General features: G+C 38.1%; 1 protein-coding gene across 7 annotated transcripts; it reads left to right on the forward strand.

Moving 5' to 3' along the window:
* Positions 1-47,531: 47,531 nt before the first annotated feature.
* Positions 47,532-121,151, forward strand: nrp1a (neuropilin 1a). Of its 7 annotated transcripts, XM_067377120.1 has the most exons (18): positions 47,532-47,548; positions 50,358-50,441; positions 52,259-52,433; positions 70,458-70,639; positions 82,635-82,862; positions 86,484-86,639; positions 90,382-90,548; positions 98,408-98,563; positions 102,718-102,862; positions 106,430-106,761; positions 107,918-108,062; positions 111,514-111,624; positions 113,444-113,500; positions 116,040-116,183; positions 116,271-116,548; positions 117,526-117,622; positions 119,085-119,138; positions 119,781-121,151. In XM_067377120.1, exons 2-18 carry the CDS (start codon positions 50,375-50,377, stop codon positions 120,065-120,067), a joined length of 2,781 nt encoding a protein of 926 aa, XP_067233221.1. In that variant the 5' UTR covers positions 47,532-47,548; positions 50,358-50,374; the 3' UTR covers positions 120,068-121,151. The 7 variants fall into 7 exon arrangements, 5 of the variants coding, with proteins under 5 accessions (XP_067233221.1, XP_067233220.1, XP_067233223.1 ...); XM_067377119.1 differs by lacking the exon at positions 47,532-47,548 and having other exon boundaries at positions 49,819-50,441; XM_067377122.1 differs by lacking the exon at positions 47,532-47,548 and having other exon boundaries at positions 49,820-50,441; positions 113,444-113,491.
* The last annotated feature ends 15,068 nt before the right edge of the window (positions 121,152-136,219 follow it).

Here is a 136,219-nt window from a genome sequence, read left to right on the forward strand (position 1 = left end):
CATTCAGAGAAAATACATTGAAAAATAAGGTTTATAGACAAAACGTAATACGTAATGTAATACGCGTGTGCATTATGTCACCGTTTTGACAGATTTGTGTTTAAGCAGTTTACACAGAGATGACAATGGTATCATTTTCAAATTTCCAGGCCACCAAAACCCCATTGTCGTGTAAATAAAAGGCCAAAACGCATAATCAGTGTTTCTACCATGTTTCGAATCGATTCGCCTCTTCCAATTTCACAACTCGAGTAGCATCTAGAATTCAGAGTTTCTCGCTTGTAAACATGAATTCGCTCAGTCACTCATGTGTCTGGAACTCGTAATTACAATATTTCCACTCTACTTGAAGGGCACGCAAGTCCTCCTGGGAAGCTCCTATTTACAAGTTGGCAAGTCGTATTACTTGTTTAGTCTACCCACCTTATTATTCAACGCGTTTTCTGTGAATGTGTGAGACGTGACACTGTTTTCATCTAAAAATGGAAAACTTTTTTTGTGTAAACAGCCCCCGAGTTTCCGATTTGGGGGCGTGTCAGTGAGAAACATGGTGGATACAATGGATGCGACGTCTTTAGTTAACAGTAAATTTGATTAAATTAAAGGTGCAATATGTAAGATTTCTGTCCGCTAGAGGTCACTAGAAACAAAGGCGAAGTTTGAGCGCAGAATCTTGGGACATGTGGTCTTCACATCCCAGCCAGTGGAAACAATCGGGATAAGACTCAGGAAGAAATCATATTCATGGATGTGATTATTAACGTTACTGTAATATGAAGCAGAGCAGGACCGATTGTTGTGGGAGCTGAACGAGGCCACTGGACTGCAAGCAGCGGAACTTTTATTATGCCACAGTCGCCGGCGCCGCTTCCGCTTCAGCTTTTCCAGTCACGAGTATGAGGTAACGCAGCTCTGTTTATCATATTACATACATTTGTGAGTGTTGAAAATTATATTATAACATTACTCTGTCAATTAGTTTTCTGTCTATAAATATATCAAAACAGTTGTTCCCTTGTCTATTAAAACATGCAATATATTAAAGCGTCTTTGGTGTTTCCATGGTTTTTACAAAATAAAACCGAGGGTAACACGGGTATGACGCAATTGACAGGCAACTCCTCACACGTCCCGGAGCCATTGCAATTTTCTCACGATTTACAAATAGTTGGAAACATTTGGGATATTGTAAGTACTCAAGTGAACAAAATATATAACACTGGCCTAGTGGTTTTTGGAAATGGATTTACTGCAAAAATCTTACACATTGCACCTTTAATTAAATTATTATGTTTTTATTTACAATAAAACTAGCTAAGTTGCATGTGCAAAACACGAATACAATAGAATATATAACTACTTAGTTTACAGCATCTTCTTTATTCATCATTTTGTAGAAGCAGAGTTAAAAACCTTGCTATACATTTTCATTTCGTGGAGAAGGTACATCGCCATCTTGCTCCAACCAAAGTAATTTTGACCTGACATTGTAATTACGACTTGCCAACTTATATATACGAGTTTCCCTGGAGGACTTGCGTGCCCTTCAAGTAGAGTGGGAAATAGTGAAATCACATGAATGACGAAATGCGAATTCGTGTTTAAGAAACTCGGAATTCTAGATGCTACTCAATTGTGACAAACTACCACCAGAAGCTATATAGTTTCAGCCGGATTTTCCAGCAGGGACCAAAAGTCAATCCATATGTTTCAGAAACAACACAACCACGTTTATGTTCAAAATGACACGCTTGTTTTTGCTCTCTCATGTGTGCATACATCTCATTTAGAACATCACTGAAGAAACTTTAGCCTCTTCTAGTCTGCATTTCATTTCCACCTTGATTTTTTTCTGCTGTTCTAAACACTTACAGTACAGTATCTCCACAGCAGAGATAAAGAGAGAAGACATACGCAGTAAGATAAATGTCACAACTCTTCCCATTTTCCTCTCTGTGCTCAGATAAGACCCGGCACAGATGAAAGCCCATGCTGAAATAAAACAGAGAACCGCATTTGTTCTGTTCCAGATAGCATCGGCAGGGATACACACAGAGGACAGAGCCGTTTTAAGATGAATGTGACAACTCCAATGGAGATTCTCACACATCTATTAAAAGACGTGAGATGTGACGCCTCGTATTTATCAGTCCTCGTTGTCAAAATACACTCTTCAAATCAGCTCAAACGTATTTGCTGTTCAGGAAAAGAAGAAACGCTGCTGAAGGGAGGAAGGAACAAAAGACAATCCTACGAAATTAAACCATCCTCTTGTTTGATCTATATCTAAACAAGCACATTGATCTAAGAAATGGAGATATGGAAAGAGATCCTCTTCCTTTTATCAAAATGGCCAAGGGGGGATTATTTCCCAATTTCAGAGGAAGCACAGGAACAATAAAATGGAACCACCCAATAGAAAATTTTGCCAGAAAGTTGCTTTAAAAAGTGTTGGAAATGGCAAGAGTTTCCTTGAGGTGAAAAACAATCTCTGGTGATTTATTGCTCTTTTAATGTAGACTTTCAACACGACTGCTCTGCAGCTGAAAGAAAAAACACTTTCCCTTACATAAGTTACAAAAGGAGAAAGAAAAACACTAAAAAAACCCCATCTGGGATGTTTTCAGAAAGTAGAGTCTCACTTCTATGTGTCGTTGACACCATATTAAACTAAGTTTAGTGTATATCCTGCTAAGAAAAACAGATTAAACCAGTCTAAGCTGGTCTCTGGTCTGGCTAAGCTGGATAGGCTGGTCTGTTTTGCTCTTTTTGAAGGGGATTTCAGTCAGCTTGTCCAGGACAGGGAGAACTTCAAACCTCCGTTGGCTGATTCAGCTAGTTTTTTCAGAACAGTAACTGCCAGAATGTTATCTTATCCCGGTGATTTGTGGTCTGGTGTTGGTGTTGAACTTATTAAACATTGGGAGGGTTTAATTAAAAGTGTTTGACTAAGAGGCTGGAGAAAAGAAAGAGAGATAGCAGGTGTTTGGTCAGGCTGTAATTATTAGTTTTGGGAGTAAAAGTTTTTGAAGGACAAACATTCATCTGTTTCTTACAGCACCGCTGATATGAATAGAGCACACTGTGTCAAGCCTGTTCTTCAAAGTTTATATGGGATAACTGTGCTGTCTATTAATCTTTTTCCTTCTTTTATGCCTTTTAAAGTGATAGTATACATGAAAATGAGAACAGGCAAGGTAATATAGTTAAACATTGACTTAAATTGGTTTCTTACTGGATGCATTTTCCAGAGCAATTTACATTACATTCAATGTATGCTTTTTAAAATTTCATGCATTTTCTAGGAATTGAACCCATGACCTTGTGTTGCTATAGTTACATTAACCTGTCATTTTTAGAGCTTCATAATACATGATCACTGCAAGGGAAAATGCAGTGTGAATATGCTTAAAAATATTTTAGATGTGTTCCACAGAAGAAATAAAATCATATGGGTTTAAAACAACATGAGAATAAGCAAATGATGATAGAATTATTTTTGAATGCATTGCCCTTGGGAAAAGGTATAGTACACTTTAGTATCATTTTAAAAAGAGTGCTTATTACAGAAATAATATACTTTCAAATAATACACTTAAGTGCAAAATGTTTTCAGACAATTAATTGTACGTTATTTACAATTAAATGAAAATGCATTATAGTTGAAATTTATATTAAATGGCTTAACTTAAAGGGTTAGTTCATCCAAAAATGAAAATTATGTCATTAATTACTCACCTTCATGTCGTTCCACACCCGTAAGACCTTCGTTCATCTTCAAAACACAAATTAAGATATTTTTATAAAATCTGATGGCTCAGTGAGGCCTCCATTGACAGCAAAATAATTAACACTTTCAAACAAGGCTGGGTATTGACACAATTTTCACATTTTTTTCAAAATTGACAAGATTTCTATTTACATGCTTGCGATTCAATTCGATTACGATTTCAATTCGATACGATTTGTAATCGATTATTTTGGATGTAGTATATCAGTTACAGTACATGGCAAATTTTCTAGAGGAAAAAAAATCTCTCAACTAATGCTGTAAACTACATATGGGAATCAGCTGGTACTATACTATAATATTGAAGGTTAAAATTAACTTATTTATATACAAACACTTAAATTACACTCAGTTATGTTTTTTTATAATAAATAAAGTTTAGAATTACATAATCATATTTCTACTCCAATTCGTTTTTTTTATTATAATATCATTTAAATCGTGTCATAACTGATTTATTCAAATATTCATTAAATATTGAAGAACATTATTATGAATATGTAACATGCATAGCTATATTCATCAGAATGCTATTTTCTAGAGTTTCTATTTTCTTTTCTAGCTGACTAATGAGTTTATGTTCACTGTATATGTTTTTCTGAGGTAAATGTGACGTTACTTGACATTATTTACATGCTGTTTTAATGACGGCTTTCCGAGGTTGAAACACTGATTGAGCGATTACACGAGACATGATACAGATTTCGGTAAAATGTATTGTATCTTTTAACATACCTTCAGATGTTTAGTCGTGTTTATTTTGCACTGTACCCGGTATTAAAGCGGAGAGGATGTTCACATGCGCTCTGTGCTGCCGCTTCTCTTTAATTGAGGCGCTACAGCGATCTGTCACGTATTTATTTTTTGAATCTCATAATAACATGGATGTCATTTGAAACTGAGACTTTGCTTCATATCAAAAGTAACAAAGCACAAAGATTATTGCGATTTATTGGATGGGAGGCGCGCTACATGTTCTGTTCATTCATCAACTGAAAACAGACTAGACTAATCGATTCTTGGGATTTAAGAATCGATATTGGTTCGTAAAAATGAGAATCGATTAAAATCGAGAAATCTTGTTTACCCAGCCCTACTTTCAAATGCCCAGAAAGCTACTTAAGACATATCTACTGACATAGCTAGTGTCTTTTGTTTCGAATCAGTGGTTCAGAGCGTGTATCAAACTGCCAAAGTCACGCCCCCCAGTGGTGAACCATTGAAATTTCAAAACACTAATGGCATAAGGAAGCCTCGTTTACTAAAATCACATAACTTTGGCTCAGAACCACTGATTTAAAACAAAAGATTCATAAAGCTTTGAAGCTTCATGAAGCAGTGTTTTGAAATCGCCCGTCACTAGATAATGTTGAATAAAGTCGTTATTTTGTTTTTTTGGTGCACAAAAAGTATTCTGGTCGCTTCATAACATTAAGGTTGAACCACTGTAGTCACGTGAACTGTTTTAAATATGTCTTTAGTAGCTTTCTGGGAATTTGAAAGTGTTAATTATCTTACTGTCAATGGAGGCCTCACTTAGCCATCAGATTTTATCAAAAATATCTTAATTTATGTGTTACGGGTCTTACGGCAGAATTTTTGGGTGAACTAACCCTTTAAGTGTGCTTTTTGAGCCACTTAAGTACATGTTTATATGTAATCTCATAATTATTTGTATTGTCTTTGAAATACGGTCAACACATCAAAATTTGTGTACTTCTTTAGAACACAACAAAAGTGTGTTAAGAAACACAGTCATGAAAGTATACTCTTTAAGTACACTTAAGTGGCCTTTTAGTTCATTAATATTATATCACCTGCAAGTACAGTTTTTAAAAGTATACTTTTAAGATTTGAAGTACACTATACAAGTGCAACCACATTTCTTTTTCACAAGGGTACATAGTCTGGATCCTGCTATGTCTCATGTGTGGGATATTTCAAGCTAATTCCTCACTACTATTACTGTACATTGTTTACTCACAGTTGTAGGAGGGAGTAGGGTCCTCCCACTGAATTAGACACCATCTGTTTTCTAGTGCCCTAAAAAGCTCTCTGAACAACAGAGAATGATTCAAGATGTACTGCTTGACAGTATAACATCACATGAGATGATGCCATATTAACTCGTTGGTCTATGATCATCTCCATGGCAACGACAACAAATCCACATTGTTACACTCCCTGCGTGAATCTTCAGGAATCAAAAGCTGCATTAAAAAGGCACAGTGAATACAATGTGCCAGAGTTGAATAGATTAATGGTTCTGGAAGTGAAGTTAATTGGTTAAATTGCTCTTGTACTTTTATGTGTTTTATGTTAAGTAATTTTTTTCTTTGTGGAGTTCCAAAAAGATTTTAAGTCGCTGAATGCATCTAAAACTCAATTTGAATGAAGATATTATTGTTACTGCACAGTAGCTTAACCTTGTTAACCTGTACAGGGTAGATGAACAATAAACAGAATGTTATGGATGGATTAATGAATGGCAGAACCTGATTTCATCAAGTGCAACATGATCCTGAATCAAAATCTTTGTTAATCCTGGAACAACATTCCAATCAGCCAATCAGATTTGAGGGACAAGTTTACAGTTTATGTCAAGTTTAAGGATTACAACCAGGGTTAGTGCTTCTACATCAGTGTTTTTCACCTGTCATTTCCCTCTGATTTTATGCATAGGCCTATCTTTTGGGTAGGGTAAGGGTAATGATATTGTTAGGACTACATTTTCAGACCGTAATGTTGTTCTACGATTAGTCTCACGTAGCCAGACCTTCAGACTGATGGCAGAAGGTCTGGACTCTATCGCAGCTTTCATTGGCCAAGGATCGCCAAAGAGGACATTTGACTGACACGTAATGCAACCAATCACAGTTCGTTTTGTTTCGCGTCATGTTTAGGGGTGTACAAATGTAAAGTTGATGTCCCTGCAATAACAGACCGGCATGCATCTATAAATGATTAATTCAAGAACGTTGTGCAAGTTTACAGCAACAATGGAGCCAAGAACTTCACAATCCAGCGTTTTGTTGATCCAGCGCTTGTAAACACGACCGTGTTCTTCTTCCACATGGGGGTTAGACACACGCGTCTCCCGGACACCCTGTATAAATCAACCAACCAGATGACGACTTCAAAACTACTGAAGTGTTTCCAGATAAGTGTGCCATATCCATTACACGTTTAGCCAATGGTCCGTGGGTTTGACGTCTGAGTCTGAGACTATTCTACGATCAACAAAATATGTAATTCGATACATATTTTGCAACAAAATATGATAAAACAAAATATCTAACTCAGCAAAATCAGGATGGATGGATGGATGGATGGATGGATGGATGGATAGATGGATGATTGAATGGATGGATGATTGGATGGATGGATGATTAGATGGATGGATGGATGGATGGATGGATGGATGGATGGATGGATGGATGGATGGATGGATGGATGATAGGTGACTGAATGGGTGGATGGATGATTGGATGGACGATTGGAAATGTGTGGATGGATGGATGGATGGATGGATGGATGGATGGATGGATGGATGGATGGATGGTAGGTGATTGGATGGATGGATGGATGGATGGATGGATGGATGGACGGATGGATGATAGGTGACTGAATGGTTGGATGGATGATTGGATGGATGGATGATTAGATGAATGATTGGATGGATGGATGGATGGATGGATGGATGGATGGATGGATGGATGGATGGATGGATGGATGGATGGATGGACGGACGGATGGCAAACATTTAAAAAGCTGTGATGCACTAAATAGTTAAATAATCATAAACCATTTCAAAGATGTATTGTGGGGGGAAATACATACCCTACCATTCAAAAGTTCGGGGTCAGTATTTATTTATTTGAAAGAAATACCATTATGCAGCATGGTTGCATTAAATTGATCAAATATGACAGTAAAGACATTCATGTTACAAATATATATGTATTCCAAACAAATACTGTTCTTTTAATTAAATAATCCTGATGAAAGTTCACAGTTTCCACAAAAATATAAAGCAGCAAAACTGTTTTGAACATTATTAAGTCAGAAATATTGGAATGAAGGATCATGTGACACTGAAGACTGGAGTAATGATGCTGAATATCCAGCTTTGATCACAGTTTTCATAATATTATATATTATATATAATATTAGTGCTTTTACTGTATTTTTTATCAAATAAAGCAGAAGATTACTTTTGAAAATGTATTTATTAAAAAAAAAAAAAATGTGTTGGAAAAGATGGTTTTAGAAATGACATTTGTTTATGATGGTTTTCGAGAAACCGACAAATATATTCTTGTTCCTCCTCCCCGTCTCATTCTCAAATCACACTATGGCCTGGAGGATGAACAATCTCGTAGAGAGGCTATGACTACAAAATCAGCCCACTTTGATGATTTGCCTCTCCTTCCAAATGACAAACAGATACAAAGACACATTGGGTAATCATGTAATCATGTGAACATGCTCTTTAGATGAGCCAATTTCCTCTGTGTTTTGCTTCTGTCCCTGTTCAGCGTCTCAACATGAGCTCCATCATACCTGATTACCTTTAAGCCAAAGAGACAAATAGACTCCACTGCTGAAGCCAGCTAGTATTATGGGATATATTCTACAGCTCCCTAAACAATTTGTAATTGTATGTGAACGTATGTAACCGCCTCTTTGTCTAAAAGAGAGACTGTAACCAATACAAAAAGAACTTCACAGATTTTGAAACGATTGGGTCCATTACTGTGATATAAAAGCGAGCAGCTCTTCATAGAGTGAAGAGCCACTAGTGTGGCAACACTGTAATAGCGCTTAACAAAGCACTCATTAATACCTGCTGGATGTGGTTAATTAGCTAACGCATGGAAAGTCATTTTCAATAGAGAGATATGGAATAATTGTTTCTTTTGTGTGTACTGTCATGCCAATGAGGAAAAAAAATATTTCGAGGCTCAGGGAGCGAATAACCTCCACACTTTCGAATTTAACTGCTGTGGATCTATGATGACAAAAAGTAAAGTAAAGGTGAAGTAAATATTCTTACTTTTCTTTACACAAATTATAATAATAATAAAAAAAATAACCTGCAAGTTTAAAGGGCCTGTTTTTTCCAACCCAGACTTGCATTTCCTCACTGGTAACATGTGACAGGTCCAGATCAAAAACAGTCTTGTAGATTCTATTCTACAAAAAACATCATAATTTTAACAACAAAAATAAGCGTGAGTTTGTCAGTTGGAGATGAGTTCTTGAGAGAGACTGTGAAAATTGTTAAGTAGAGGGCAGATAAGAAGTGAAACAGAGGAGAACGCTAATCAAAGTGAGGATTATAGCCAGCTTTAAACTCACGACTGTTTCCAGCAGATAATTGTGCTCCGCTAAAGACTTCAGGACATCCCTGAACACCTCCTAAAGCCTCTTTCCTCCGCAGGTTTATGCCTATTGGCATAAAGAAGCGAAATCACTGCAGACCACTCAAAACTCTTTTAAGACAAGCCTAGTCTTTGTCCAAAAGCATGATACACCCTTAAATATAAAGGTTCTTTATAGAGTGCGAGAACGAGGTGAATCATAACACTAAAAACTTTAATGATTTTTTTTTTTTTTTTTTTTTTTTTTAAATCTGACAAAAATGCAAAGGTATTTGTATACTTAAGTATTCATATTTTGCAACACACACACCTATATATATATATATATATATATGGGTCTTTGACGAATAAGGTTTTTAAAAGTTAAAAAAAAAAACATAATAGAGATATAATAAGTTTTATTATTAAGTGTTAACAATGAGATTATGTGGGTTTTTATAATCAATTAACACTGCTTTTGTCATTGTTTACAAGATGGACGAAATTTGTCACCAAAAAAGTCATTCGGTTTAACCAAAATTTAACCAAAACTTTTGGTTATACGGAATGACAATATTTTCAAACAATACTAACAGGCTGATATCTAGCTAACTAGTTGGTTAGCTTGCTAGCTACCTAACAAAAGGACATTTTATATTTAGTACAATTTTTTGAAAATATTACCACATATTCCATGTTTTTAAGGCGGTTGTACCGAATGACCCAATGTATTGGGAAATGCGTATGAGTGAATGAAAACATAAATTTTTCAAATTCTTCTCTTCTTAAAAGAGAGTTAGTTACTTTGCTTCATGACCATGTAGTCCTTTGCAGGTGTCTGAATGATGTCACATCCTGTCACATGATATTGACCGCATGACTTGATCCAAAATGATCCCTTTATATTGGTTACTCCGAATGACATCAATGAAATTCATTTTACCGGACATTTTTTCTCATAACAAATCAACGACTTCTACACATAATATTTTGCACTATGTTGATATACAGTGCCCTCCACAATTATTGACACCCTTAGTAAATATGAGCAAAGGTGGCTGTGAAAATAAATCTGCATTGTTTATCCTTTTGATCTTTCATTCAAAAAATTCACAAAATTCTAACCTAATGTAAAACTATTGAAAATGGGTGGAAAATCTCATTATAATTTTTTTTTTCCTCTAGTTCACGTTGGCCACAATTATTGGCATCCAATTATTGTAACTTCCTTTTCCCAAGATAACAGCTCTAAGTCTTCTTCTAAAATGCCTGATGAGTTTGGAGAACACCTGATAAGAGATCAGAGACCATTCGTCCATACAGAATCTTTCCAGATCCTTCAGATTCCCAGCTCCATGTTGGTGCTTCTTCTCTTCAGTCCACTCCACTCATTTTCTTTAGGGTTCAGGTCAGGTGACTGGAACAGCCGTGGCAGAAGCTTCATTTTGTGCTCAGTGACTCATGTTTGTTTTGGACCATTGTCCTGATGGAAGATCCAACCACAGCCCATTATTGGATTTCTAGCAGAAGTGGTCAGGTTTTGATTTTTATCTGTTAGTATTTGATAGAATCCATGATGCCATGTATCTGAACAAGATGTCCAGGACCTCCAGCAAAAAAAACAAAAAAAAACAGGCCCACAACATTAAAGATCCTGCAGTATATTTAACTGTGGACATGGGGTACTTTTTATCCATGTGTGCACCAAACCCATCTGGTGGGTTTGCTGCCAAAAAGCTATTATTTTTTGTTTCATCTGACCATAGAACCAGGTCCCTTTTGAAGTTCCAGTCTTGTCTGATAACTGAATATACTGGAGATTGTTTCTGGATGAGAGCAGAGGATTTTTTTCGAAACCTACCAAACAACTTCTGGGGATGTAGGTGCTGTTTGATCATTTTTTTAAGCTTTCTGAGACTCAAGACTCAACTAATCTCTGCAATTCTCCAGCTGTGATCCTTGGAGAGTCTTTGGACACTCAAACTTTCTTCCTCACTGCGCATTAGGACAATTTAGACACATCCTCTTCCAGGCAGATTTGTAACATTTTTAGTTGATTGTAACTTCTTAATTATTGCCCTCATGGTGGAAATGGGGAACTTTAAAATACCTTTATAAGAAGCAAAATATAATTAAAACCTTTTGGATTAAATAAAAGAAATCTAGTTGTACTACTTTACATATTTTGGATGTCATATCTTTGTTTTTTATTATTATTAAGGCCTTTGGACAAAAAAATGACCCGTCAGGTCATTGACCCCATATACATTTCATAGGCTGTTGAGTGAATAATAAATAGAAACCCTTTTCATTTCCTTAAAATATCCTAATCAATTTGAACTGGAACACCATCCCCCCTCAAAATTCACCCCCCGGACTCTGCATTACCTCCCATTTCTAATATTATATATATATATATATATATATATATATATATATATATATATATATATATATATATATATATATATATATATATATAATGTATATATATATAATATATATATATATATATATATATAATGTATATATATATATATATATATATATATATATATATATATTTTATTGCAAAATATGCATATCTACACAAACATTTCAGTATTTTGAGAGCGTAGGGAGATTGACTCAATTACACAAGTGCTTCATGGGTGTGGGGGGATCTAAAGAGCTATTTTGGGGCATGTTATTTTTTTCTACTCTCTGATTGGTGTAATTTTCTGTATAGCATCGTGGATAATGTAGTTTTTCATCAGGAGTTCTGCTGTTAAACACAATTATTTGAAAAATAAGCTGAAATAATGCGGGCTGACGGCTTCAGCCGAAGCAAATACCATTGATTAACAACCTTGTATCTCACAGTAGGACTGTCTTTAAAGGTGTATAAGTTATTATTCAAAATCAATTTACCTATGGAGAAAATTAATGGAGTTTTTACTTCTGGAACCCAACTGTTGCACTCTATTGGCATTGATGGTTTCATGAATAACTTTTAACATCCATGCAACCTTTCCATTGCACAAAATGATCTTTATAGTGGAAAAAAAAAAAAGGTTTTATTTCTTAAATGTTCTACACACTAAGAAAAAAAAAAAAAAAAAAACAGCTCTTTTAAGAAGTGATCACTGAAAGGTTCTTTGGGGAACCAACAACGAATCTTTGATGGCATCACTGGTTTTTGGAGCCTTTATTTTTAAGTGTGTAGCTGGAAACAAGTGTCTCACACTTATGCACTAGTCTGTATGAAGATTCACCTTCTCTTCTCTTCTCTTCTCTTCTCTTCTCTTCTCTTCTCTTCTCTTCTCTTCTCTTCTCTTCTCTTCTCTTCTCTTCTCTTCTCTTTTACCTTGTTGTTAGGAAGTCCTAAAGGCGTTGCAAATGGAGGTCAAGGGTTAAGCTTGAGAGTAGAAGGGGGATCCCTGATCCATGACCCATGAACAAGAACTCCGGTTCTCTGGTTAGCTATAGGAAAATGGTATTCCTGAAGCCTGTGATGGAGAACATTAGCAAGAAAGTTAGAACTCAGAAGAGGAATGAAAAGAATGTGGAGTGGATGCAGGTGCATTGACTGTTCTCCGAGCGTGTGTGTGTGTTTCTCAGGCATATCCCAGTTCACAGCTGCTGGAAAATGGCACAGATGGGCTGGTGATTATTAAAAACTCATGACACAACATTTTTTATCTGGTCAGCTTCACAAAAGTGTCTTTCAACTGTTCCTCAATGATAGCATAATTAAAAAACTGATGAAAATATATTTTCAGAAGAATATGTTAGTGGTGCTTGTCTGCACAAAAGTTGCCTCCATTATGCTATAGGGTGGTGTTGGTGGTTTCTGTCGCTGTTGTGGTGCTCTTTGGTTTTTCCTTACACTTTAAAAAATAATTTTTCAAAGAAGATGATTGGAGTACACTCAAATGCTGGGTTAAAAACAACCCCAGTTGGGCTGAAAATGGACAAACCCAGCAGTTGGATTAAATGTTTGCCCAATGTGTTGGGCAGTTTTATTTAACGCAATTATTGCTTAAAAATTACTATATAGCTGATTTAAGGTAATGCAGTTGCAAAGTTACTTATAGTTAGTAGAATGCTTAAAGTGGACCATTGTAATAGTGTCAGATATTTATTTCTTACAGTGGAAGTTGTAGACACTTTAAATGAGATAAGCTGAAGTGTGTGCCTCCCTTTTTGAAGTTGCAGGTAAAAGGCAAAAAAAAAGAAAGAAAACAAAAGAAACAAAGACATACAAATTCCAATCCCTCTTATTCAAATGATTCCAAGTCCCAGTGATATTTCTTGAGAACAGGAGAGAAATAACTTGAAATGAATTGCACATTAACAGACGATCCGAGCCCATTTGAATGGGAGGCGGTGAAAAGAGGAAGAGATTAAGAATTTTAATAATCTGCTGGAACGAACCACAATTCATGCCTAATGCCACAACACAACAGCACAGGCCTCCAGGGGCGAGAAAAATTATCTCCATCAAAACACCACCTCACCCAGCTGAGAGAGACAGGGTAGGGAAATAAGGAAATGAGGAATTATTCTTTTCCTCTGCCTTTATTAAGTCTTTGTATCTGAGTGCAGAGAATAACGTCTTATAGAGGGAAATATGGTGTTACGGGTAAAAGTTCAACATGAAAGCCGAAGTTTGTATTAAAGAATTAAAAAGATAAATGTAAATTATGTCACAGTTTACTCACCCTCATGTTGTTTCAAAGTTCTTCCTTGGAACACGAAGGGAATGGAAGGAATTAGGCAGAATATTTATGCTTTTCTATGCAGTGAAAGTGAATTGAGAAGGATGCAATTAAGCTCCAAACTGTCAATGCTATCATAATTTACTCACTCTCATGTCATTCCAACTCCATCTGACTTCTTTTCTTTCCTGGAAACAAAAGGAGACATTCTGAAGAACGTCCAAGCTGTTCTATTCCATACAGTGAAGTCCTATAACCATATAAAAATACATGTGACCCGTGCAGGCAAAGTAAATCACAATAAGCAAATTTTCAAAAATGTTATTGTTATTTTCACGATCTCTATTAAAAAAACCCTTCAAAACGATGTATGATTTGTTGGAATCAGAGAACAAATAACTGAGCTAAACCTGTTTGAAATCAATAGAGTCAGCAAAGTCAATTTTGAGAAAAATCGAGTTAAAATTTTCTGAAGCTTCCAAAACAAAATCACCTACCAACCATACCTACCTTAAAATCCCTGTTAATAACACCTAATTTGACCTTGCCAAATCCAAATATCCATAGGAAAATATATACATTAAACTTTTTTTTTTTGCAATATTTTGAAGTACTGTAATTCTGTTTATACATGTACATCGGGATCGTGAGCTGTCTGAGGTGTCTTTGTGCGCACGCTTCGGATCTGTCGGTCAGATCGATTTGTTTACATCAGCATGAGTTTGAAAATCACATTTCATTGGTTCAGACTCATGCCATCAAAAATTCGCTATGAATATTCACAAAGTTGTAATGCTGTGCTTTAAAACGATAGCAAACTTGGACTAATGATGAAGTTGCTGAGGGGAAGTGCGAGTGGTGAAGCAGCATAGAAAAACGGCATTCATGGACAAAGATACATACAAACAAAGATATTTTTAGATGTTTAATTGCTCTTTGAAGCATTTAAATCGCTAGATGAGGGCTTTTTGCCTGTAACTCGTAATTAGCCCATGAGCATTCCAACTCATTTTGCCAGCACGGGTCAAGTGAAATTTAAACTGTTATTTGCACAAAAACTTTCCAATATGGCCCTCAAATCTCATTTGCAATTCTGCATATTCAAACTTGCCTGTTCACATTTAGTTATGAGACATGAGAGAAATGATTGTGGGAATAGAAGTACATTTTCAAAAAGAGTTCTTATCATGGAAATAATATAGCCTAATTTAAAAGATTTTTAAACGTCATGAGTGTACTATGTCGCGGAAGTTAATGCTTTTTGTAGATCGAATATTAAGAATATTTGTCTTACACAAATGCATCGATTCACTTCACTTTTTTTTTTTTTGTCTTCAAAATCTAGGCAGCCATTCACAACCATTATAAACCCTGGAGGACTATGGATATTTTTAAATACATCCCAAATTGTGTTCATCTGAAAGAAGATAGTCATATACACCTACTAGGATGTCACCTAGGATGGCTTGAGGGTGAGTAAATCATGGGATAATTTTCATTTTTGGGTGAACTATCCCTTTAAGTGGAAATGAATTACATTTTAAATGTATATTAACCCTCTACCGCACACATTATGATAAATCTATAAAAAAAAATATTTGACTCTTTTTCTTTTCTTAGAATGGCTTAACTTAAAGTGCTGTAAAAAAAATTTTGGAAAAAAATATTATTTTAAGGTACTTTATGATATGTTGCCATATGGCAACAACGTACAATAGTGGAACAACTTAAAATAAGTGTAAGTGTATATAGTTCATATTTTTCCTCAGAAATGTTGTTTGTATTGAATCAATTAGTGCTATTATAAGTTTTAGCAGTAATTATAAACAATACCTTATACTTATTTTCCAACATCTTGTGTTTTTCCATTCTCTTTTGCTGAATAATGCTTTATATTCTTTAAATTTCACCTTTTTTCTGTATGAAACTTCAAAAAGCATTTTTTTTTTCCAAAAGTGAGACACATGTAGACATCACATTTGGTGCTCTTCACCCTAACAATACACTTACAGCCACTTGCACCTGCCTTTCTGAGACACCATGGTAGGCCAGTGGCTGGTCTGGGCCAGTATACATGGCTGTGATGGCAGATCTCTGATGTTGATTTAATCCATAATACAAATGCCATGGCAGTCCTTAACATACGACTAATCAACATTATATCACTAGCATTAATGTTTTTATTGTTATAGCTTAACAGACTGCAGCTGATCTTTGCTAGCTATCTAACCTATTATAATAATGTCATTTCATTATTGTGCAGTGATGCCATATGGCAACACAGACATTTTCTCGATTTACCAAAAACTAATTTCATAAAAACTTTTTTGAGTGGTGAATATGTCATCATACCTTACCTGAGATGATGTTAACATTTTTTTTGTGAATGTGACATGGGCAGGTCCTTGTTTGTTACTGACGTTTTAGTTTGCTTTCAGCAACTACCGACAAGAGATGGCAGTCTGTCAGATATCGCGTCACAGAAAAAAAATGCATGTCATGTGACTTAACCAAAGCACATCATTGGCTAAATTAAGGTCTTGTCTTACCAATAAACAAAACTAGAATGTTCTCTTAAAGAGACGGTGGCAAGGAAATGAACATAAAGAGTATGTTGCCATATGGCAACACTATGCGGTAGAGGGTTAAATGTAATTGGCTCAACTTTAGAATGCTTTTATGTCCTACTTAAGTTAGTCAACACATCAAAATAAGTGTTCTCCTGTAAAGCACAACAAAGGATTTTAAAAATAATGATTAAAAGTGCACATTAAAGTAAAATGTTTAATATGACATGATTACAGACGTTTACTTGAGTGTGTTAAGAAACAAGCCATGAAACTGTACTCTAATGGTACTTTTAAGGTTTGAGGGCTACTACAGGTGCACATTCAATACTATTAAGTAGATGCACTTTGACATTTGAACATGTATGAATGAGATTTGAGAGCTTAGGTGGAAAGGAAGTTTACTTAGGAAAATTGGAGTATGCTTTTGTGATGCTTTTTTCTCATTTTTTGAGCTTGACAGCGCCATTCATTTTCACTGTATGCAGCATGAATATTATTTAAAACATCTCTTTTTGTGTTCCACAAAAGAAAGTTATAGAGGTTTGGAATGACATGAGGGTGAGGAAATGATGACAGAATGTTTTTAGTTCTGATCACTATTCCTTCCAGTGCCAGTGATAAGATAGAAGCCATAGATATAAATCAGAGAGCGCATTTGCATACGAGGGGTGAGCTTTAGATATATACTGTAATCAAGCATGCATTTCTCTCCCTGCGACACTTCCCAGAGGAGTCAACAGATGTGTCCCATTCACAGTGGCACATCGCATTACGCACACAAATGTTATGGCTCCACAAGATGCATGATAGCTATTTTCTCTCTCTCTCTCTCTCTCTCTCTCTCTCAGCTTCCAGGGAGTAAGTGAAGCGGCTTTAGCTGCTGGTTGATTGGATGTTGAACATACTGTGGTGAACTCTGGGCTGTCACTGTCTGACAGCTATGGGGCAGAGAGAGAGGGAGAAGATGAGAGGAGAACATCTCGGGGGTATATTGGAAGGTCAGGCCAGCTGTTCCTTCTTTATAGCATTACTGAAAAAGACTGAGGAGTCCAGGAGAAAATTGCAACAGACACAAAGCAGCAGTAATTCGGTCCAGTCCACTCCGCTCGCTATGTATACGGCGCACCAGTGAAATACAGTTACATCATTGCATCATGTCTACTGTGAATGACACTACAGAGACATACTAGAGAAACACAAGTTCAGTCTCTGCCACAAGTGGAAACCGACAGAGAGATTAGTCTTCATGGAAACAAAATTCAAATGATCTTTCAGAAATCATTCTAATATGCTGATTTGCTTCTCAAGAAACATTTCTGATTATCAATGTTGAAAACATTTGTGCTGCTTGTGGAAACTGTGATGTATTTTATTTTCAAGATTTTTTGATTAATCAAAAGTTAAAGATGAATAGAACATTTATGTAACAAAATAAAAGTCTTTACTGTCACTTTTGATCAATATGCATCCTGGCAGAAAAAAAATATTGATTTTTCATAAAAAAATTATGTCATTTTTTCTGTTTTATCCTGTTTTTCTGGATGTTTCTACATGTTGGTTGGACCACATGACTTTAATTTGGTGGATAAAACTTGCTCAAATATCAAAGGCACAATATGTAAGATTTTTGGATTAAAATATGCAAAAACCACTAGAACAACGCTATATATTTTGTTGCCTTGTGTACTTAGATTACCCCAAATATTTCCAAGAATGTTTAAATCCAGAGAAATAAGCAATTTTAACCAGGACACGGACCGTGTCTGTGTGTCGCATATCAATGACATCATACCATCGATTTCCAATTTCATTTTGTAGAAACCATGGAAAAACCAAAGACGCTTTAATATATTATATGTTTTATTAGACAGGTGAGCAACTGTTTGGATACATTCATCGACAGAAACTAATCATGTTATATAGCTCAACACAGTAAGTCTTATTGTTTAAATCTTGTTTTCTTGATTTACCGAGTACCATGTTTTACCATGATTAATATCGATCTAGCTTACTGCTGTGTGCAGCAAATATCACATAGCAGCCACTAGGAGAACACACAGAGTAGCATTATAACAACTTTCAACACACAAATGTATCTAATATGATAAAACAGTGCTGCTTTACCCCACATACACTTAAGCGGAAGCAGTGACAGAGGCATAATAAAAGTTCAGCTGCTCTTGTCTGTCAGTTCAGCTGCTCTTGTTTCTGCTCTCACAGCACTTGACCCCGCACTGCTTCATACTACAGTAAAGTTAATAATCTCAACCATGAACATGATTTCTGCCCGAGTCCCATCCCAGTTCTTTTCCACCGGCTGTAGACGTGAAGACAACACCTCCCATGATTCCATGGAATCAAGCTACGCCTTTGTATTGATTAAGCGACCTCTAGTGGTGAAAAATTACATAGTGTGCCTTTAATGTGCACCCACAGATTAAAGAAATCATACATTTTTGGGTAAACAACTACTTCAAAATATTATATTTGTTGCTTGCATACATTCAGGAGAAAGAAGAACGACAGATCCTTCTAGAAGAAGAGTGAGACACCAATATTCCCCTAGAGCGCTGATAGATTGAGTCTGCCACCGGCTCTTGATGACACTGTGTGTTTGCGTGCATGTGTGTGTGTGTGTGTGTGTGTGTGTGTGTGTGTGGCTCATCAAAACAAAGACAAACAAATTGACGTAATCATGAAGTTGCCGGCAGGGTGTCATTTGTGTTGCAAAAGCAAATGGGAACACTTGGAGTGATGAGACCTCACCTCCTCATCTATCCATTGCCTTCTTCACATACACAATCAGGCATATACATATACAGCCGTAAGCACTCTACATATGTGAATTGATTCATTTCTGTGGCTCTGCTGCTGGGCTTTGGTTTTCAGCACCGCATCATTGGATAATCTTGTTAGATTTGTTAGACAGCAGACTTGATTTATTGAACAAAATTCATTGTCGATACCTGTCATTTTCAAAAATTAAATGACCATTTCTGTCTAAAATCTGATTAGGTAACTTTCATTGCAAAATAGCTGATATACACCCATTTGTGATCACCAAACACCAGTTTAATTCTGTACTAATGCTGTTGCTTAAAAACTGTAAATATAGGCTTAAACATCGATTTAGAGTTGATTTAGTGAGTTGCCTGACCAATTCAGTCCATGATTCAGACCAGGTTTTATTATTGTTATTATTATTATTAAAGGTGTCCTTGTATATGATTTCACTTTTTAACTTTCAGCTGTTTGAGCATAAACAACATCTGCAAAGTTACAAAGCTCAAAGTTCAATGCAAAGGGAGATATTTTATTTTACAGAAATCCCTTTTTAAGGACTACAACAAACGGCTGGTAGGGACTAAAACAAGTTCTTCCCGGGTGAGTGGCATCACAAACCCCAAAATTTACATAAACTCTGCCCTCAGGAACATGAAAGAAAGGGGGTGAGGATATGGGCCGGGAGCAGCAGCTCATTTGCATTTAAAGGGACACACAAAAATGGCATGTATTTGCTCACACCCAAATAGGGGCAAATTTGACAAGCTATAATAAATGATCTGTGGGGTATTTTGAGCTGAAACTTCAGAGACACATTCTGGGGACACCAGAGACTTATATTAAATTGTGTAAAGGGGCATTATTGGTCCCCTTTAAAGGTAATAATCACAATAAACAATTTTCTACAATGCCTTACAATTCCATAGCCTATTTGTCTGACCTTACAATGATTGCAGTAGTGTTCTTCTGAAATGATGCTGTTAAATTTACAGTGCCACGGAAAACAAACTGATCTAAATATATACATGCACACAGGCTGTGTCACAAAACTGTGTAAAACAGGTTTTACTTAAGTATTCCTCATACAACAGCACAAAATGGGGGTTGCAGTTGTAAAGCCTGCATTGAGTCAATGTGTTACCATGCTTATCCTTTCTTCTGGCACTTTCCCAGGCTGGGTTATGATGGAGCTGCCCTTCTAGCACCATAAAAAGTCAGATCTCTGTCCCAAAGGCTGCTGGAATGTAGGGAGAGCCTAATAGTGTCCTGAGGGGGCTCTCGCTAACACTCTATTAACCATTAACTAGTGACTGTGTGATGTGGAACACGTTGGAACATGTTTACGAGAACAAGATAGTGCCGATGGCCTCCTCACAGAAGCTGAGAATGGCCTTAGATAAGGACACAGACGCTGCTCAGAGACGTTAAAGATACGGCATGGGTAAACAAAGCTAATCACCTTGCATAGCTAAATCTGTCACTAGCAGATATGAGTTCATCCATGACTGTTACGTTTCAAGCCAGAGCACAATTACTGTCATCTTATCTGGGAATGAAAATGTGTCTAACTGCTGTGAAAAGATTTCTGTAAAAATTTGACAGAAGAAGCCTTCTAAAATATACTGTATATCTCATACTTGCAAACTCAAGAGAAAAAAGTTGACATGTTTAATAAGTACATTGTAGGGGGTCTGGGATCATCAAATTTTTTGACATTTTAAAATGGTAACAAAGTATTCTATTGATTAATTTGGTGCCTATCAGGTACAGTACATGGCAAATTTCCTCAAAGAAAAAAATATCTCTCAAATAATGCGGTAAACTATACAGGAAACCACACATCATTATAATATTAAAGTTGAAATTATTATTTGTAAGCTAGGCTGCTTATTTAGTTTTACATTTAAAAGTTTTATATGATCCATTTGTATGCATGTACATGTAAGTGAATGCGACACAATACCTAGTACTGAATACACACACAAAAAAAATCTTCAACTACTTTTTCTGTGTTCTAATGAACACCTTATGTTGCCAATGGAAAGAAAAAAAAACCTTTCTGAAGTTGTCTCTGAAGTTACATTACACTAATTTCTTCATCTTATTCCTAGATTCCTTTCAAAGCTTAGTCTATGTAAATAAATCTAGCTCATATCTGTTTGATTTGGCTCCCCGTCCATCTAATAGAGGAGCACTGCTGCACTTTATTATTGCATTGAAAGGAAGAAGTGTTATTTAAAATGTGTTTGTGGAAAGTCATTATTGCTCTGTGGCATTTAAACTGAATGAGAGATTGTGTTATTGTGAAGCTCCCAGTGCACACAGGAGAATCAATAAGAAAACAGTATATTGAAATAAAGACTTATTAAAGAGAAAGGATCAAATGAAGGTATCTTGCATGCAATCACACACACACTTGATTGGCTTATTTTTTTTCTCTTGCCTTGTCTCCTGCCCGGCTATTTTAATTTGATCAAGTTCAAAAAGTTATATAAGTATATATATATAATATTATTTTTTTTTTTTTTTTCAATCATGTCCAAAAATGTAAAACAAAATTTGTCATTAATAAATTAACACAATTTAAAATAACTTTTGTTCCTTTTTTATGTCCTTGGTGTCATGATTGTTAAAAACTTTCATATGTTAAAAACATATTTTGAAAGCAAAAAAGATTGAGTAAAAGTACTTCCAAGGGCAAAGATCAAAATAAGAAGTGTTCAAATGTGGGTCTTAAATTGAATTATTTTTTTTCTCTTTATAGTTTTACAGTATAGCCTATTGTTTGATGTTTGTTTGTACCCTAACTATATATTTGTATGTCTAATCATAATTAGTCTGGTCATTGGTGTGTTTTGAAATGATATTGTTGCCATTTTATAAAATTTATGTCACTGGTCTTATTGTCACTGATGTTACAAAGCTTTCTTAAACTGACCCTTCGCCGGGAGTTTGACTGACAGGCGATCTAGCCAATCATAACGCCGAATTCGCTGTTTTGTCTGACAAAGCAGTCAGGGGAGTTAGTAGATTATGTCGGTGGACTTGGACTTGAAAAATGGTGTGTACTGACATCTTTCCGCAGTTGAAACAACATTACTTCTGATGCTCATTCATTATTTGATGCTATTAATTAAATTTAGGGAGAGATAATCGGTTGACTGAGGAGCTAATGTTACAGTGATCTGTCACAACACATTAAAGCCACAAAACGGTATTAATTGTTTAAATCTCTTTAAAAATACAAATTGTGAAATTTGAGACTGTTTCATATCAAAAGTAACCTGCACGTCTTGTCTTTCGACGCATTTTCAGTGTCCTCTTTACGATGTACTTTTCACTGTGTGGCTTGTCCGACGTAGCAACAGTAACTGAAGGGGGCAGGCTGTTGATGTTTGATGTCATCAAATAATGATGTTGAGACCAAACGACTGTTGTGGTTAATAATACTAATGCCAAAATGCAAATTCTTAAAAGTCATCTTTTTAGGAGAAAACTGAACTGAGTTAACTGGTAAAGGCCCCAATATACTTCAAACAAAATCAAAGAACGAACTGATGTGATGTATTTCAAACTAAATCAGGCTAAATCAAAGTTTCGTTTTGGGGAGTTCGAAATGGCTTGCTAAAGCACTCCAGCTGCAAAACACCTTTGTACTACCATTCGATCCATTCGAACTATAGCATAATAGGAATAGTGATCGACCGATGTATCGGTTTACTGATATTTTTCCCGATATTTAAGCATTTTTCCATAATCGGGTATCGGTTTTGTAATATCGGATTCGCCGATTTACGGCGCCATCTTGTGGCCGTTTTGAGACTTCTTCCGTCTGAGGAGATCAGTCAACAACAACTCAGTGCACAGGTAAAGTATATGTTCTACTTGGTTTGCTTTAATTAATCAACTTTATTTAACATAACAGACATGCACAAATGAGATCTGAGACATAAATTCCTGATATAGTTAATTTATGCAGCTTGTTTCTAAACAATTGAGACGAACTCATTGAGTCACGTAGTGTAATTCGTCATGTCCTGCCCCAATAAAGACGTAACTTTACATGAATTAAATAAAACAGACGTGAATGAGTGCATGTTGAAAAATAAAAGCGCTGAATTTAATTCTCTATCTGTTGTATTTGCTCACCATTAGTCTAGAAGAAAAAGTTTGTTCATATTGCTTAGCAACTGACGGATGATCAGGAGGCTTAAGCACGGCCACTGAATGAAACTTTTGACAAGATTATCTTGTTTAAACACCCTAGATTATATTATCATTTACTACATAACAGTTATTTCGCTAATACACATATAAATATAGCCTACCGCTTTGTGGAAATTAATTTTTTATTATCTCCATGCGCGATCGTGGTTGATTAAGTTATAGTCAAACAGCACTTTGTCAGTTTGGCATTTCATGATTTAACGTTAGATTAAATTTAGATCATAAAATGCCAACTGACAAGTGCTGTTTAACTTTATTAGATTATATAATCATTTGATTTACTACATAACCATTATTTAGTTAATACAAATCTAAATAAACGCAGCTCTGTGGAAATTATTTAGTATCTCCACGCGCGATCGCGGTTGAGTAGCCCAATTTATAGTTTTGTGTAAATGCATAGATAAGTTACAGCACTTTGTCAGAAAGCATTTCATGATTTAGACCGACAAAACATAATAATTAATAACACTAGTTGGAAAATGCAATGATGTATGCTGTTTTGTTTGTTACTTTCCTGACAATGTTATATATTCCAGCTAATATTATTCAGTAAAGTTTTTCTTTTTTTTTTGTATGCAAGGAGGGAGTGATTGTTATAAATAAAATGGTTTGTTCAGCTCATTTGTGTTGTAATAATTGTCAAAAACAGAAGTATAACAGTAAATAAATATCGGTTCTGCATATCGGTTATCGGGTACATAAACATGCAAATAATCGGTATCGGTTATAAAAAATCAATATCGGTCGATCACTAAATAGAAAGAGTGCACTGAGGCTCCACCTTCTTTCACATGGAACTCTGTGACACTGTCACATAAAATACATGTTTTACCGCTCTAATTGTTACAATAATTTTATGTATAATAGAGTTTTAATTAGTTTACATGTTTTTTTTAATCCATTTTATTCCTTTTAACATTTTAAGTGTGTATGTCTTTAAGAAATTAATGGTTGGCCTGTCATGTGACCAATCACATGACAGGAAGCAGGAAATACATCTGTATAAAGGGAGCAGCATGGCAAACAAACGCAGACTCACTAGCAGTCAACTCTTTTAGGGTATTGTACTTTGTATGATTTTAACAGACTGAGTTGTGTTGTTTTAAAGTTTCATGTGAATATTGTAAATGCACAATTCTTATTTAAACTTATCACTGTTTTATGTCTCATTCTTTTAACAACTAACAAACTCACACAGTAAAATCTGACCCCGTTTTGAATCTTGTGACTCAACCGATTTGGCTGATCATTACAACTCTTCTCTGACGCATTTCATCTGTTGAGTTCATCGAGGAAAGGTCAGTGTTGCCAAGTCTGCGTTTTTCCAGCAGAACTGGGCAACTTTAACACTGTTGCCATCGGTTGATTTTCATGTTCGCGGGTTGATGCGACCCCAAATAACATGATATTTATCCCCTGGAGTGTGAATTTTACCAGGGGATCCCCTCCACAAATGTGGATTTTACCCCCGAAATAAGATTTTTACCGAGGGATCCCCCTCCCCCTTTTTGCATTTATTTTGTATTTTTCTATATTCATCTAAACGACACTCTCAGCAGTGTGGGTGGCGTCTGATATTCGCTAACAGTAGGCTATATTGCTGCTCACGAAAAAGAACGGCGTGAATATATCGGGTCCTTAAGTTGGAAACCCAATATTTTTTGAGAATGACCTAGAAACTGCTTCTGCTGTTGTTGTAACTTGAGATCTATCTTTGCACTTGACTTTCATTTGTAGCGTTTAATTATCACCCAAGCAAAATATGCACATGTTAGTAGCTTTGGTTAGAAAGTATCAGCCCAGAACACTAAACATAAAAAACACACATCCCTCACAGCTTTCTTTGTCACTTTCAGTCTGAGTTAGCATCACACCCTCCATCCAAACCTCCCATCCACCTCACCTCTTTATCTGCTTCTTTCAGCAATGTGGTTTCGCCCACCAGAGCATCACACTTTATCGAGGTCCTTTGACAGCGTCTCGGTCTCAGACTCTAAAAGCATGAGCTGAAATGCAGCAGGAGTCACTCACCGCAGAGTAATGTGGTCTGACTCATTAGTAAGGGAGGATGAGTGAGACAGTCAGTCTACACGCAACCCATGTGAAACACACACATACATAGTCATTCTTATCCTGAAGCTGTTTTTATACCTCAACTTGTGTTATTGTGATAAAAACCAGGGGCCGGAGTTAAGAGTTCAAGAGTTAAGAAATGTATTTTAGGAACAGTCTTAAACTTTTATAATTTATCTTAAGTGCAATTCTTGAAAAAGTCTCAAATATTTTCTTACATCATTTTTTGAAGCTTTGGTGTTTATCTGATGGACCGTTTTCAGACGCATTTCCAGACATCATAAATCAAAGTTTTTAATCTTTTTATTTTTAATGTAGCCTAGATTAATATCACTATACTTGTTTATTTTTTTACCATATGGTATTACATTACAGAGAACAAATTATATCCGTTGTTGTTTCCAATCATCACCAAAGAAGTTTACACATCTTTCACAACTTTAACTTCTGGGAAATGTGAAAAGGGTTCAATGTATTGACTCACTGATTAAATTCAGAGAACTTGTGCACAATCCCAGTAGTAGTAATTGTAACACTTTTCACGTGTGCACTAATATGCATTAATTCTTGCTTAACTAATAATCACAGATAATCACAAGTTAATTGTATGACTCATGAAGAACTAAACCATTCATTAATGATTACTACTGTACATCAGCAACTAATAAAGAGTCTATATGATTAATAGGTTAAGTAGTATATGAATTATGAATTAAATGTGTCTATGTATTAATTCCTTAATAACTTAATAGTATAAATTAATGTATTAATTACCACAGTTGGTCAAAGCCATGTATTTAAACTTCCAGTTGTCTGCTTTAATTAATCATTAAATCAATGTTTCCCAACCCTGTTCCGGGAGGCACACCAACACTGCACATTTTGCATCTCTCCTTTGTCTGACACACCCATTTCAGGTTTGGAGTCTCTACTAATGAGCTGATGACTTGAATCAGGTGTGTTTGATTAGAGAGACATGCAAAATGTGCAGTGTTGGTGTGCCTCCAGGAACAGGGTTGGGAAACACTGCATTAAATAATGCTTTGAAAATGTATCATTATGTTATGACTTTACTTGTTGAGGCACATGACTATTAACTAATTGTTAAGTAATACTATATGTCATTTATGGGTTTTGAAAGTTCCACATTCAGTAAGTGTAACGTCAGAGAATGGGTTTGAAGGAAGTTGGGCTGCACACAAATATCAGCACACCAGAATCTGAACTACTGACCGCTGTTACACTGTGTTTAAACTGGACGCGACGATTATCGATTCATGCCACAACAGCTGTTTACACTGGACATGACAGACAATTGCAAGTCCATTTGTCCTTCATAACAGAAGTAGCGTTGTGTTGTGTTGTGTTGTGTGCTGTGTTGTGTGCTGCCGCTTCCAGTGTAGCTTCACTATCACTGGTTATAATGGGTTCTATTGTCTTTGTCCAGTCTTGACAAAGTGTTACAAAATAGCAGTGCCTGGCCACATGTTCTCAGTGTTCTGCCTTTGAATACTTGAACTCAAGCTTAACCTGACATATTCATACACCATGAACAACAAAGTTCTGGATATGGCAGTTCATCTGGTACAGTAGAATCCCGGTTGTAGATGGTTGTGGACGTCAAAACCATAATGACATACTACTTAACAATTAGTTAATAGTCATGTGCCTCAACAAGTAAAGTCATAACATAATGATACATTTACAGATCATTAGTTAGTGATTAGTTAAAGCAGACAGCTGGAAGTTGAAATGCATAGCTTCAACCCATTGTGGTAATTAACACATTAATTTACACTATTAGTTAATAAAATATGTTATTAAGGAATTAATACATTATGACATATTTAAATAATAACAATTCATTTATTACTTAATTTATTAATCATATATACACTTTATTAGTTGCTGATGTAGTAATCATTAATGAATGGTTTAGTTCTTCATGAGTCATACATCAACTTTCATTTACTAATCTGTTCGTTAGTTAAGCATGAATTATTGCATATTAGTGCACCCGTATTGTAAAGTGTTTCCATAGTAATATATACCATATGTAGCTAGGGTTATGTTATAATTCTTAATATTTGAAACAACCCAATATTTTTTTTTTTTTTTTTTTTCAAGTTGGAGGTTATCCTAACTGTAAAGGTCCCGATATACTTCAAGCTAAATCGAATAACTAACTGGTGTGACATAATTTCGAACAAAATTATGCCAAAAATGTTGTTTGGAGCTCAAAACAGCTTGCCAAAGCAAACTTTTTGGAAAAGTTTGCTCCAGCCGGTAAACACACTTTCACACTACCAATGGTCTGTGGCGATGACGTAATAGGTAATTTGGCTCTGACATGGTTAAAAGGCTTCTTTGACATGTAAATCTTCTCCAGTTCATTTCTTCTATTCAGTGTGTTGAGGTCAGATGTGAGTAAAAACAAAAACACACCGGAGAACTGCTTTATAGTAGAAACTAAAGTTGTAATTCTAATTGAAAGCGATACTGGCCCTGTTTTTAATGTTTAATTCTGTTAATTCTGTGCTTGTTTAAAGTGCATAAAGTGCTATAAAAAATATACGTGAGGTGACTGGAATGATGAATTGCAGAGCTGGTGCAAACATATCCACATCACTATGATCAGACGCTTTCTGAACTGCTTTTTTCTCACCGCTGTCATTTTTGTTGTGTTTATTTTATTATTTGCGAGGAAAGCATGCAGCACATATTTACATCTAAAATTTTCATCTAAATGTCGCTCTCAGCAGTGTGGGAACCGTCTGGATTTTTGCTAACAGTATATCGCTGGTTAAGTATTTCAAACTTCTTTTTACCCCTAAGAACTTTGCTGTAAGTATATCAGGCCATAAAGCCCAAAGTATACTTGACTTTTTATATGTATGCGAGTGTCAGCGTACAGTGCGTGTGACGCGAATTTCATCATCAGAATAGTAAGCGCATACTGTTCGCACACCGCCAGATTTTTGTAACCGCAGGTCACACATACGTATTTCTTTTTTGCAGTAATTAGTTTATCCACAAGGTGGCAACCATGCCCTAGTAGTTGAAGAAAAACTGCATAAAAAGAACACACCGGATCGCATACAAGCTACAGCGACAATGGAGGCCTATACGGACGAGAGATTATGCGAAGAGGTTAGAAAATAACATAATTTGTACAACTCTAGCATGAAAGTATACAAAGATGTTTACATGGGTTTTAACTCATGGTGAGAGATTGTTTAAAACGGAGCATGCGTCGAACACCTGTGTATGCAAAGTGCGTTTGACTGTGCGCGTACAATGGCGTATACCATACGCCTAAAAAAAACTAAGTATACTTACTGCTTAAGAGGTTCTTTACCATGATTTGTAAGAACAATCTTTTCAGGAATTAAAATTCTTCTTAAGTTTTGTCTTTAAAGCAGAACTCAGTAAGATTTGCGAAGCTCCCCCTACAGGTTCCTTCAGTGAATCACACTGTCATAAATACTCCAAGCGCTGCTCTGGACTACAATGACTAACGCTCACCAGCGCAGTAGTTTTGCAAATACAGTACAAGAAATCTCAATGGAAGTGGGTAATTTTTGAAATTGTCTTATGAAGTCATAATATATACATTGTTTTTGAATTACCATAAAGCATTTTGTCACTCTCGCGTGAACGTGAACATGAGGCGAGATTCTGTCGGGTCGGCGAAGCTCAACTTGCAAGTGCTGTTTTCTGGCGTAGACGTTCCAGAGGGGGTTAGTGCACATCTCAAACACACCACTACAAATCAATTAACCATCGTAAAGACTTAGAAAACTATTTATGAAGGTAAAAAAAGTTACTTAGTTCTGCTTTAAAACAATCTTGATAATAAAAAAAAGAACTTTATTAAGATATGTTTTTGGGAATAGAAAATATTTTTAAATATATTCTTAAAAGATAGAAAATAAGAACAGTTAAGAATAATTTTATCATTAAGAATGTTTTGTGAATCCTGCCAAATAAAAAGTTATTTGTCATTATTTCTGCATTTCCATTTCATGATGATTATGGCACAGAAATAATACATTCATCTTGAAGGTGTTTAGTCTGCTTTTTGGAGTATGATATTTAGTTTGTTGATGGTTCACGGTGGTCTGTCAGCTTTAACCAGCTTTGAATCTCATCCATGAGCTGTTACTCCACATAATCCACCTGTTGGCCCAGCTTCGGACTAGCTAAAGACCCATTTGGACCAATGTAGAAACATCTACTGTACCATCACAGAGTGATTTTGTGTGGATTTTCCAGCAGGGCACTTTGTGATTTATGAATGAATTCATTTTCCAGAGGTACCACATCTGCTATTTTCCACTTACTTTGTATATGGAATCTGCCAGTCTGACTGAGACGTGTTTCCAGCAGCTCTGGGTGATTTTCATCATGTACAGTAATTATGACAGCACATGGTAATTCGCTGTAAGCTGTAAGAATGTAGCGCGCCATGCCGTGAACAGGACTTGAAAGGAGTAAAACTTCACTGCAAACTGTTGGGTGAGAGACTTTCACACTCAATTAGCAAATGTTATCTATCTTTCAAAACTCATTTATGGTTTTGCAGTGGATCTAGTGTTTGTTTTTGAAACGCTCTAGTCTGTCAGGCAAACATCAAATTTCGTAAAGAACATAAGGTACGCAAACTAGCAGATAAAAATATAATAGAAAACTAGTTGCATAAACATCTTTATGATGTTTGAATTATATCATCCAGCAGTTTGTCTAGCTATTGAAAGTGTACATTTGGTTAATGACCAGCTATAGCTTTGTCCTTTAGTAGAATGGCACAGTGTAACAAAGTCATGTTCAATTTGAGTTTTAAGGTAAGTTAGTTCAATCCATCTGAAATCTTTGACCAGAATTTCCATTGTTCAAACATTTTTATCCCTCCATTGTCTTTCATACACATTCCCAAAACAATTACTGTCAGTTGAAATTGGCACCCTCTTAAAATAATGTTCCAGCACAGTCAAGTTTTCATACTAATACCACCTAAAGAACTGTAGGATATCAGACATTTGACTGGGAAACCATTTAAGGACAGGTGAAAGCATAATTCATTCTGACATTTTAACTTTGAAAAAAAGCAAATAATGTTGGATTCGTCACCTCAAACACATCTTTATGCATTTCACATTGCATTAGGCCACTAAGGTGACATCTGAATCAAATTACGCATTTATAGCTTGGCCAAAAATCTCATGACCTTTCGACTTCAATTCCAGGGAAGACACCGTCTTGAAGGTCTCGCCTCTCCCACTGGTTCTCCACTGGCGCACATTTCTGACAGCGAGTTTATTTCGGCACCGTCGGGCAAGAGATAAGCAGGGCCAAGTCCCTGGAAGGCTGACAATAACAAAAGCCCTCTGTCAGTCAGGTCCCAGACTGGCCCGTGGCAGTGTCAGAGTAAAATGTCCAGCAGATAAGCTGACTGAATAAATGTAGCCGTTGGACCATCCGACCAACTTCCTCTCTCAGCCATTCCTGGAATTGTTCAGTGCCAGGTAACTGCGAGTGAATTGTTCGCAGGGAACGTGTCCAGTTGACATTTGGGTTTCCACTGTTTCATTTCAGTGTCAACATCCCAAATGTCATTTTTAATTGTGCCAAGCACAACATTCAGCGTTTCACAAAGCCAAAGGATGTTTGAAGAATACTACTGGTCCTCTTTTCCATTTTACCTCGATTTCATTTTAATTCTTGAAGGATTAGTTCAATTCAGAATTAAAATTTCCTGATCATTTTTTCACCCCCATTTCATCCAAGATGTTTATGTCTTTCTTTCTTCAGTCGAAAAGAAATTAAGGTTTTTGAGGAAAACATTTCAGGATTTTTCTCCATATAGACTGGGGTTCAACAGTTTGAAGGTCCAAATTGCAGTTTCAATGTAGCTTCAAAGGACTCTACATGATCCCAGCTGAGGAATAAGGGTTTTGTCTGGCGAAATGATTGGTCATTTTCCAAAAAACATAAATAAAAATGTATATACATTTTAACGACAAATGCTTATCTTTCACTAGCTCCCCGATGTGCCACGCATTACGTAATCACGTTGGAAAGGTCACGCGTGACGTAGGCGAAAGTACCGATCCAGTGTCTAGAAAGCGAACGTGCAAAGACTAAGTCAAATGACCTTTACAAAAAAAGCCCATTGAAACTGCAATTTGGACCTTCAAACTGTTGAACCCCAGTCTATAGGGAGAAAAATCCTGAAATATTTTCCTCAAAAACCTTTATGTCTTTCTTTCTTCAGTTGAAAAGAAATTAACATCTTGGATGACATGGGAGTGAGTAAATTATCAGGAAATTTTAATTCTGAAGTGAACTAATCCTTTAAGTGTTATTCTGCACAAACAGTCTGTCAGAATGTCCAGAGCACAGTTTTAACGATTAGCAGGCGATTTAGCTTATAAAAGCAAAGCGAGGTACTGCCAATTAAGTCTTTTTTAAAACAAAGGATACAGTGTGGTATTTCTATCAAAATAATGTTTTACTCGCATAACCCGCCGACAAATTTTAGTAGAAATCTTTCATCTTGAGAAAACAAACTTGCATGGCTAGTTTGCAAGTAATGTGCTCAAGTTTCATTTATGTTAGGAAACCAAGACACTTTATCAGACATTGTGCTTCTACAGTCTTTTAAATATCCTTTAGCTGTTTAACAATGAAAATAAAGCGAGATGAGTCCATTGAGCACTGTATCAGCCACACAGTGGAAAATGAAGCCATATCCATACCGGCTGGTCTGGATTGGCATGGAATGGAGCAGTTAAGCAATGAGAACGGTTTGGTCAGACGGTGAAAAAGCAGCTATTGATTTTGAATTTCTGGTCACCAGTTATGGCTCAATTGGTTCCCTCCTTTAAAGGGTTACTTCACCTAAAAGTGAAAATTATGTCATTAATTACTCACCCTCATGTTGTTCCAAACCCATAAGACCTTCATTCACCTTCAGATATTTTTGATGAAATCTAAAAGCTCTCAACTCCTCTATAGATAGCAATTTAACTACCCCTTGCAAGGCCCAAAAAGGTAGTAAAGACATTGTTAAAATAGTCCATGTGACTACAGTGGTTAAACTTTAATGTTATGAAGCGACAAGAATACTTTTGTGCGCAAAAAAAAAACAAAAAAATGTGTCTCTTCCCTGTCAATCTCCTACGCTGTTTATGTTCAGTGCTTCCGGGTTCTACGCAGTAAAATCACCAGAGTTAAATCAACTCTGCTCGGAGTACATATGGTCCCTCTCGAAATAGTGTTAAAGCAACACTGAAGTAGAATTAAAGTAAATGAGATAACTAAGCGATTAATTAAGTGATGAATGAGCATTAGTGATAAACAGAATCACTGCAGAAAAAGTAATCCTCCTCTACTGAGATCTTGAGAGATTTTTCTTTTATCTTCAGGTGATTTCATCTAAGACTGTGGCTAAAGTCAGTTGTAGTTCTTGTGTTTCTCTTTTCTTCAGTGATTATGCTTGTTAACAGCAGGTGTTCATCACTAACACTCAATCATCACTTAATTATCTCATTAACTTCAACTCTAGTTAAGTGTTACTTTAACACTATTTAGAGAGGGACCATATGTACTGTGCTGAACGCTGACTCAATGGATTTCATCAAAAATATATTTTTATCAAAGGTTTTGCCATTATTAATTCTAATATCAAATATTGATTCAAATATTAATTAGTTAATAATGTAATTCAAAAATCACCCTCCACCATGTCCTCCTTGGAGTTGACAAATGTACACTGTACATTCACACACGTCCAACTAAAGCAGCCTTCAGTTTATCATAACGGAGGTCACCACATCCATCAGGTTTGTCTGCAGCTAATCAGACGTATGTAAGACATACATTACTGAGCGTTGTGTTTTTCCTCTTTGTCAGAATGATAGTGGTGGTAACATGTGTCACTGTCAAGGGCCGTGCGATGAGTAATCAATAAAAGCCATGTTTGGTGGGTCATTCAATGGCTGGAGTATAAATGATGCAGAGAAAGACAAATTAATAGACTGTCACAGCCGCATTTCTCTGAGATGACCATGACATCGGCTGATCTGCCAAACAAAGGGTCACATTTATCGTCATTTGTGTCTTGATGCAACGTGACATCGATTCTGAGTATCTCTCATGGAAAAGATAATGTATCGGTTAACAAGGCCACTGTCTGAGATCCTTCTAAAGTCAACACTACACACACACACATGCTTTAGTGGAACGCAAGTCTAGACAGATAACGCCGACAGAGACGTATCACTGAATCAGAGAACGATGAGCAAAACAAATAGGGTCAAAAAGGTTCAACTACATCAATGTGCCAATCACTGGCGACATGAAGCAAACTGACCTTTTCAGTCCTCAGACAACTACAGACATGATTCACTCCACCCTTGAACATAACCATACGCCTTCTTGTACATTAATATGATTCTCCTTTCATGTTATTCTCACTCTTAAAGAGCTTTCAGATTGATAACAATTAAGTCACTGTGTTCTTTTGGATACTACTTGGAGCTCCAACTCAATTGTATTCGACTCTATCAGGCATTGGATTGCTTAAGCTTCACATTACCTAGTCCCATTAATGTTTGGGTGACAAGAGTGTCCATGATAAAGAAATCTAATAATGTACTCATGTTGGTTTCATATGTTTTAATGACTCTTAAAATGCCATGTGGTGTCACCTTCAAGTAAAAAGTACATGCATACACATTAACAACTAAAATAATAATAATAATAATAATAATAATAATAATAATAATAATAATAAAATAAAAAAAAAAACTTACTTACTTACTGGCCCCAAACATTTGAATAGTTGTATACTTGATATATTTTAAAACATGGTATATTTTCTAACATTTTTAATATGATTTTTTTTATTTAATATAATGTAATGTTCAAGATGTATTCAAGGTGTATGTACGTTTTACTTGAAGGTGGTAATTTTCAAAAGTATTAATTACAGAAAAAATATAAATAAATAAATAAATAATATTATATTATATAAAAGTATTTAACTATATAGTTATATATACTATATAACTATATATATATATATAATCATATTTTTTTTCAACATTGATAATAAAAATAAAACAGCTTTTATAAATTATAATAATATTTCACAACATTACCATTTTCTCTGTATATTTGATCTAATAAATGCAACCTTGATAAGCAGAAGATAATAAAAATCTTTCAAAAACAATAAAAGATCATACCAACCACAAATAACTGAACAGTATTGGACCTTTCAGGTTTTTATTTATTTATTTATTTATTTATTTATTTTATTTTTTTATTTTTTTGCAGACACAGTGCATATTTACAGTTATGGTGATGTATAATATCATACATATCTGTACAAATAACAAAACTAGACAACGAAACAGGTTTATTTATTTTTACAAATATCGTGAATTATTCATTCACAAATATTATTATGTTTTCAGGGAGTCCGGCCACATGACATCTGGCCTTTTCAAATTTTCTGAAATGTTTAACCCTCTGGTGCTCCTCTGTCATTTTATTTTTTACTTTAATGGAATGGTACAAAACTTGGTAAAGGTTTTGCCACTTGCTAAGTGAATACAAAACAATCATGGACATGATATGAAAAGGTTAAATGGTCATACTTGTGCTCCTTAAGGTCAAAAATTAGTGCATTGGAAATGAATGGGAGACAAATTTCATCTAGTGAAAACCTTTGGTACTGTGGCCAAACAAAATCTTACTGACAAAGACAATTTTTTGAGATATCAAGCTCAAATTTGGAGCACAACTTGTTTAGATTTCTGGCTTTGATTTTCTTGCAGTTTTAGAGTAAAATGTGCTTTTGAAAATATATATTTCATATAAAATATATAATTATATAGTATTTTTGTGCATTTTTCATAACAATAAATGTAAAATTCTTTTTTAAAGTTAACTATTTTAAACTTTTTTTCACTTCAGCAATAATTAGCGAAGTGTCATCTTTAAAAAGAGCCCAAAATTAAGTCTGTGCTCTAAAGCTTACAAAATTTATGACAGTTTAATTTGGAAACTTCATTTTTAGGTCCATGCTCAAAAAGTGAATAAATGATTATAACTACAGCATAAATATAATTTAGTACCATAGAATCCTCTAAAAATACAAAATATTAAATTAAAAACATTATTGAACTACTACGTTCATTTCATTGAAATATTTTTTTTTTTTTTTAAAAGGTCATTTGCGAATCAATGCGAATAGCACCAGTGGGTTAAAGACTTATTGACTTTGACACACAGTCATGGGGGAATATTCAAGAATTTCATTTTTAATTAAGTTTTTTTTTCTTAAAAATCCAGACAGTTGTATCACCCTGACATTTTTTACTTTATACCCACCAAAAATTAATTTTAATTCAGAACTAAAACATTCTCATCATAGAAAAGGTGCATTCAAGTCATTGTGGTTACTTTTTTTAAAACTAATAAGCAGAAATAAATGAATATCATTAACCCAATTGCTGAATCTCAGCGCTGCTCATCTGTCACATCAGCAGCGCTTACTGTCACTCATGACGACTACTCTAATTCAAATAGAAATATTTCCGGTTGCACTGTCGCTGCAAATCGTTGTCATTGTGAACGTTCCTTTAGGCTCTGTTCAAAATGACTCGTCATCCCTAGCTGTCGTTCTCACAGTCCACATTTTTTTGACGCAATGACACATTGACTGTTAGCTAGTAGTCTCGTCTTTCACAAAAAGGCACATCAAGTGCACAATGTAGCTACAAATGGCCTTGTGAGCACCATAAAATTACAAAGGGGACACCCTACAGTCTTGTATTCAAAGGACAAGACAAGGCAACTGCGCCATTTGGGACAGTATCTGAGCTATTGTAATGTAAGCCTATACTGTTGGAAGCAAAACAAGAGGAATCAGTGCCAAGAAGTTCTTTGACAGAAGCTCACCAAGACCTTGTACCAATTTTTCAGACCATATGGCTTCCCTTTGAAGACAGCGACGTGGCTCCTCCTAATCCACTAATGCCCTTTGTCAAACACCCTCACTTGTCAAACGTCTCATAATTGGGCATAAATGTGATAAGATGGCGGAAGGAACTGATGCTTTTGTACGGTGTCTCGTGTGTGTTAGCGAATGAATCAGAGAAATCAAACAGAACGTGAACAGCAGTGAATCTCTGAGACTGAGCCGTAGGGCCTTCACTATGTAAATCACAGCAATTGAGTGACCTTTACCCCTAATCAGACTTATTCTACCCAACTCTCTCTTTCTCTCTCAGTCTTTCTTTCTTTTATTTTTGCTCACTTGTTTGAGCCATCTCTCACTCGCTCTCTTTTTCCTCTCAACCTTAGTTGACTCTTTTTTTTTAAAGACGGCCTTATTAGTATTGCAAAGTCATCCATGTGGGAAGTCAAGCGAGACTGAGAAATAATAGACAGACAGCTGAAACATATTCAAACCTCAACTGCTCTGACATTACGCTGCGACATCCAATCTGCACCGGCCTTAAAACAACAAACACTGAGCCTGCGGACGGAGGGAGATAGTGTTCATTTGAGCGAGGAGCAAAGGCTCTCTAAGGACTCACTGTGGCACTGGGTTTTCTGATAACCTTGCGTATGTGTGTGTGTGTGTGTGAGTGTTTTGCCTCAGCTAGGCCACAGTGACAGGAGGGTCTGCCTGTCTTTATTTGTCTATCTGGGTGCCTTATTTGTCAGGGCTCAGATAGAGCGCTTTGTCAGCGGTCTTATTTTCTCACAAGTCCACTGTGACGATAACTGTAGACATACTGGCAGAGATGCTGTTTGCATTAGTGTTTATGTTTGATGAACAACATATTTTATGTGTCTTTGTAAGGCTGTCAGTCGAATTGCTGCAAATCTTCCTGTTCACTTTCTTGTTCAGATCAAATATGGAACTTCATTATGTTTGAATACCAAACTTATTTTGAATATGAAGCATTATTGACATTGTGATATACTATAAAACATTTTCAGAAAATACAATTACTCACCCTCAAGCCATAGGTGTATATGACTTTATTCTTTCTGATGAACACAATGAGAGGTATATTAATAAATATCCTGACGCGTCCAGACTTTATATTGGCAGACAATTATTCTAGAGTTTTACTAAATATCCATATTTAACAAATTATAAAGTAAAATATCTAGCTTCCACCAGACCGTAGGAACCAGCGTAAGCGTTTTGAACTGCAAGAGTTTTACACTTTCTTCATAAATTGAATACGGAAGGCTGTCTGGTTGAAGCTTGATATTTTACTTTATAACTTTTTAAATATGGATATTTTTCTTACACAAACACATCGTTTCATTTCAGAAGGCCTTTATTAACCCTCCAGAGCCGTGTGGATTACGTTTATAATAGATGCATTTGATGGATTATCTTTGGATTTTGTTCATCAGAAAGAAGAAAGTCATATATACCTAGGATGGCTTGAGGGTGAGTAAATCTTGGGGTAATTTTCATTTTAAAGTGAACTAAACTTTTAAATATATATAAATATATATTATATAGAAGTCATTATTTAATACAATTAATCATATATATATATATATATATATATATATATATATATATATATATATATATATATATATATATATATATATATATATATATATATATATATATATATATATATATATATATATCCTAACTCTAAACACCCTAAACACCAAAAAAATAGGATATTGCCATCTTTGTGGAAACATTTTATCCCCATAACATAGACTTTACCAGGACCAGACACACACACACACACACACCCACACACACACACACACACACACACACACACACACACACACACACAAACAAACCTGTGATTCAATCAAGCTATCTTTCCCATCTCATGTAAGTGATCTCATACTAAAACAGTGGCTGAGTCACATGACCCTGCGACATAAACCCAACAGGAAGAGATTAAACATTAGTCCGATACCTTCGACCTTAACGTCCCCACACATTTAAACACACACATACACAAGTGTAAGATTTTTGACCCAGCTCCACTTTACACACCCAGAGTCTTGTGTTCTCATGTTTCATGGTCTAATCTCTCCCTGTATCTGTTAATCTTTACTATCTTAGCTGTGCCTCTGTTGTAGGGGCTTTCCTGTGCTTGATGCCGGAGACTGCTGTCTTTGTGTCGGCTGTGAGCTGGTCTCCGGCAACCCCCCGTCTCTGCCCCTGCACCCTCTCGTCAGATGTGGTCAGCAGGGGAGTCCTAGCATTGCCACCTGTTGTGATAATTATTGACCAAACACATGCTGAACTGAGACAATGGGAGTTGGGCATGCGTACCCTGGTCACTTCTGATCTTTGGACTGGTCTTCTTGAGCCCTGAGATTACTCAAGAAAGCATAAACATGCTCTGGGTCTCATTACTCATTGTCTTTAAACTTAAATTCATTGTCTGGGTCTTGGTTTATGGTCTAGACCACTACAGTCTATTTCCAGCATACTGAAGATCATAATTACCTCAACCACAGGTCAAGAACTGGCAAGAATTCCATGTCTCTACACTCTAAAAAATATGTGTTGGCTCTATTAAAACATTTTCTTTTTTTTTATTAGGACAACTTTAAGTGAGTTTAAGTTCAACCAACAAGCTCCACTGAGTTAGAGGAACTTAAAAATGTGTAGCATAAACAAAAAATTTTAAGTTGATTACTCAAAAAATTCACACATGCTATCCACAAAAACTTCAACATTACAGAAACTCTTTTAAATGTCAATCATATAAGCATTAAACGCTAAAGCATGGAATACACCAAGCCGATGGTCGGCAGTTTTTGTTCATCGGCCGACTAAGTTTGTTCTGCACCATTGGCTGAAGTTGGTCTTCGTCTGTTTTTTTTCGAATGATTCAACATGTTGAATCAGCGTCAGAGCTCGTCGGCTATCTGATCATTCTGATTGGCTGTTCAGCCTCTGCCACCTGCTGGTACAGAAAGGCATTTCTTCTTATGCAGGCGCAGAACAGACGTACTACTTGGCCGTCGGGTGTCGAGCGTCGGTTTGATGTGTCAGGGCAACTTTGGACCCAGATGTTGCCGACGTGAGCCAACCCCTCAGTCTGCTTTCGTCGCCACTAGTTCGTCAGGGTCGGCTTGGTGTATTCCAGGCTTAACTGGTCTTTCCCTTCACTAAAAACAAATAAATTAACACTTAATTTCCACATTTATTTTCCTTATCCCGTCCTATGTAAAGCATGCTGGGAACTAGAAATCCACTGCCTAATTTCTGAAGTTATCAAGACAATATCATTAAGTTACTACAACTTAATAAAAAAATAAAAAAAGTTAACAGAAATTTTAGTTTAAATTACAAAAAATATTAAGTTGATGTAATGATGAGCATAATTATGTCAACAGAAATAATGTTTGCACCTTTAAAGGTTTAATTAAAACAATAATTTTTTTATTAAATACTGCATTTATTGTTATATATTTGTATATTATATTAAAAATTGTTGTATATTTTAGTTACATTAAAATATAAAATATTTCACTGTTTGAATACCAAATATCAAACATAATTTACTATACATTTTAGTCTTAATTATTTTTAATAGCATTTTTTTCTTAATTCATAGAATCAAATATAATATTTAATATAATTAATAGTTTATGTATATGTTTTAATTTTGTCAATTTTTGTATAAATAATTTCTTTTTTAAATTGTATATAAAGTATATGGTCTTTTGCAACCTTCAAAAAAAATGATAAAGATACATCTCTTCCTTAAATACTTGACTCAGCCCTACTAATGCACTAATTATTTCTATTTAAAAAAAAAAAAAAAGAAGAAGAAAAGCTGTTCTTTCTCTACTGTCTCAGTGTCTCTGTCTTTAATTTCTATCTTAGTCTTTACTTTTCTGAGCATTTTACTTTGTAACTTTGTAGTGCAGCACTTCAAGTTACTTTTGTTTCTTTTGATAAATTGGTCTGCTGAATGCATACATGTAAATGTCTGACTCCCAGTGGGTCTAGTACTGGTCTGGTTTTTAGAAGCTCTGGTATTGGAGGGTCTAGTCTTGACTCCATTTCTGATAAGAAGCCAAGAAGACTTCTTTTGCATAGTGAATGAGATAAGTTGAGCTTCTCCATTTCCAAATATCATACCCATTTCTTTCTCACTTGAAAAAAGATCAAAGGGGGATCCATCTCATTTGCAGCCTGACTCTGTCTCCGCCACGAGGGAAACTTTGAAAGGCTGCTGCTCACAAAGTGATGCTTCACACTCCGGATTTGCAACAAAAACCCAGCCATCCTCTCAATCTGAGCAGATACTGCTTCATCTCAGCACAAATCCACCTACATAACATCTCTCTCAGAGTCTTCTGTCAGGTGCACCTCTGCCATTCTGATATTTATGAAGTTTCTTTTGAGTTTTAGCTCTTGCATATGGATGTGTGACTGGAATATTTCATCCCATCTGCCTCTTTTCATATGCAGAAAATGTCGACGAGTATGCTGAAATGTGTTGCAATGAAAGCAATCTCCATTTCATGTGAGGTTTTGACTTGGTGTGTCTGCAATCCAATTAAACGAAGGGTAAAGCTTCTGCAATGTAATCCTCAGATGGATCCTTTGAGCGCTGATCATTCCTTTCAGGATGAATCATTTGATTAGGCATCAAAGTTTGCATGATGACAAATTTGGGTCATTTGAGTCAGTATTTGAGTAGCATTACTGCAGTGAAACGTATATCTCTTACATGGATAATTTGTATGCCTCTATCTGCTGCGAGATACATAAGAATCACCTCATTACTGCAATACTATGGTAATGGCACTATTCAGTGATGTAAAACAAAGCTAATTCTGCTCACACTTCCCTTCATTTCTGCTGCTTTTGTCTCAGGATGCCCTGATTTTGTGAGCACCACTCTTCATCTTGATCTGTTGGGGTCCCAGTGGATCAATAGACTGGAAGTTTTTTTTTTTTTTTTTTTTTTTTTTCTAATCAAGGGATCTCAGTAGACTTTGCATCTATGCTAAGAGCAAAAAGCTGAAGGATGAAAGGGAACACCAGCCACTGTGTGGATTTTACTAATAGCTCTGATGAAGCACTGGGCCTTAAAATAGCTCTTGGATGTTTGTGATTTTAAATGAGTTTTGGGGATGTTTGCCACACTCAGATCACACAGACACACATATAAACAAACCTTTATCAAAAATGTAATTAGAATCAAATAAAAAACTACATATAAAGAACTACACTTGCTAGAGGAACCTTTCAGTTTGATCAAGAAGAGTGAAGAGTTCCATTTAGCAGATCAGAAGTGAAAGTATTTGATGAATGCTTACTATGTGCAGAGAGCATTCGCTCACTATCATTATCTCATTTATTACAGAGGTGGCATTTAGCATCTTTTGCATTTGAACTTACTGATCAGGCATAACATTATGACCATCTTCCTAATATTGTGTTGGTCCCCCTTTTGCTGCCAAAACCGCACTGACCCATCGAGGCATAGACTCCACTAGACCCCTGAAGGTGTGCTGTGGTATCTGCACCAAGATGTTAGCAGCAGATCCTTTAAGTCGTGTAAGCTGCGAGGTGGAGCCTCCATGGATCGGACTTGTTTGTTCAGCACATCCCACAGATGGATTGAGATCTGGGGAATTTGGAGGCCAAGTCAACACCTTAAACTCGTTGTTGTGCTCCTCAAACCATTCCTGAACAATTTTTGTTTTGTGGCAGGAGCATTATCCTGCTGAAAGAGGCCACAGCCACCAGGGAATACTGTTTCCATGAAAGGGTGTACATGGTCTGCAACAATGCTTAGGTAAGTGATGCGTGTCAAAGTAACATCCACATGGATGGCAGGACCCAAGGTTTCCCAGCAGAACATTGCCCAAAGCATCACACTGCCTCTGCCGGCTAAGCCTTCTTCCCATAGTGCATCCTGGTGCCATGTGTTCCCCAGATAAGTGACGCACACGCACCCGGCCATCCACGTGATGTAAAAGAAAACATGATTCATCAGACCAGGCCACCTTCTTCCATTGCTCCATGGTCCAGTTCTGATGCTCATGTGCCCACTCTTGGTGCCTTCAGCAGTGGACAGGGGTCAGCATGGGCACCCTGACTGGTCTGCAGCTATGCAGCTCCATACACAACAAACTGTGAAGCACTTTGTATTGTGACACCATTCTATCAGAACCAGCATTAACTTCTTGAGCAATTTGAACTACAGTAGCTCATCTGTTTCCCTCCCCACGTCCACATGGTATTATTGGAAAGTAGAAGCATTTAGGAACAGCATCAACTCGAAGTGAAAGACCATGTAAAGTCCCAGAGCAAACCGGTCACCGAGTGCTAAGGCGCCAACGCCCTGCCAATTCTATACCTGAAGAGTTCCACTGGCATTCATATCAGCACAAAAACTGTGCAGTGGGAGCTTCATGGAGTGAGTTTCCATGGCCAAACAGCTGCATGCAAGCCTCACATCACCAAGTACAATACCAAGCATTAGATGGAATGGTGTAAAGCATGCTGACATTGGACTCTGGAGCAGTGGCTTCTCTGTTTGGCAGTCTGATGGGCAAGTCTGTGTTTGGCGCATGCCAGGAACATGTTACCTGCCTGACTGCATTGTGCCAACTGGAGAAGGGATAATGGTATGGGGCTGTTTTTTTAGGCCCCTTACTTCCAGTGAAGGGAAAACATAATGCTTCAGCAGACATTTTAGACAAAGCTATGCTTCCAACTTGCATGAATGTGCCCCAGTGCACAAAGCAAGGTTTATAAAGACATGGTTGGATGAGTTTGGTGTGGAAGAAATTGAATGGCCCACACAGAGCCCTGACCTCAACCTCTTCGAATACCTTTGGGATGAGCTGGAACAGAAATTGTGAGCCAGGCCTTCTCATCCAACATCAGTGCCTGCCCTCACAAATGTGCTACTGTATGAATGGGCAAAAGTTCCCACAGAAACAATCCAAAATCTTGTGGAAAGCCTTCCCAGAAGAGTGGAAGCTGCTATAGGTGCAAAGTGGGGACCAACTCCATATTAATGTGTATGTATTTAGAATGTGATGTCAGGAAAGTCCATGTTGGTGCAGTCAGATCATGTCCAAATACTTTTGTCCATATAGTGTATAATATATTTAAGATGAAACATTTCAGATGTAATCTTAACTTGTTAACAAGGCCAGCCAGAAAATGTGATGTGTGCATAAGTGTGGTTTAAGTTCTTCCTACATTTTTTTGTTTTTGTTTGTTTGTTTCATAAATTTAAGTATGAATACATTTTGGCCAAATTAAAAATAAGTTGATGAATCACAATGTTTGAGAAAACGTTCAAACATAGATTTTATGCACAAATTTTGTGATTAAGTGAACGAGACCCATTGTCGTCCCTAAATGGCTTCAGTGCAAGTCTGTTTTTTTTTTTATTATTTTTTATAGTTTGTTTACCATGAAAATCACGTTTATTTGCATAGCGCATTTCACAATAGATTTTGCATTTAAATTGGGTGTACAGAAAGTCATTCTTTAATGTTCCAATAGCCAATGACGACTTTGGCCCTGCTTCCACCTGGTATTAAGATGTGTTTTGGTCAATTTGATCACAAGTGTACAAGGTAGACACATTCCTGTTTACACCTTGTGTTTTAATCCGTCTCTTCTGTCCACTTTCAACCACTTATGTCCTGATTTCTTCAAGGGGACTGTCTATGGGAGGCTAAATTATATGTTTGTTTGTTTTTTTCAGATTTTTCGATCTACTGGACAAAATAAGCTCAAGCAATTTACATATGAATGTGCCCAAGTCAACGGAAAAACAGACGGAGAGCAGCAGCTTTCATTTCTTCTCTGAAAGCCGGCTGAACATGGTGAGTGCATGTTAGAAATCAGGAATGGTGAGAGAACATTGTGCTTGGTACATTTTTTGTCTTCAAACCAAACTTTGGTCTTTAGTCGACAAAGCTTAAATCCCATCTGGCTAATGCGCTTCCCATAATGTTTACACATTAGGTTAGTAGGCGGAGAGAGTCTTTAGTGGCTGTTCGAACACATTCGACCACATGAGCGTTTCCACTATGAAAGAAATGCGGTCTAATGTGTTTTTGACTACCTCTGGAAGTGATCGGAAGTGGACAAGCTCAAAACATTTTAGACCCTGTTTACACCTGTGTTTAGCATCATCCACTTGTGATCTGATCGACCAAAACGCATAATAATACCAGGTGGAAACAGAGCCTCAGTGTATCAGTTTAGGTGGTAATGTAGCTTTACGCACATTTCTGTGTGTGTGAAGTGTTCTGAAGCCAATAACTACAGTACTACAGCTGGCAAAGGTGTGAATTAATCTAAATTCTGACTGGTATTCTGGATGCATAATAACTTGAACACATTAAGCAACATGTGACATAAAAAGGCCTTTGGTGTGAAATTCTCAAGTCAAAACGTAAAAGTATCTGGAGCTATTGCCTTTATCATGCACCATAGTTGTTGTTACTGCTGTGAAATTAGCTTCAAATTGCTTCAAACAGTGTAAGAAGCATTTAAAATCTTCTCCCTTGCCACCATTTTATTGTAGTAGAAGTGACTGTGGTATTTTAAATAAAACACTGACATTTTATGAAAGATTAGGGGAAGTTTGTCTAAAATTTGAACATTTCTGAATACTCAAAGGTCATATATGCATATTCAGCTCATGCCAATACTGTCTGCCAGTCACTTATATTAGCTTTTATGGTGCTGTTTCATCCCAGATGTAAGTGAACATTAGAGACTTCATGCGGTAAATGCTATTTTATTAGCAATAGCGGTCCAAAACCTCAAAAATAAACAAACCAAGTCTTTCATGTGGCTTCAGCATTGGCAGAAGAGATATGAGAATCGGCACACCCTCTCATTTAGAGGCAAGGCTAAAATTAACATGACTTATTAAGAGGTTGAAATCAGAAAATTGACAAAGTTTCAAATTGGGTGGCTGTTTTGTTGTAATGCCAACTTTTCCAAAACATAGCGTCACACTTTCAATTAATACGCAAAATGCTATATTAATACAAGCCTCATAGTAATCAAATGAATGCTTATTTTTTCCTTTTGAGTGGTTACTTGTGAAATGAAAGAAAAGATGCATTAACAGAATCCAAATGCACTCAGACAACTGGAATGTGTGCTTTTGTTCGGGTGCTAATTATTCCTCAGGAATGTATGAAAGATAACTCAGGACAGGAAGGAACAAATTTGTTAAATGGACTCTCCATTGTTCCCGCAGAACCACCACCATTTTAGATATGGCAGCTGTAGACGCTGTGAAATTACTCAATCTCATTGTTACAGAGCCTTATTACCCCCCAGAGAATAGAGTCTAGTCAAATACAATTTTATAGAAAGGCTGCTTCTCTCTCCCTCCTTCTGTACCATCCGCAAAAGTGCCAGGGATTACTATTAGTGATTGGTCATAAACTGATGAGGTGCCTTTGTTTAACAAATGTATCATTACTAAGTGTGGAATGCTTTAATTGAAGTGCTCTCCCAAGTCTTATCAGAAAATTGACTAAATTTTATCTTGTGTATTTTCCCACTTAAAAGCATCTTGGGTTTCAGCAAAGAATAAACTCAGAAGATAGTCAATAAGGCCCTGACACAATCACAATGGAAGCTGATTTGTTTATAACATCTGAGTTCCCTTCAGATTAGCATATGCTGAGCAATGCATTTACACTTCCTTTCTGTAAAAACAACAATAGGTCAGTGAACTGGGCAAGTGTGGCCACATGCGATCATTGTAATGGGTAACCAGTGAGGTCAACACATCTGCCAAACATCGACCAACAATGAAATTAGTTTAGGCCTCAAAAACAAGATAAGCACTTTTCTGTTACAATAGCGTCAACATCAACAAAACCTTGTGTAAAAGTTGCTCCTTAGTGCCTCATTATTTGAAAAGCCTACCAAAAGTTGAAACGTTTGTAAACGGTTGTTTTTATTTTCAAAGGTGATAACTGTATGGCACTTATGAATTAAACATATTGAGGTTATGTAAATGTAATGTTAAATGTGACGGTTTAAAACTTTTATTAAAGGGTTAGTTCACCCAAAAAATCAAAATAATGTAATTAATTACTCACCCTCATGTCGTCTCACACCCTTAAGGCCTTCATTCATCTTTGGAACACAAATTAAGATATTTTTGATTAAATCCGATGGCTCAGTGAGGCCTGCGTTCAAAGCAATGACATTTCCTCTCAAGATCCATAAAGGTACTAACAACATATTTTAAATAGTTAATGCGAGTTCAGTGCACCAAAAAACAAAACAAAACAAACAAAAAATAATAATAATAACGACTTTTCAACAATATAGTGATGGGCCGATTTCAAAACACTGCTTCGGAGCTTTACGAATCAATTCAGTGACTCGGATCTCCTGTCAAACCGCTAAACTGCTGAAATCACGTGACTTTGGCGCTCCGAGTCACTGATTCAATTCGCAAAGCTCTGAAGCAAAATACAGCGTATAGTACACCCATTTCAACAACATGCTTTGTCGATTTTTAATATACTAATTATGCCTTTTTTATCACATAATTGTGATTTGATTTAGGCCTATGTTAAAATTAGGCCTATGACTTTGCATGTCACCATTTTTACCTTTCATCTCACAATTAATCAAAATTTCGACTTATATTATGCAATAATATCTTCTTTTTGTGTCGTAATTATAATACAGGCTACCAAAAGAATAGTACACCTACGCTAGTATTGCTTCCAGACCATAGCCATGCAGTGTTGAAGGTCTCGACTTATGAATATTAATTAGCTTACGTGACTGGACGCTCCAGAGCGGTTACCAAGCAACGTCAGCATGGCCTAGTTAATATTCATAAGCTAAGCCCTTCCCCTCAGTATTGCAGCTTGTGTTGGTCCTCTGGCGGTCTGTTAGAAGCCCGGAGCGCGGACACAAAGCACACAGTCGAGCGGCTTGAGCCTCTGTCCAGCAGTGCGGTTTCCCTCAGCGAGGTATTAGATTCGGAAGCCCGCCTATGTGTTATATGTAGCGGTTGGGGGCCGTCAGGAAGGCGCAGACATCTCAAATGAAAACAACGAAGTGCGAAGAACAAGCTCCACATAATGCAGGTGTTTTTTCCCAGCGTTTAAAAACTCTCATTGAGCTTATAGGCTTACCTGACAAATATAAAACCCGATTCAATGATTTAGCATTGGATGATTTGTTTATAGTATGGCATTTAATATACTACTCAGAAAAGAGAAGTTTAAATTGACTTGTTAGTCACAGAAAGTTTGTAGTTTACCAAAGGGAAAAGAAAATGCTTTCCTTCCCATCACTTTAAACAGTTATATGTGGGTTATGTGATAAAATAATAGCCTTAATGTCTACCACAATCCTGAGGTAGCAGTGGAAGTTGTACTGTAGCTAGACTGTCTGTACACAAATAAAGATTTACAAAAATGACGTAACGTTACAGATCCAAGGTCTAAAAAGCTGCTTCAAAGTCCATTTGATCATCATCTAGATCAATTCGAGTCGAGATAGAAAACATGAAACTCATTCAGCATGGAAATTTCCAGGCTGTAATTGTTGTATGACATGTTTATAATCATGAACTTTTAAAGGTGTTCCACTCTAAGCAAAAGTGAGATATTGGTTAAAACAAACTCTAAAAATTATACCTAAATTCACGTATTCAACAATACAAACCGTTTGTATTGACTATCCAATGATCAATGAAAAACCACCATAAAGTCATTTGCAGGGCGGATCTTCCATCATGTGCTCGTTCAGAATGAGAATAACAAAGAGTCGTGTGACAATTATTAATGACTGTTATATCTGATTGTCTACTGATAAGGGCAATCGGTCATAAAACCTATTTTTCCCACTTTAACTGATGGCCCGCTTGTGCTGAATCCACCATCCATGCACAAAATACATTTTAATATCAACTTTAAGCTTTATTGAGAATAGGTTGTGATATACAAACTCTATTGTGAAAATGATTTTAGAATTATTTCAACAATCTGACTGTTGCGTTCATTCAACAAATGCTTTGTTTCAGTGTAGTGGATGGTGTAGGCAGCTTGCCGGGGCAGCATCATGGAACAGGGCGTGAGGCATTCTGGATGGGCTCGCGTTCTCGCTGAGCCCGTGGCGCGCAGCGGAGTGCAGAACTTCTCTCAGAATCCTTAAGAATGAAGCGCGCTTTCTGCCTTCTCTCCGGACCCGTCCCTTGGTTTCGACCTCTTTGAATGGCTGCATGAGCGAGCCCACGGTCACTGGAAGATTTCAGCCTGACTCAGTACGACAGGACCCTGTGATTCCTCGCGTTGAGTGCGGCGGCGGCTGTTGCGCAAAACCAAATGCAGAGCCAAATGAAGGATACAAGCGGAGACTGACTCTTATTTGGAGAGGGAGACGCGATCAGCTCCGAGTCTGATGTTTACGGATTTGAGGAGACTGTTTAGCTGCAGAGGATAAGGGCGATCGCCGGATCGTATACTGTACTGGATGTTAACGGGTTTGACAGCTTGTAGGCAAGTGCTGATTGTTTGTCTAAGCAGAAAGGATTCGGTTGAAGTGACAAAAATATTCTGTTTATAATACGGACACCGTCGCGCACGAAAGCGAAATCGATGCGCTCTTGCACGACCAACTTATTCATCCATACTGCTGCGTAACGCGCGCAAATCACACTCGTTTAATGCTCCTCTTTGTATTTATGGATGAAACACGCGATTTAAGTCACCATGCAGTGTAATGAGACAAGGTTGCAACAGATTTCAGTGTGACAAACCTTTAAAGAAAATGCACATGGACACATTTCCATATTTGTAATATTTCCATCCTTCTAATGATCAGGATTGTGCAATATTGAACGAAGTTCTGGATTAATAATAATAGCAAAAATAATAAATCTCACGTGAAGTATGGAAAAAATGCACTAAAATAATATAGATAGCCTACGATATATGCAATGCAAATAGCTATAATGAAATAAATGGCAGATTTTACGTTTTAAACGGTTTCCGTATAAATCAGTGCAGAATCCAGCATACAGCGAGAACTAATATTATTGAAGCTAGTTCTTTATTTTGGTCAGCAAGTTCCATCGTCGCTTGACATAAAGGAAAGCACCCGTGCCGCGCTTCCACAGCGCGCGAGAGCTGGACAGTGTCTCACAGAGAGCAAGGGGTCTCTTGGCTCTTTTATAGGAGAGGTTGGGCTCCATATAGGTCGGGCTTTGCATATGTGTAATCAAACCAATGAGAATCCCCTGCGCGTCTGGCACACGGCAGAGCAACAAACTCTAGGAAGAAGAGAAGCGTAATTTAGGGGGTGTATCCCTTGTTTAAGACGCTGTTATGGCAAAGCCAATCGCCAGATGTTTGTGTTCCTCACTCAGATTTTGAGACTAAGCAGAACGCCGGGTTACTACGCGGAGGCTGATTCGCGTATCCAAGCCACTTTTAGCCAAAGTATAGCTACACGCGATCTATCTCACCCGCTTTACGCACAGGATTACGGCTGTTTCGCGGAACTGCAACGTTTTTTCTGTCATTCTTTAACAGGCTGAAGGAAATGGCAAAGGAGAGAGGAGCGCGTTTGGGAGAGCGCAAAGGAAACCAGAGCTGAATGGCAGGATGCAAGCGACCTGAAGACGCAAAAAACCCCGCGTTTCTACAGCTCACAGCCATTTTTGCGCGTTCTTTTGGTTTCCTTCCTTGCGAATGAGAGGAATTATCACTAAACGACCATTTGAGGATTTTCTTTTTTCTTCATTTTTCAAATTTGTATCATTTTCACACACAGAACTCTAGGAATCGAGGATGCATTGTGGATTAGTGTTGATCCTCTTTACGGGAATCTTTCTCATCGTCAGTGCTTTCAAAAATGGTGAGTGTCAGCTGAGTTACCGGGGTGTTTTAATGACTTTTGTGGGGGACTAGACGAGGAAAGCTGTAATGAGGGGTTGCGACTTCAGTCTGGTCACCTGCTCTCACCTGCCGCCTGTTTCTGACACTGGATGGCCAGTCAAAACCATGCGTTTTATCCGCTCTCATATTCAGTTCTTATTTTTGTTTTTCGACTGTCTGACTGTGGTCAAATGCGTTCACATGATATTTCATAATAACTTCTATTAATAATATTCATGTTTACAAAATTTATTTTACATTTATATTATTAATTTTTCATTATAATTTAAATAGGCTTATGACATTATATTTCGTAAAATAAGTTAATGTCCGTTCAAATATTTCAAAAGGTCACGAAACTAATTTTCATATACCAGTTTAAGATTTGGATGTAGATTGACTCATTACCATTTTATTATGTTTGCTAATAACTAATAAACATTTTAAAAAAGAAAAAAAAAGTGCTACCTAAGTTTTCTGTTCGTCTAATAACTTATTAATAAGTTATCCTAATCTCGGCCAAATTAGGGAAACAACTTTATAACTCTGTTAAAATTATTCCTGAAAACCTGACGCCTAACTGACTGCCCTGATTGCGAACTATACAATTATAAATAATAATAATTCGGTCCCATTAGTCGTAGTCGTGAATACGTTTAGGTAAATATAGCTATAGGCTAATATTATTTGTAAGCTTAGGTTATTATGGTATTATTGACTAGGCCATTATTGTAAGAAGTCCTGTATTTTTCACTTATGCGCGTGTATTGCTAAATCTGTCCTGAATAAAGTCTTGAAGGATTCAAGCGAAATTTCCTGGGGTCACTTGCATGTATTCTTGAGTCACTTATAGAGAACATGGGTTAAAAAGTTACGCGTATACTTCCGTAAATTAAAATATTGATTAAATAGTACACATTTTAGACTTTTAAGAGAGATTACATGGTGTTTATTCACTCTTGTTGTATTTCAACAGTATCAAAAGGCATGATAAAGATACATTTACTTATTTGAATTTACATTATTATGCATTAAACTTTACTGGACCTTATTTAAAACATGATGCATGCTCAGGAAAGATGATCAAATACCTCGAGTTATCTTACTTTTATTCTGTGTAAAAAAATTTACATTAAAACCCTGTTTTGTTCAATAAAAAGTTAGTATTTATATGTAAACATCTCTGTTAAACCATGTGGTGCTCCATGAGTTTGTTTGTTGTTGATGGATATGATGAAATTCAGTGTTGATCAGCTGTAGAGTTGTTGAAAGAGCAAATAAATAAATTATGGAAGAGACAAAGGTCATGCTTCCCCTCCCACATAATGACATTAAATGTAGGCGAAAATATCAAGCCTTTATTTAGTGCGTAGAAATAGGTCAGAAATGACTAGAGGAGATTTTCTCTGAATATTTGGAGTGAAACGGCATAGTCATTCTTATGTCAAACTACAGTGGTGTTATTGTATTAGATATTCTAAAATAAAGCAATGTCACACTGAATAAAGAATGTGTTCGTAGCATGGAAAGCGTTACTTAAACAAAAGGCACTGTTAAAACTCATTTTTATTTTCATATTACTGTAGATATTCTTTATTTTACGTATGGATTATTGGTTGGTAAACCAACAGAAAAGGTGAAGCTAGTCGATCAGTATGATCTCTCTGATAAACCTGGTTTAGCTAGTTAAAAAGTTTGGTTCGCAGCATCCGAAACACAACATGCGATATTGAATGTATGTTGGTGACCAGCAATGTATTTTCAGTATGAATGATTTTTTTTTTTCTGTTCTTTCAGACAAATGTGGGGACAATATCAAAATCAGTAGCGCAAATTACCTCACTTCACCCGGTTATCCGGTGTCTTACTACCCATCTCAGAAATGCATATGGGTGATTACAGCTCCAGGACCGAACCAGAGGATTTTGATCAACTTCAACCCTCACTTTGACCTGGAAGACAGAGAGTGCAAGTAAGTGTTCAGTATTTGGTGTGGAGGTGCGCCACCTGCTGGTGCTGTTTGAGTATGTGCAAGACGTTCATCTGGTGTAGAGCAGAGGGCCACACGTGTGCTTGGCTTCTTTTAGTGCTGATTTCACTAAAATTTTCCAAAACCTTTTTTTTTTTTTTTTTTTTTTTTGTGTAAATGTGTTAAAAATAACACATATTGTGTATACTTGTGTGTTGGAGTTTCTTTTTACACACTATCCTTTGTCATGCCAAAAGGCAAAACAATAAGGTATTGAAAGCTTTTTTTTCCTTCTTTTTTTTTTTTTTTTACATCATGATTCAATAGTTCACATGTGGTTTGGTTGGTGTAGCTTGTTTCCACCGTCTTCTCTCACTCTTTCTCCTTCTCATTCCGTCTGTTTCCTTTGTTTGCGCTGGCGGGTCTGAGGGACGTCATTGTACTGTCAGAGTGTGACCGACTCTGTTACTGTATCCCCTCCACCCAGATAGTCTTCCGCCTGGAGTCCTTTGTTTTCACTGAATGCCTTGTATTAATGGCACCGTTTATCAGGATCTTTACCTTTTTATGGCTCTGTAAACCTACAGAGATTTACAGCCCCAGATGACCCCGCACTGTCTGCTCATAGGGGGTCCGTCTCTTCTGAGAGTTCAGGTTTCGCTGCCCAGAAACGACCAGACCCCCCTCCAGTCACACACACACACACAAATCTCCAACCAGGGGATACTTAGAGTGAATGGAGTGTGGATACACACATGGTGAGGACATAATGAGCCCTCCTAATGAAATTATGCAGCCTGTGTTCGAACAAGCCAAGTTAAAGAATTGCAAGTTTAGCTCCCGAGGCAGTCGGTGGATATAAATGAGTTTAACGTGAGCTCTTTAAAGTGTGCTGGGATTTTTTTTTATGGAACTATTTAGGATTATGAAGTCATTCGAAATAGACTTTATAATCAAAATTTAGGATTATGGAGTCCTTTCTGATTTGATGTAATTTGCACACAAACTGGATAGTAGCTTAATTGTTTTCTTTTTGCCCATGATACACAAGTGCTTTATTCCAAAAGACTTCAAAATCTATCAAAGTATAACTTTCTCCGCCTCTAAAACAAATGTACTTTTCAGCTGACATCATCAATACCACTCTTTTTTAGCCCCTACCATCAAATTCAAATAGCAGTGGATTGCGAAAGTCATTTCGTGTTTACATTAAATTGTTCAGAAGTCTTTTTTTTTTTTTTTTTTTTTTTTTTTAAATCTGATTGGCTTCATCCCAGTGCTGTAACCACCATAAACATTGAGGGGGACAAGTCCACCCCAATAATTAGAAATGGCCAATTCACAAATTTTAATTTGACACTTTCGTTTTAGCAGTGAAGGAGTATGTGGCAATATATATATATATATATATATATATATATATATATATATATATATATATATATATATATATATATATATATATATGCAAATAGTTTAAATTGATTACTTAATAATTACAATAGACCTGGAACTTTTACCGTTCTTAACACAAAATATGGTGCCCCCCAATGTTCAAGACATGATTATGGCTTTGCTTCATCGGTTACTCAAAAATGCTCTTTGTACCATATGCCAAATGTCCATGCTTGGTTTTGCATTATGCCTTTGCATGTGGTCGCGGTTCATAAAATAGCAGAACCATTTAAGTGCTAACTTGAAGACACACTCATGCCCTCCGTGCTGCGTTTTCTGCGGGAACTCTGCTCCAGGGCTTTTTTCCCAATCCTAAAGCGTGCTGCGGTTGTATTTCCCCTCCAAGGCAACATATGCCGTTCATTGGGGTTCAGTACCGCTCTATAATCTTTCCACTTCAATCTATCATTTTAAATTGCTGTAGAGAACAGCGATTCAAACAAATTCGAAGTTGTTTAGTAATTTTCGTTGTGACTGGCTGAAAGTTATGAGCGACAGAGACTGACACCCCCCACCACCACCACTACCTCTATCTCTATCTCTAATTCAATTCTATGACCAGATAGACATCTGTTTGGTGGATCTGGTTTCTATAGATTAGGCGGTGTTTTCTTGACTCTCAGATTCAGCTGGACACACATTAAGGGCCTCTTGCATAATGGAAACTGTTGATGGCCGAAATGGCTTCTTTATCAGATGGACTGCCGAGCGAGGGAAACTACAACACACGCTTCAGTGCGCCGCTCGCAATCTAATTAGCAACAAATGGAACGCACATGCTCAGCATAACATGTCCGTTATCAACAAAGCAAACAAGAAATGCTTCATGTCCACTTGTGAACAAAAAACAGCTGCCGGATCAGAGTCGACACTGGGTGTTGCATGAGAATGATGTCAGGCATGTTTTGTTTGTGATTGGAGCCAATGGATATATTCATATGAACATTTTTTAATTATATTTGTACATATTTGAAGTCTTTATTATTTAAACTTATATATTTAACATTTTATTTTATGATAAAATAAACTGGTTTTACTGCAAGAACATTTTTGAAGAAAAAAGGCTGACAGCATTGTTGAATGTGTCACACGGGTGTATTTAGTGTTCTTAAAGCAGATGGACTTCAGTGAGGTCATAGTGTGTCTCTGTGTGTGTACTGTGTTGTGTCAGAGGCCGCCCTCTGCAGATAACGCATTCCTCTGACAGCATTATGAATCATTGATGCGCCCCAATCCGCTGACCTAACAAAAACTGGAAACATTTCCTCCCGATTGTTAGATTCCTGTCTTGAAGCCGTGAGGGGATGTGTTGGATGGCAGAATTGTTGAAACGTGGTAAAGGACAGAGTGTAGCTTTGCTCTCGAAAGCTTTGCTGCTTAAAGCAGTATTCTTTGTACTTAGTCAGAGAATGTGCAACAATGGCCGGTCGGTTTGGATTTGGGCATGTGTGTGCACTTGCGAATAGTCAAGATGGCATTCAGAGAATGCTTGCTCAAGAATGGTCCCAAAGGAGGTCGCTAAAAGGCCCTATGTCTCCGCAGTAAACTTAAGCCTGAAAGCGCAGCTTTACAGTGACCAACCTTCAGCGCCGCCCTGCTGGGTCAGCCCGCAAAGTGCCACATGTCCTGCAGAGAAAGCAAATACACTTTTGGCTTGCCAAACAAACCACACATCCTGTATCTGTGTTGCTCGGAGACTTGGATAAAGCTGATTAGTCATGGAGACACTAACAGTAGATGCCTTTGATTTAGTTATGGTTTGTTTCATAAAGAAGTTTTAGGTTTAATTCATATAGAAACACACTCATTCAGTTGCTCAGATGCCCTGCTGTTGATGTGAATTAGTGTTGTGGCTGAGAAGAGAAAGGGTAAAACAGTAGATCTCCCTGGTGTTTAAATATCAGCACAGCTCTTCCACTCAGGCAGGGTCTCGATCCATTGTTTGTGTGCTCCAGTGCAGTAGGGGCCCCGTGGGTCTCCTCTCCCCCACTGAGAGGCACCATAGCCAGGCTGGGAATGGCCGTAACTCTCCCTGCTTCCTCCAGACACCTAACACTGGCCCTCTCCACTCCTCCACAACGAATAAACACAGTAAGGGAGACGTATGGCATGAACATTCATCAGCGGTTGTCACGGAAGAGAAAACCAAAGAAGTATGGAATGCAACGGACCTCCTTTCATCCTCAATGATGAGGGTTTTTAAAGGCAGGGAATGCTTTGACCTCTGGGCAGTGGAGGAGGCTTGGCCTGACAGAGATTGTTTTAAATACTTATGGCCCCTGTTAACAAACATGAGCACAGCGATCTATTCTCAGGGAGGGTCAAGGAAGCAATCGTAGGATCAAAAGCAGTACCGGGCCATTCGTGAGCTGCTGATGAAAGGCAGAGATCCGTGCCTGACTCCATCCGAGCTCCTAAAACAGGTGTACCACTCCTGTTTCATTTCACAAAGATGCCATTTTTTCTCTTTACGGTTGATGTGCTTTGTGTCGCAGAGCAGACAGAAAGCAGACCGCAAAGCAAGGATTTTTGCTACTGCGCTGAGCCTTTTGCTGTGTTGGGAGGTTGTTTCTTGTCCCTAGACTGCCTCTAAATCACATTTGTTCTGGCTCTGCACTGAATTCTGGGTACAGGGAAAGGAGGCAGCAGCTGTCATATGGAGCAGGAGCGAGGTGGTGTTACTAAAGCCAGTCCAGATGGAAAATGAGGCATAAACATAGGAAAAAAACATACACAAAAGTGCCCACAGTGGCTGTTCAGAACAGGAGGTTGAGTCCCCTGAAAACTTTAAACTCTGTGGTGCTTTCAAACCATTGTTGTTTGTTTGAGAATCCTGACCAGCCTAACACAGTAACAGTTCAAGCAATGGCATGAGTCTGGGGTGTGGCTATCTGTCTGTTCGACCAGTGAAAGCCAGGGGGAGTATTTCTGTAAAACGTGTTTAAAAACAATCATTATTAGGTCTTAACAATGTTTCATAGTGTGCTCAGAGATACAATGTGAACTCAAACTTTTCTAACAAATTCGTCCAGTAGCATGTTATCTGAGCTGTGTTTGCCAGATTCATTTCATAGCTCTAAAACAACTGTTGTTTGTTGTAGTGTTGTCAAAAGTACCAACTTGGTATCGAAGTGAAATGAAATTTTAAAAATGTGACGCTTTGAGCGCTGTTGAGCAGATTTGTAAACACCTCTGATTGGCCATTGTGTTCACACGCTCATCAGATTTGTCTGTGATTGGCTACAATGATCAACACTTCAAAACATGTTGTAAATAGACTTTGGCGCTCTTCACCGAGTGCTTACACGGATATACACGGGAGAGTTTGAAAGCAGGCCTCTCTCAGTGGACCGGTCTTTCAAACGCTTTCAAAGCGCTTTCAGACATATATGTTGAGCGCGTGAACACAGTGGCCGATCAGAGGTGTTTGCAAATCTGCTCAACAGTGCTCAAAGCATCACATTTTTTAAATTTCACTACTGACTTGGTAGCAAAGTCAGTACTTTTGACAACACTAGTTTGTTGTGTTCTTTATTGTCCACAGTCATGCCTTTCTCACTCTATGGTATTCATTTCATCACCTCATTTACTCTTTGGCCCTGTAACCCCCTCACATGACACTGGGCATCTTGAGGTTGTAAAGCGGTCTGGCTAATGAGAAAGATTAAATTGTGTGTATCTTTCGGTATTTGTGTGTCAGGGCAAGGGGTTTCCGCCACTAAAGCGCTTCACCTTGGCCTGTGTGTTGGAAGGACAGGCTGATTGAAAAGCTCTCTCTCTCTGTGACATCTGCTGTCCTCCCTGCTGTTCTGTCACTGGCTTGATTCATGTCCTCCTCGTTCTCTCGCTCTCTGTCTCTCTCTCAGAAAGCCTAGGCACTTCGCCACTCAGCGTGAGCTTATCTATGAGGGGAGGAGAGAGTGATGAAGTAGGGAAGTGGGGAAGAAAAGGAAGAGAGTGTTAGAAAGTGAGTAGATGAAGAGGAGGAGGCAGAAGGTAGATAGGATGAAAAAAGGGAAAGATTCAAATACAAACCCGACAGGATATACAAGTTATAGTTGGATAAATGAGAGAGAAGGGAGTGAGGAGTGAGAAAAATCAATTAGGATTTAACAAAGTAGTAGCAAACCTCCTCCCTTGTCCCAGTAGAGCACAGAAGACATTAGAAATCTCAAAATTCCACCTCTGACAAAAGAATGATGAAGCTTCTAAAGAGAATTTGGCAAAGGCCTCTCCAGCTTTCCACACAGAACAGGTTTCCCAATATGGAAGTTTCTGTTCTCCGCTGTGAGCCGTCACAGCTGAGAAAATCCTGTTGCTCATTTCCTTTATGTTCCAGCTCAGATGTTCTTAAGAATACCTTTAGTTGCGTGATTAAAGGACAATTTGTTTATCTCACCACTGGATTAAGATTTAAAGATATGGCTTAGTGAAATGATAAAAAAAGCAGGTATAAAAAAATTGTAGTAACACTTAAGGTTCATTAGTTAATGTATTAACTAACATGAACTAACCATGAGCATTACATTTGTTACTGTATTTACAAATCTGCGTTAATGTAAGTTAATAAAAATGCAGTTGTTCATTGCTTGTTCATGTTAGTTCACAAATGTTGATATTAACATTAACAAATACTAATAAATGCTGTAGAAGTGCAGTTCATTAGTTCGTTGTAGATAACTAATGTTAACTAATGAACCTTATTGTAAAGTGTTACCAACATTGTTGTCATAGGAAAACTGTTGTTAAACATCCCTTGGCATTTAGTACATGTTGATTAGCTTTGAAGCCATCTAATCTACACCTAAAAATTTAAATGTAAAGTCTTTATCTTTTAGGAAGACCAAAAATAGGACTTATCTTGCTTACATAGGCATATATATTTTGTCTAATAAAATGTACCATAAAGTCTGAAATGTCCCTGGCGTCTAGCAATAGCAATATAAAATCAGCACAGGAAAACGGGGTCATCTACAAAAAGTAAAAGTTCTCATTGTCTAAACTGCTGTAATTTAATTATGCATGTAAAAATGCAGTGGAACATAAATCTCTGAGTTTGTTTAGATGAAGCTCATTAGCAACAGTGTTTCCATGTAGAGGCCTAAATGGAATCCGAGAACTTACGAGAACACAGAGAGGGAGAGAGAGAGAGAGAGAGAGAGAGAGAGAGAGATGAATGGGGGAATTTACCACTGCTTAGGAACCAAGAGTTAAGGTTCTCAGCAAGATTGGTTAAAGATCTGATTCAAGCCAACCTGGTTTTTTAAACTCCCCCGGAGAACATCAGAAGTGCCTAAGCTTTAATTGATGTGGTCCTGTTGGAGAGCTAATGCACCATGTCTGCACATGCTGGCCTTGTTTAGTTTGCCGCCAGAGCCGCAAATGGCCCTTTATTTTTGATTGATGGGGCTCCTGCCCAGCTATGGTTCAGCCCACACTGCTCTGAGCTTAAGGGACCAGTTGGATGGGGATTTGGGTTTGATAAGGTTCAGCTCCACTTGGGCCCCATGCTAAGATGGCAAATTGAATTTTTCAGGTTGTATTTTTGAAAGTTTTTTTTTTCTTTTTTTTTTCTTGTAAATTTAGGCTGTGAGATCTGTTTTTGAGAACTTAACTTTCATCTCATTCTCATTCGTTCGCTCTAGATTGAGTGTAGCCGAGGGCTGTCCTTCTTTGTTTTCTCTGCGACAGTGTTGGTAGTAAGTTTGATGGCTGGAAAGAGACAGTGATGAATGGGGCAAAGGCTCTCTGATTGAGTTGAAGCAGTTCACACTCCGCTCGCCCACCCCTTTGTTTGCTTTTCTCTTGGACTTGTCTTTCAGAGGATTGGTGTTCGTTTTGGGAGGTTTGATTGTGTGTGAATGTGGCATTTTTCTCACACTATAATTTGCCATTAAATAGCACGTCTCAAAAGCTGCAAACTGACCTGTGAGTAAATCAACCCCTTGGTGGGATGTTTGTGGTCTTGTAATGTTTCAGACTCAATGCCAGCTTAAGTCTGTCAGCTCCTCCTCTCCTATCCTTTCCTCCAGTTTCCAACAGGTCTGCTGGTCATAGCATGAGCTAATTATCTTTCATGACATCTCCAAGTTGGCAGCGGCAGTGTGGGTTTGTGAATGGAGAGGTCATTTTGCCCTCCAAACTTTGGCATCATCTTTGGCATCAGTGCTTTGATCAAACTGCTGCACAACAAGACACCACACATATGTGTGCACACACTTTGACACAAGCACATTGCCCGGGCCACAACAGAATTCACCGGAATTGCGATAGAAAGAAAACAACACACCACCTGGTTGTCTCAGTGTGTGCCCTCTAAAGTGCGTAATTCCAAGAACCTGATTTCTTTTTTGAAGTGAAAAGATAACCTGTTGGGAAAGGAAAGAGATAAAGTGAGAATGTACATGATAATGAATAAGGACACACAAAGAATAAGGAAGCTAGTCAAATGCCAAGATGTTGAAACAAATGTCAGAGAATTGACAAAGCAAAGATTTCTCTTTTGTTCTCCATCTTCCGCTTATGTAATAAAAAATCAGCATCTGAAGGGTGTGAGTGTCCCAATTCCGTGTGTCACTGATGACCATGCCACTGTTCCCATGAGATATGATGCAGACTTGGTCAAATGCATCAATTTCTATCCCTTCCCTACCCCCATTTTCCGCCGTCATTGTACTAGCCTGGATGAGGAGGAAGGCGAGGGGGTGAAGGGAAGGAGATGGGGCAAGGCACGCAAGGAAAGCAAGTTAATTGAATTACTCTCAGTGCAGTTATAACCACAGTTTTCCTCTGAAAGAAAGAATAAGCTGGACATGAGACATTATGGGGAAACTTCAAGTGACCCATGACATAGCCCAGAGGGACCTCATGCTCTCATCCATGCACATTCTCTCTCAATCTTTCTCTTTCTGTCTACCTCTCTCTTTCTCTCATGGACGCCACCCACTGGTTTACCTCTAGTTGACCTCCCTAAGCATTCTGTTCATTATCAACAAGAGAGCACTTATTAGACTGCAGTATGTATATGGACCAGATAGTTAAGCAGTGGTCTTGTTTTCTTTATGCAAGTTCGTTGTCTCATACTGTACATTAACAGTCATCATTTGGGTCTGCTTTTAACCCTTCTCAGAAAGTCAGTAGGTCATATCTTCATCATCAGCTTGTCCTGGCAATGCTAAATTGGATTTGTGGGTTGTTTTATTTAATAATGCACTTAGATACACATCTATAATAACTATCTTTTCCTTTTTTGTTGTCGGACTAGTGCAGTGTCAGACATTCTAGCCTGTGGGATCTTTTAGAGTATCTCCAAATAATTAGTACTGTAATTAGCATAGCAAAAGGTATTACCTTTAAGCTGACCCTATTTCTCTCTGCACATAGTAGGAATGAATTTAGTCCTCATTAGAGGAGAGGCTCACATGTCACCTTCTACCACTGCAGAATCAGTGTCAGCCCAAGGGTGGGAGACACCAGGGTTACTGGGTGGTAGGGGGGGATGCATAGAATTTTTAATGGAAGACTGTGCACATCTGCCCTCTGACCCCAGTCAGCCACCTCCTTCCCTCATAGTCAATCCACGTTCTTTTCTATAGCTTGACTTTTCATCTTCTTAACCATGCACCCTTCTCCAAAGGGCAGTGGCCACTCTGGCTCAGTAATAATACCCCCTATCAGATGTCAAGGTGGGACAAATGGTGGCTATTCTCTTAGTAATAGCCAGTGAAATGGGCTCCTGACAGAGACCGAATGAAGACCTGTGTCCCTTATACACCATATAGTGCAATTTCTTTTTCCATTGTCCTATTCGTGGACTAAAATGGATTTTTGTTCTCTCTTTCTCTCTTATGTACAACAACAGTGAATATATATATATTACTAATAGGCCTATAAAATGTATTTTTAGCTGAATCCTATATTAACATTTAATATCGTATTGCACTCTAATGGTTTAGCTTCACATCAACTTGAGAACTCAAGTGGCGAACTAACACACAACATAACTATTGTCTCGGTGGTTTTCTTGCTGTATGTTTATACATTTTGCACATTTTTGTGAAAGTCCACAGGGTTCAACTCTTGCCCTGTTCATAACATTTTTTTTTTTCCTAAATTGCAGCAAGTTTGCAGCAGCTTCCTTCATGTCATTGCTACACTGAGACTAAATCTCTGAGGTAAAGTTAAGCCAATTTAGTGCAGTTCCTCATCATATCCTGTCAGTGGATGATACACAGATATCCATCCTGCCCTGCTGGCTGATGACAGAACTTCCTCAAGTTCCTTCAGCTGTGTTTATATTAGATCATTTGGGAATTGTACATTAGCGAAGAAGTGTGGCACTCTAAAATGGCCTAACCGAGCTCTATGCCATAGCTCGCTTAGTGTACGCGTTTCACTTAATCAGTAAATGCATATTAGCCATTTTGCCCCCTGGGCAGAACTCTAATTAATTGCTCTTGCTCCTTCCTCCAACTAGAACAGGATGTTAGATTCTAAATAAGGGCATTTTGTGGTCTAATATATTCTGTGTTTCTTCGAATTCCAAACTATAATGCTTTCTGTTTTACAGCAAAATTGCTTTAATGGATAATGACAGATGATGGATTGAGGAGAAACAGGATCGTTTGCTGACATGCACCATTGTAGAGGGGAATTAATATTGTAGTGGTAGCACAGTGCCCTCTTTGTCTTGTGGCCCTCTCTGCTTTTCCCTGACAAAAATTAACATCCAACAAGTTTGGATGTGGTTAAGAGGAAGGACAAGGAGTTATCTCAGAGGTGAAAACCAAAAAATGGATAGCTTACTATCAGTGTTTCACATGTGATTGCACATTTTCTCTTTTGCATTCTTTCTCAGCTTTTACTGCTACCTCTTTCACTGGGTTATTTGCCTATTAAAGACTATAAACTGTTAGTAGTGCAGTACGCAATAATTCCCTCAAAATACTGGAATTCATTAATGTGATTGTTGGGAATCCGTGTCTCTCTGAACAGCCTAATTAGCAGTGCTAATGAAAGTGGACACGCTAAATCCATCAATGTTAATCATAATTGCCATTTATGAAAGCGTGTGGCGTGGTCTCCTGCACCGCGCCCATTCAAAATAAATTAGCATCTAAAAATATGTCTCAAAGATTAAGCATGATGCTCTAGACCTCTCTGCGATTGTGGCTACTGGGGCTGGGTTGATGTAATTTACTCTCACGGAATTGAGCAGTATTGAACCACTTGACATGTCCACACCCTTCGCCAGCCCTGCACCACATTCGCTCTGTGCCACCCATTTCTAAATGGTACTGCTCTAATCATTTGTGTTTAGGAAGGATGGTTAAACCACTGGGTGGTCGTTTGGATAGACAAATCACTCATTGGGGAACATGAAACATGATTTGCACCCATTTTTAAATTATTTTCTGATGTTGGCAAGAAAGTCTATTTGAGGTCCACAACACACATGCAGTGTGTAAAGGTACTTTCACACCCAAACTTAATTTCTGCACTCTAAAAAATGCTGGGTTAAAAACAACCCAAGTTGGGTTGAAAATGGACAAACCCAGCGATTGGGTTGTTTTAACCCAGCGGTTGGGTTAAATGTTTGCCCAACCTCCTGGGTAGTTTTATTTAAACCAATTATTATTTAAAAATTGCTATATGGCTAGCTTAAAACGAACCCAAAATAGTTGGGAAATTAAAAACCAGATGCAATTAGAGACAACAATAATAGACAAAAGGTGAATGTTTATTAATAAGTTTTAATATTTTATTAATATAAATTAAATAGTTTATTAATATACATTTATTAATAAGCAATTTAATAAATGTTTATTGTTTAATAATTATTCATTGAACATTAATACATGTTCATTTCCAACATACTTTGGGTTAATTTTAATTAAGCAATACAGTAATTTTTAAACAATAGTTGAGTTAAATAAAACTACCCAGCAGGTTGGCCAAACATTTAACCCTACCGCTGGGTTTAAACAACCCAATTGCTGGGTTTGTCCATTTTCAACCCAACTTGGGTTGTTTTTAACCCAGCATTTTTTAGAGTGTAATTTTCCTTTGAATAAACAATATTCGATCCTCTTGAGACAAAAAAATGTCCCTTTACCTTATAGAACCAACCAGTCTCAACCAGTAATTTCAAAAGGTATAGTAAAAAAAAAAGCTATCATGAAAACACAGGTCTAACTTCATAGCCATAGCCTCAAGTCATGGCCCCTCCCTCTACACTCTTCAGCAGTCGCATGTAAGCTAATAACTCCATCAGGGAGTGTTTTCATTCTCTGTACTGTTGTAACGGACTCTGGTCCCAACCCCAACTTCTTTTTTTGCCTGTTTTACCAACATTTTGAGTGACAGTGGAGAGGTTATTATCGTTCCAAATACAGCTTGCAGCTGCAGGAGCCTATTACAGTAGGCTTGGTTAACACTTGTCACATACTATGGAGAATGGTAGACAGTTTTGGTGAGCGAGCTGCTACCTTGTCCCCTAAAGGCTTGAGCTGTTAAAACAAAAAGAAAAGTCCAGCTTGCTTCGTGAAAATGTTAACCTTGTTCGGCATGGGTGTCTAAGTGACAGTATGTTGGTGTTTTGTTTTGTTTTTTTGCACATGATGTTTCGGTCAGAGTCCCTCAACAGTTTACAGCTCTACGTGTTTACACTTTCTTTAGGACAAAGATGACTTGTACATCCCCTTAGCCTTCTCCAAGCCAAAAGAAAATGTGAGAAAAGAGTGATTGTTTTGAAAAGGGCACGTTGAACCTAATCTTTCCCTAAGGTGATGGATAAAATGTTCCGCTGTATTGTAGATCATGCTGGTCATATTTTGTTTCTGTGAATGCTTATGGGGGGTGAAGGTAACAGCCCCAAATCTGTGAGTCAATGAAAAATTGTTAGCTTGTGGTTGATCGTCTTAACCCTAGGCGTGCAAAATTTAGGCTTGCTACTTTTCCCATCTGACTGCTCTGGATTGCCTAGCCATTACTATCCCTGTAGACAGGATTGTCTGCTAGTATTGCAAGGCAGTGAAGTGAATGTCTATGAGATATAGGTTCATCCTTTTTGTTTTAATTTCCCCTTTGGATTGGCAGGCTATTTTCACCACTATTATGGTTGAATGTGTGTGTGTGTATGAAGAGGCTTTAGAGACTGTATCACAATCCTAACAACAGTCCAGTGGTATATGCCCAAAGATTTTGAACAATCAAAAAGGGCAAAGGTAGAGCAGCAAGATATAGCGAGGGGAAATGCATTAAAAATAATCTGTCTGCTGTCTATTCTGGGGTCGTAAAAATGAAGCAGGCGGAGACCGGGTGGAGCGAGGGGGTGGTTTAAGACCTGGGGCAGGTGGAGAGGTGTCTGGTCTGAGAAATTGGGACTCTGTACTTGATGAGAATGCTTTACACCTCTCTTCTTAGCTTCAGGGGCAAAACTTCATTTTAAAATCGGTCCCTGCTGTTTTTTCTTGCTCTGTTAACGGCAAACTCCATCTTGTAGCCTCAGACCCCTGCACGTTCCAGAAGAAATAGATTAGCAAATACTGTTCTACACAGACCACTCTTGGAAAAAGTCTTTCTCTGAATGTAAAATGGCCTCTGCAGTCAATCCCATAATGCCCTGCATATGATTAGCAGGGCCAAGTTGGCACTCCGGATCCACTGAGCTTGCGGAATGGGATGAAACTGTGCGCAGCCTGTGCCGAGTAGTCTTTAAAAACAGAAATGAGAATGTGGTTAGAATGCTTATAGACATTTCTTCTTTTTTTTTTCATAAGCAGCACTGGCCTTGAGGCGACTACTGCAGTTCCATCTGCATCTTATTCTAATACCTCCCACTCCAGCTTTACAAGGTCCATCTGTGTTAGGGAACAAGTGCCGCGCCTGACTAAAAAATGCCATAAACAAGATTTCTGAAGGTGCAAAGACTTTACATGCAGGCAAGCAGGAGAAGCCTGCAGTTTTTCAAAGCCGTAGCAAAAAGGATGTGTTGAGGAGAGCTTGTAGTACAGTATAATGTTACCTCTGCTGTGACTACGGTTGTGCAACAGTGACTGTGATTCTGTGACAGACTGCTGAAATCCGATAACACACCTTTGATTCACACAGCACCACTGAGGAAGAAACGACTTCTTAAACCCCAAAATCTTTTGCTGGATAACGCCTGCATCAATTTTTCAAAGGTCTGGTCACGCTTGAGTTTACCTGGTTGGGATTTAAAGTAGAAAGAAAATCTGTGTGTGCATGCATAGCTGAATGATACATCAAGGTAGAGGTATCATTCAGCTAGCCATAAGAGCAGGGAGAAAGTACCGGTTGAAAGAGGAAGTAGAGAGCAGAACAGAAAGATCTGAACAAGACTGATGCTCTCTATCTTGAGCTAGGACATACTGTCAAAGATCTTCACACATTACTGCACTAAAACTCTTCCCAAACTGTATTCAGACCAATCTCTGATGCACTTTTCAATGAGTGAATTTGGATTTTACAGCAACTTGGTGTGCATTCTTGCATGTGCTTGCAGTCGCAATACAAATTAGTCAAGTAAGACATGCTCCTGAATCAATATACTTGTTGGAGCTGGAACAACATCCCTAAGACAAATATAAGCCAAACCTTCCCTAGCAATAAGCTACCTCTAAAATCAAACAGGAAGTGTTTGTGTTGTGCCGAATTTTGACCCCCTGCCAGATATTGGTAGGTTTAGGAGTAGGTGTGAGGGCGGGGTTAGGATTGGGGTGGGGTTAAGATTAGGCAATCAGGTAGCGACTTCAACAAGGGGGGTAATAATTTGGTAGGGGGCAAAATTCGGCACAATAGTTTGGTTGATAAAAATGTTGAAGCCCCAAATCCTAGTCCTAACCCAGCCTATCCCAAACAAAGGCCATTTGCTTAAGCCCTTTCAGTAGTCTTTTATATCCACACTTTTATAACATAATTCCATGTAGACTGTTGGGCAGTGCAGATTTGTGTTGTCTCTGCAAAAGACTGCAATGTCTTGTGGTGGCTGTTAAGAGAGTGAAATGAAACCTGTGACAAATGCAACACCTTACATTCTCAAGGTCATCTCAAATTCACAAGATTCAATGGTACAATGAAATGCACCATTTAAGACAGGGCCTAAAAATCAAGCTCATTAAACCTAATTCTCAGATCGGTTTGGAATTTTGGCACCAACAAGGAAAGTAGTCCAATCCACCAATCAGATTCTTGGGTTAGAGTTAGGGCTAGAGCCTTGGACAAGTTTCTTACCAAACAATGATTCCCTTCTGGTTTTAGTGACCGGGTAGGTCTATGTTTGTTTGAGGACAAATATTGCTCCAGGAGCATGTTTATACTTGAATACAGGGATCTACATCCGCACTAAAATAATGATGTTGATGATCAACATAACCATCATTCTAAGCTTTCCTTCTCTTCATCTTCTCTTATCATTTACTCAGAGCTCTGAAACATTTGACCTAACTTATAAGTCAGGCTCACCAGAATGGCAAGCCAGAATGATGAGAGAAAACAAAAGAAGTCTTTGGGAAAGTTAATGACTGCTTTTTATGGCCACTGTGCCGTAAAGGCAGTGAGTAAAAGCATAAGTGCATTGGCTGAATTCCTGTGTAAATGTACCATGATGAGGCTAAAGGTAGACTGAGTTCTTCTGCTCAGACTGATAAAGGAGAAGAGGAGAACAGAGCTTGTTTGTGTGGGTGCAGGAGTGCTGTTTCCACAGCTGGCCTTAAGAGGAAGAGGGCAGGGATTGAAAAACAGAACAGCGTGCTAAAAAATGGCAGCAAGCACAAAACAGTAGACCCAAGCCAAACAGAGTGAGGTCATAGCTCTGCAAACGTCATGTGAGGAGCAAAGGCTTGGGTAAAGCTGTCTGAAAAGAGCAGTCTGTTTGCACAATAAAAAAGGGAAAATACTTTAAAAATCAAAGAAAATTCACACATCAAGTTCTTTTGCTTCACCCAAAAATGTAAATTCTGTCATTAATTACTTACACTCATGTCGTTTCAAACCCGTAAGACCTTCGTTCATCTTCAGAACACAAATGAAGATCTTTTTGATGAAATCTGAGAGATTTCTGTCCCTCCATTTGCCTTTGAAGATTGATCATTGACGCTTCAAAAAGTTTATAAAGAGATCGTAAAAATAATCCATATGAATCGAGGGGTTTAATCCAAATGTTCTGAAGAGGTTCGATCACATTATATGATGAACAGATTTAATTTAGACTTTTATTCACATATAAACATTGATCAGTGAACATAAACAGAAGCTCAACTGAACTTGCTTGACACGCGAGAGCAAAACCCTTGCTGAATGAACCTCACTAGTTCTTGCAGAAGCTCAAATGTGCTGCGTAACACGAGACATAACACAAAGCGATCGTGTCTTTTCAGAACATTTAGACTAAACCACTCAATTCAGATGGATTAGTTTTATGATCTCTTTATGAACTTTCTGAAGCGTCAAAGCAGTAGTTGCATAGACAATGGAGAGACAGAAAGATGTTCATTTTTGTTTCAAAGATGAACAAAAGTCTTATGGGTTTGGAACAACATGAGGGTGATTAATTAATGACTTAATTTTTATTTTTAGTTTCCCTTTAAAAAGGTTTATTTATTTATTTATTTATTTATTTATTTATTTTACTTAATGACCTACACAAACACTCATGAGGGTTCATAGGGGTCTCTGTATTGTCCCATTTGTTTATAAGTGAAGTTCCTAAACGTAATTTAGGGAGGAGCAAGCCCATCTAATCTTCCAATCAACAGCCAGAGTATATAAGCAGCTGCTTACCTCTCTTCAGTCTCAGCTGTTTCAGCATCCCTCCACCTCCCCAAACTCCTGCTTCATTTCAGGTACCTTGCCCTATGTAATCACATCCTATATTTATTCACTGGGGGGTGTATCAGAGCTCGAGTTGAAGATGCGTCATCGAGCCCCTCCTCAGTGGACAGCAAGCCAAATTAGCTAAACTAATACCCTAAAGATTATATGGGCAAACAAACTCGTTAAGTAGTATTTTTGTACAAGTTATGTCATTCTCTTATTTGCATGAATGCAATGTACGTTGTGTGGCATTTTTGCAGAGAAGGTGGACTTTCTTTACCTGCCAGTTTAAATGCGTTTTCATTGTATATGTAGCATTAGAGCCGTGGCACTCTCCTCTGCTGTGACTGATGGAGTTCTAGGCCTCTTCCATCAGGCCAGCCAAGCGGAGAGACACGGGTGAAGTCATCTCTACATTACTGCCCCCTCAGGGGACCCAATTTCAGAGAGCGGCACGCTTCTCATATTCCGTCCCTTCCATTCGCACACATACGGTATCATGCCACCCCCAACGGTGTGAAACAAACCAACCTTTATATCACTGAATGCACAGTATGACACGCGCCCCAATTTTTACGCCTCCCGTAACCCCCCTGGACACACTAACACACAGACACACATTCTGCTGTCTGCGATACCTTCGTTAAATTTTCACACATTTCCTCCCGTAATGTGTGGCAGGTGGATTAGACCATTTTCTTTAGCAGGGAGATCTTCTGTTGCATATCTAGGCTATTATGCACATGAATAATATATATGTATGTATCAGTATTTTAATACTCCTCTTCACATAATGAAATGATATTATGCACAGGCAAGATTTTGGTTCTGCATCCCTAATATGCTTTGAGAAACGAAAAAGGAAATTCTTGGAAAAGAAATAGACCGTTCTACTCCCCATGATGCTTTGCTCTCCTTTCCTCCCGCCGTTCCCGCGGTTACGGGTGTCAGGGGTGATTAAACGCCATGGAAACAAGACCCTGCTGTCAATCATATTCCATGCTGAGCCTTCCCCCAATTGAAATTCGCCATGATTATATCAGTATGCAGAGTACAAACAGACTTAAAACAAGAGAGAATTCACATCAGCTTTAGTTTTTCATCCCTTCTCGCTCACTCGCTACTTGAGGCAGGACCACCCACCCACTCTCGCTCGTCTTGTATTACAGACACAATATTAGCGTGCGTATGTGTGTGCACGTGGGTTTGTGTGTGTGCACGTGCTGCCATTTGTGCAACAGTCTTCCAAACTGTCGCCGACTCAATTATGTGGCGGCACAAACCAATAGCTTTAGGGTTGAAATTCTATTTTGAGGACAACTGGAGCGTGTGTGTGCGTGTGTGTCTAGGCGACACCTGTGTCTTCTCATACTATAACTGTTGTCCCACTCATGTATATTGTGAAACCGACATGCAAAGTCAACTAAGAGTATGACTGTCTTCTGTTATTCATATGCAGCAATTTATATGCCACTTTTTAGCTTTCTAACACACACAGACACACTCTCACACACATACACTCTCTCTCTCTCACACACACATACACACTTGTCTCTCACACACACTCTTTCTCTCTCTACCTAGTCATTGTTTTTAACAGTGTTTTTCAAATTTTTGAAAGTAAATATCTTTATAAATGTAAATGTCTGAATGAACCGACTTCCTAAAATATATACAAAAAGTGTATATTGTTAACAGCTTAGATTAACAAATCTTTGTGTTTTTCTCTCTGTGCAGATATGACTATGTGGAAGTGAGAGATGGAGTGGATGAAAGCGGGCAGCTTGTCGGGAAGTATTGCGGGAAGATTGCCCCATCTCCAGTGGTCTCCTCTGGGAACCAGCTCTTCATCAAGTTTGTGTCTGACTACGAGACTCATGGCGCTGGCTTCTCCATCCGCTACGAGATCTTCAAAACGGGTGAGTAGAAGGAAAATAAGAAAGGGATGAGAATGTGACTGTCAGCTTCAACAGCCCCACAGTGGATCATCTGATCAGATTTGCTATATTAGTTCAACATGAATAACTGTTTGATTAATACATATTTAAGAAAGATGCGTACAAGGAAGGAATTTACAGTAGCTGAATACAACAACCTTATGAGGACAGATGTAAGCAAGGGAGACCACTTTCTGTTTTCTCATTGTCAGTCCCAGTGGGAGAGTTGCCTGAGGAGAAGAGATCAGTTAACGCAGACCTTCAGGGTCTCTCTGATATTGTCTGGCCCACAGAGACACACAGATACACAATAAGAGACCGATGGTCTTATCTGGAGATGTCATGGCAATAGGCAGAAATTTCCTGTTGTTCAGATCTGTTTCCTGTGTTTGAGGTAGGGCTAGAGACTCAGAGAAGCAAAAGAGAATGTGTGTATGCGTAACAGCAGGTGCGATACACATCATGGCCGAATATTGACCCTGTGTTACCCCGATCGTGACCTCAGGATGAGATGGATGTTCCTCAGGGGGTTATTTTCATCTTTATTGTCCGTTTGTGTGGAGTCATTCCCATAGAAAAGATCTATCGCAATTGCTATTCCAAGCAATGAGATTATAAGGAGAGCAAATGGAGAATTTTGTAGAAGTGTCAATAATGTCAAACTGTGACATAAAATTTTTCAAGATAGAAAAATCTGCTTTGTTTTTTCCTATATTTCTGCTTGCCCAGGCTGCTTTTATTTGATCAAAAAATACAGTAAAAACATTAATTTTGTAATATATTATTACAATTTAAATGAACTGTTTTCTATTGTTATATATTTTATTCCTGTGATCAAAGCTGAATTTTTAGCATCATTACTCCAGTCTTTCACATCCATCCATCCATCGCTACACTAATGCTTGCCAGAAATATAATTTAGTCAATACTGCAGTCTTTTATCATATTGCTGTTGCTAACATTTTACAAAAGCAATAAGCCACTTGAAATATGTGTGAAATACGAAATTTGTGATAAATAGAACATTCAAAAGGACAGAATTTATTTAAAATTGAAATATTTTGTAACATTAAAAATGTTTAAAGGGGACATATTATGGCACTTTTCACAAGATTTAAAATAAGTCTCTGGTGTCCCCAGAATGTGTCTGAAGTTTCAGCTCAAAATACCCCACAGATCATTTATTATAGCTTGTCAAATTTGCCCTATTTGCGTGAGCAAAAACACTCTGTTTTTGTGTGTGTCCCTTTAAATGCAAATAAGCTGCAGCTCCCGGACCACTTTCCAGAAGAGGGCGGAGCTTTAACAGCTCATGCTTCGGTTGCTCAACAACAACAAAGCTGGAGAATCTCACGCAGCCAAAATGAGGATTGTCAGTAACGGTGTTCATCCTTACATTGTTCAAACCGGAGACACTGATGAAGAGACTCCATCAGAGAAGAAGTTACAACTTTTAGATTGCATTTGAACATTTCTGAATGGTTAGTATATAAATTTATGTAGTTGTTGTGGAGTTGATTCAACTCATCGAGTAGGATGTGCCGTCATGTTAATCTTTTGTGCAAATCCAGCATTGAATTGACCCTCGTTTGTAAAGTAGTCTGGCGTAAAATGACGGCATGGCAATAACACTCTATTACAACAACTCTTCCTCTTCTCTTAACCCCATATATATATTTATTAGGTTTTGATCTATTTTATTTATATATATTTTTTTTTTTTAAATTCCATTCAAAATGAATTTCAGGTGAAACATTTGAGACAAAGTTGATACTTCACAAAACGGATTCTTCTGAGCTATAAAAGAGCAACCTCGAAGCAATACATTTTCTTCTGGCTTGCCATCCCCCATAGCACCCCCACACTTTGGCTCATCAATAACATCAATAAGTCTCCCACAGTATTCCATTATCTCTGTGCTGGTTTTCTTAAACTCATCTTCTTGATGTGTCTGATTGGAAATAAGGTTCCTCTGGAGAGACCAAAGACGTCTGAAACATATCGACTCTGTGCAGTCAAGGGTTCTACCAGACGCTCTCGGCCAGTGCTGGGTGTGTTCCTCAAGAAAACCCTCTTTATCAGCATGGGTGGGCCACGAGATTCTGTGTGAACAACAAATACTGTTATGTTTGCAGTCCAGGGCATGGGAATTTGTTGTGACTACGCAAACTCTGCAAAGCGTATAGCAACTTTATCAATTAAAGACAGAGAAGAACAGCGAGAAAGTAAAGGAAAGAATGTGAAAAAAGTGACGGACAGTGAATAAACAAAGGGAAATTGATTTGAAAGCCTTGTCAACAACATCTGATCTCTGTGTGTATGACATACAAGTAAACTCAGTGATTATGCACAGGTGTTGAAACAGGTGTGCAGGTATTGAAATGAGAGATGATTATAAGAATGTAACCATTTAAAATAAGATTATACTCATTTCAAGCTGCTGCCGCTACATTTAGAGAGGTAAGCTGTGGATTAGAGCAGGTTTCACGCACATCCACAGTGTGTGGGTTGCATTGCTTGAAGCAGCAGTACAGCAGAATATCTAATTAAAGGTACACAATGTATTTTGTGTGCTCTCAGATGGCTAAAATGATTTTAGAACAGGTATCTTCAACTTCAGCTACTTCTACATGTTTTTAAAGCAAATAGCCATGAAAGAATGTGCTTTACAGGGATTTAACTCCACCCTGTCCTTAAGGACACCACTTAACCATTGTTAAAGCACTTTAACATGTATTTTAAGTGGCTTATTGCTTTTGTAATGTCAGTTAATGTCAGCAACAGCAATATGATAAAAGACAGCAGTATTGACTAAATAAACTATATTTCTGGCAAGCATTAGTGTAGCGATGGATGGATGGATGGATGGATGGATGGATGGATGGATGGATGGATGGATGGATGGATGGATGGATGGATGGATGGATGGATGGATGGATGGATGGATGGATGGATGGATGGATGGATAGACGATAAAAGAAGGAGAGAATAAACAGAGAACACACAAGGAGAGAAGAATCTATTCAGGAAAAAAGTGTGAAGGTGACAAAGAAAGCGAGAGAGAGAAGATGATGTGAAGAGAGGGCGAGAAAAGCTGGGAGCTACACACACACACACAGGAAAGATAAGAGATGAGAATCTCTCCGCCGCAGCTATCTATGAATGCAATCAAGCCTGACCCAAGCACTAACCCACACTGGACAGCATGGATATCTAACGAAGAGCTGTCCTCGGGGGCTTTCAGACCGCTATGGTTTCACAGGCACCATGTTCTTTCTCTCAGAGTTCCCTCAAAACCATCCTTAACAAGGGGCTTTTAGATGATTTTTAGAAACTTCCGTAAAAAAAGAGGAGTCTGTAGTTATCATGTCACCCTGCCTTGCCGTGGCATCCCCAAAAAGGCCTTTCTTAGGGTGGAAGGGGACATACGTTTTTAGTTAACAGCTCTGCAATTTTCAGAGCCACAGCAAGTGTGAAGAGAGGCCGGTGGAGTGGAAGGCGTGGGTGTGGGATAGAAGCATGGATAAGTAAGTTACATTCGCTCAGAGTAGTAGTATGGGACTATGGTAGTCTCATTCCAAATCAGAGTACAAAAAAGGTAATTGTGCAATAGTAAATTGACTCAAATTGCGAGATATAAAATGACATTATGAGATATAAAATCACAATTGCTAGGATTAAATTCACAATTTTGAGAGATAAAGTCGCAATTACCTTGTGAAAATGGGCTTCCGTGTGAGATGGACTACTTATAGAAAGAGGAATGGGAGAAATCGTAACGTTCAAAATGGCGGCTGTGGTAACACATTAAAGGATTTGTTCACTTTCAAATTAAAATTTTCTGATAATTTACTCACCCCCATGTCATCCAAGATGTCTATGTCTTTCTTTCTTCAGTCATGAATGGTTTTGATGAAAACATTACGGGATTTTTCTCCATATAGTGGACTTCAATGGACCCCAAATGGTTGAAGGTCAAAATTACAGTTTCAGTGCAGCTTCAAAACGTTCTACACGATCCCAGACAAGGAATAAGGGTCTTATCTAGAGAAACCATCGCTCATTTTCTAAAAAAATTTTTTAAATTATATAAGTTTTAACCATAAATGCTCATCTTGAAAGAAAGACATGAATATCTTGGATGACATGGGGGTGAGTAAATTATCAGGACATTTTAATTTGAAAGTGAACTAATCCTTTAATTCAATGGTACACTTTAGACATTCTACTTACTATAAGTAACTTTGCAACTACTTGTCAACTAGCAATGATTAGAGTATTAGTAGACTGTCTGCTTAATATTTTATAACACTATATTTTGATAAATTCTACTGACTATGAATAACGTTGGTTATAGTTTGTATTGGGGCTAATCACATTAGAAAATAATGTACCACTTATACTAAACCTAACCGAATTTATTCACAAAAATAAATGTGAGAGAAAAACACATTAGCTGAAACAACCATGCCATTTTAGCCACTTATTAAAGCTCTTTTATCGTGACGTGTTTCACAGGACTCGTACCTGAGCATCACTACGTCAGAAAAGCCAAACGTATGGAGCTGGTTATGTGATGCAAACCTCAAAATGCATTAGTTTACAAATCATTTATTATGGTAAAAGTGTTTCAAGGTCATAACATTGTATTGTGCAAGGAATTGAATGAAAAAAAGTTTTTATTAATCAATAATCGTTCCCTGTAATCCTGATTTGTCTGAAAAGGAATTAAAGTTGTTGTGGTTTTACTAGCACTAGTGGTCATTTCAGCTGAAAACTACAGTGAATTGTATGTATATGTATGTTTTTAGAGTTTTGCAAAAATGTGTGTTCCTGCTCCTTAAATAGCTGCATGGTCTTTACCAAGAAGGCCACCGAGTGCCTTAAAGTAATGCGAAAATCTGCGTCATCATCACATCTAGCTAGGCCATTCATCATGGAGATGTTATCTGAACGTCTTTACGATGGCACCTGTGTCAACATAGTAGGACAAGGATTGCGTGAGGAGGGCAGCTTGTTCATTGTGTCCAGTTTAGTTGTCTTTTACAAGTTTAGTTGCTTTTTACAGGCCAGTGGCATAGGTCACATCTGGCACAGCAAGCATATCTTTCTACGAGCCCGTCTTTTAAATAAACCCCCCTACATTAACACACAGAGCTAATGAAATCCAAGGCAGAAACTGTCTTTCTGTGTGTTGCCCATTCTGGTTCTCAAGGGGACCCATCAGCAGTGCTGGCTGGCTAAATTATGTGTCAGCAACTGTAGATTGTAAGTGTATGTGTGTTTGTGTGTTCTGGGTAACCCCACAGCTGTGACTCCAGATTAATGTTTGTTGGAAAGTGTGGCTGAATTTTGCTTCTCAAACTCTCATCGCGCCCATTAACCTGTCTTAGTGTAGCCACGGGGGTAAACGGCAAGGAAATGTATGTGTGTCCAGATTAATTATTCTCCCTGCAGATATATGGAATATAAACAACAGCGATTAGTTCACTAGACCCAGAACACCTTAAGCCATTTCATTTCTGCTTCAGCGTTATATAAACTTTGTCATATGCACAGGGATCTAGTGACACAAATGTCTTAGTGTTAACATAGCTGTGTCAGCTCAGGTTTTCCCATGCCATGTAGCTAACAAACAAAACTTTCCCCTTGTTTTCAAAGACGAGGTGTAAGCCTAGTCCGAAACTAAAATGCATGTTTAAGCTGTTTTAACCGAAAGCAACTTGCATTGGCATATCTTAAAATATGTCAGTGCCATTGTTTTGTCTCAAGATGCACACCAGTAATGTTTTTTTTTTCTCTCTAGGGCACATTTATAAAATCTACTTAAATGTCCTAATTGAACTAAGGCCTAATCCTGGCTTGATGTGAACCCTGTCTGTGAAACCAGGCCTTTAACATTTACAGAGAACCCTTAGAGAAACAGTTACAATAATTGATGCAAATCAAAGTATCTTAGTATTATTTATATACTATTATAGTATTTATTTATTTTAAAGGGGACATATCATGAAAATCTGACTTTTTCCATGTTTAAGTGCTATAATCGTGTCCTCAGTGCATCTAACAACCCAGAAAACGTGAAAAAGGACAACCCATTAACTGTTTTGGTAAGCATTTTTCTGCAAGCATGTGAAAAAATTAGCCCTCATGATGTAGGAAGGGGATCTTATTATAATATTACCAACCATTAATCTGCAGGTTTCCACCCATGGCACCGTCATTTTGTTTTCGCAAGCGAGAACTGTGTATTAGTTCTAAGGCCATGGCAAAAGTTTGAGCACAGAACACTATTTAGAGTCTTATTAGCTTGGATAGCATGCAAGTTGACCCTGGCAAGCTTGATTGCTAAAAAAAGAGCTTTTCTGTCTGAGCGATATTTTGGAAAAAAAAATATTAGACCTTTCACAGCATTTCATAGCAATCATAAACATTAGCCTGGTGTGTATGGCTCTGTTTGGAAACAGGTACGCTATGTATAGTGGGCGTCCATACTGTTTTTGCAATCGTGATTTTGTCTGTGTGAGATTCTCCAGCTTTGTTGTTGTTGAGCAACCAAAGTGTGAGCTGTTAAAGCTCCGCCCTCTTCTGGAAAGGGGGCCGAGAGCAGCAGCTCATTTGCATTTAAAGGGACACACACAAAAACAGCGTGTTTTTGCTCACACCCAAATAGGGGCAAATTTGACAAGCTATAATACATGATCTGTGGGGTATTTTGAGCTGAAACTTCACAGACACATTCTGGGACACCAGAAACTTATTTTACATCTTGTGAAAAGGAGCATAATATCTGAATTTGTTTAGCTGAGAAGAACTTATTAATATTATTGAAACTAAAAAATAAAAGGCTCATTTCAAAATGACAGTACTGTTTAGACATTGTTTTATAATTGTTAGATATAGCCTATATCATTGGGGTCTCTGGGAACCAAACCGTAACAACAGTAACAGTTAATCTCAACAGAACATAAGGATTAAATCTATGACACTTTGCTGGGTTTGTTTGCACTAAAGGGAGACCTGAAAGTGATCTTTTAGCAAGCATTGCCTCTGGCTTGTTAAATAAACTGAACATATTCCACAGAGGCCGAAGGCTTCGGCCACTTCACCACATTGAATAGATAAGCCCTGTGTATATACGTTAGTGCGGAAAAGCAAAATAAATCGTACAAAAGCTAACCGTTAATGTCAGGATTAGCGCTTAGCTGCTATGAATCAACCCTGTGTTGTTATTTCAATACCACTTCACTAGTCTCCCATAAATTCTGGTGTTTAAGTGTAAATTTAGTTCAAAACGACTTGAAAGTATTTGTGGCTGTGAGAGGGAAAGAAACCAAGAGAGAGCGAGAGAGAAAGCTGGACGGCTCTCACAAAGCTTTATTTGTTTGGCTTGAATTTATAGCCTCCCGTTTCTCATCTCAGCTTTCCCCAGTCTTTCTCTTGTAAAGGTTTTCCCAACTATTTGCAAATAACTGCAGAAACAAACCAAGAGACATGGGAATATGTGGAGGTTTTGAGCATTTGTGGTTAGCGACAATACCAACATGACTCTGTATGCTTATGAGACACGCATAATCACAAACGTGCGCACACATACTGTATTACACAAATCCTAGAATCCCACAGCAATCTGAAAACAGCAGTGGTGCGTTACAAAGCCAGTCACAGTGAAGAGCAGCGAAGATACACAGTTCCAGCTAGATGGATAAATATACTAGTGGACCCACAATTCTCTATATTTTGCACTCTATATTCTAGACATCCACATAGAGGCACATGTTGACAGTTTAGCTAACTTTAACTAATTTACTCAGCCAGATTATTTGAAATTGTTGCTTGGAAAGTATATTTGACTCACACACATACACAGGCGTTCAACATATGTGCCATTTTAAGCAATTACAACCCTTTGTATTCTTTCATGCTAGAGTTGAAATGAGGGTACTTTCTAACCTCTTCGCATAATCTTGTCTATGTAGGCCTCCATCATCGCTGCAGCAATCAGTTCTGTTTTCGCTGTTTTTCTTTGACTACCTTGTGAATCAACGCCACCTTGCCACCTTTTGGATAAACTAATAACTGCAAAAAAAAAACCTCAATGTGCATATGCGACCTGTGCGTACAAGTATGTGTGGTTACAAAAATCATGCGGTGCACATACAGTACAGTACGCACATACTCTTCTGATGGTGAAATTTGCGTCACGCGCCACTGTATGCTGACCCTCACATACATGTAAAAAGTGAACTATACTTTGGGCTTCAGAAACCTAAACAAGAAAAATTATCATAAAGACGACAGTTAGGACTAATTCCCATTATAGTGCCCCTTTTTGGCAATGCTAAGAATGTAACATGAATTTTGTTCTGATACATTTCGTAAATCAGCAATGCGTGAAATCAATGTAAAACTTTTGCTTTCATGTCCTTGCTTTGAGTATGCTCTGGGTTGTTTTACTGAAAAAAATATATATAATATGCACTTTATATGTAGTGCTGAAGAAATGTGTTCTTATCTTGCGAGAGGAAAATGTAATTCCTTCTTGCCCGTGGAACAGCCACAGAACTTTTTCCTCTGTCAGAAGATTATCTTAAGAATAGTCTACAGTATTCTGTGTGTCTATCTGCTAGTGCTGGAACTATCAGAAAATAAAGATGAAAGTTGAACGTTTTTGGCTCCATCATCAAATAGTTCCTTTGAATTTCTCTGCAAGCCTATTAAGCCTAGTAACTTTTATTTCAAGTTGGAAAATTTTAGAGACACTGATTGCTGACCATTCAGCTGACAGCTTTCAACTCCAAACCCCAAAGTTTTTGTGCAATTACCCTGTCCTATTCGTGTGACACCTTCTCCCCATGAGTAATTGCTGACACCCCAGTTTTCAATAGATTAAAGTAGAGTCCTGTAGAGTTCTTAAGGCCACATCAAGCTTTATTTTTATTTTTGAAAAAAAAAATGTAATATTAAATGTCTGGAATTTTAAAGCTCTGTGTAATGAAAGGACTAAAAGTGTGGAATTTATGTCCTGCTGTTTAAAAACCAACCAAGTAGTACACTAAATGTCAACTCACTTTAGCTTCAAATTCCCGTGCTGGTCATTTTCTTTAGAGCACTTTCAGGAAAAATGGAAAAGAAATAAAAAGAATGAAAAAAGAAGCAGTTAACGTTGTTTTTTTTTTTTTTTTGGTAGAATGTGGTAGTGAAGAGGTATTGATGAGATTAAATTGCACCCAATAATGTTCACAGATACAAAATAACAACAACAAAAAAAAACGCTTTACGTCGAAAAATTCTGTTATCATTTAGAACATACCATCATGCCAAAACCCATTTGACTTATAGAACAATTTAGGAGATATGTAGTAGAATGTCCATGCTGCTCTTTTAAACAGGCTAATGGAAGTGAGAGGTTATCTTGGTGATCTGCCCAAACAGTGACATTTGGATCTATGGCTTCAGAAGAATATAGCGCAAAACTTGTGTGAACCACTTTTATGATGCAGTCCTGTCCCCCATTCAGTTTTTATGCAAGAAAGCAACTTCATCTTATCCCTTTGTGCTTCCACTTAAAGGGTACATATCATGAAAATCAGACTTTTTCCATGTTTAAGTGCTATAATCGGGTCCCCGGTGCATCTACCAACCTGGAAAACGTGAACAAGGACAATCCAGTAATTTTGTTTTGGTTAGCCTTTCTCTGCAAGCATGTGAAAAAATGAGTCGCTCAGATTTATCTCCCCATGTGACGTAGGAAGGGGATCTTATTGTAATATTTATAATATTACCGCCCCTTGATCTGTTAAAACATTAACCTGTTGCGTATGGCTATGTTTGGCAAACAGGTACACTATGTATAGTAGAATATGGGTTTTGCACAAAAGATTAACATGACAACACATACTAGTCGATGAGTTGAATCAACTCCACAGCAGCTACATAAATTTATCCACTAACCATTCAGAAACGAGTTTCATTCTAAAAGTTGTAACTTCTTCCTGAGTCTCTCCATCAGTGTCGACTCCGGATTGAACAATGTAAGGCTGAACACCATTACTGACAATCCTCATTTTGTCTGCGTGAGATTCTCCAGCTTTGTTGTTGTTGAGCAACCGAAACGCGAGCTGTTAAAGCTCCACCTCTTTTGGAAAGTGCGATGGGAGCAGCAACTCATTTGCATTTAAAGGAACACACAAAAATGGTGTGTTTTTGCTCACACCCAAATCAATTGTGTGCGGTGGTACTGTTTACTGCTTAAGACTTTTAAGTTAACATTACATAAAAAGAGAGACAATTCTTCTTTGTTATTTTTACAGTAATGTTCTATTTTTTAAAACCAAGTATAAATTTCATCAAGTTAGTGTTGTTACTCATTTTTACGTTTATTCCAAAATAATAACTAAAGGCAGTAACAATTTAAACTATTATTTATATTATTATTAACTAATATTCAGCTATTCTTTTTAATAGTCAATTTATTTTCTGCAAGCTTATACACACTGGTCACTCACTCAGAGACACAAAGATGTACCTTTAATTTCACCACGCTAATTGCTCACTAAAACCCCCGCAGTCATCATGTTTTCAGGCCATTTCGAGTTTGATTTTAACGACATAAAGCGGTGATATGTAAGTGACAGTTGTTTACTTACTTTTTAATTAGTCTTCCCATTAACACCATCACTGTCCTCATTCAGGCCAATTCGACGAGGACGCGCACGAAAACGAGAGGCGGGATTTATCGCACGAACCAATCATGTCCAATCATAACCGATCATATCCAATCATAGCGCGATGGAGGCATTGCCTCCTCTCACGTGACTTTCCCCCATTCATTCTCAATTACCCCCCACTAAACCCACCGCACGGTTAGGGGGCTCTGCTTTGTTTCTATGAGTTGAAGGGAGGCAGAATAGACGTGGACTCCCGCTGTAACTTCACCTGCGGGTGTCGCTGTTTGACAGTGTTTCTTTAGAAAAACAAGTGACTTTTATACTTCTTAATGTCATATTTTGTAACATTTGCGTTGTTTTATTTTTGTAATATTGATTATTTTCTCATCCAGTTTTTTTGAGGAGGCACTGCCTCCCTTGCCTCCTCGGAGGAAACGCCCCTGACCCAAATAGGGGCAAATTTGACTAGCTATAAAAATTATCTGTGCAGTATTTTTAGCTGAATCTTCACAGACACATTCTGGGGACACCAGAAAAACTACCCCTTTAAGAAACTCAGTAATATGAGTTTGGAAGCACATGAGGGTTATTAGCCACAGTGACATCATTATTTGTCATCTCTGTTCTGGTTCAGGATCTTTAAACTTTTGCACCCGCAGTCATAATCATAAGATTCCACACTACATTAGGTACAGTGCTAACGTAATGTTGACATTTCGATGTTGATGATCCAGAGGTGATCCGATATGCATCACTCTGTAACAAGAGTGTATTTACTCTTAGAGCTCTGAGCCTATTCATCACACAACAGCTTTAGTCGAGCGGACGTCATGTAAGTGCAAAGTAGTGATGTATGTGTGAAATTCAACAACACACTGCATCAACAAAGCTAGTCCACTAGGGAGTTCTGGGAAAATGTTTTGACTTGCCGATATAAAAGTGTGTTCTAAAGGGTGGTTTTATAAAGCATGATGGACATATTTTGCTATTTCTTAATTGTGCTGATGTAAGCACCAACCATACTGCCTATGAAACATTTAATAAGTACAGGCTCATATGTGCTTGTACTTTCTTTTTGGTCTCGTTTCGTCTTCATCATTAGCCCACACACCCAAGAAATGAGGCAGCAGCCATATCCCGAGCAGGGTGGGCCTCCACCACGGCCCATAAACCATGCAATCATCGAGCAAAACAACATAGACCACCGTGTTCCTCCTTCGATGTTTGTTTTTTTCCCCTACTCCATCTGCCTCAGTGAACAAACAAAAAAAACCCAACTTTTTCCTTCCTCTCTGTGTCCACCTAAGGTCCAGAATGTTCCAGGAACTTCACCTCCAGCAGCGGAGTCATCAAGTCACCTGGATTTCCAGAGAAGTACCCCAACAACCTGGACTGCACATTCATGATCTTTGCTCCTAAAATGTCGGAGATCGTTCTGGAGTTCGAGAGCTTTGAACTGGAGCCAGACACACAGCCACCCACTGGAGTGTTCTGCCGTTACGACCGCCTGGAGATTTGGGACGGTTTCCCTGGAGGTGAGTCATTGGAGAGATCTGTTGTTCCAAACAATCAGAATGTTTGAAACAAAATATGATTTAGTTGGATTAGGTTTGCCCATTTATGTCAAACACTCACACTTCAATGGACCGGCAATAATAAACTTGGATAAATCAATATAGAAGGACATGACATCAAATAACAAGAATGTATACTATATTTACAATGTAAAATATATGTTATATTTTATAAGGAAAATGTGAGTGGCCTATGCAAAGCGCATTGGGGTGTTGGCTCGGCTCCCTCCTTCAGTGATTTTTCACACTGTCAAAAAAATGTGCAAAAAAATTACCTTTAGGGGTACAACAGCTTTCCACTGGAGCAGTGGAGCAAGTTAAAGGGACAATTTTGTACGTTATTTATCTCTAAAAGGTGCATGTTTGTACCTTAGAGTAGTATGTATTATGTACCTTAAAGGGTTAGTTCACCCAAAAATGAAATTTTTGTCATTAAGTACTCACCCTCGTGTCGTTTCAAACCCGTAAGACCTTTGTTAATCTTCAGAACACAAGATATTTTTGAGGAAATCCAAGAGTTTTTTTTTTTTTTTTCATAGAAAGCAATGAAACTACCACATTCAAGGTCCAGAAAAGTTGTAAAGACATGGTTAAAACAGTCAACATGACTACAGTGGTTCAACCTTAATGTTATGAAGAGACGAGAATACTTTTTGTGTGCCAAAACAAAACAAAAATAACGACTTCATTCAACAATTTCTTCTCTATACTATCATTCTCCCACGCAGTTTACGTTGAAGACACATTGCAGAGCTTCCGTGTTTTTTTTTTGGTTTTTTTTTTCACAAAAAGTATTCTCGTCTCTTCATAACATTAAGGTTGAACCACTGTAGTCATGTTGACTGTTTTAACCATGTCTTTACTACTTCTCTGGACCTTGAATGTGGTCATTTTGTTGCTTTCCATGGGAGATAAAAAACCTTTTAGATTTCATCAAATATCTTAATTTGTGTTCAGAAGATGAACAAAGGTCTTGTGGGTTTGGAACAGCATGAGGGTGAGTACTTAATGACAGCAATTTCATTTTTGGGTGAACTAACCCTTTAAGGTACTACTATGGGTACTAACCTTTTATGGGTAAATAAGGTAAAAAGTTGTCCCTTTAAGTGGCTGTTTAAGTACCCCTAAATGCAAAATTTATCCACATTTTTCTGAGATTGCAACAGTTTTATCTGCCAGGTGAAAACTGTATATGTTGAAAGTATTAGCAGACCTTGCTTCAACAAGCCATATGATTTGAGATATCATACATCTTCAAACAGTGCTGAAGTTCAATGCTTTAGAAGGGGGTCTGGAAAATTAAACTAAATTGTGGTCAATGGAAGGTTCTCATCTTGACCTTTAACAGAGAAGTCAGATGCTATGATTAAAAACCAAAGCCATAGATCTCTAGGTGAGAACAGATGCCTGGCCCTGATCCATTTGCTATGTTTCACAAGCTAAATAAAACTCTCATAAGCATGGCCAATTTTCTAGATAGATATTTGGATCTGCACACATAATCTTACATTCACAGTTTTCTGTATCTGAGAACATGTCAGTTAGATCTCTTTATACCGTTAATAGCTGTCTCTCTGGACATTAGACTGTGGTTTGTCTCGGGCAGTTCGGGGTGAGGGACTCTGGAATGTAGACTGTTGTCATAACACCAAAAATATTTTGTTCTTCTAGATAATTACAGTTTTTATTTGTGTGTATTTGAACTGCATAAACACATCCAGAAGCCCAACAGGAAGATTCCAGCTCAAAGCGGGAAGGAAGTCTGCAAGGACCAGAGGTCTTATTCAGTTTCCACTTCATTATCGACTTTTTTCCATCTTAACAGAAGAGAGAAGCCATGAACAAATGGCACCTTTGATCTGAGGCCGAGCCTTTTGAGATTTCTCATGAGTTTTTTTTTAATTAGTTTCAGCATCTTATCCAAGGATAGGTTGTGAACCTATAGCTCAACAATTATTAAGTGTTTATGAAAGGTTACACTACTTCTGCAAAGATCTTCAGAGCTTTTTGTGAGTGCAAATTCCATGTAGGCCTGAGGGAAGTGTAGAACCTGAGACAAAGGTTGCATGCTTTATTTTAGACTTGACAGCCTGTGTTGAAAAATCTACAATAAAACGGTGTCCCACAAGTGCACAGTCGCAGAGAAAGAGCCAAGAGGGAGGTTGAAGACAAGACTTTAAAGGGGAGTCCCTGGTGCCTTAGGGCCTCAGTGTAACTCCTCTCTACAGTTCAGACACAAGCTGCATTACCTGTGGAGCCACACCAATCAATAAGTGCATTAGTGTGGAAAGACTGCAAGGCATGAGACAGAAGCTTCTATGACTTCAAGCCCCCGGCCCACCCCTTCATCACCCACTGGCCGCCCACTTTGAGGCAGTGGCAGAGGGTGTATGAAACCCCCTCCTCCTCCACCAGAGCAGACATGCTGGATGGATTCATGGAGAAGCTCTTTAAAATTTCATAGCCCTGTTGAGTCATGCAGATAATCCGGATGCTTCACCACACCCAGAGTCATCTCAACACACACAAAGCGCACACACACACATTTATACACACTTGGATGCACCTGTTTCTCCATTCTATGAATTCTTATGAAGATTAAGAGCAATGTTAAACCCCTAGATCTGTTTTATGTAATCACACACACACACACAAAGCTGGCAGTTCTGTTTAATCTCTGTTGGACTGTAATGGGCATCTTCTTAGAGCCAATCACAAGGCTTGAGAGAAACTGCAAACCTTGACCAAGGAACTATTTTATTTCTTTAACTTCTTCCTCTTTTAGATATTTTTATTACTCCTAAGTTTCTCTCTAATTAGTAGTAAATTTTAACCTTGGATTAACATAATCCTTGATCTTTCATATTTTACACAGTTCATATTTTGAGTCCATAATTAGTCCTTTTATTTTAAACACGGAGTTAATTGTGCTATTTACAATTTTACGAATTTAATATTTTTGATTAGACATTCCGGTAAGTTTCTGTGGCTGTACAAAGCTGATGAATAATTAATAAGGCAAGCAATGGGACCATTTATGATTGGTTGTCTGTTGTCAAACAACTTACCGTTACATTCTAGCACCACAGTCTAGCAAGTTTGAAATGTTGCTTAGCCTAGAGTTTAAAAGTGGCCTTAACCTGGAGAGCCTTTTGTTTCTTATTTTCCAGTAGAGCTTCAAAATATTTACTTCTCGCAACTGAATGTACTGCATACCTCTCCATTTACAACTTCAGTTGTGTTCAATTCCTTTTTTCCTGTCCCCTCCAACTCCTACACATTTTTTTCTTTTAAAGTGGCTTCTGGGAAGTCACATCAGAGTGGCCCTGGAACGAACAATACGTGCAGGAATTTATGATCGCCACTGAAAACAGAAAACCAAGGTCATAGGCACTTACAAAACAGACACTGCCCTTTTCATTTCCATCAAGAGTAAGGTTTAGAGAGAATGTTTTGTTCAGTCAACAGTCAACCAATGTCACTGTCCTTGACGTTGACACAATACAGTATCAGCTGTGATAGAATGGCTTGAATAATATTTATTGAATGCTTCTAATCAAGCCTTCTCATTTCTTTTTACAGTTGGTCCATACATTGGCAGATACTGTGGACAGAATACTCCAGGACGGATCATATCCTACACTGGAATCTTGGCTTTGACAATCAACACTGATAGTGCTATTGCAAAAGAGGGATTCTCAGCTAATTTTACTGTGCTGGAAAGGACAGTCCCAGACGGTAAGTCAATACTGTAATGTTTAAAGTGCACAAAGTAATTCATTAAATTAATATACATTTTTTACACTCATGAGATGAAGTCTTCAGTCATATGGTGGTCGCCATGTTGAGATCACACAATCAGACTTGTTGTGCGAATAAAGTATGTAAGTCTTACGTTCAATATTTAAGATTTAATGGTTAATAAACACAAATTTCATATAGATTTATCTCGCATAGAACGTCAAATTGTTATACTGTAAACTTTTCAATTTGCACATAAACACCAGAGCTGGTGGAGCAGTACATTGAAGAGGGCAAGCAAAACATGTTTTTAATCCAGCACTTTTTAGAGTGTAATTACAAGTTGGGTTGAAAATGGACAAACCCAGCAATTGGGTTGATTTAACTCAGCGGTTGGGTTAAATGTTTGCCCAACATGCTGTTGTTTAAAAAATTACTTCATGCTGGCTTAAAATGAACCCAAAATAAGTTGGAAAACAAAAATCATACAAATAATTACTAGAGGCAACAATAATAATCAAAAGGTGAACATTTATTAATAAGCAATTTGATAAATATTTATTGTTTTATTATTCATTGAACTTGTTAAGAAATGTCCATTTATTAAACATTTAATAAATGTTAATTTCCAACATATTTTGGGTTCATTTTAAGCAAGCAATACAGTAACTTTAAACAATAGTTGAGTTAAATAAAACTACCCAGCAAGTACCCATATGCTGGGTTAAAGCAACCCTGTTACTGGGTTTGTCCATTTTCAGCCCAGCTTGGCTTGTTTTTAACCCAGCATTTTTAGTGTACTTAGAAAACCTCTAGAATTGACAAAAATATTAATAAAAGCATAATTTTTTTACAGTCAAAATGTCCAGTTTTCTTAACCATGTTTGGAATATATATTTAGCAAAAAAAAAAAGTTAGCATAACCTGAAAAATCTGACTCTACACTAAAAAATGCTGGGTTTCAACCCATGTTTGGGTCAAATATGGACAAACCCAACCCAAATAAAATTTTATATTTGGGTTTGTCCATATCTGACCCAAACACGGGTTGAAACAACCCAGCATTTATTAGGGTATAGAAAATACTATTAAAAAATAAATAAATAAATAAAAAAACTAGGTTAAAGGATATTTGAAAAACATGAGAACTTTATTATGAGTATGATTGTTCCTAACGTTTGCACAGCCTTTACATAATGTTAGCCAAAGTTATTGAAACATTTCCTGTTGGTTGGGATAGACAGCATTACACACATTCACACACACATTCAATATGATGTAACATGGGAAGCTATTAAATCACCATGTCCCGCTCAGCTGTGGCCCTCTTTCATTAAGTGATTGTGTTAAGAGTCATGACCCATCTGCCCTGCATTTTGGAGGTTGGATTACTTTTTTTTTTTTTTTTTTTTTCCCAAACCAGCTAACCCAGAGGGTTCACCTCTTCACCCCAATTTGAGAAATGCTCTGACTAAACATTTAATTTCAGAACACACCATCAACCCTCAACCCTCATCATGCTATGCATGCAAATCTATCCCTAGGCACTTTTCTCTCTTACTCCTTCACTATCTGTCTTTGTCACCTTCTCTTGAGAATATACCTTTTGAACATTACCAGTGTAGTGATGCTTGTGAATCAACATGAACAGTAAAGCTAATTACAGGTCATACCAGATTGTCACATATAGTATGTGTTATAAAGTACATATCTTCATTAATGCTGTGAACTGATGTACCATGTTATATTTCAGCTTGCTACATCTAAACCATCCCGGCTCATGCTCAAGAATACATTCGGTGTGTTCTCAGCAGGGGCTTTGCTGAACAGTCGCAGTCTATCAATTATTTATTGGCTCCATAAATTTACATTCTGTGGCAGCTTCTCTCGCAGTTCGACATGTTTACCAGTATATTGTGCTTTGCAGGAAGGAAGGAGATCGCCATTGGCAATAAGTCTTTATGTGAAGGATTTTGTCAGAGAACCGTCATAGATTTATGGTCTCTGCCTAGTGGGACCAAACAGTGACGGATGCTAGATGTAATCAGACGAGCGATCTGGTTGTTTTCAGTCATTGTTCTAAAGAATGAAAGGGTGGAAAGAGAATAGATGGCTTGAAGAGATAGAGAGATAAAGCAGAGCACAAGAGAATGAGTAATCATGTTAAGATTAAGTTGAGCTGCAGTTTCAAGGGTAAAAGAGAGAAATTCATGAGAAGCACATAAAAGACTCAACACTCCCTTTTGATTTTAATAGAGTTTGGCACTAACACGCTGCTAAGCTAATAATGTTATTCTGTAATAATACATAGCACACTTCTACAAATTGACAATGATAATCATAGTTGCTACAGTAAGTTAATATTAAAACAAAATCTATACTACTGTATACTAAATATACTATGGTATATTTTTCTACACTTTCAGAAAAAAAGCTACAGAAACTGTCACTGGGATGGTACCTTTTCTGTTACTAACCATGGTACCTAAAGAGTGGATATTAGTACCTCAAAGGTACATATTGGTCCCAAAAGTGTACATATTAGTACCTCTTTAAAAGTTGATGTCCCGGCGACAGCTTTTGTACCATTTTTTTCTGAGATTGTATGGATAAAATTGTCTGTTATTTAGATATTAAGCATTTTTAATGATACTTTTCCATATTGAATTAAATGTATAAATTATTACATTTCTCTCAACTCCATGCAGCTGCCACCTTGGACGGGTTTTTTCACTGAGCTTTTCAGAAGGCACTCTCGGGTTGGCTAATTTACAAAGAATAAATGTGATGCTTACAATTTGGTATAGGTATAGTTGCATAAATTTGATGCCTTCAAATGCTGTCTGGGCAGGCGACTGTTTTCAAAACAGGGCTAATGGCTCAGTGTGAGTGAACAAATAAAACTACTGTCCATTTAACACACATGCCTTCTCCATCTGCTACATGTGTTTAGGCCTGTGTTGTTTGAGTATGTGTGTATCTGACCTGGTTGCACCTTTCGCTGTTATATTAGGGAACATGAGCTCAACATGTATTTCCCTACATTGAGGACTCCAATATGTGTTTGTTTGGTGTCTGTGACCTCTCGTAAATAAATTAGCGTGTCTCCCACCTCAGCCTCAACATTTCCCCATCCTCCGCAGTCCTAAATTCTGTGCCGATGTGTCTGGATAAAGACCCTCAGGGGTCAAAGCATGAACTTTGCTTGTCTCCAACACACGGTCAGCATGCACCATAACCTCAAAAAACAATCAGTAATGCCCTTATCCTGGGTGGCATGGCATGTGGAGTGATATACAACCTGCTCTCCTGGCATCTAAAAGCACAGACACACTAGGGCCGTCTGTGACTTTCCATTCCTCCAAACGCTGACGCTGGGGAAATGGCCTTCCCATGTGCCATTTAACTGTGCACCTTCCAGAGGCTTTTCTTTTATGGACCTCATGACTTGTTGCTAGACTTAAGAGCTTAAACTGAATGTTTTATGAATAAAGGTTTGCGTCTTAATGTGGTATGCTTCCATTAAATTGTGCTTTTTTAGCGAGGAGTGAGAGGGAAAGAGGAGTGCGTATGTTTTATTCTGGTGCAAAGAGATGAAAACCTATGGTACTTTGCTGCTGAGTGGCCCATTCCCAAGAGGCAGGCCTTAGTTTGGGTCGTGATCTGATGTATTCTTTATTTAGATCATGAAATGACATTTTAACAACTCCCCCGCCCCTCTTTCTCTCTGTTTCTTCAGACTTTGACTGTACCGAGCCTTTGGGTATGGAAACTGGGGAAATCCATTCTGACCAAATCACGGCCTCATCCCAGTACAACCCCAGCTGGTCTCCGGAACGTTCTAGACTCAACAACCCAGAGAATGGTTGGACCCCTGCAGAGGACTCAAACAAAGAATGGATTCAGGTAGTGCACGATTCACATGCATATACTGTAGATAGCAGTCTATTATGAATGAGTAATGGAGGAGGGATTTGTCCTTGGCAGAGAATAGACACTGCTGTGATTTTTTGAAGAATAGAGAAGCTGAGTCTACAGAAGAAAAGTTTGAAACTCTGAAACTCCCCCACACTTTTATGATTTTTGAGTCTAGCTGAATTCAACTTCAGCTCTAACAGGCAGCCTTGCAGATGCATTTGCCACTGGCTTGCTGCTGTCTATTGAAGACCAACAGCAACATCTGTTGAATTGTGCCCTTTGGTCAACAGCCATGGAATGTTAAAACCCAAATGTACTGGTTTGCTCCCAGCCAACAGATGCTTGTAACCTCAAGAAAATCTGTCTATGAGATGCATTTGGTATCTAACATAATCTTAATGTCCGAGAGACAATAAGAAACCTGAAACTTGTTCTAAGGAATGTGGCCACACACAAGGACAGTTACATGTTCTTAGACAACAGATTATTTCTGCATGTCTATTTTGGACACATGAATCTGTAGTAAAAAAAAATAAAAAATTGGCAGCAATTATTGTGTTGATTACAGGCCTTTTCTTGCACTTAGGGGCTTTTCTGTGACCCAAACCCCAAGGGTACCCTGAAATCCCAGACTTGTTTGCCTGACTGGAAAGTTTGGGCCAAAGAAACTCCTCAGGAGGCTAATAACAGACATGACCCGTGGCCAAATATTTGCTAGGGGAGGTCTGTTAAGCAGATTTTCCTTATTGCTATCAAAATATTGTCTATGAAAACCCTTGTTCTGAACCAGAGACTAATTGAATTAAGAGGAAGGTACCTCAGTGTAGCAGAGAAGATGAACTGTGATGTTTAATTCATTTAATTGTGGAAGCAAGACGTATGGATGTCCCAAGGGTACTTGAGACAAGTTCTCCCCCTGTGCCTGCAAATTCTGCCCCATATTTTTAGGAAGAAATTCCATAGCTTAGCAGAGCAGAGCCCTGAAGATACAATGTTGAGACTGATCAATATGAGGATTGTGACTGCTGCCGTTTTATCTGTGTTCTTGATCATCATGATATTTCAAAGTTCTTCTTTGTTTAGATGGCCTCATTACGCTTATAGATTACCAGTCTCTGTCAATATGGTATTGATTTGGGACCCTTGTACTAAGCACAATGAACTATACTAACACTCTACCAGGATGTTCTCTGAGAAGCAGTCGATAATTAGCCTCTACTCGTTTTACAGACCATCACTTCAGCTGAAGGATTCTCATGTTCGTCAGATGACAGTATATTTGTCATTGTTTGGCATGTGGTTTTGACATGCTGTTGCGCCACTAAGCTTTATTTTGCATCAAACCAATGGGAAGTCTTAAAAAAAAGTGAAACATTCTCCATTTGTGAGTCAAATGAGTCTCAAAGATCAAATGAAGAGAAAATGTATATTTTAGCTCCTAAACCAATCGGTTCCACATCATTTCACAGTTGCCACTTCATATTTTATTCAGGATAATTAAGTAGACTTTGCAAATGTTCGCCCTCTTGGCTTGCTAAACTTGTTTAGTCATTTCAGATATTAATGAAACCCTAAATGACTCGCCTCCCACAGTGCAGTATCGAGCTGAAGAGAGCACAATTTTGCAGGCGCTTGGAATTCTCTAAAGGGTATTGATTAGAGGAAGGGTACTCTTTTCGGTAGGAGAAATTTCAGCAAATCAAACGTATTCTGTTTCAGCCCTCATGTGCAGTGCCCTGTAAATCCCTTTCCGCCAATCAGATGTCAAAGTTGAACCCCGCACATCTGTTTCCAAGGGAACAAAGGCGGAACCCTGCCGAGGATGAATGATTTATAATTTGGAGACGTCCTGCGCTCATTCTCTCTCTCGTACCCAGCACTTGTGGAGGAGTTTAATTATAACAAGCGTTATTAAAAGAGTGGAATTCTTCATTTCGCTTCCATTAAGCAAAACGACCCACCACAACAGTATTTCTCAATCTAATAGTGCAGTCCAACAACTCGCTCACTCCTGTATCCTCCAATGCATGTTATCAGTTCATTATTTATTACATTTACACTCTCAAATGTAATTTACAGCAGACACTTATATTATTCATAGAAGCCCTGTTCTTCCTTGTTAAAAAATCCCCAATTCTAGCAGGTTTTTTTTTTTTTTTTTTTTCACCCAGAAGGTGTCAAAAAGACAGCGTTTGTCATGCATCTTAATGCAGCTTCAAATTAGATTCGGGGTCTAATGCTCCCAGCTTGCCACTCCTGACAATTAGTCAAGGGTCAGGAGATCTTCAGCTAAGCCAGTAAGCTACAGAGGCTACTATTCTTTATGTCCATTTACAATGGTTTGTGCCATGCTGACAAACAAATGTCCGTTAAGGTCTTTAGCAGATTTGATGGTTGAAACATGGGGCAAAGTCTTGCAGAACATGGGATTCTGGCACTGAATACTTCCAGTGTGCTATGTTTATGGATACAGCCTGGTTTCAATCGGAAGACTATGTTAAAGCGTGACAAGCCAAGATACCTACATCTGTACAACACATTTTGACTCTCACAGGGAAAGACTTCCGATTTATAGAATACCGTAACCTAAAACAAAGACACTCTGAAGGGTCTTATGGATGGCAGATTTTCAATCCCGTGGAGAGCCTGGCACAACAAAAAACAGATCCTGTTTGATAGACAGACTGAGATATTTTAACATCAATGCGGAGTACTCCAAGTGATGCAATAAATGCACGCTCATCCACTCCAGCAGCATCAAAGCACTTATATGAATTATGCATTTTGATCTGGGAAAAAGTCAACTGTCAATAGTTGATAGCTCCTGTCTAGCTCTGCTAATGGTTGAATAGAAGTTGCTCATTATAGATCATGTTCTGTTTCATTAATCTTAGCCTCGCATTCATTCTCATCCACAGGTCTGCCGAAAACGCGTCAGCTGTTGCATTTATGCTTTGAATACACAGTTGTTCATTTATGAACCTGCTGCATACGCCTGTCCTGCTGTTCAGCTAAATGGTTTGATCAGGGCTTGATTCACAGGGATGCGAAGGCTTTTCTCCTTAGCATCACTGGAGAGGATGTGTACCTTCATCTTGTTCATTAAAGCATCTCTGACAAGAGGGCAGAGCGTTCAAAACAACAAAGCGATGTTTTCAAGTCTGGAACTGTAGAATGCCAACCTAGTTTTGTGTCAGCCAGTTCAAGAGGAAGCCGTCAGCTTGATTGATGGAGGTGAGGAGGGAATGTGCCAGGTCCGTAGATGGAAACAATGATTGAGACACCACCCCAACCTCTTATTCTTATCCGCTGTGCCAATGCCTTGAGTCGCCGACCCATTTTGTCACAAAAACAGGTCGGAATTCCCATCAAGCAGGCACTAATTACAGACTTCCTCTGAGAAAAACATTCCTCTCAGGCTCTCGAGTGTACGATTATCTAGGAAGGTTGAATGTAACGAAGGAAATGGCGTGAAAGAGGGAGAATTAGGGGCGAAATGTCACTCCCGAATCAACGCGTTTGGCCGTATCCTGTTTGGCTTCGCATGTCATCGACATGTGTTTTCTATTAGCGATGGTCATGTAGACGCAGCTATGTCCGCTCTCCATTGTTTTGCTTAGATTTTTTTCTCTCTTCAATTAAAGGATTAGCTGCTGCTATTTTGAGACGGGTGCTGTTCTCCTGCCAGCTGATGAGTAATTAGACAGTGGGACTGTAATTAACATGAGAGTCTCTACTGACAAAGCCTGCAGAGCTGGTGTCAAGCTAGGCCACCCTGCTAGCATCACACCTGCGCTAGGTACATTCTTATGGTTTAGATTTTAAACCATCTTCAGTGCCTACATGTAATTAGCTTGAAGCGCTTAAAATATCATCTTTGATATAATTTTCTAGCAATTAAATATGAATCCAGGTGTATGCTAGATACATAAGCTCTTCTGCTACTGTGAAAAAGGCCCAAGCAACATTGCATTCATAATAAATTCATGTCAGAGGAAGTTCATTTCTAAGACAGGCAGGATATTCTATTGTCATCAGTGAGCTTATTGTTGTCTTATTGTGTTTGGTTTGTAATAACAACAATGACCATGAACTTTATGATAACAGACCTCTAGCCTGACTCATACTGGAAATATAGTCCAAAATGCAGTCATACAGTGCAACAGATGAAACAACTTTTGGAAACTATTTTACTTGCATAATGTTACATATTGCAAGGACGTTAGTTTTATCCATTTGCAATTGATTGGATTGTTAAAAGTGATCAATGTATCATAGGTGTTTGAAGGAAAGGAGCTCTTTTTAGACTTTTTTAGATGAGTTATTAGGTTAGCGTTAAAGGATTAGTTAAGTTTCAAATAAAATTTTCCATCTTCATCCAAGATGCCCATGTCCTTCTTACTTCAGTCGAAAAGAAATTAAGGTTTTTGATAAAAACTTCTAATGGACTTCGATTGCCTCCAAACAGTTGAAGGTCAGTTTCAGTTTCAATTACAGTTTCAGTGCAGCTTTTTAAATGATACCAGACGAGGAATAAACAAATGATCACCTTCCAAGTGTTTACGCTGTATGTCCTACGCCTTTCCTATTCTACTTACGGAAAAAAATGGAACTGGCACCGCGTTCGTTCTGTAGGTTGAATAGGGAAGGCGTAGGACATGCAGCGTAAGCTTTTTGAAGAATACAAAAGTGCCGTTTTGGTGCAAAATTTTCGAAAATGACTGATCGTTTCGCTAGATAAGACCCTTATTCCTCGTCTGGTATTGTTTAATGCCATTTGAAGCTGCACTGAAACTGTAATTTTGACCTTCAACCATCTGGAGGCCAATGAAGTCCACTATAAGGTGAATAATCCTGGAATGATTTCATCAGAAACCTTAATTTCTTTTTGACTGAGGAAAGAAGGACATGGACATCTTGGATGACATGGGGGTGAGTAAATTATCAGGAAAATGTTATTTGAAAGTGAACTAATCCTTTAATCTTTTCAACTGTGGGAAAATTATATTAATTTGTGTGTCTTTTGTTTTTAATATATTCGCTCCACTTACATACCATCCTCCCCATTAGACTGGTTTGGGTCATTTTTCTCTTGAAGAGAAGTAGATGATCACCACTCAGGCACATGCATAATTTTAAAAATTAAAAAAATAAGTTCTAAAAATAACGCTAGCTAATTCTGCCAGGTAAATTGGGTGATGAATGTGAGGTCTTCGAGGAGCCTATAGATCTCTCAGCTGGCAGTAATACAATTTTCATGAAAATGTGAATTAATTATACCTGTGGTTAATGGAATTTTAGAGGAGCTTTCGGAGCAACCAGGTGTCGTGGGATGGGATGGTGGGAGGAAGCCGTGATTTGATGGATGAAGTAGAACTTTGCCCTGCGAAACCTGCCGTCCCACATTTGTGTTTGCTTTGACTGGGCCATCGCGCATCTGTCTGCTCAACGTCTTAGTTCCTCCTGGCTAACACACACCAGATGGTGCTTGAGCCTTAGATACACAAGAGCAGTTGTGCTTTTAATGATTGACCAATTTGTGGATTTTTGTTGTCCTCTAACATGCAAGACAAAGGTGAAAGACACAAAAAATAGACAGAATGAAGAAAAATATTCTTATTAGTCGCTTTATTTTTATAGAGCAGAATTCGAAGAACCGCAAATGCAAAAACATTGAAAAAATCGCGTGTAATCAACTTCCTACAAGCACGCTAAACAAAATAAACACCATTATGAGCCCATGCCAGGATGAGCACAACTGTCACAGCTTTAGGAAGCGAGCAGACATGTTTGACGCTTGTTTAATTCAACGCAATTAGCATGAGAAGCTTCAATGAGTGTGAGCTGGGTTTAGGCAGATTAGATTTCTGCCGCTTCCTTACATGCGGGCCGAGGCCAAGGCAAGAACTGTCCCTTCCACCACAAACACACTCAGGCTCTGATGTAATAAAACACACACTCTTTGTAAATTTAATTAGCTGTGAAAATCTAAGCTGAGGTCCATACTTCACAAATGGACTCTGAGCAAAATGAGCAGGTTTTAACATACCAGGACTTTCCCATGACTGAATTATAAGAAGTAGTTACACTTGGGTTCTTGCCAGCAAGATATATTAATGATATGTTTTTATTCAATTTCACATTTTAGATCATTGGGCGTGATATCATGAGAAAAGCATTATTTGATTTGTGTATTGAGTGGGATCTCTGTAGACCCATCCTCTTACATAACCCACAACATCCAAACAAACAGAGTAGAAATAGTGATGAAATATAAAACAATATGATTTGCGGAGTCAGCTGGCTTGAGGACACATTTTCCTCCAGAGACATATCGATTCAAGTTTGGACATTTTCTCACAGACTTAAAATTGGACTGACCGTTATAAAACTGCATATTCACACTAGTGACAAGTACTCAGCTGGCCTGGTTTGTCTTCAGATGTCTGTGTGGTTTCAACTGTTACCAAAAATTATTTAATTCATCATTGTTTTTTTCTTCTGTGGTCATGATATTTCAAATGAAATGCCAACAGTCGAGTCCGGCTTGTTTCCATATAAGGAAGTGTAATTCAATTTTGGAATAGGTTTTTTTCTGGAAGCCAGAAAGTGGAGTTTCTCAGCCAGGGAATTCCCATGAGCAACTGGGGTTTTCCCTTAATCTCCTGTTTGCACTGTATTGCTTTTAGAGGTGAAGTGTGTATTTGTTTCTTGATGTTAAAATATTGTCTCCTATACCAGCTTAATAAGCAGAGACAACAATAAGCAAACCATTTGTAGTTTGATTTCCCTGGAGAGTTTACACTCTGCGATTCTGTTGTGGTTATAAAAAAAACATTGCTCAATTTAAGAATCCTGACCAGCTTGACACAGCAACAACTCAACCAAAGATGTCACTTTGAGGCGGAACTAACTGATTGGCTGACTAATGGCAGCCAGGGAGTGTATTCAGGAAATCTATTGGAAAACAATAATCATTTTGCCATTTTTGGGAAAAAAAGAAAAAGTTGATAAACCCACGAGGTGCTCATTAATTCTGATCTTTGATAAGCTGGTGTGAGGGAAACTGATCCAGACCGTCTTTTCTCCAGCCAAGCTTTCTGATCTCAGTTCGCTGTCTGCTCCACAGCTCTCTTATCTTCCTGCCATGTATATTTTAGCATAGCCAGAAAATCAGATCTGCACTCATTGAGCAGACCCCAGAAACAAAGACCTTATTTTTTAATACCATTAAACTGAGTGAGGACTATGTCTTACAAATGCTGCACAATAGGGAACAGACTGAGTTTGCAATTAGCTCTTTCTATGCTAAATGAGTTTGAGACAAGCAAAACCATTATGTTAGTGCTTCTACATCCCATCATGTTTATTACAGCTCTGATATTCCTGGATTTGACCAAATCACAGACAGCTCTGTCCACAATGTTTTCTCTTCCAGTAACCCCTGACCGCTTTCTCCCATCCTTCCTCCTGACCACCTCTCAGGCACACTCTCCGCAAGCTCATGGGAATGACATCAGAACTCATGACTTCTTTATGAAGCATTCATTTTTCAATACAGCACACATCTGAAATACACGTTTCCTTTCAAATGATTTTTTCCCCTGCACAGACTCTATGAAGTTAAATATCCTTCCTCATCCAATAAGCTCTTGTCTCCCGTTCAGGAAATTAAATCGTCACATTGACTTTGCTTTATTAAATTGGGATTCATTAAAATTAATCTTTCATTCTAATATTCACCTGGGGTCTTGTGAGCTCAATATGTGACACACGATAAGCCACTTTTAAAGTGATACTCCCTCTGTTCTGAGCAATATAGAAGTAATATGGTTCTCTCTCCTCAGGTTGATCTTGGATTCCTGCGCTTTGTCTCGGCAATCGGCATACAGGGAGCCATCTCTCAAGAGACCAGGAAGAAGTACTATGTGAAGTCCTACAAGGTGGATGTGAGCTCAAACGGAGAAGACTGGATAACTATTAAGGATGGCCCAAAACAGAAGGTGACTTATTTGATTATTTTCATGCTCATTCTTAAAGGATTATTTCATTTCAGAATTAAAATTTCCTGATTATTTACTCACCCCCATGTCATCCAAGATGTTTATGTCTTTCTTTATTCAGTCCAAAAGAAAAGAAAGGAAAACATTCTAGGATTTTTTTTCCATATAGTGGACTTCACTGGTGTACAACAGGTTGAAGGTCCAAACTGCAGTTTCAATGCAGCTTCAAAGGGCTCTACATGATTCCAGCTGAGAAATGAGGGTCTTGTCTAGTGAAACGATTGGTCATTTAAAAAAAAAAAAAAAAAAAAATCTTGCACTGCTCTGCTATGCGCCACGCATTATGTAATCACGTTGGAAAGGTCACGCCTGATGTAGGCAGAAGTACAAGCATTTGTGGTTAAAAAGTATATAAATTTTAATTTTTTATAGAAAATGACCAATCATATCACTAGACAAGACCCTTATTCCTCATCTGGGAACATGTAGAACCCCACTGAAACTGCAGTTTGGACCCGTTTTTACCCCAGTGAGGACCATTATATGGAGAAAAATCTCTCGGGCCACAGAAACAAAAAGTTTTATGTAAGAACTACTATATGAAATATAGTTTCTGCTCTTAAACTATCCACGAGGAACAGTTTCTGCTTTTAAACTATCTACACTGACTTCCACTGTAAATTTGTTACTGTAAACACAATTTGTGTTTGTTTTTAGAAACTAAGCAAAAGGTCAAAAGGATTTTCTTCGGTGGTAATAGAGCAGTCGATAACGCTTTACTCATTTTGAACCTGGAACATTCCGTGACCGTTAAACATATTCATATAACAATGAAATAGTGTTAGAATGTCCTGGTAAGAGCTCAGGTTTGGTTCCGTACAGCTCATTTTCCACTAAACGATAAAGAGGTCTTTTATTTTCTCACCCTAACATGGAAGTAATCCGTAACTAGGTATGTTTCCAGAGCTCCCTGGCAGGAAGCCCTGTAAACATCTTCTTGCATTGTAGCGCTGTCACCGTGTGCATTCGTTACACCAATCCATACTCCAGCTCCAGACGGGAATGCCACGCTCATGTGTTCTGCAGGGGTTGTGTTTCTCTGACTCCATTATGTGCCCAGTGTGGTATGTTAATCCGCCCTCTTAAAAGACTGAACTTGCAAGCACTGTAAAAACTCCAACTCCAAAGCCACCACAGTAGTCTGACTACTTTTCTTTTTCCCTTAAAGGAATGATGTCAACATTTGTGGTAGGGCTTTTTTTTCTTTCTTTGAAAGGAAAGAACAAAAGAGTTAATAAACACAGAGTGGCTAATTGAGAGCATGAGAGGAGGAGGCATTCTGGGAAGGTTTACCAGGTTTAGAGTGTTTGAACAGCTGGTTGGACGCAATTGAGCATGTGACTCATAGAATGAGGGCCAAGGAGAGGCTGATCGATTAGCCATCGGGTGAGCTGACACTAATGTGTCCCTCAACACAGAACAGTTAACTACAGGAAGACATGCCTATTACATTTGACACATTGGCTGACTCTGAAAACCTTGTGAGCTACCAACCTAGACATCATTTTGGGGATCATAGATCTAGATCTAAGACAGGTTCAGATATTATTGTTTTCTCCAGAATCAAATTTTACCTTAAACCAAACAACTCAAGTGTTATGTGAAAAACATGATGTAGCCTATTACATATATTATATTACATGTTTAAATTTTAAGTGTATATAACTTGATTTGGCTGTTGAATGATCCAAAGATTCGGCCTCTGTATGCAGCTTTGTAGGTTTTGAGACACTTCCAGTGTGTGCAGTTTGTTTTACTCATTTGTGAGTGCAGGACGTGTTCATGTGCATGTTTATGTCTGCTTGGCAGACTAGCTCTAACAATACAAGTTTTGAAATAGACCTGTCAAGCTCAGCAAACCAATTAGATGGTTACGTACGTGTGTGTGTGTGTGTGTGTGTGTGTGTGTGTGTGTGTGTGTGTGTGTGTGTGTGTGTGTGTGTGTGTGTGTGTGTGTGTGTGTGTGTGTGCGTGTGTGTGCGTATACATCTTCATGCTTGGAAGTAACAGTGAGCTTAAATATACCCAAAGGCCCAATTTCTATGTCGACCCTCAACTAAAGTACACTGTTCTCTTTTTAGAGTGTGCATTTTTAAGGTGCGGTGCCTTGTTTCTGTCTGCTTGGCTCTAAAGTGCTTTTGTGAGGTGAGGGCCCATTTACAGACTGCTGAAACAGCAGTTCGACTGTGGGGTTGTTGCACAAAGGAAAGCCTTTTTACTACTTAGAGCAGTAGGGCAGAGCATTGGCGTGACATTTAAAGATAGCGGATGGCTCCTCATGTGTCTCCCTCCCAGACACACGTTTTGAAAAGCAGTGCCCAGGGACACGATTAGCAGCATGGATTCTGGGATAGACGGATTGGCTGTATACCCTGACTTGGCTATCCTGTAAGGCCTATTTGACCTTGTCTTGTTTTGAATTGTGTTGAATGTACTGATATTAAAGCAATACACTGAGAGAGAGAGAGAGAGAGAGAGGCTGCACATTGCAGTGATTTTACCACTGGTTAGGGTGGTTTCTAAAGTGTTAAAGGATTAGTCCACTTTTAAATAAAATGTTCCTTATAATTTACTCACCCCCATGTCATCCAAGATGTTCATGTCTTTCTTTCATCAGTCGAAAAGAAATTAAAGGTTTTTGATGAAACCATTCCTGGATTTTTCTCCTTATAGTGGACTTCAATGGCCTCCAGACTGTTGAAGGTCAAAATTACAGTTTCAGTGCAGCTTCAAATGGCTTTAAACGATACCAGACGAGGAATAAGGGTCTTATCTAGTGAAACAATCGGTCATTTTCGAAAAAAAAAAAAAAAAATACAACTGTATATGCTTAAACACAAATGATCACCTTGTATGTGCTTCCGCTTTCCGTATTCAACTTACGGAATGAACACGGCGCCAGTTTAGTTTTTTTCCATAAGTAGAATAGGTAAGGCGTAAGACATACAGCATAATTTTTTTGAAGAATACGGAAAGCGGAAGAACGTACAAGGCGATCATTTGTGTTTATAAAGCATTTACAGTTGTATTTTTTTTTTTAAATGACCGATCGTTTCACTAGATAAGACCCTTATTCCTCATCTGGTATCGTTTAAAGCCCTTTGAAGCTGCACTGAAACTGTAATTTTGACCTTCTTGAGCCGTGTGGAGGCCAATGAAGTCCACTATAAGGAGAATAATCCTTAATTTCTTTTCTACTGAAGAAAGAAAGACATGAACATCTTGGATGACATGGGGGTGAGTAAATTATCAGGAAAATTTTATTTGAAAGTGGACTAATCCTTTAAGGTTGTCTAGATTGACTTCTTGCATAGAAAATGGTGGCAACAGCATTATGAATAGAGTTCCCACAGATAACTTAAATGTAATTTTTAGAAATTTAATTACAGGATTACTGGAAAATCAGCTTTATAATTTTTGTCTGCTATAAAACTTTTTTACAGGTCAGTGGCTTTAGTCAAATTTCCATATTCACTTTAGGTAATCAGGTGTGAAGACATCAGCAATTGCGTTTCACTCTTAACTCTCCTCTCAGTTTGTCTCATCTTGAGAGCAAAAAATCGGGATTTGAGGAAGTGAAAGAGAGAAACTTCAAGATGTACAGTACTTAAAAAAAATCTGCTGACCTTTATACAGTGCCAAGATGCTATGTACAACAAAGTCGCCTTTGCTTTCATTTGTCTTTCTTGTAACACAATTTCCAGATCCTCCCTTCACAGAGAACATGTGCTAGCTGTCAGCAAGTATCAGTGCCCATAAACAAAACACAATTTGATTCATCGCTATGTCTGTTGAAACAACAAAAGAGACCATTGTGTAACTGAAGCGTCCAAAACATTCAGCACTAGTTGTAACCCAGACTCTGACATCACAAAGTAGCTTTTGTATTGCTACACAGTTGGCTCCAGAGATAATTCAATTCAGGCTCTATTTAGGTTGTCACATTTGAAGATGCTGATCTAAACGCATTCCTATCATTTCTCTCTGTTTCTAGGGCAGAATGTTAGGTGAGTCCCAGGCCACAACGGTCTGTCCTTAGTGGCTCCCTTAACAAACAATGTTAATTATTAATGTGTTTGTTCTTCGTTTGTCAGATTTTCCAGGGTAACACCAACCCTACCGACGTAGCGAAAGCCGCGTTCCCCAAGCCCACGTTGACGCGATACCTCCGGATTCGACCTTACTCATGGGAGACCGGCATCGCCCTGCGGTTCGAGGTGTATGGATGCAAAATTTCAGGTTGGTTCCAAAAGAATCTGGTTCTTTTCACAGGCCTCAAAACAAGCTGTCAACAGCACAAATGGGATATATCAAAAATTCTGTTTAGAAGCAGAGTGTTAATTCAGATTTAGAAGCAGTGTTTTGTCAACACACCACTCCATCATGATCTTTCAATTAGATGGTTTACGTTTTGCTTGCTTTAGAGGCAGGCATACAGAAAAGTGTTTATTCATGCCTCTGAAAGCCATGTGTGAACCGTGCGTGTGCAATAGTCAAAGAGCTATTGCATTAAACACAAGTGTTCATGTCAACGAAAAGGACTGTGTATTCATGTTTCCCCATGTTTGGATGTACTTCATTCAAAATGAATGGCGTGCACAGCATGCACGGCTGCTGTTGCAACCTCTTCACTTCTACCCCAATTCTGCCTCTACCCTCCTCCCCTGAGCTTTAACCTCTCAGCCTCTCACACACACAGATGTACATATTGCACATGCAATTGTGCACGCCGAGATCTACACCCACCAGCCAGTCAGGCCCAGCTGGCCCTGGCCTCATTTGCATACTCATCTGCATGTTTTGGCATGGCTCCACCCTACAGAGCCTTGATTGCAAAGGCTTTCATATCATCAGTGCCTCCCTGCTGAGAACAATTCCTCATATGTGTAGGAGGAGGGTGAGTGTGTTTGCCATCATGCAACGTCTATCAGCTTTACATTCAACATGCATGGGGGGCTTATTTTTAGACTGTGTGTGTGTACACAGATTTCGCACTGGTTGTATATTTGTGCGTGTACTGTATGTGTGCGGTTCACCACAGTTCTGGAGCGCAGCTGTTGCAGTCATGTTTTGGATGGGTGAACAGACCGCATTCTAAACACATCACAAGAGCGGAGGCCTCCCAGTGACATCATCAGTGAGCATCGGGCTCCCTTGTTATGATGCGGCCAAGCAGGGTGACTGATTAGAAAAGAATGTCCCCCTAGTTTCACTTACTATCAAGAACCATGGTATTACTAGCTCAAGGTACTATGTTAGAAGTGTATTTTTTGAAGATATACTTTAAAAAGACCATGTTTTTGGATATTTACCAGGATATACTACCAAGAATACCATGGTGCATGTCCAAAAGCCATGAAAGTACCCTGGAGTACCATATAAACACCATTATTTTAGTACCAAGGTATACAGGTCAAAATACCATTGTATTACTATGTGATGCCATCATTTGAAGTAAGTACATGACATATGAAAGGCCAAGTATGGTAATCCATACTCGGAATTTGTCCTCTGCATGTAACCCATCTGGTTAGTGCACACGCATTAGCAGTAATAAGTAGTAAACAACTCAAGGGGCTGCAGGGGGAGGGGGCCCTCGATTGCAAACGTGTTCACCCTCGATAGAAATTGCGTTCCGGGAATGGGAACACTGGGGCTCTGCGATGTGACCGCAAAGGGCACTTTCACTTTCACGACCAAAGGGGCAGGGGTTCAAGGGGCCTTTTTTGCTGTGGTGCCCAGGGAGCAATTTGGGGTTAGGTGCCTTGCTCAAGGGCACCTCAGGCATTTCCTGCTGGTTCTGAGGCTCAAACCCGCAACCTTTGGGTTACCAGTCCGATTCTCTAACCATTATCTGGGCATATACCAAGGAAATGTACTTGTTAGATTAATATATACCAATATGATAACCATTCATTACCATAGTAATTATTAAAGTACTGTACCATGGTATTACCTTCACTTTACCCTCACAGACACTATTCCTGGGAACTATGATTGTAAACTCTGTACCTTGACAGTACCCATGGAGGATGCCGGCTGGCAGTTAGAAGGTGGTCTTGTGCACAGTTCAGGTCTGATGGGCTTTCCACATCCACACAGCCATTAATAAACTTCCTCCCGCTGTTTGTAAATAAAACCATCTGTGTGTGTGGTCATCCAGCCTTTATGCGCTATGCACAGACCAAACCAACAGATGATACACGTGATACATATGAACCAGTCCACCCTCAGGGTGTGTCTGTCAGGGTCTACCACACCAGGACCTACCAAGCATCCCCATCTGAGATCCATAAACAGGTCCGGAAAATAGTGCCAGCCAGCAGATTGAAAATAAACTTGGTTGTCTTCCAAACTTTGAAGTCCAACCACCCCAGTGCAGATCTTTTTCATTCAGGTCCCGAAACAATTTGGCACGCATATATCAGAAATTATTCACAGAGACATCTTCCATATCTGGCAAGGGTATGAGAAACCCAACCCTGGCTGTACATCCACAAACAAACAAAGGGAAAATCAAAGTCCCATGCATTTGTTGTTTTAGGAGCCTGGAACTTACATTTGGACTCTGTGCAACTCCTGAAGGGGTCACAGACAAGTGCTCTTTCCGTTCCAGAACTACAGAGGAAGTTCCCTACATCAGTACAAAGGCAGTGTTGTGAATGAAAAGTCTGTTCTGATGGTATTTCACGGGACATTAGGTCCATCTGTGACTAGTCCAAGATTGTCTCTGACGCTTTCCTGCTCCACGGGTGCTGATCGTAGATTATGGTATCGCTGGCAGGTCACAAATCCCACAGTGTTGGAGAAGGTATGAAAGTCGTGACAGGCAACTCACAGACAGTCAGCCGTTCGGCACTGCGTGTCTGATAATTTTCCTCAAACTCAACATGCCTTTACCTAAAAGTAGCAAGGCGTGAAAAATCTTATTATTAACGCAGGAACAAAGAAAGTCAGTTTGGAGAGATGAAGACAGATTGCAAGAGAGATGAAGGGGTAGGTTTGAATTAGAAAGCAGGTGAAAAACAAAAGAAAAGGAAGGTAGGAGTGGAGCAGGACTAAGGATGAGAGCAAGAAACTGTTCAGAAATGAAAGGTAGAAGCTCGAGAGAAAGGTTTTAATTAGGTAGCTTGAGAAAAAAGAGGCAGAAGAGTTAATGCACAAGGTCATTGGTGAAAGGAAGATGGAGAGAGAGAAACAAAGAGAACAAGAGGTTTCTTATCTCTTCTGTCCACTTCATCTGTCTTTCCTGTGCAATGAATGTCTTTCCTTCTCTCTTTGTTCAGCCTCTTTATGGCCTGTGACCTCTTTAGGTTGTTGGTAAGAATGTTTTCAAGCTCACTGAGACGTGACCATTTCTACCATGTTTATCAGCCAACGTCATTTTTTCTTCTCTTTTCTTTCTCTTCCACTCATACTCATCCACTCACAGCTAATCGAATCTTTCATAGATAGTTCCCTCAATTATCATTCAAGTATTCCACTATACGTACTCAAACAACTCTCTCTTTCTCCGTGCCCATGCGATTTATTGGCATAACAAATAATGGTACATTTGTTTTGCCACAGCAGTGGCAGGTTAGACAACAGTCTAACCAAGGGATCAGGATATGGCTGGTTAGCTTGGCTCTGTTAGCCCCTGCTGGTCGGTACCATAACTACACAATCTGGGTCCAAATGCATCTCCATTGATCGCTATTCAAAGGTTATTTTAAGGCTCTTAAAAACATGAAATGTACTTGGGATAGTCACTAGTGAAGGGTTTAAAGCTTTCTTCAATCTAACACTCTCTTTTTCCCTCAACAGAGTATCCATGTTCAGGAATGTTGGGAATGGTCTCAGGCCTCATCGCAGACTCTCAGATCACAGTCTCCTCTCACACCGAGCGCACCTGGGTGTCAGAGAATGCTCGTCTGCTGACCAGCCGTTCGGGATGGACGTTGTTGTCACAGTCCCAGCCGTACGTGGACGAGTGGCTACAGATTGATTTGAGTGAGGAGAAATTGGTCAGAGGTTTGATCATCCAGGGTGGCAAACATCGTGATAACAAGGTCTTCATGAAGAAGTTTCGGCTGGGCTACAGCAACAATGGATCCGACTGGAAAATGGTGATGGATGCTACTGGCAACAAGCCCAAGGTAAGATATGGGGAAGCTGGAAGGTAGTTGGACATAAACTGGATGCTCATTTAGAATGGTTGTGAATCACTATGGGTGCTAGACTGAGATTGACTTTTAGGAAATAAGAAAGTTTAAGAAAGTTGAATGTGGAGCTATAATGTATTCTTCCCATTATTCCCAAAGCCTTTAGATGGACAGAGGAGAGAATGACAATTATTAGAATAATGCTGTGAGCACAATATTGGGGAAACGTCCCAAATGCATTCAACAATACTACCAATACATTTAACCCTGACAACAGTCATAAAACAACACAAAATAATATTACTGTATGTAACGGATAATGTACCATCAGGCAACTGTACGTTATCCTGTTTAAAATTATTAAACGAGAAGAAGAGAGCATGGAGTGATATTAGAAGTATAAAAACTAGTAGGAAATCAGATAACTAGAACAATGATTAAGTGTATAGTATAGTGCTTATTAACAATCATGGTCATTATGCATGAAACTGGCAAATTTCGGAAAATAATTGACAACATGAATCACATAAAATTTGCATTTTTTTGTGGAGCATGGACTATGTGCCTTATCCCCAGTATCAGTCTTAGAAGGCCCCTTTCAAAACCCTTATATCTCTTCTTTAGCTTGAAGGACAAAAGGAGACATGATGGCCATTAATGTTCTTTCATGTCTCCTCATCTTGTTCTGTACCTTTGTTACCTCTGGCGAGTGTCTTTCTGTCTTTCCTTCCTTTTTTCTGTCTATCTCCTGTGGTACTTTGTGTCTGGGTTGTAAGACTTCAGAAGTGTGAAGTCAAAGGCGGATGCTTTTGAAAGGCTGTGCATCCTGCTGTCGTAGACTGCAGTGTTAGCCTGCAGCCTTTATTTTTTGAGCTAGCTCAGCCGTATAGTGTCAGAAGTAAAGTTGAAGAGTTTCTTTTCTCTAGTGCTTTGTTGCATTAGACATACAGCAGTGCTAAAGTTAAGAGAGGTGTGAGCTGTGTGCCCTCACACTCGTTCTCTTTCATTAAATCTCTGTTCTTTGCCTTCCCTGTCAGACTACTCTTAATAAATCTTTCCCCTTTATCTTTTTCCATTTTTATCTTTCCAAGTTCTCATTCTCTGCTTGACTGCTTACTATTGTCTTGGACTCTGTCATTGTTCTTGGCAGATTTTTGAGGGGAATTTGAACTATGACACACCAGCATTGAGGACGGTGGAGCCTATATTGACACGCTTTGTTAGGGTGTACCCAGACAGAGCCACTCCTGTTGGGATGGGACTTAGACTGGAACTCCTGGGCTGTGAAATGGAAGGTAAGGTGAAAACTCATTCACAGACATACACACACCACTGCTGAGTAATGGTAGAGACGCTACTAACTTAAATACATTTTTTCACTCGCATAACAGTTGCTCAGTTGTTTTCAAGATAGTGTAACTTTAGCCAAGTGTAGCGAGTTAATTATTTGTAGCACTTTGCACAGCAATTTTTTGTTTTTTTTTTGTCTCATTGCATTGCACACGCAGCTTTGTAGTGAAGCAAGCCAAGACAATAATCTCGTTTGTACCATTAGGAAGTGAATCATAATCTGGGGTGCATTTCCTGTACAATACTGTAACTCGCTGCTTAACTACCACAGTATGATGCATCAACTAGTTGGTCACAACTGTTTCCCTAAACCGTATTAAAAAACAATGACATTCTGGATTCCGACAGCAATGAAATCACAGACTAGCCCCGGTTAATGTTGAAAATACCTTACGTCCCCATGAGAAACAACTACTGTCCAAATAGGGCTTTAGCTACTCTTTGCAAATACCTTATATCCTGCTGAGAAACCCAGTTTGCTGGTGATTTTGTATAACTTGCTGCTTTTAGCATGACTAGCTTAACTAACGTCAATTATGCGTAGCTTTATATGTAGCATTTTCCAAATAGCTTCCTCAACAGTGATTCATACACATAATGGACAGACCCGCTGCACTCAGAAGACATAATGTCTTCAGCAAGTGAACAAAAGACAAACAAAATTATAGAGTTTTGAAGGTCCTCGAGTGTGTGGTCTTATAGTACACATGCTATTTCATTAAATTTGGACTTATCCACTCAGGAGGACAGGATAGGCTATGGTTTAGCTTTCTTCATAATTACTTGTCCCATCGATGCGGCATCAAAGGATGTCTCCTACCCAGAAAAGCAGGGGCCTGTGACACTCCTAAATAACAGGGCCCCTCACAGCTGGAGATAATCTTTGGTCCACCTGCCTTGAAGGATTACGGAAAGGTCCTTGATGTCTTTCCCTCTGTCTTTCTTTCTGAATTAGCTTAGCTCTGATGGGGTGTGTGTGTGTGTGTGTTTTCTGTTGAGGCAGCGTTAAGTGGATTTACATATTGGATTTCTGAGAGACTGTGAGACTTGCTTGTGTAAGCCACAGCATCCCACCGGGAGCTTTAGTCAGATGATAATGCTTGTTTTCACTTTTAATGCCAGCACATGTGCATGCAGTCCAACACTCTGTATATAAATTTACCCAGTGTCTTAGCTAAAACTCTCACACTCAAACAAGTGACCCCACACATACACATACACTCTCCTAACAGCGGGGCGCCAAGTCCTAGCAGGAGTGTGCGATCAACAATGCTGTCCAGAGCCAGCATGATGACCTCTCTGTGACCCCTTGGCTTTAGAAACTATCTTAAAAATGCCCTCAGTTCACCCACACAACTTACACTACAGCTTCGTTTCCCCCTCTCCTTCCCTGCTCATTTTTTCCCTCCTTCTATCCCGGGAAAGCCCTACAGGCTTATGGGCAGCTCATTACAAGCTGAGAGTAAACACAGGGCTTTAGGCAGATGTAGGCAAAGGCCACATCCAAAGGGGCACAGGCAGCCATAATGAGAGGACACAGCAGTTTCAGGGAGCTGTACAGGCCCAGGGTGGAGCATAACATCCTCAACCCTGCAGCCTAAACCCCAGCAGCCAGAGTCACGCACAGGACTCCATCAAAGGACTAAAGACTTGGAAAGACTATAGAAGGAGCATAATCATTAAGATGATTTGTGGAGTGACCTACAAAAAATACCATGGATTTAAATGGTTTTTGGGCATTCAGTAATCGCTGATATGCCATGGTTTTTGGGATGAGAGGTGATTCATCACTTGTCGCTTTGTGTGACACTTGTGTAAGAGCAGGGCTATACCCACCATTGAGGTCCCCGATTTTTCTGTGGTATATATAATGAAGGTTGTATAATAAATGCCTAGTATTAACTACACAGATATTGTGATAACTGACCTTCTCGTCTGAGCTGTCAGCGGTCAGACAATGCTCATAAATGTCAAAATGTTTGACATGACCAATCAAATTCACATAATCTGCTGAATGTTGATCATGAATTCCAGCTGGATCACTTCAGTAAATGGTAATAAAGTGCAAGATAAGATGTAAGTAGCTAAAATCAAGATTTAATATTTGTCAATTGTTTTACTATAGAAATGATAAACGACTGACAGAAATATTTAGGGATGCAAACTAATAAACTTTTGTTTAATTTCGCTATTTTTATTGAAATATATAGGCTATATTTTACACTTTTCATTGTAATTCATAGCCAGTGTTGGGAAAAGTTACTTTTAAAAATAATGCGTTACAATATTGCGTTACTCCCTAAAAAAGTAACTAATTGCATTACTATTAACTTTTTATGAAAAGTACTTTTGTGTTACTTTTTCTCACCTGGGCTGGGCTTGCTTATTTGTTTTTTAAATAACAACAAAACATTTTATTTTTGGCAAATGTTAAGGCCCTTTCACATCAAAAGTGAAGTGAAATTGATCACAACTTTTTTTTCCTTTGTCAAATCAACTTAAATAATTAATGTGGTTCAGATAACATAATATTTTGAGTTTATGTTGATTAAACAAATCGCCTTTATTGTATAAACTCAAATTTTTAATTTCAATGAACTCAAAATTTTAAGGCAACCAGGTAACTTACTTTAAGTTAAACCAACAATTCTTTTTTTACAGTGTAGTTACTTGAAAAAGTAATCTGATTATGTAACTCAAGTTACTTGTATGCGTAACACTATTTGTAACTGTCAATGTGATGATACAAGAAACATTAATGATCATGACATAAGATAATAATAATGAATGCACGATCTAAAACAAAGCCCAACACGGATAAGCAAAATGCACATTCACTTTCTGACAGTAGATGGCGCTTCTGAAACGGTATTATTCAAACAGCCATTACAGTTTTTGTATTCGCTTTGGTGTTCATCACAGCACCAAATACTTATTAGGCTATTTATTTTTAAACATTTGTTTACTTTTTTTCACAACAATACTTCTAAAACATTTGTTAATCTTAGTTTATGTACATTTTAACATTTACTAATGCATTATTAAAATCAAAAGTTGTACCTGTTAATATTAGGCTATTTAATGGACCTCAGCTAACAATGTAAAAAATGTATTGCTCACTGTTAATGTTAGTTAATACATTAACTAATGGGACCTTATTGTAAAGTGTTACCAACTGGTCATAGTTCCAAGAATGCTGATATTTCAACATTATCAGTAGCATTAAACATAGTCTCTTCTGTATTTCCATTTTGCATTGTGGATCATTCATTGCAACATTTAACCTGATTCTCATGTTTAAGTATCTTTTATCAGGCTGTGCTTGACAAATAATGTATGTTACTTACATGATTTTAAAGCTTGCCCCCATATCTTTATCTCTCTTTCTCTCTGTAGTGCCTACAGTGATTCCTACTACGCCCGCTTCTTCCACCACACCATCAGACGAGTGTGATGATGACCAGGCTAACTGCCATAGCGGAACAGGTGATGACTACGACCAGACAGGTGCTAACACCCGCCTGCAGAGACTGCACCTTTACTTACTGCATCTTGCACCTTTTTCTATGCTAATAACACTATGCTAATCCCACTAGACTAATTGTCCCCCTTACTTCTGCAAGCATCAGCCTTTTTTGGGAATGCTTCTGCACTAATCACTCTTCACACCAGCGACCCTAATCATCGCTTCCCCCATAATCAAACTTACCATACTACTCCTACTAGAAATTAAGTATACTGTGCATGGTATGCAAATTTTCTGTATGCATCTAATATTGAAATATCCTACTACATTTGCCAAATGCACTCCACTTGACCTTCCATTACATTATAAAATCCAGACAGTGATGAATGAATGGCGAGCGATATCAAATGCAATCTCAACTTCTACTTTGTGACTTCATGGACTGCCAAAAGTTAGGATTGTTTTATACAAAATTGGATTAAAAATGCAAATTCACTGCATTTATTTCAGATATGTTTCACTAGTTATTTCACAACAATGTAGCATTCTCAGTTTAAATGGTTTCTACTGCTTCATGTATGTTTAAAAACAGTATACACATATATACATTGTAGTATGTAGAATAAAATGTACATACTAAAGTCATGTACATAACATCAATTGAGCATACTGCTTATTAAAATGCAAAATTTACTGTCTGTTTTTACATACTGCTTTACATAATATTAAGAAAACAGTATGCAGTATACAGTGTAGTATGTAGCTTTCAGTACATTATAATTCCTTTCCAATTCATTCCATTCATAATTAATACTGTTTCTCATAAAATAAAAAACTTGTTATACCAGTTCCAAACAGTATGTAGTATACACTACGATAGTATTCCATTCCAACATAGCCATATGCTAAATTTAGAACCGCATACGAGCATACTACTCTTAAAACCCTGGGTATACTTTGTTTTTTTACACGTACGCTAGTGTACACAAGCAGTCGAATGCACAGCCTTGGAAAGGATACTTTTTTTGACTAGCACACATACACAGGTGTTCGATGTATGCGCAGTTTTGAGCAATCTCTCGCCATGAGTTACAACCCATGTAAACATCTTTGTATTCTTTCATGCTAGAGTTCTACAAATGAGGGTACTTTCTAACCTATTTGCACAATCTAGCCTCCATCGTCGCTGTAGCTTGCATGTGATCGGGTGTGTTCTGTTTATGCAGCTTTTCTTCAACTACCTTGTGAACCGACGGCCCCAGGGCACGGTTGCCACCTTGTGGAAAAACTAATTACTGCAAAAAAAATAAATGTACATGCAACCTAAGCGTACAAATACTCTTCTGATGATGTAATCGCACTGTACGCTGACCCTCGCGTACATGTAAAAAGTGAAGTATACTTTGGGCTTTACTATTTTTGCCATAGAATGGTGTGGTAAAATTAGTACGAGTAGTATACTAGTATGTGCTTCTGAATTCAGCAATAGTCCGCACTTATCCTCGGTGCCCATGTTCGACTACTAAATTTCCTTCTGCTCTCCAGCTGTTAATACTAACACTAGATTTAAAATTCTGCCTCTAATCTCCTCTGTGTTCACATCAGTGCAGTCTCACAGAGTGTGTGTTGCACAGAATTACACTCCCCTCTGCTAAATGCTAAAAGTAAAGGTTCCACATGAACAAAAATGTATTTGCATGTCTCATCCGGCAAAGCTCATTTTAAAAATGCTAAGCACACACAAAGAGGGGAATTAGCACAGTCAGATCCGTACCTACTGATAATACCCAAATAAAACATTACTTTAAATCATCTCCCTTTAAATTTCATCTAACGGCCTTCACTGTGTTCACACTACAGGTATAACCGCTGCGCCAGAGACAACCACAGAGATGACCACCATTCCAGGTGAGAAAGGTACTTATCTTATAGTACTTTCCTTCTCTGTGCAATTGCTATCTATAATTTCTTTAATTATCCTGGATTTTGCTAATGCAAACTCCCTTAAAGGTGCGGCGTACCATTTTTGCTATGTTAGCAAACTTCCTTATATCCCAGTCCGATTTGCAGAGACCACACTATAAGTAAGCCAGTCTTCCATGAATAGTGTAAACGACACTATTTAAAATGATTAATTATGTATGTGGTCCAGCATGAGTTTGAGATGGTAACATAACAAAAAACACTTGTCGCTAGCAGAATAGAAATTACACACCGCACCTTTAAGAAAGAAAATTCTTATTGTATGTTTTCTTTGTTCTGTTTGGTTGTTTAGGCTATTTGATTATAAGTGCGTAAACTCAAAGATGAGTATGTAATCTTGTTTCTGAAGTGTTCTTGTGAAAAAATCTATAAAGAGCCCCTTTGATTTACTCATTCAGCATAATGACTGATTAGCCATTCAAGACTCCTCACTAATGGGCAAATGAGAAATGCCCCTTAACTGACCTTGCCTAATTAGCCAGTATTTGTGTGTGTGTCTGTTTGGCCCTGTCTGAGCCTCATCACAACAGCAAAACAACTGAATAGAATGAAGGTCCTAATAAGCATGTGTCCTCCTTGTGCGTGAGTGTGTGTGTGTGTGGTCTTGGTTTGGTTAACATTGAGTAGATGTGTGCGCTTTCTATTATTGGATGTGGTTTATTTGCTATGACAAGCATTCAAAACTGGTAGAACGTTCTGGACTGCGGTGAAACGTATGCTTGCACTGTCCTCCACTGCTACAGCCCCAGTCCATTTAAAGATGGAAAAGAAGAAATAACTTTTAATTGGAAACTGGCATTTTTTGTAGCGGCAGTGGCTGCGTGCCTGAGCTGCGGCTTTTAATGGGAAATTCTTTCCTCCGCATGCAGTGAGCAAATACCCTCCGAAACTCGCAGAGAATCCTGGCGTTATTAAGGGAGCGGAGCGCTTGGCTTTATTAAACTGTCTAGAAAAGCAGCACTGAGGCTGTGCAGGCACCGGCAGAGCTGACATCCTAGACGTGCTTCTGTCTCAATTCCCTCTGCTTCTCAGGCTCTCTCTCTCTTTCTTTGGCTCTGTATCTCTCACTCAATCTTACATCGTTAAATCCCTCCCTCGTTTTGTCACGTCAATCTCAATTTCAAAGCTTCATTGTTTCGTATGGTCTGTTTTCTCTCTCAAGATCTAGATATATTTGGTGTATAAATATGGATTTGGCTTAGGCATAAAATAAATTGTAATGGATTTGAAAATGTTCATGCTTAAATGTTGGGATTGTCTTATTGTAAAATAACTCTCTATTGCCATCAAGTGGACAATAGATATAAAACATGTTGTTGTGGCCCTGTATGCACTGTAAAAAATATATTTTCATGATTTGTTATTGCAACATCTTTTGTCAAATCAACTTCGATAATTAATGTGGTTCAGATAGTATAATATTTTGAGTTTCTGTTGATTAAACCAATCACCTTCATTGTATTAACTCAAATTTTTAATTTCAATGAACTCAAAATTTTTAAGGCAACCATACTTACTTTCTTTGACCAACAAATCTTTTTTACAGTGTAGAGCCTAATCAACCACACTCTGGTGTTTCAAAAAATTATAATTTTATTATATACACAACTTTCAATATTATTATTATTATTATTATTATTATATATTTTCAAAAAAATTATACTTTTATTAAGCTAGGATGCATTAAATTGATCAAAAGTGACAGTAAAGTTGTTTAAGCTGTTACAAAAGATTCTATTTCATTTCAAGATTTCTATTTTCTTTTGAACTTCCTATTCATCAAAGAATCCTGAAAAAAATAAAATGTATCACAGTTTCCACAAAAAAATCTGATGCTGCACAAATGTTCCCAACATTGATAATAAACAGAAATGTTTCTTGAGCAGCCAATCAGCATATTAGAATGATTTCTGAAGGATCATGTGACACTGAAGACTGAAGTAATGATGCTGAAAATTCAGATCACATGAATAAATTATTTTAAACTGTAATAATATTTCACAATATTGGTATTTTTGATCAAATAAATGCAGCCTTGGTGAACAGAAGAGACTTCCTAACGAACCCTAACTGTACATAAAAGTTATTTTTGATCATATTTATTCTAGTGGTGTCAATCGATTAAAAAACTTTTTTTTTTTCTGTAATTAATCGCAGTTAATAAAACCTAACATTAAAGTTTTTAATATATTATTATGCTGTAATAATTTCACATTTAATCTCCAAATTAATGTAGAAACAACATACAGACAGTAGCCTATATTTTTAATATTTGTTCAATGGCATCTTTTTACTTTTGTCTCTATGAAATAGATTTTTTGAAATTGAATTTTAGGCATTCAGCATTACAATATAATTGAAAGCTACACATTTATTAGGCTTTAAATAATATAAACTTTTAATTTAAGTGAACCTAAAACAATCTTCACATAAACCACAAATGTTAATAATTTTTCCCTATGTGTGTGTGTAGCGTTCCTGTGGTTTGCCTGTGACTTCGGCTGGGCCAATGATCCTTCATTCTGCGGCTGGATGTCAGAGGACAGTGGTTTCAGGTGGCAGATCCAGTCCAGCGGCACCCCCACTCTAAACACCGGCCCAAACATGGACCACACTGGTAAGAGAAGAAATGTACGCATAGGTCTCACAGCACAGAAAGCGTGAATCTTCCAAACCTCACATCCTGTGTTTCCTTCTGCCGTAGGTGGATCAGGGAACTTCATCTACACACTGGCGACAGGTGCTCAGGAGACAGAAGTGGCTCGGTTAGTGAGTCCGTCAGTGTCGGGGCAGGACTCTGACCTGTGCTTGTCTTTCTGGTACCACATGTTTGGCTCCCACATCGGCACGCTACACATCAAACAGCGCAGGGAGAGCAGCCAGGGCTCAGCTGATGTCCTGCTCTGGACTGTCAGCGGTCATCAAGGCAACCGGTGGAGGGAGGGTCGTGTGCTGATACCCCACTCCAGCAAACCCTACCAGGTATTAAAATGATATATATGTCACAAGGGCTTAACATTAACACCTGCCAACCTGCCTAATGCGTGTGGATTTCAGCAGTGGCGTGTTACGCAGTCACTCATTTTTCAGTTGTAGTCTTTTAAAAAGGCATCTGAAATAATAAACTAATTGCAAATGTAGTGATTTTTTTCGATACATATTGATATTGAAATATCTGAAACACTTCCAAAACTAATTTTCCGCAGAATAGGTACATGATACCATCTGCTCTTTCTCGCTTTCTCATCTCTCTGACAGTGAGTTGACACACAAACCCGCCTCCCCTCACTCACTCATTTCATTTGCTCCGAATGAATATCGTTGGTGTTACATGGCTTGAATCTCAGCGTGGGATTGTGCATATTGCGCATAATTTTGTGCTCACACCCAAAGTGAGCACACATAAAGCCGTCTCTCAGTACTAAATTGAGTTCTTTTCACTGCTTATTGCGCTTAAACAGTCAAATACACACAAAATAATTTCAAAACGCTGGTCTTGGCGAGTATTCATGTGAACACAGTCAGTTGTGTTTTAAGTAAACGTAAACAGTTGAGAAAGAAAACGCATGTGTAACAGTATAATGGATCAGTGCATCAGATCTTAAAGTGACAGCAGCCTAATATACCCGCTGCCAATTTATGAGATAATATTAAAAATATTTATATGGCAGATTTTCCCCATGGTATTGATGACAAAATTGTTGCCAGTGAAAATGCTGAGTGGCTAGTTATTTTGGAAAACTACTAACCACAGTGGCTGGTGAGCAAAAAAGTTCATGTCAAGCCCTTTATGTCATTAGTGAATGTAAAAGATGATTGGCTGGTTAGTAGCTTGTTGAAAATACTGCTGTTATTTAGTCACCCTCATGTTGCTCTAAACCTGTATGCTGTTATTTTTTAAACTAATTGCATTTTAAACAGATTTAAAATACTGTTTTTCTTGTTTTTATTTACTTCAGGTGGTAATTGAAAGCGTAGTGGAGAGAAAAAGTTGGGGAGACATTGCGGTGGACGACATCAAAATCTTAGACAATCTGAACATGGCTGACTGCAAGGGTGAGTCAATAAGCCCATTACAGTACAAACACTTTATTTTAAAGAGTCCTTGTTACACGTTACATGTAGTTACTATAGTAATAACTCTAAATTATGCATAATTACAGTACATGTAGTTATTTAATATTACTCAGTACTTAAATGTGTAATTACACTGTAACAAAGACACCTTAAAATAAAGTGTAACCCAAAGCTGAGACAAATCAAGATTGATTAAAGGAGTAGTTCACTTTCAAAAAAAAATTCCTGATAATTTACTCAGCCCCATGTCTTTCTTTCTTCAGTCGAAAAGAAATTAAGGTTTTTAATGAAAACATTCCAGGATTATTCTCCATATAGTGGACTTCAATGGCCTCCAAACGGTTAAAGATGAAAATTACAGTTTCAGTGCAGCTTCAAAAGGCTTTAAACGATACCAGACGAGGAATAAGGGTCTTATCTAGAGAAATGATCGGTCATTTTTAAAAAAATACAACTGTATACGCTTTATAAACACAAATGATCGCCTTACACATGCTTCCGCCAAAACCACATTTTCATATTCTTCAAAAAGCTTACGCTGTATGTCTTACGCCTTCCCTATTCTACTTACGGAAAAAAACAGAACTGGCGCTGCGTTCATTCTGTAAGTAGAATAGGGAAGGCGTAGGACATACAGCGTAAGCTTTTTTTAGAATACGAAAGTGTGGTTTTGGCGGAAGCACGTGCAAGGCGATCATTTGTTTATATAAAGCATATACATTTACATTTTTTTTTAGAAAATGACTGATCGTTTCTCTAGATAAGACCCTTATTCCTTGTTTAAAGCCCTTTGAAGCTGCACTGAAACTGTCATTTTGACCTTCAACCGTCTGGAGGCCATTGAAGTCCACTATATGGAGAATAATCCTAGAATGTTTTCATCAAAAACCTTAATTTCTTTTTGACTGAAGAAAGAAAGACATGAACATCTTGGATGACATGGGGGTGAGTAAATTATCAAGAACATTTTTTTTGAAAGTGAACTAATCCTTTAAATATTTTTTTCTAGTCAATTGTGGTTACAGTTACAGTTATATATATATATATATATATATATATATATATATATATATATATATATATATATATATATATATATATATATATATACACACATTCATAAATAGCCATTTTAACCTGATTAAATACATTTCCAGGTCTAGAAATCACACTTATAAAATTCCTTCATATATCTGGGTTTTCCAAGATAGTGAAAACCATGGTTCTTAAATAAAAATGGGAATTGTTGAGGAAACTATTTTTTTTTTTTTTAACAATTTCTGCTTACACCTTGATATTTTTAGCTTTTGTAGCTTTTAAAGCTAAAAACAAGATCTTATTTTAAATTATTTTAAGCCATTGTGCAGTTGAGAACTGCTGACTTAGATGACAATATTGGACTATATACATTTCCTGACTGTTTTATGTCACCCTTTTGCAGACCCAGATGTCCCAGCAGAGCCGATTCTACCTGAAGACAACTTCAATGAAATCAGTAAGTGGCTTTTTTAAATCTGAGGCACACAAATGCTGAATAAATGTTGGATCACTCTCAACATTAGACTAAAGAAAGCTTAAATAACATTATTTTAGTACATACTGTAATATAACATCTCTGAACCAACCTACAGTGTTGGAGAAAGTTACTTTTAAAAGTAATGCATTACAATATTGCATTAATCCCTAAAAAAGTAACTAATTGCGTTACATTACATTTGCATTGTGTTTGTGAAAGTGAGATGAGTAAATGCATGTTCACATTTAGTCTAGATCTACAATAACCATCATGTTCACACAGCGCACACAACACCTCTGCACTTTATTTCTCTCAGCATGGGGACAGGAGAGCTGTCAGTCAGTAAATGTGAAAAAGTATATTTTGTTGTAAATTGAAAAAGTAATGCGTTACTTTACTAGTTACTTGAAAAAGTAATCTGATTTTGTAACTCAAGTTAATTGTAATGTGCCAACCTATATACATTAATTTACACCACCCAAACTAATTCTAAATCAGGTAGAAATAGCTCTTTAAGATAACAATTGCAAGTGACCACATTTTAGAGCGCACATGCAATCCAAAAACACTCTCAAACAGGCTTGATTTAATACGTCATGGCTTATTTGTTCTCTTTTGTAGTTGTGGACATCACAGACTTCCCTGAGATTGTGGAGAACCATGAGATCAGCGGAGCCGGAAACATGCTGAAGACGCTGGACCCCATCCTCATCACCATCATCGCCATGAGCGCGCTGGGAGTCTTCCTCGGCGCCATCTGCGGTGTGGTTCTCTACTGCGCCTGCTCCCACAGCGGCATGTCCGACAGGAACTTATCCGCCCTGGAAAATTATAACTTTGAGCTAGTGGACGGTGTCAAGTTAAAGAAGGACAAGCTCAGCTCACAGAACTCGTACTCAGAAGCGTGAGGCGCCAACCAATGAGAGGGAACCTCTCCTCAGGGAGGGCGGGGCTAAAACGGACTGCCGATGCCATCCGGTTGGAGGAGGACAAGGCTCTGTGGTTCAGTGAACCAATGGGAGGACGAGGGACTGAGCCATGCTTTTCTCAGGAGCTGCAGTGAAAGGAACCTACCAGTAGGGGACACTGTGTACAAAACATTGAATACAAGGATTTAAAAGAAACAAACAAACAAAAAAAACAAAATGAAAAATAAGAATATGTACAGATGATTGAAATTATTATTTTAATTTTTTATTTTATTGTTTTGTATTATTTTTAGTTGATCATTTTTACAATCGGATGCTGGTGTTGAGACCAATATATAATAATGTTATAAAGTATTTATCTTTTTTTTTTTTTTCTAGGAGGAAAAAATCATTTATTTTTATTTTAACAGATTGTTTTGCGCTTTAAGGAGATGTGTAAAAAAAAAATAAACCCAAGTGAACCATATACGACCAAGGGAAGGTAATTACCCCGTGATAAGGCAAAAGATCAAAGGGGGTGGAATATCATCCAGCCCTGTTGCATTCTGGGTATGGTTCAGTCAGTGCCTTTGGTACATCTTTTTTGGCCTCCTCTGTTGTTTTCAACCCTTTAGTTCTCAAAAAAAGCTGTCGGTCGAATCTGCAAAAGAAAACCCGGTGAATTCATAGCGCTTTAATGTTGAAATCCTGCATATTGTACATAAGTTTTAATATATTTTAATGCCCTTTTCAAAGAAACAAGTAAAAGGACAAAAAAGAAAGCTGCAGTATCCCTTTTTTCTTGGGTTGTATGTTGTAAATACAATCGTCTGACTGTATTGTGAAAGTGAAACGTGTGCTTTTTCCCTCCTGTTTGGTTATTTTGCTACGTTCCCAAAAGATGCAGCCCTTGTTCAGAACAGATGTTCATACAAATCCAGTGCACATTTCATCATGGGCATCCGCAGTGGCTCAGATGAGTTTGGGTAATTACATCATCATATCAACGTTATAATCCCATTCAGAATGTCTGTCTATCCAGCATACCAAAAAAAAAAAAAAAAGAAAAAAAAAGAAAAAAGAATGATCATCATTGCCTTGCTTTGATTTGAAGAGTGCGGCCCCAAAATATTTCATCAAAGTGCTTATTTCACCATCCGTCGAGCTTGAATGCATGTGGTCTTGAATAAAACTCTCTTATCAGGGGGAACTGTCATTTTAAGAGTGGTGCTATTAAAGTTTGATGTCACATCCTGGTTGCGTGATGATGTCATAGTGGAGTTCTGTCATTGGCCTTGTGTCTGTACCAAAGGACTGTTGCCTCAAACTGCAGGGTCCAATCACAACAACCCATTGTCACGTGGCATCTCGAGACCTTGGCATCTCAAGGTCTCGTGTCATCTCATTGGTTCTTACGATGCTGGTTTCGTCGCTCATTATCATTCCGTTCTGGACTGGCGGATGGATCTGACTTTAGCAATGACACACACACATATGGTTTAACCTATAACAGGGCTTCACTGCTGACAATACTAATGTTTTCTACAGGTTTCTTGGTATGTTCATGTAATGTGTTGTATACTGTGGCAAACACTTCTTTTCCCATTTCTTTCCGATGACCTGAATCCACGTGCTACGTGTGTGTTAACGGTGACTGGCTTCAGTCGGGATTCTGTGAGAAAGCATACTGTAGCATTAACTAAAAAGAAACAATGTTGCACTGATCAATATATTTGATGAAGTTTATGTGTTTATAGCATTCATTTGTACAAAAGACAACGGAAATGAAAAAAGACAGTGTTCATTTTTTTTAATATAGTTTCAGAATATGTAATACGATTCTGAAATGGTCAATTATCGAGATGTTTTCATTATTGAAAAAGGTATACAGATTTCCTATAGTAAAGTTCCCATTTACCTGACCCGATTATCTTTTCGTTTTTGTACTGTCGTTTAAATTTTGTGCCGATTTTCTTTTCTTTTCTTTTTTTACGAGAAGATGCGGAAGCAAAGAAAAATCTTTTATTTTCAATACTGCCTCTGTAATTTGCTGTTGTAGGAAGGAAAAAAATGAATAAAAACAGCAAGGCCTTAAAATGGATTTCAATGTTTTGTATTTGAACATCTGCATCACAAAAGAAAAAACTGTCTCTGATCAAATCAGATCAACTGACATTCCAAAGATTCAGCTCCAATAAATGTTTCTGAAACTATTTTTCTCTTTTATAGTTTATTTTTCTTTCTTTAATTTTTATTTATTTAGTTTTTAGTTTTTATAATTTTAAAGATTGTAAGCAGAAAGATATGCATGCCGGACGGCAGAGGGTGCTGTTGAGCAACTTGGTGACGAGAAGTGTTTTCACCACAAAGTCAGAATTTTGAATTATAAAGTGAGAATTGTGAGATATAAAGTCAGAATAGTGAGATATAAAGTCAGAATAGTGAGATATAAAGTCAGAATTTCAAGTTATAAAGTCAGAATTGTGTGGTATAAAGTCAGAATTTCAAGTTATAAAGTAAGAATTTTGAGATATAGTCAGAATTGTGTGATATAAAGTCAGAATTGTGTGATATAAAGTCAGAATTTCAAGTAATAAAGTCTGAATTGTGTGATATAAAGACAGAATTGCATAATATAAAGTCAGAATTTAGAGTTATAAAGTCAGAATTGTGTGATATAAAGTCAGAATTTCAAGTTATAAAGTCTGAATTGTGTGATATAAAGACAGAATTGCATAATATAAAGTCAGAATTTTGAGTTATAAAGTAAGAATTGCATGATATAAAGTCAGAATTTCTAGATAAGAAGTCAGAATTGCAAGATACAAAATCGCAATTGTGTGTTACTGTATAATGTGCAACTGTGAGGGAAAAAACTTATTTGCTTTTATGATTGCAATTGCGAGTTCACATTTCACAATTCTAAGAAAAAAGTCAGAATTGGGAGATATAGTCCAAACTGCGTAATTGTAATAAAAATTCGCAAATGCAAGAAAAAAGTCAGAATTGCGACTATATCACACAATTTGGACTTTAACTCGCAACTCTGACTTTATATCATGCAATTCTGACTTTGAATTCTTTATTAAAGACTTTATTTCTCAGAATTGCTAGATTTTAATTCACAATTTTGGGAAAAAACATCAGAATTTTGATATAAGTTGCAATTATTATTTTTTTTATTTACTGGCGTTAACAAGCTTCCATAATAAACATTACAAGTAGCTATATTATTTCTGTTATGAGTAGGCCTACTCTTATTTTTAAATATGCTAAAGTGTGCTTCAGTCAGTGTTCTGAGACGATGGCTGTGTCCGAAATGTCATACTCTCTTAAATAGGCACTTATTTTGAATTCGCCATATTTTCATTATCATGTGACCTACCAGCGCTAATTTCGTCACTTCACTGCCATTCACAAATCGTAAAGAGATAGTCCATCGTATGCACACTTCAGAACCTTGCCAGAAGTAGGTCATCAGGGTACTTTTTGCCTACTCTTTTATAAGTACTCTGCATTTGTACATACTTCTTTAGTCACATACTGTTTTTCACCTACTATATAGTAGAGAAGTATGCTAATTCAAACACAGCCTTGTGTTTTTGACTGCATGCGCATCGGCTGGTCTAGCCTGAAAAATGCAGTCATGATTTGAGCATTTAGAAACAAAGTTTTTGAGACAGTTGTTGTCAAATTTCATTAGTGGTTTCAAATATGAAATTTAATCATAAGCTTTGGAGAATTTGATGTTTCAAATAAAATTGGAGATGCACAAAACAAAAATTGGCCGCCGAGTGAAATGGCTTGCCTTAAAGGGACTTTGAGTGAACTCAAACTTTTATAGTTACTGAGATATAGTCTTTGTGGCAACAACTAGCCCAGTCTCTGTATTTAAAGGGATATTTCACCCAAAAATGAAAATTTGTTGTTTATCTGCTTACCCCCAGCGCATCCAAGATGTATGTGACTTTGTTTCTTCAGTAGAACACAATTGATGATTTTTAACCCCAACTGTTGCCGTCTGTCAGTCTTATAATGCGAGTGAATGGTAACAAAATCTGTAGGCTAAGAGTCAAAAAAACATGCACAGACAAATCCAAATTAAACCCTGTGGCTCGTGACGACACATTGATGTCCTAAGACATGAAATGATCGGTTTGTGTGAGAAACCGAACAGTATTTATATAATTTCTTACCTCTAAAACACCACTATGTCAAACTGTGTTCAGCACTCGCTTAGTGAGGTCTGATCACGCTCTGACAACGGCAGTGATGTCTCGCACTTATACTTCAATGAGTGTTAGACATCACTGCCACTGTCAGAGCGCGATCAGACCTCACTAAACGAGTGCTGAACGCAGTAAAACTGGTAAAAAATGATAAACTGTTCGGTTTCTCGCACAAACGGATCATTTCGTGTCTTAGGACATCAATGTGTCGTCATGAGCCGCAGGGTTTAATTTAGATTTGTTTATTCAAGTTTTTTTGACTCTTACAGATTTTGTTACCATTCACTCGCATTATAAGAATGACAGACGGCAACGGTTGGAGTTAAAAATCCTCATTTGTGTTCTACTGAAGAAACAAAGTCACCTACATCTTGGATACGCTGGGAGTAAGCAGATAAACATCAAATTTTCATTTTTGGCTGAACTATCCCTTTAAACATTTGAAAAGAGACAGAAGATGTGATATTGGTCTCATTTAAAATGCAAATATATTTCCTTATCTTTCTCTGACTGCGATGCCTGCAGGTGAATGTTTGCTCATGTGCCGCTGAGCCCAGCATTAAAACACCAGGAAAGAGTAACGCAAGCTTTCTTTCATTACCTTCTACTCCTCAAGGCTCGAGTTTATCGATCAAAACAAAACCAATTCCCAGAATATACAACATGAAGAGGGTTGAGCTGAAAATCAATGCAATCTTTCAGTTAAAACAGCTTTAATCAACAAAAAACATATATACACCACCTCTGTCTCAAAGTACTGCTTTGCTTTGAAATCCATTAGTTCTTTTCTCAGGGGTGACAAACCAACAGACACACGCACAGAAGGATTGGAAATATATGGATATTATAAGAAATCTCCTCAAATTATAAGCTGTTTCAAGTATAAAATTGCAATTAAGCAAAATAATTATTTTGAAAAGGAGAGTTTTGAAGTAATTACCGTAAGATTTTCAACAGACAAAGAATGACTTCACATGCTAATAACAGCATTCTGTGACAGTGATGCAGCTGAACATTTCAAACCAAAATGGCTGCCGATCACCCTGTTATCAAGGTCAGCATTAGCATATAAAGGTCTATCATGTGACTCTTCCATAAAATAGTACAAAACTAACGTTGTTTATGTCTATTTTATGTGGTATGGTGGGTGTGTTATACTTCACTAATCATGTTCACTGAGGATTTTGCTGTGTATGTTGTACATTTCAGCATCAATCCAAACAGAGCTTTGTACCTGTGATAAAATAAATTAATAAATATCGATCGAGGGAACCCGTGCGCCGCTAACTTCTGGGTTGGCCTACAAAAACACACCATGAACTTAATTATAATCTAAACTTTTACAAATAATGTTTTAATATGATAAGTTTTATATGTGGCACACTGCTGAAATTGTTAAAATACACAAAGATAGTATTACTCCAGAAGGTGCTCGACATAATAAATGTGACATAATAAAACATGGAGAGAGATGAATCTCAAGAGTGAGAAAACTTTATTTATAAAGACAAGCAAATACATACAGCAAATATACAGTAGTATTAGTAAAGTGAGATCTGTGTGTCTCTTTATTCATTTTTTTTTTTATCTGAGAAAAATAAACAATATCTAGAAAAATAAACAAAGCCTTACAAATGAGATTTTTAAAAATCTGACACTCAAGCTCAAATAATCCTCAGTATTTATAAAAAAAAAATCCTCAGTATTTATAAAAAATAAAAAAAAATCCTCAGTATTTATTTAAAAAAAAAAAACACTAGAAGAACAAATACAAACTTGAAAGGTGCCCTAGAATCAAAAATTGAATTTTCCTCGGCATAGTTGAATAACAAGAGTTCAGTACATGGAAATGGAAACAGGCGAATCTCAACAAAACACCGACTGTTACGTAACAGTAGGGATCATTAATATATATGACCCCAATATTTGCATATGCCCGCCCATGTTCAATGCTTACACAAGGGCAGCCAGTATTAACGTCTGGATCTGTGCACAGCTGAATCATCAGACTAGGTAAGCAAGCAAGAACAACAGCGAAAAATGGCAGATGGAGCAATAATAACTGACATGATCCATGATAACATGATATTTTTAGTGATATTTGTAAATTGTCTTTCTAAATGTTTCGTTAGCATGTTGCTAATGTACTGTTAAATGTGGTTAAAGTTACCATCGTTTCATACTGTATTCACAGAGACAAGACTGTCGTTATTTTCATTTTTAAACACTTGCAGTCTGTATAATTCATAAACACAACTTCATTCTTTGTAAATGTAAGTGTAGCATTAGCCATTAGCCACGGAGCATATAGCCTCAAACTCATTCAGAATCAAATGTAAACATCCAAATAAATACTATACTCACAGGAATCGATGCATGCATGCAGTATGAATGACAAATATCTTGTAAAGATCAATTTGAGGGTTATATTAGCAGTGTGAACTTTGTTTATGCACTGTATAACTGCACTTATAGTCGAGAGCTCGGGAGGGCAGAGACCAAGAGATTTAAAGGGGCCGCAGCCTGAATCGGTGCATAGTTAATGATGCCCCAAAATAGGCAGTTAAAAAATTAAAAAAAAAAAAAAAAAATCTATGGGGTATTTTGAGTTGAAACTTCACAGACACATTCAGAGGACAGACTTATATTACATCTTTTGAAAAGACGTTCTACGGCACCTTGAAGAACTTCAATAGACTTAAAGCGTTCTGCTTTAGATTTCAATACTTCCTGAAAAAGATGAACATAATGCAGCCATAAATTAATAAATCTCACAAATATTAATATATGCAAAATCAGTTTGTGAGAAATGACATCATCAATCATGTACCTGATGTGTGAATATGTGCTCGATCTTGTTCAGCTCTTCAGGATCTGATGTCATAAACCAGAAGAATGACAGTAGCCACGCACACCAGAGCAGAGAGGACCAATCGGATCACAGCTTCAGTTGAACCACAACAGTGGACAGAGTCTGAGGAATAAAAACATCAAACTGAGATCTGGAGGTATTCCAGAAAGCAGGTTATGTGAAATGACCTCAACGTTTGGTTCCAAAAACGGAGGTAACTTTCAGAGTATGTAGAAACTTGCTTTCTAAATATAACCTGCTCCGGAGGGTTCAGGGTTAGTTTGCTTAAAGAGGTATTCAGATGCGTGTTATACAATTAATATAGTTATATTAATATATATAGCTACATAGTTACAATTGTATGTGCAATGTAATATTATATATAATAAAGCACTATTATAAAGCAGTAATGTTTAAATGTTTATTCAATTCTAATTATTGTATTTATTTTATTGTCATCTTACACATGAATCTGCTTTTTTCCCTTTTTATAACAGGACGTTTCCTATACAAACATTTCTATAATAAAATAAATATGTGATATCTTATTAAATAATTATCATCTAAAAAACAATATAATTCTCATTCTCAGTGAATAAAGATTACTTATTAAATAAAAAGATTTAAAAAAAAAAAAAACAGTATTGCACAACACCCATAGGTGGCAATGTGCACTAAGTAGGTTTTGTAAATCACCATTAAACAAAAGAAAAGAAATTAAGGTTTTTGATTAAAACATTCCATGATTATTCTACTTATAGTGGACTTCAATGGAATCCACTGTTGAAGGTCATATACAGTTAAAGCATATACAGTTGTATTTTTTTTAGAAAATGACTGATCGTTTCGCTAGATAAGACCCTTATTCCTCATCTGGTATCGTTTAAAGCCCTTTGAAGCTGCACTGAAACTGTAATTTTGACCTTCAACAGTGGAGGCCATTGAAGTCCACTATAAGGAGAATAACCCTGGAATGTTTTCATCAAAAACCTTAATTTCTTGTTGACTGAAGAAAGAAGGACATCTTGGATGACATGGGGGTGAGTAAACTATCAGGAAAATTTTATTTGAAAGTCTACTAATCCTTTAACCGGGAACATACTCTGGGTTGGCTGAACTTACTCCCAGACGTGTTTTTGGAACCAGCATACCTCGAGTAAGCAAGGTTTGGGTTAATCAACTGAGAATTCAGGGTATATGTGACAGTAAGTTAACCTTGCTTTCTGGAATACCACCCAGTTCAGTCAATAAACGCTAACATCAAGAATATTTAAAGAAAACAAATATTTCTACTCACCATAGATAGAAACTCTGATCGCTTTTAACGATTCTTTTGCTCCAGTTATGTGTAGTAGATAATATCCAGCATGTTCAGCTGTGATGTTTGTGATGGTCAGAGATCCAGTTTGATTGTCCAGCTTCAGTCTGTCTCTGAATCTCCCATCAAGAACATCACCATATACAGTGATTCTGTCAGCCTGTTTATTGATTTCAGCTATTTTAGTGATTTCAGGTCCAAACGTCCAGAGAATCCGATCCAACTTCATTTCAGTAAGAGCAGAGTTTAGAGTGACTGAATGTCCCTCCTTCACTGATATTTCATCTGTATCAAACACACAGAGAACAAACAGAAACAGGGTTCAACACAGATTAATATTTTCAAATAACTTTCTTTGTTTATGAATAAACATTTTCAAGTTTAAAAATGAATAAAATCATAAAGCAATAGATCAGAAAATTATTAATTCACCATAGAGAGCAAGAATGAAAGTCATGCCCATATACTTCTTATATATTGTATAACGTCCAGTATGTTCAGCTGTGATGTTTGTGATGGTCAGAGATCCAGTTTGTTTGTCCAGCTTCAGTCTGTCTCTGAATCTCCCATCAAGAACATCATTATATACAGTGATGTTGTTGGCCCATTTATTGATTTCAGCTATTAAACTGTTTTTATAATTTCCAAACTTCCATTGAATCACATCATCATCCTTCATTTCAGTAAGACGAGAGTTTAGAGTGACTGAATCTCCCTCCTTCACTGATATTTCAACTGTATCACCAAACACACAGTGAACAAACAGAATCAGGGTTTATCACAGATTAATACTGGTAGTCATTTGATGGTTTGATGGTTTACAAAAAAGTAAATACAACCCCAATTCCGGAAATGTTGGGACGTTTTTTAAATATGAAAACAATGAAAACTAAACTAAGACCAACTAAAAGACTTTCAAATCACATGAGCCAATATTTTATTTACAATAGAACATAGATAACATAACAAATGTTTAAACTGAGAAATTTTACAATTTTATGCACAACATGAGCTCATTTGAAATGTAATGCCTGCTACAGGTGTCAAAATAGTTGGGATGGGGGCATGTTTACCATGGTGTAACATCTCCTCTTCTTTTCAAAACAGTGTGAAGACAACTGGGCATCGAGGTTAAGAGTTTCTGGAGTTTTAGTGTTGAAATTTGGTCCCATTCTTGCGTGATATAGGTTTCCAGCTGCTGAAGAGTTTGTGGTCGTCTTTGACATATTTTTCTCTATAGGTGAAAGATCTGGACTGCAGGCAGGCCCATTCAGCTCCCGGACTCTCCTACGATGAAGCCATGTTGTTGTAATAGCTGCAGTAAGTGGTTTTGCATTGTCCTGCTGAAATGCACAAGGCTTTCCCTGAAATAGATGTCATCTGGAGGGGAGCATATGTTGCTCTAAAACCTTTATATACCTTTCAGCGTTCATAGTGCCTTCCAAAACATGCAAGTTGCCCATACCGTATGCACTTATGTACCCCATACCATCAGAGATGCTGGCTTTTCAACTGAACGCTGATGACACGCTGAAGGTATCCCTCCTCTTTAGCCTGGAGGACAAGCCGTCCATGATTTCCAAAAAGAATGTCAAATTTGGCCATAGAACACTTTTCCACTTTGAAACAGTCCATTTTAAATGAGCCTTGGCTCATAGGACACGACGGCGCTTCTGGACCATGTTCACTTATGGCTTCCTTTTTGCATGATAGAGCTTTAGTTGGCATCTGCAGATGGCACAGCGGATTGTGTTTACCGACAGTGGTTTCTTGAAGTATTCCTGGGCCCATTTAGTAATGTCATTGACACAATCATGCCAATATAAGTGATGCGGTGTTGTCTGGGTGCCTGAAGACCACGGGCATCCAATAAAGGTCTTCGGCCTTGTCCTTTACGCACAGAGATTTCTCCAGTTTCTCTGAATGTTTTGATGATGTTATGCACTGTAGATGATGAGATTTGCAAAGCCTTTGTAATTTGACATTGAGGAACATTGTTTTTAAAGTACTCCACTTACGCACTCTTTCACAGTTCTGCCCATCTTTACTTCTGAGAGACTCTTCCTCTCTAAGACATCCCTTTTATAGCTAATCATGTTACAGACCTGGTATCAATTAACTTAATTAGTTGCTAGATGTTCTCCCACCAGAATCTTTTCAAAATTTCTTGCTTTTTCAGCCATTTGTTTCCCCCTGTGCCAACTTTTTTGAGACCTGTAGCAGGCATTAAATTTGAAATGAGCTCATTTAGTGGATAAAAGTGTAACATTTCTCTGTTTAAACATTTGTTATGTTATGTATGTTCTATTGTGAATAAAATATAGGCTTATGTGATTTGAAATTTTTCGTTTTATTCAAATTTAAAAAGACGTCCCTATATTTCCAGAATTCGGGTTATAGTTTGAAATTCAAATTTTAAATAAATATCATCAAAAAACAGAATGGAGTTTGAATTATTAATTGTATCTTTGTGTTGATTAAAATATAAAACAGATTAAACAAATATTTAACTCACCACAAACAGTAAGAAAGAAATACTGTCTCCTACTGTTGATCTGTAGTTCATAATGTTCAGCATGTTTCATTGTGGTGTTTGTGATGGTCAGAGATCCAGTATGTTTGTTCAGCTTCAGCCTGTCTCTGAATCTCCCATCAAGAACATCATCATATACAGTGATTCTGTCAGCCTGTTTGTTGATTTCAGCTATTACAGTGTTTTCATTTACCAACATCCACTGAATCACATCATAATCCTTAATTTCAGTAAGACCAGAGTTTAGAGTGACTGAAAATCCCTCAATCACTGACCTTAATTCATCACCAAATGCACCTGAAGAACAGAGATTTTCACAGATTAAAGCTTTAAAATCACTTGATGTTGGTTTGATGAAGCTTCACTAAAATACTTTTATTTTATGTTTGTAATGTTTATAATATGTTTATAATATTCGATAAAACAAACAAAAACTACACGGTTAAACCTTACCAGGCTTTTCTTTTTTTTTTTTACAGTAAAATACTGGCAACACTGTCACAAGTAATTTACTGCTGATTGTAGTTTTTTTACTGTAATCTACTGTATGTTACTGTCAAGATACCATGCACTAGATTAAAACCGACTGTCTTAAATTGTCCGATTCCATTTAAATTTATAAACTAATATTTATAATATGCCAATAATGTGTGCATATTATTACTGTGAATTTATTTAATTTAAGTCCACTAAAAATATTTTAAATAAAGATATTTTCACTGGATCATCAATGTTTCTTGATCTTTTCCTGGACAGAAGCACAGGCTCTACACTTCAGCACAATGGTGACCCGCCAAATATATACTGGCAACGGTGTTGCCAGTATATAATTGTTTTTTAACTTACAGTTTGTTACTGTTAAAATAAATTTTGTGGGTGTGTCTTTTTATCTTTCACCTTTAACCTTTTCAACCCCACAGGGACATCCTTTAGTGTCCACACTACAAAGAGTAAAAGTAACATTGGCACTGTGTTGTAGTGAGATAAATAAGTGAATATGTAAGTGAAGATTGAGCTTTAGTGATGAACACCTGCTGTTAACAAGCAGAATCACTGAAGGGAAGAGGAACAACAACAACAACAACAACAAGAGATGAGATGAGCAGACAACTGATTTCCAGCCATTCCATATTACACTTATTACTAACCGGATTGACTTTATTTCTACAGATCTTATTGAGAACTAACAGAAGTTTAGATGCTGATGTTTAATTGAAAATGTTTGTGTAACGAGCAGGGCGGGAGAGAGCCCTGAGGGAATGGCGCGAGGCCATGTGATGATGTGAGTGCCTCGAGCCTCTCACAGAGGAGCTCCGGAAGCATAAAAGGAGGAGCAATGACAGTGAAAGAGGTGAGAGCACCAGGCCTGGACTTTATTTTATGTTTGGTTATGTTTGTGTGGCTGGCAGATGTCTGTAAGGGTCTGCCAGCATTACTTTCGTTTTGTACTTTGTTTATTTTGGATTAAAGTTTTGTTTAAACGTTCGCTGGTTCCCGCCTCCTTCTTTCCGTATTTACGAACTGTGTTACATTGGTGCCGAAACCCGGGAGGAAGGAGGGACATGCTGTCGGAGAGCCCTCGCTGATGAGGGGATCGCGGTGCTGCGGAGGTCGGTGGTGCTGGAGTCAAACAACAGGTGGGACGGAGAGCTCGCTGCCGTGCTCCTGGAGTCGCTGCTGTTCGCCATGGGCCGGAGCCTGCTGCCGTCCACCATGAAGGGGAGGAGCAGGGAACGGCGGACTCGCTGCCGGCTGCCCTCAGTTGGAGGAGCCATCGCCAGCCGCCAAAGGGCGGAGGAGTGAACCATCCACCGAGCATCCAGTACCATCGCATGGCACCGCAAGGAAGAGCCTCTCGGCTGGTTGAGGACTGAGCGGCAGTCTCTCACGGAGGAGCTCCGGAAGCATAAAAGGAGGAGCGACGACAGTGAAGGATGAGAGAGGACCAGGCCTGGACTTTATTTTATGTTTGGTTATGTTTGTGTGGCCGGCAGACGTCCATGAGGGTCTGCCGGCATTACTTTCATTTTGTTCTTTGTTCCCGCCTCCTTCTTCCCGTATTTACGAACTGTGTTAAAGTTTGGTCACCATCATGGTCACCATCATGGATTTGCTTTAGTTGAGCTCTTGAACCTTGACTTTTTATCATCACTTTTCTTTTTCTCTGGCTGCTTTAACTGTTTTTGCAAGCCACATTTGTAATGGAAAAGAAATAATTGAATGCTGATAGTTATGTACTGATAGTCTCTTGATTCACTGATCTTATACTGTGTTTAATCCCTTGTGTTACATTATTAGCAGACTTAAATTTTACATTACATCCACTGTGAAACTACAGCAAGAGTTCTAACAACAATCAGTTACTATGAAGATTTTTTTAAACAGATCATGCTAAAAAAAATAAAACAGCTACAGCATCATTTAGACACACACAGATATCAAAAATCAGCACATGAATCTCAACAGTGGTGGCAATAAAAAAGACCATTCAGCTGCATAATTTATTCATGCTGCAGTGCATACTGGGAGTTTTGTACTATGCTGGCACCCATCATGCATTGCAACATTAAACTTTTGAATGTCACCATTGTTGTGATTCATATGCTGAATGTTGAAGACTGTTATGTAGGAGCTTAAAATGTTTTATACACTATATGACTTCAATATTCTTCAAAATAACTGATTTTTTAAACATTTCTGGATCTCATGCTTTCCCTCAGATGAGTGGACGCTCCACCCCCAGACGGTTCTTACAATATGGGAATTCTTCGGGAAGGCAGAGGTCGACCTCTTCGCCTCAGAAGACAATTCTCATTGCCCAACTTATTTCTCGAGGAAGGACAACGCACTGGCCCACCATTGGCCCAGCACCCTTCTTTACGCATTCCCCCCGATCACTCTGATTCCTCAGGTTATCAGACGAATCAAGGAAGACAAGCACAGAGTCCTCCTGGTGGCCCCGCTCTGGAGGAGCCAGGTTTGGTCCTCAGAGCTGTTCAGGCTCTCCACGAGAGCCCCGTGGCCCATTCCTCTGAGACAGGACCTTCTCTCTCAGGCGAACAGGACAATTTGGCACCCACAGCCAGAACTTTGGGCTCTGCACTTATGGTCCCTCGACGGAAGCCGGTCAACCTCGAGAGCTCCGTCTGCGAGACGTCTCTATGCCCAGAAATGGTCAATCTTTGTTGATTGGTGCTCTGCACACAACATAGATCCAGTGGAGTGTGATGTATCTCCGATACTGTCCTTTCTCCAAGAGCGTTTGAATTCGGGGGGAGCCCCTTCAACGCTCAAAGTTTACATAGCAGCCATCGCAGCGTTTCACTCTCCTATCGCTGGCCAGTCGGTGGGGAGAAACGGCCTAGTGGTACGATTCTTGAGGGGTGCTAGGCGATTGAATCCTCCTCGCCCCCTCACTGTTCCCACCTGGGACCTATCTATGGTCCTTAGGGCTCTCAAAGGACATCCCTTTGAGCCGCTGTGCTCAGCTGACCTCAAGCCCCTGACGCTTAAGACCGCTCTGCTACTGGCTTTAGCATCGGTAAAACGTGTCGGTGATCTGCAGGCCCTCTCTGTGAGCCCTGCTTGCCTTGAGTTTGGGCCCAACGAGTCTAAAGTTGTATTGAAACCCAGGCATGGCTATGTCCCCAAGGTGCTCTCGACCCCGTTCAGAGCACAGGTCATCTCCCTCTCTGCGCTCCCTGTTTCATCAGAAGAGCAAGGGCTGGAGTTGCTCTGCCCTGTTAGGGCATTGAGAACTTATGTAGAGCGATCACAGCCTTTTCGGCTATCTGATCAGCTCTTTGTTTGCTTTGGCGGCCGCACCAAAGGGTCTCAAAGCAACGCCTCTCGCGTTGGATTATCGACGCCATAGCTCTTTGTTACTCCTCCATGGGCTCAGAATGCCCCATAGGAGTAAGAGCTCACTCCACTAGAAGTATGGCCTCTTCATGGGCCTGGTCCAGTGGAGTTTCTATCAAAGACATCAGTGAGGCGGCCGGCTGGTCCTCGCCATCCACCTTTGTCAGATTTTACCAGTTGGACGTTCCAACTTTGCAAGCTCGGGTCCTATCGGTGTGATGCTGCGGCCTCTTCAAGCCTGCGTTACTTGCCGTGCCACGAGGCTGCGGCTTCAGGGTCGTCGCTTCAGTCGATATGGCCTGAAATCCTATGGCAAACGCCCGCTTATATAGCACTAAACCCCGCCCCTTTCGGCGGGAATATTCGCACGCTTTGTCGCCATAGGCCGCGCAGCTATGCCGCGCTGTCATTGGTTTAACGACTTCTCATGAGTGAACCAATGACGATGCAGTTACACTGCGCTATTGAAAAAGGCTTCAGTGATGGGAAAAAGGGAGACTTTTCCCCATACGCAGTACTCGTTCCGTATCTCAGGGAACCGAGGTTACATTAGTAACCGAGTACGTTATTTGACTATGCAAAGATAAATTCAATTTTCCATTCTGCGGCACCTTTATTTCACAGTATATTCCTGTAGGCTACTTTCTTGAAAACAACAAATATTATCAATAATGCATTGTTTTCTAAGGTATATTACTGTTTTAATTGAAAATGGTATGTTATGGTCAGAATTTGGTCATTTTTTTACAGTAAAGTTGTACAGTGTGCATAAGCTACTGAAACTTCTTGACCCAGCAAACAAAATACTTCAAGACAAAAAACATTGTTTTACTTCCAGCCATTAAGATTGTAAATAGCGCAGATGATTGAGTTAAAAAAGCGTGGTTGAGGCTTTGAGTGGAGAAGTGGTTTAAATTCCCCCCATCAGTACTGCCCAGTAACAGTGAATGCTGATCCTCTCCGACTAATTTAAACATTATTACATGGTACCAGAACAGAGGCAACTGAAGCCATAAAAACACATATGAAACTCACCATCCAGACGCCACAAACACAAACAGAAAAAAACAGTCCAAAACATCTTCAACGGTTTAAGCCCACAAATATGAAAAGACAAACTCTTCAAAACTGCTTCAGTAATAAAATGTCAGATGAGCTGATGTGAAGCTGCTCTGTAGTAAAGTAAAGTGAAACTTAACCTTAAACTAAATACATCTTTAAGTGTTAATGCATGTGACAATCTAGCTCTTTTGTCAATTTGAGCTTTAGTAGGCCTCATCTTCCTGTAGAACAATGATGTAATTTTCAACAGAAATTAACCAACCCATAACCTGTTAAAAATATCTTAAAGCAACTGTTT

This window comes from Chanodichthys erythropterus, chromosome 23, assembly GCF_024489055.1.
Source record: "Chanodichthys erythropterus isolate Z2021 chromosome 23, ASM2448905v1, whole genome shotgun sequence".
NCBI lineage: Eukaryota > Metazoa > Chordata > Actinopteri > Cypriniformes > Xenocyprididae > Chanodichthys > Chanodichthys erythropterus.

What these genes read in the sequence shown, in the direction of transcription:
- nrp1a (XM_067377120.1), top strand. Translation starts at nt 50,375, where the DNA reads ATGCATTGTGGATTAGTGTTGATCCTCTTTACGGGAATCTTTCTCATC. An exon ending in TTGGGACGGTTTCCCTGGAG is followed by an intron (nt 82,863 to 86,483) that starts GTGAGTCATTGG and finishes TTCTTTTTACAG; the next exon opens with TTGGTCCATACATTGGCAGA. An exon ending in CAAACAAAGAATGGATTCAG is followed by an intron (nt 90,549 to 98,407) that starts GTAGTGCACGAT and finishes CTCTCTCCTCAG; the next exon opens with GTTGATCTTGGATTCCTGCG.